At 43.9% G+C, this 144,179-nt stretch overlaps 1 long non-coding RNA gene across 1 annotated transcript; it reads right to left on the bottom strand.

Moving 5' to 3' along the window:
- Window positions 1-30,224: 30,224 nt before the first annotated feature.
- Window positions 30,225-122,667, bottom strand: LOC138658369 (uncharacterized). The gene is made up of 3 exons (XR_011317472.1): window positions 122,297-122,667; window positions 31,197-31,386; window positions 30,225-31,104 (listed from the first exon to the last, which is right to left on the bottom strand). It is a non-coding gene; the product is annotated as an uncharacterized lncRNA (long non-coding RNA).
- Window positions 122,668-144,179: the final 21,512 nt, after the last annotated feature.

Genomic DNA, 144,179 nt, shown 5'->3' with positions numbered 1-144,179 from the left:
TAAGTATAATAGTATTAGAACAAGCTAAACTTGGATCAGGCCAGCTTTTATGGGTTGTCCACCTTGGATGAGACTTTATCTTAAAAGAATCCTTCCCCTATAGGCTGATCACAAAATGTCTTGCTGCTGAGACCAACACCGATCGGCTGTAATCTGTTGGGTAACCCAAAACCAACGGTGTACTTTCTTTGCAGCACCCCCACAGGTGAACTGAAGAATGAAACATTTCCAATTATGTTCCATCATCCAAAGAAGCAGATGCTTTTTGTAGTTTCTCTTTACTCTAGCAAATGGAAAGGGTCTCGAATAGAAGATCTTTCTCTGTTAGCTCAGAATGCCACTATACATTGTTTGAAAATATGTTTTCCAAAAAAGACATTGCCTTTTAAATAGGCCCTGTAACTTAAAAAAATATGTAAATTATTAACTTGCTATAAACGCTGCTGATCTCCTGAATTTGCCGTTATATGTCTCTTGCTTTCTCCTCTACATTCCTGAAATATAGTCCTGTCTTCCCTCCATATAAATCTAGCCTTTTTTAGCCAACTTGGCGTGAACCTCACGTAGATGACAATGCTCACTCTGTGAATGGACACACAGAACTGTACATGGTGCCAGTCAGGTCTGTATACTGTGTATTTCTGGCCATTGGTGGGGTCCCAGCTGTAGACCAACGATCCGTCCTAAGGATTGGTCTTCAATATCATAGCTCTGCATGACCTCATCAAGTTGTAAGGTCCCCTTGTGACCTGTATTACCATGAAAAGTATGGTAGGTCACCCATCGAGCTCCATATACACCTGGCCACTACCCAAACAGATGTCCTTGATAAAGACCATAAAATGGTCCAAACATTGGGCAAAATCTGTTATTTTTTATTTGTGCTGGATCAAAATAAATCTCATTTACAGCAAGTCCATTTAAGTCTCTCTTCGTTTTGTCAGTGCTGAGGTTGTCGTTATAGGTCTACAGGATCATTGTCCTTTCCTCCAGCATGACTACTGTTATGGGCAGTGTTGCCGCCTTGACCTTACGTAGGTCTTTATCTAACTCAAGGTTTCCCAAACTTGAGTCCTCACGACCCCTAGCAGATCATGTTTTCAGGATTTCCTTTTTATTGCACAGTTTTTGATGCCTTGATAATAATTCCATCCCCTGTACAATACTGAGGAAACCCTGAAAACATGATCTCTTCTGGTAATTGTTGGGGTGCCGGCAGTAGACCACCAACGATCCATCCTAAGGATTAGTGTTCATTATCATAGTTCTTCATGACCTCTTCAAGTTACAAGATTCCTTTGTGACCTGTATTACCATGACAGGTACGGTAGGTCAAACATCGAGCTACATATACACCTGGCCACTACCCAAACAGATGTTCTTGACAAAGACCATAAAATGGTCGAAACATTGGGCAAAATCAGTTTTTTTTTCATTTGTGCTGGATCAAAATAAATCACATTTACAAGTCTATCTAAGTATCTCTTCGTTTTGTCGGTGCTGAGGTTGTAGTTACAGGTCTACATGATCATTGTTCCTTCCTCCAAGTTGACTACTGCTTCGGGAAGTTTGACCGTAGGTAGAGTAGGTCTTTTTCTAGACCGATGTTTCCCAAACTCCAGTCCTCACGACCCCCGAACAGATCATGTTTTTATGATCTCCTTAGTATTGTACAGTTTCTGATGTCTTGATAATAATTCAGTCACCTGTGAAATGCTGGGGGAACACTGAAAACATGTTCTCTTGAGGGTCGTGGGGACTGTAGTTTCGGAAACAATGATCTAAACGTTGGCCAAGATTGTCAACTTGATTTTCCATTTTGTCTGGACAGCTTATCACAAAAATCATGGACAAACAATATTTTTAAGGACACGTTGGAAAATCATAATAATTCATTATGGTTATGAGTGATCCATAATTCTGATATGAAGAAATGAGGTGCATCTACTGTAAAATAAAATATATAAAATAATAATTATAGTCTAAATAATCTGTAAGTTTCTTCAACTTAAAAAAAAAATATCAAAGACACCTTAAAAAAAAGGACAGGGCAAAAATGTGTTCTATTTTTATGTACTGTCTTAGCATTTTTTGGACTGTTGGCCACCTTGACATTGGCGAGTACTAAATGTGCCCCGAATATAGTGCAAATATTTAGGAAGGATCAACCCTGTTTTCCATAAACCCAATGAAAAAAACATGTCCACAGACCGCGATGTACCATCATCAAGCCCTAACTGCAGACAAATAATTTATAACTCCCCCCAGGTCCATGAATGTCATCTATATAACAATGCAGTGATAGGAAACTCCATGCTGAAGGGCCGACAACAGCAGGTGCGCAGTTCACTAGCCATGGAACGCATAATTCCATCATGAATAATTCAATCATACAGTCCATGAATAGGAAATATAATTATTTCTTCATTGTATCATGGAAATAAAGAAACCTGAAAATGTAGCTGTCGTTAATTTTTTTTCATAGATCAATAATAGTACACATAAAAAGAAAAAAAATGCTTTTTTTCTCCTCCTGGATTGAACAAAATTCTCAATTCAAATGTGTCTTCAGTGAATACTGATTTTCACATTATAAGATAGGAATGACAGTTGGTGCTTATAAAGTTCTATGGAGAACCTGCAGTAGAATGTCTGTGTTCCGCCAGCTCCTCCCCTCTCCATAGAATTTAAAAAGATGGTCGTTGTCCTAATTCTTCCTCTAGGCAGAGATGGAACCACATGACTAATGGATATGACTTGGACAGAATGGCTCTACTTCCATTGCGTGTCCGACTAGCCTAGTGAGTAGTGATGTGACATGTCCACAATGAATGGAGCAAAGGACCTGAGTATGGTGCACAAGATCAGCTGTTACTCTTTGAAAAAAAGCTCTACTGCCTAGAGAAAAAGGCACTCCGACTATTAAAAAAAAGTACACCATGGCTCAATTTAAAGGGAATTTGTCAGCAGATTTTGGCATTGAAATCTGAGAGCAGCAGATTGTATGGGGCAGAGACCCTGATTCTGGTGATGTGTCACTTGTTGAGCTTCTTCGTGAAATTTTGATAGAATCCCTGTTTTCTCTGTTGAAGATGTAGCAGTGCTCAGAATACTGAGATCTGTATAACCCCGCCCACACCACTGATTGATAGATTACTGTGCACACTGTACAACGTCCGGAAAATGCCAATAAATGTCAGGGGCGGGGTTACACATTAGCTGGCCTGGTCTGAATGTGAGACCTGGTCCTGCAGTGATAATCTCCTGCTAATAAAACAATTATTGTATTGAAATTACAGCAAGCTGCTACTCTACGGTGGTAGGATGGGAAAAGTCGTACTACTCTATGGTGGTAGGATGGGAAAAATCATAATACTCTATGGTGGTAGGATGGGAAAAGTCGTATTACTCTATGGTGGTAGGATGGGAAAAGTCGTACTATTCTACGGTGGTAGGATGGGAAAAGTCATACTACTCTATGGTGGTAGGATGGGAAAAATCATAATACTCTATGGTGGTAGGATGGGAAAAGTCGTATTACTCTATGGTGGTAGGATGGGAAAAGTCGTACTATTCTACGGTGGTAGGATGGGAAAAGTCATACTACTCTATGGTGGTAGGATGGGAAAAATCATAATACTCTATGGTGGTAGGATGGGAAAAGTCGTACTATTCCACAGTGGTAAGATGGGAAAAGTCGTACTATTTTACGGTGGTAGGATGGGAAAAGTTGTACTATTCTACGGTGGTAGGATGGGAAATGTTGTACTATTCCACGGTGGTAGAATGGGAAAAGTCGTGCTATTCTAAGGTGGTAGGATGGGAAAAGTCGTAATATTCTACAGTGGTAGGATGGGAAAAGTCATACTATTCTACTGTTGGAGGATGGGAAAAGTCCTACTATTCTACGGTGGTAGGATGGGAAAAGTCGTACTACTCTATGGTGGTAGGATGGGAAAAGTCGTACTACTCTATGGTGGTAGGATGGGAAAAGTCGCACTATTCTACAGTGGTAGGATGGGAAAAGTCGTACTACTCTATGGTGGTAGGATGGGAAAAGTCGTACTACTCTATGGTGGTAGGATGGGAAAAGTCACACTATTCTATGGTGGTAGGATGGGAAAAGTCGTACTATTCTATGGTGGTAGGATGGGAAAAGTCATACTATTCTACGGTGATAGGATGGGAAAAGTCGTACTATTCTACGTTGGTAGGATGGGAAAAGTCGTAGTATTCTACAGTGGTAGGATGTGAAAAGTTGTACTATTCCACGGTGGTAGAATGGGAAAAGTCATGCTATTCTAAGGTGGTAGGATGGGAAAAGTCTTAATATTCTGCAGTGGTAGGATGGGAAAAGTGGTACTATTTTACAGTGGTAGGATGGGGAAAGTCATACTATTCTACTGTTGGAGGATGGGAAAAGTCCTATTACTCTATGGTGGTAAGATGGGAAAAGTCGTACTACTCTATGGTGGTAGGATGTGAAAAGTCGTACTATTTTACGGTGGTAGGATGGGAAAAGTCGTACTATTCTATGGTGGTAGGATGGGAAAAGTTGTACTATTCTATGGTGGTAGAATGGGAAAAGTTGTACTATTCTACGGTGATAGGATGGGAAAAGTCATACTATTCTACGGTGATAGGATGGGAAAAGTCATACTATTCTATGGTGGTAGGATGGGAAAAGTCATACTATTCTACGGTGGTAGGATGGGAAAAGTCGTACTATTCTATGGTGGTAGGATGTGAAAAGTCGTAATATTCTACAGTGGTAGGATGGGAAAAGTCATACTATTCTACTGTTGGAGGATGGGAAAAGTATTGTTCTACGGTGGTAGGATGGGAAAAGTCATACTATTCTACGGTGGTAGGATGGGGAAAGTTCTACTACTCTACGGTGGTAGGATGGGAAAAGTCATACTATTGTACTGTTGGAGGATGGGAAAAGTCCTACTATTCTACGGTGGTAGGATGGGAAAAGTTGTACTATTCCACGGTGGTAAAATGGGAAAAGTCATACTACTCTACAGTGGTAGGATGGGAAAAGTCATACTATTTTACGGTGGTAGGATTGGAAAAGTCGTACTATGCTACGGTGGTAGGATGGGAAAAGTCATACTAATTGTTGGTGGTAGGATGGGAAAATTTGTACTATTCCACAGTGGTAAGATGGGAAAAGTCCCAATATTCTACGGTGGTAGGATGGGAAATGTTGTACTATTTTACAGTGGTAGGATGGGAACAGTCATACTATTCTACGGTTGGAGGATGGGAAAAGTTGTACTGTTCCACGGTGGTAAGATGGGAAAAGTCATACTACTCTACGGTGGTAGGATGGGAAAAGTCCCACTAGGCAGAGATGGAACCATATGACTACTGGATATGACTTGGACAGAATGGCTCTACTTCCATTGCGTGTCCGACTCTCTAGCCTAGTGAGTAGTGATGTGACATGTCCACAATGAATGGAGCAAAGGACCTGAGTAGGTGCACAAGATCATCTGTTACTCTTTGAAAGCTCTACTGCCTAGAGAAAAAGGCACTCCGACTATTAAAAAAAAAGCACCATGGCTCAATTTAAAGGGAATTTGTCAGCAGATTTTGGCATTGAAATCTGAGAGAAGCAGATTGTATGGGGCAGAGACCCTGATTCTGGTGACGTGTCACTTGTTGAGCTTCTTTGTGAAATTTTGATAGAATCCCTGTTTTCTCTGTTGAAGATGTATCAGTGCTCAGAATGCTGAGATCTGTATAACCCCGCCCACACCACTGATTGATAGATTACTGTGCACACTGTACATTGTCAGGAAAATGCCAATCAATGTCAGGGGCGGGGTTACACATTAGCTGGCCTGGTCTGCATGTGAGACCTGGTCCTGCAGTGATAAGCTCTTGCTAATAAAACACTTATTGGATTGAAATTACAGCAAGCTTCTATTCTACGGTGGTAGGATGGGAAAAGTCGTACTATTCCACAGTGGTAAGATGGGAAAAGTCGTACTACTTTATGGTGGTATGATGGGAAAAGTCGCACTATTCTACAGTGGTAGGATGGGAAAAGTCGTATTACTCTACAGTGGTAGGATGGGAAAAGTCGTACTATTCCACGGTGGTAGGAAGGGAAAAGTCGTATTACTCTATGGTGGTAGGATGGGAAAAGTCGTATTACTCTATGGTGGTAGGATGGGAAAAGTCGTACTATTCCACAGTGGTAGGATGGGAAAAGTCATACTACTCTAAGGTGGTAGGATGGGAAAAGTCGTACTATTCCACAGTGGTAGGATGGGAAAAGTCATACTATTCCACAGTGGTAGGATGGGAAAAGTCATACTATTCCACGGTGGTAGGAAGGGAAAAGTCGTATTACTCTATGGTGGTAGGATGGGAAAAGTCGTATTACTCTATGGTGGTAGGATGGGAAAAGTCGTACTATTCTACGGTGGTAGGATGGGAAAAGTCGTACTATTCTATGGTGGTAGGATGGGAAAAGTCGTACTATTCTACGGTGGTAGGATGGGAAATGTTGTACTATTCTATGGTGGTAGGATGGGAAAAGTCGTACTATTTTACGGTGGTAGGATGGGAAAAGTCGTACTATTCTACGGTGGTAGGATGGGAAATGTTGTACTATTCCACGGTGGTAGAATGGGAAAAGTCGTGCTATTCTAAGGTGGTAGGATGGGAAAAGTCGTACTATTCTACGTTGGTAGGATGGGAAAAGTCATACTATTCTATGGTGGTAGGATGGGAAAAGTCGTAGTATTCTACAGTGGTAGGATGTGAAAAGTTGTACTATTCCACGGTGGTAGAATGGGAAAAGTCATGCTATTCTAAGGTGGTAGGATGGGAAAAGTCTTAATATTCTGCAGTGGTAGGATGGGAAAAGTGGTACTATTCTACTGTTGGAGGATGGGAAAAGTCCTATTACTCTATGGTGGTAAGATGGGAAAAGTCGTACTACTCTATGGTGGTAGGATGTGAAAAGTCGTACTATTTTACGGTGGTAGGATGGGAAAAGTCACACTATTCTATGGTGGTAGGATGGGAAAAGTTGTACTATTCTACGGTGATAGGATGGGAAAAGTCATACTATTCTACGGTGATAGGATGGGAAAAGTCGTACTATTCTACGTTGGTAACATAGTAACATAGTAACATAGTTAGTAAGGCCGAAAAAAGACATTTGTCCATCCAGTTCAGCCTATATTCCATCATAATAAATCCCCAGATCTACGTCCTTCTACAGAACCTAATTGTATGATACAATATTGTTCTGCTCCAGGAAGACATCCAGGCCTCTCTTGAACCCCTCGACTGAGTTCGCCATCACCACCTCCTCAGGCAAGCAATTCCAGATTCTCACTGCCCTAACAGTAAAGAATCCTCTTCTATGTTGGTGGAAAAACCTTCTCTCCTCCAGACGCAAAGAATGCCCCCTTGTGCCCGTCACCTTCCTTGGTATAAACAGATCCTCAGCTAGATATTTGTATTGTCCCCTTATATACTTATACATGGTTATTAGATGTAGGATGGGAAAAGTCATACTATTCTATGGTGGTAGGATGGGAAAAGTCGTAGTATTCTACAGTGGTAGGATGTGAAAAGTTGTACTATTCCACGGTGGTAGAATGGGAAAAGTCATGCTATTCTTAGGTGGTAGGATGGGAAAAGTCGTACTATTCTATGGTGGTAGGATGTGAAAAGTCGTAATATTCTACAGTGGTAGGATGGGAAAAGTCATACTATTCTACGGTGGTAGGATGGGAAAAGTCATACTATTCTACTGTTGGAGGATGGGAAAAGTCCTACTATTCTACGGTGGTAAAATGGGAAAAGTCATACTACTCTACAGTGGTAAGATGGGAAAAGTCATACTATTTTACGGTGGTAGGATTGGAAAAGTCGTACTACGCTACGGTGGTAGGATGGGAAAAGTCATACTAATTGTTGGTGGTAGGATGGGAAAATTTGTACTATTCCACAGTGGTAAGATGGGAAAAGTCCCAATATTCTACGGTGGTAGGATGGGAAATGTTGTACTATTCCACAGTGGTAGAATGGGAAAAGTCATACTACTCTACGGAGGTAGAATGGGAAAAGTCATACTATTCTACGGTTGGAGGATGGGAAAAGTTGTACTGTTCCACGGTGGTAAGATGGGAAAAGTCATACTACTCTACGGTGGTAGGATGGGAAAAGTCCCACTAGGCAGAGATGGAACCATATGACTACTGGATATGACTTGGACAGAATGGCTCTACTTCCATTGCGTGTCCGACTCTCTAGCCTAGTGAGTAGTGATGTGACATGTCCACAATGAATGGAGCAAAGGACCTGAGTATGGTGCACAAGATCATCTGTTACTCTTTGAAAGCTCTACTGCCTAGAGAAAAAGGCACTCCGACTATTAAAAAAAAAAGCACCATGGCTCAATTTAAAGGGAATTTGTCAGCAGATTTTGGCATTGAAATCTGAGAGAAGCAGATTGTATGGGGCAGAGACCCTGATTCTGGTGACGTGTCACTTGTTGAGCTTCTTTGTGAAATTTTGATAGAATCCCTGTTTTCTCTGTTGAAGATGTATCAGTGCTCAGAATGCTGAGATCTGTATAACCCCGCCCACACCACTGATTGATAGATTACTGTGCACACTGTACATTGTCAGGAAAATGCCAATCAATGTCAGGGGCGGGGTTACACATTAGCTGGCCTGGTCTGCATGTGAGACCTGGTCCTGCAGTGATAAGCTCCTGCTAATAAAACACTTATTGGATTGAAATTACAGCAAGCTTCTATTCTACGGTGGTAGGATGGGAAAAGTCGTACTATTCCACAGTGGTAAGATGGGAAAAGTCGTACTACTTTATGGTGGTATGATGGGAAAAGTCGCACTATTCTACAGTGGTAGGATGGGAAAAGTTGTACTACTCTACAGTGGTAGGATGGGAAAAGTCGTATTACTCTACAGTGGTAGGATGGGAAAAGTCGTACTATTCCACGGTGGTAGGAAGGGAAAAGTCGTATTACTCTATGGTGGTAGGATGGGAAAAGTCGTACTACTCTATGGTGGTAGGATGGGAAAAGTCGTACTATTCCACAGTGGTAGGATGGGAAAAGTCATACTACTCTATGGTGGTAGGATGGGAAAACTCATACTACTCTATGGTGGTAGGATGGGAAAAGTCGTACTATTCCACAGTGGTAGGATGGGAAAAGTCGTACTATTCCACGGTGGTAGGAAGGGAAAAGTCGTATTACTCTACGGTGGTAGGATGGGAAAAGTCGTACTACTCTATGGTGGTAGGATGGGAAAAGTCGTACTATTCCACAGTGGTAGGATGGGAAAAGTCATACTACTCTATGGTGGTAGGATGGGAAAAGTCGTACTATTCCACAGTGGTAGGATGGGAAAACTCATACTACTCTACAGTGGTAGGATGGGAAAAGTCGTATTATTCCACAGTGGTAGGATGGGAAAAGTCATACTACTCTATGGTGGTAGGATGGGAAAAGTCATACTATTCCACGGTAGTAGGAAGGGAAAAGTCGTATTACTCTATGGTGGTAGGATGTGAAAAGTCGTACTATTTTACGGTGGTAGGATGGGAAAAGTCGTACTACTCTATGGTGGTAGGATGTGAAAATTCATACTACACTATGGTGGTAGGATGGGAAAAGTCGTACTATTCCACAGTGGTAAGATGGGAAAAGTTGTACTATTCTACAGTGGTAGGATGGGAAAAGTTGTACTATTCTATGGTGGTAGGACGGGAAAAGTCGTAATATTCTGCGGTGGTAGGATGGGAAAAGTTGTACTATTTTTCGTTGGTAGGATGGGAAAATTCATACTACTCTATGGTGGTAGGAAGGGAAAAGTTCTACTACTCTATGGTGGTAGGATGGGGAAATTCGTACTACTCTATGGTGGTAGGATGTGAAAATTCATACTACACTATGGTGGTAGGATGGGAAAAGTCGTACTATTCCACAGTGGTAAGATGGGAAAAGTTGTACTATTCTACAGTGGTAGGAAGGGAAAAGTCGTACTATTCTATGGTGGTAGGATGGGAAAAGTTGTACTATTCTACTGTGATAGGATGGGAAAAGTTGTACTATTCTACGGTGATAGGATGGGAAAAGTTGTACTACTCTACAGTGGTAGGATGGGAAAAGTCGTACTATTCTACGGTGGTAGGATGGGAAAAGTCGTACTATTCTACGGTGATAGGATGGGAAAAGTCATACTATTCTACGGTGGTAGGATGGGAAAAGTCGTAATATTCTACGGTGGTAGGAAGGGAAAAGTCGTACTATTCCACAGTGGTAGAATGGGAAAAGTCGTGCTATTCTAAGGTGGTAGGATGGGAAAAGTCGTAATATTCTACAGTGGTAGGATGGGAAAAGTCATACTATTCTACTGTTGGAGGATGGGAAAAGTCATACTACTCTATGGTGGTAGGATGTGAAAAGTTGTACTATTTTACGGTGGTAGGAAGGGAAAAGTTGTACTACTCTATGGTGGTAGGATGGGAAAAGTCGTACTACTCTATGGTGGTACTATTTTACAGTGGTAGGATGGGAAAAGTCATACTATTCTACTGTTGGAGGATGGGAAAAGTTGTACTGTTCCACGGTGGTAAGATGAGAAAAATCATACTACTCTACGGTGGTAGGATGGGAAAAGTCCCACTATTCTACAGTGGCAGGATGGGAAAAGTATTATTCTACGGTGGTAGGATGGGAAAAGTCATACTATTCTACGATGGTAGGATGGAAAAAGTCATATTAATCATTCGTGATAGAATGGGAAAAATTTGTACTATTCTACGGTGGTAGGATGGGAAAAGTCGTACTACTCTACGGTGGTAGGATGCGAAAAGTCATACTATTCTACGGTGGTAGAATGGGAAAAGTCGTACTATTCTACGGTGGTAGGATGGGAAAAGTTGTATTCCAGAGGGTTAGAATGGGAAAAGTCGTAATATTCTACGCTGGTAGGATGGGAACAGTCACTACTCTACGGAGGTAGAATGGGAAAAGTCATACTATTCTATGGTGGTAGGATGGGAAAAGTGGTACTATTTTACAGTGGTAGGATGGGAAAAGTTGTACTATTTTACGGTGGTAGGATGGGAAAAGTCATACTGTTCTACTGTTGGAGGATGGGAAAAGTCCTACTATTCTATGGTGGTAGGATGGGAAAATTCGTACTGTTCCACGGTAGTAGAATGGGAAAAGTCATACTACTCTATGGTGGTAGGATGGGAAAAGTCATACTCTTTTACAGTGGTAGGATGGGAAAAGTCGTACTATTCTATGGTGGTAGGATGGGAAACGTTGTACTATTGTACAGTGGTAGGATGAGAAAAGTCATACTATTCTATGGTGGTAGGATGAGAAAAGTCATACTATTCTATGGTGGTAGGATGGGAAAAGTCATACTATTCTATGGTGGTAGGATGGGAAAAGTCATACTATTCTTCAGTGGTAGGATGGAAAAAGTCATATTATTATTATTCTTTCAACAAAATTAAGAAGGTGGTTTCTAACTGGCGATGAGTGCCGTTGATTTTGTTCTTCATCTACAAATGGCAAAACTGTAAGCTGTCTATAAAAAGAGAGGACATTAGTAAAGGTGGCCACCAAGTCTGAGGACATTACATGGGGGCCTTTGTGATCAGAATTGACCTTTTCGACCTGGAAACTTTTGAAAGAGCCAAACATCTTACACCACCCAACAACTATAGTGTATGTTCTTGTTCTTCAGATGTTTCAGAAAAAACATGTCCTACTTGAAATGCTAATTAGTCAGTGTATTTGCAGTGTTGAAGTCCAGCGGTTTTCAACAATGCTGTTACACCCTCTAGTTCATTCATTCGTCACTGTGTGTTACACTAAAGGTACTGTCACACTAGACGATATCGCTAGCGATCCGTGACGTTGCAGCGTCCTCGCTAGCGATATCGTCCAGTGTGACAGGCAGCAGCGATCAGGCCCCTGCTGGGAGATCGCTGGTCGGGGAAGAAAGTCCAGAACTTTATTTCGTCGCTGGACTCCCCGTAGACATCGCTGAATCGGCGTGTGTGACACCGATTCAGCGATGTCTTTGCTGGTAACCAGGGTAAACATCGGGTAACTAAGCGCAGGGCCGCGCTTAGTAACCCGATGTTTACCCTGGTTACCATCCTAAAAGTAAAAAAACAAACAGTACATACTTACCTACAGCCGTCTGTCCTCCAGCGCTGTGCTCTGCACTCCTCCTGCTCTGGCTGTGAGCGTCGGTCAGCCGGAAAGCAGAGCGGTGACGTCACCGCTCTGCTTTCTGGCTGCCCGGCGCTCACAGCCAGACCAGAGAAGCAGAGCGCCGAGGACAGACAGCGGTAGGTAAGTATGTAGCGTTTGTTTTTTTACTTTTTAGGATGGTAACCAGGGTAAACATCGGGTTACTAAGCGCGGCCCTGCGCTTAGTTACCCGATGTTTACTCTGGTTACCGGGGACCTCGGGATCGTTGGTCGCTGGAGAGCTGTCTGTGTGACAGCTCTCCAGCGACCAAACAGCGACGCTGCAGCGATCCGGATCGTTGTCGGTATCGCTGCAGCGTCGCTATGTGTGACGGTACCTTAACAAGCCAGGAAGTTTGAAGACTTTTTACAAACTGTTATCATACGGGTCCAAAAATAACTTTTGGCTTTGGCATTACCTACATAGATGTTAACCTCTGTGCGACTGCGTAATGCCCTTAGTAATAACATAGGCTGACATTCCTTATGCTGCCAGATTTCTGTGTAGATAAGCTGTAACCCTGTCAATTTACTGCAAGAGCTCCAAAAATGTTAACATAATTCTTTAATAATCCTCCTGGTCGCCCCATAGTGGCTTCTATAGATTCAATCTTGGCTGCAATCTCCATTTTTCTTGAAAAGATTTTAACACGACTAACCAAAAAAACTCAATAATTTATTCTGGACACTAGCCATTTCCTAAATACCATCAGTCAGTTCACTAATATTCCTCCTGAATGCATTTTGGCTACTCTTGATGACCTCAATTGATCATGACTTGGGCATTGAGGCAGCTAGTAAGCTTCTTTCCTCAGATCTCAATGATAACTCAATCCAACTGTGTCTGGATCTTTTATCCATAGTACTAAGGAAAAATTTTTCTGCTCGGAGATCAATGTTATTTACAGACACGCGGGACCGCTATGGGTGCGAACGTAGTGCCCACGTACGCTAATTCATAAATGGATGATTTTCAGTGATCCCATGTCTACAATAACAACCTATTCAGACTACACAGCAAATATTGGCTATGATTTATTGATGACATTTTTTGGATGGGTACCCCTGAGAATCTACATTCTTTTACAGACTATCTCAACTCCATCAGACCAGAGCTACAATTTACAGTGAGTTGGCACATTTCTCAAAACTTCTTCTTGGACACCTTGGTGATCAAGAACGAGAGGTGAACACTATCTACCGATATCTTCATCAAACCAACAGATACTAGCAATCTTCTCCATTATACAAGCTGCCACCCCTCATCCACTAAAAACAGTTTACCGCGCTCTCAATTTACACGCATCACAAGAATAGTATCAGACCCTGATCTTATTTCCACTCATTTGAGTGAAATGGCTGGTAAATTCAAAGATAGACAATACCCCCAACAACTCCTAAGAGAAAGTAAAAGAGCCTTGGAACCCCGGTCCACACTATCAGCCCACCCTAAAAGGGAACGGGTTACCTTTGTTCACACACACCACCCTGTAATGCCTAAGATATACAATGTCATCAACAAACACTGGTCCCTCTTATCTAAGTCCTCCCCCAACATTGAAGCCTTTAATGCTCTAGCACTTAGGTGCAAACGACGTCCAAAAAGTATCAGAGATAATTAAGTTAGAGCTGACATTGGCAGCTTTTCCAGATCACCCAAACAGAGCTTTATTGGTACCGAACGCAAGGGAACATTCCCTTGCCTCCTTGGCTGTGCCTGTTGTTCTAACATGATTAAGGGGAGCGAAATTACCCACATACTGGCAAACGTTATAACATCAAGGGCTTCTACCCATGTGACACCAACTATGTTGTGGACCTCATAAAATGCTCTTGTGGCCTACTTTACGTAGGCGAGACCACACAACATGTGCACGATAGAGTCGCTAGCCACAAATCCACAATTCGTTGTAAAAAATCGTGGCTCCCAATACCTCACCATTTCATCAATGCCAACCACACAGTCTCACAATTAATATTTCAAATTATAGGGCAAGTAGACAGGCCACAAAGGCGTAGTAATCACATTAAATTGTTGAAAGAGAGGGAGTCATATTGGATTTATACACTACAAACACTGTCTACAAGAGGTCTCAACAGGGAACTGGACCGTAATATAAAGTGACGCCTTTTCCAGGCCATATATGGACTTTCAGTACCTATAATCTTTTATTTTACCTATATATCTTGTTTGTGGTTGTTACTTGTATTATTACTATTATTATTAAGAATCTCCATCTTATTGTACCAATGTAGGGTGGTGGCCATGCAGCTTTCCGTTTTTCTTCTCCATGACTTACTTGTATCTTATTTTTCAGACACACTAGTCTTTCGTCTTCTCTTATGGGTGAGTGCTGGATATAGTTTCCGACATTCAATTTTTCTTTTGTTTTTCATTTTTATTTTAATTTTTTATTTTCTATTGTTTATTCTTTATTTTGTATTTTTTACTCTTTACTTTTTATTATTAATTTTTATTTTTTACTTTTTATTCCTCCAATCTATTCTAAACTCTGCTGCCCGACTAATCCACCTGTCCCCCCGCTATTCTCCAGCCTCTCCCCTCTCTCAATCCCTTCACTGGCTCCCCATTACCCAGAGACTCCAGGACAAATCCTAACCATGACGTACAAAGCCATCCACAACCTGTCTCCTCCATACATCTGTGACCTCGTCTCCCGGTACTTACCTACACGCAACCTCCGATCCTCACAAGATCTCCTTCTCTACTCCCCTCTTATCTCCTCTTCCCACAACCGCATCCAAGACTTCTCTTGCGCATCACCCCTACTCCGGAACTCTCTACCCCAATATATCAGACTCTCACCTACCATCGAAACCTTCAAAAAGAGCCTGAAGATCTACCCCTTCCGACAAGCCTACAACCTGCAGTAACCACCGATTGACCAAACCGCTGCATGACCAGCTCCATCCTCACCTACTGTATCCTCACCCATCCCTTGTAGATTGTGAGCCCTCGCGGGCAGGGTCCTCTCTCCTCCTGTACCAGTTATGACTTGTAATGTTTGAGATTATTGTACCTGTTTTTATTATGTATACCCCTCCTCACATGTAAAGCACCATGGAATAAATGGCGCTATAATAATAATAAATAATAATAATATTTTTTTTATTTTTTACTTTTTATTTTTCAATTTTTATTACTTTACAATTATTTTCTTCTTTTTTATTTTTCATCTTTTTTTTATTTTTAATTTTCTCACACTCCCTCTATTATTTACCCTTTTATTTAATTTTCATTGTACAATTTTCTTTATAATTTTCCTTTTATTTATTCTTTTTTCCATCAATTATTTATTACTTATTATTTTTTCATAATTTTTTCTATTTTTATTTATATTTCCTCTACAAATTCCCATTTCTCCTTAACAATTTCATTAATCACCTTGCTTTCATGCCCTTTCTATCTAGGTACCTTTAAATCTCTCCCACACTCCACTCAGGACTATCGGTCCAGCCCCACTCATTACAGGCTCGCTTCTGCCTGATGCTCTTCTATTTCCTCATACCAGTGTTCACACCGCGCCTGTGCACACAGCGCTCAACCGTACATGCATTCCAAGCCTCCTTTTTCCTTGCATACCACTGTGCATGCGCAAACGGAGCTCCTGCATTCCAAGCCTCATTCTGACTTCTTCCATTTCCTGCCACTCCACATATATAATGGCGCCTGTCAGCACGCTCCCACACACCACCGCAGTCTCCAGAAGCAGCATACAAGTAGGTCAGTACACCCCTTATTGCCTGCTTTCCTCTACAAGCTACCTTCTGTTTTTGCTTATACCTGCATTGTATTTCCACCGCCCTCCACTCATTGTGGACATTTATCTCTTTTTTTGTGCTCATTTATTGTGCTCTCCTATGTGTTTCTATTAACCCCTAATAGTGGCGGTGGATCGAAACAGTGACATGTCCTGGCTTTGATGCGGGCTCACCGCCGGAGCCCGCATCAAAGCAGGGAATCTGACTTCGGACGTACTATCCTGAAAGAGATTAATTATATTTTTGGTATTATCTATGAAATTAGTACCTTGATAAATTGATTACTGCACGTAATGGTACCAGAAGCACTGACAATCCCTTCAGAGGACCGCTGCCCTATATATCATAGGATCTTGACTTTTGTCTTTGTTTCACACATGTATGTGTGCATCTATAATATAACGCTGGGAGCGTCACTCTGTCCAAAGCCTTTATAGACTGCGCAGGCGCAAGCGCCGGCGCAGTCTGGGCCTCACAGAGTGACGCTCCCGGGAGATCGCGGTATGCGTTCACACTGAACGCACACAGCGATCAACAGAGAAGCAGGGGCCGCCAGGAGGGTGAGTATCGGCCATATTCACCTGTCCCCGTTCCACCGCTGAGCGCCGCCATCTTCCCGGTCTTCGGCCTGTGACCTTCAGTTCAGAGGGCACGATGACGCGCTTAATGCGCGCCGGCGCCGCCCTCTGACTGAACAGTCAAAGCCAGGAGACCAGGAAGATGGCGGCGCCCAGCGGTGGAACGCAGGACAGGTGAATATAGTAAGTGCTGGGGGGCCTGAGCTGGCGGCGATACCGGCACCTGACCCCCACAGCGCGCCGGTGTTCCCGCCTGCTCAGGCCCCCGGATGGGTGCAGCACATACCAGGATGGGGACGCAGGATGGGGACGCAGGATGGGTGCAGCACATACCAGGATGGGGACGCAGGATGGGTGCAGCACATGACAGGATGGGGACGCAGGATGGGGACGCAGGATGGGTGCAGCACATACCAGGATGGGGACGCAGGATGGGTGCAGCACATGACAGGATGGGGACGCAGGATGGGTGCAGCACATGACAGGATGGGGACACAGGATGGGTGCAGCACATGACAGGATGGGGACGCAGGATGGGTGCAGCACATGACAGGATGGGGACGCAGGATGGGGATGCAGGATGGGTGCAGCACATGACAGGGTGGGGACGCAGGATGGGGACACAGGATGGGTGCAGCACATACCAGGATGGGGACGCAGGATGGGTGCAGCACATGACAGGATGGGGATGCAGGATGGGGACGCAGGATGGGTGCAGCACATACCAGGATGGGGGCGCAGGATGGGTGCAGCACATGACAGGATGGGGACGCAGGATGGAGCAGCACATGACAGGATGGGGACGCAGAATGGGTGCAGCACATGACAGGATGGGGACGCAGGATGGGTGCAGCACATGACAGGATGGGGACGCAGGATGGAGCAGTACATGACAGGATGGGGACGCAGGATGGGTGCAGCACATGACAGGATGGGGACGCAGGATGGAGCAGCACATACCAGGATGGAGACCATATACCAATATAGGCGTAGAACGGGTTCAAAAGCTAGTACATATATATTGGTATATTATTTAAAGGGTCTATGTTTACTTTTCATATTCTGTTTTTAATTTATTTTTTTATGTTTTTACACATAAGGCTGTCACTTTGTATTTTTGCTTTGTCCAGTAAGGTTTGATAAAGACCCAGTGGGTCGAAACGTTACCTTATACCACTGAAATACCTTATTATCTCAACTGCTGTGAATCATTTAATTTTGATGTTTTGAAAATAAAATTCAAAATTGTTTGCAACTTAACGAAATTCTGAGTGCGACTGTTTATCCTTGGGAAAACATAATTCTTCAGGTCATAAAATAATAATAATAATAATTTTTATTTCTATAGCGCCAACATATTTTGCAACACTTAAAATTACAGCGAGAGCAAACGTGTGTAATTTTTTTATTATTATTTTACTAGTTTAGACAATTTCAGGACTTTGTGAACAAGAACGAAAAAAATAGAATTAATTTGTGTGGCCATTGTCTAAGACTTGTAACCTGTAACTTTTAGATTTTTCCATAGAAAATGATGGATCTGTTTTTTTGTGCTTAGAAATGTAGTTATTTAGTACAATTTTTGGGCTACATTTGACATTTTGATCACTTTTTGCCAAAGGGAAAAAACTCTGCAATTCTGGCTATTTTTTCTATATTTTTATGCTGTTTGCCATTTGGGTTAAATCATTTTATATTTTCATAGTATAGACTGTTCCAGATGCAACAATACCAAATATATTATTATTATTATTATTATATATATTTTTTTTTTAATTGAAAAAAGTGGTGACTTACACATTTTTTTCTTCATTTTTTAAATATTTTTAAACACATTTAGTAATTTTTCACTAGATGACCTGAATCGGGGAATATTTGATAGCTTGCCCTATACACTTCAATACTGCAGTATTATAGCATATAGGGAAATTGATGATCTGCAGGTTGCGATTCATCTCCTGTCCCCGCTCTATACACATGCACCCATACGATGACATACTAATACATCAGGGTGCACGAAGGGGTTAAAAATTGGACCATATAGTCTTAAAAAAAAAAAAAGACAGACACTCACTCACAGGAACAGAGGAGCTATCATTAGCCCTCTACTTCACCAGGATCTCCAGCAAGACACAGGCCATTTCCGGCTTCTTGTTAGAGACAGCACAAGCAGGGGACACAGGATGGCGCAATGGAGTGATGTCATCCCGCCATCCAGCACCCATCACTGCACAGAAGAGAAGGTGGACGGGAGCCTGGATTAACTGCGTGCAAGATGTTTTTTTAATTCTTATGTTACTGTGCAGGGGGGAATAAAATGAGGGGCTGTGCAGATGAGGGAATAAAATGAGAGACTGTGCAGGTGGAGGAATAAGATAAGGGGCTGTGCAGAGGGGGGAATAAAAGAGGTGCTGTGCAGATGGGGGAATAAAATGAGGGGCTGTGCCGCTGGGGATAAAATTATCGTCTGTAAGGGGGGAGACAAATTGCGGGCCTGTGCAGATGGGGGAATAAAATGAGGGGCTGTGCACATGAGGAATAAAACTAGGGGCTGTGCAGATGGGGGGAATAAGATGAGGGGCTGTGCAGGTGGAAAATTAAATAGAGGTTGTGCAGGGGAGCATAAAATGATTCTCTGGGCAGGAGGGGGGCATAAAATGAGGGGATGGGCGTAAAATTAAGGGATGGGAGGAGGTGCATAAAATGAGGGGCTGTGCGAGGGGGCATAAAATGAGGGTTTGCCCAGGGGTGCATAAAATGAGGGTCTGTGCAGAGAGGCATAAAAGGATAGGCTGTTCAGGGGGGGGGGAATAAAATGAGAGGCAGTGCAAGGAGGGCCATGAAATGAGGGGCTGTGCGAGGGGACAGCAAAGTATACGAGGAGCTGTGGTGACCGTGACTGCATATGGGACCGTGGAGGACATTATGCTGGGGGCAGTAGTGACCATACTGTATAGAAGCCTGTGGAGGACATTATACTGGGGGCTGTTGTGACCATACTACATAGGGGGCTGTGGCAAACATAATAATGTTTGAGTTGCTGTTCGGGCGCCATAATACTGTATGTGTTGTTGTGGGGGCCATCATAGTATACATGGGGGCTGTTTTGGACATCATATTATTTATGGATGTCTGTGGTGGACATCATAGAATATATGTTGGCTGTGGTGGTGATGATACTATATATTTGCGGCTTGCGGTGGATATCTTACCAGATAAACGGCTGTAGTGAACCATCGTACTGTTTAGGGGAACATTGCAAGGAGTGGTTACAGTTTGAAGAGGGCTGTGAGGTGGGCAATATGAGGGCATAGTGTGAAAGGGGGCACAGATTGGAGAGAGGTTACCATGGCGGGGGGACAGTGTGGAGATATAGAAAGTGTAATAGAAAATTAGAGAGGGGACAGCCACGGTATAGGCCGCGGTTCATAAGGGCGGATGGTGTGTCGATTATAGCTGATAATGGCAGACAGTATGGAGGTAATATACCATAGGAGAGTTTTTTAGGGTACATCAACCATTTGGGTGGGGATTAATATACTCCTCAATACAGCCACAGCACTGACATTTTATGATCTAATACCCTTGGCTTTTCCTATTTATGAATCTCTATATCAAGTTTATTGGTTCTTCTGGCATTCCGTGTCCCTGTGGAGGTTTTCACTGTCATTTTATATTTAGTATTTGATTTTATGTATCCATTCAATAAAAAAAAATTAATTTATGATTGCTTGAAACTCTTCCTATCCTGGGATACAGTCATGGCCAAAAGTATTGACACCCCTGCAATTCTGTCAGATAATACTCAGTTTCTTCCTGAAAATGATTGCAAACACAAATTATTTGTTATTATTATCTTCATTTAATTTGTCTTAAATGAAAAAAAAAACACAAAAAGAATTGTCCTAAAGCCAAATTGGATATAATTCCACACCAAACATAAAAAAGGGGGTGGACAAAAGTATTGGCACTGTTCGAAAAATCATGTGATGCTTCTCTAATTTGTGTAATTAACAGCCCCTGTAACTTACCTGTGGCACCTAACAGGTGTTGGCAATAAATAAATCACACTTGCAGCCAGTTGACATGGAATAAAGTTGACTCAACCTCTGTCCTGTGTCCTTGTGTGTACCACATTGAGCATGGAGAAAAGAAAGAAGACCAAAGAACTGTCTGAGGACTTGAGAAACCAAATTGTGAGGAAGCATGAGCAATCTCAAGGCTACAAGTCCATCTCCAAAGACCTGAATGTTCCTGTGTCTACCGTGCGCAGTGTCATCAAGAAGTTTAAAGCCCATGGCACTGTGGCTAACCTCCCTAGATGTGGACGGAAAAGAAAAATTGACAAGAGATTTCAACGCAAGATTGTGCAGATGTTGGATAAAGAACCTCGACTAACATCCAAACAAGTTCAAGCTGCCCTGCAGTCCGAGGGTACAACAGTGTCAACCCGTACTATCTGTCGGCGTCTGAATGAAAAGGGACTGTATGGTAGGAGACCCAGGAAGACCCCACTTCTTACCCCGAGACATAAAAAAGCCAGGCTGGAGTTTGCCAAAAGTTACCTGAAAAAGCCTAAAATGTTTTGGAAGAATGTTCTCTGGTCAGATGAGACAAAAGTAGAGCTTTTTGGGCAAAGGCATCAACATAGAATTTATAGGAGAAAAAAAAGAGACATTCAAAGAAAAGAACATGGTCCCTACAGTCAAACATGGTGGAGGTTGCCTGATGTTTTGGGGTTGCTTTGCTGCCTCTGGCACTGGACTGCTTGACCGTGTGCATGGCATTATGAAGTCTGAAGACTACCAACAAATTTTGCAGCATAATGTAGGGCCCAGTGTGAGAAAGCTGGGTCTCCCTCAGAGGTCATGGGTCTTCCAGCAGGACAATGACCCAAAACACACTTCAAAAAGCACTAGAAAATGGTTTGAGAGAAAGCACTGGAGACTTCTAAGGTGGCCAGCAATGAGTCCAGACCTGAATCCCATAGAACACCTGTGGAGAGATCTAAAAATGGCAGTTTGGAGAAGGCACCCTTCAAATATCAGGGACCTGGAGCAGTTTGCCAAAGAAGAATGGTCTAAAATTCCAGCAGAGCATTGTAAGAAACTCATTGATGGTTACTGGAAGCGGTTGGTCGCAGTTATTTTGGCTAAAGGTTGTGCAACCAAGTATTAGGCTGAGGGTGCCAATACTTTTGTGTGGCCCATTTTTGGAGTTTTGTGTGAAATGATTAATGTTTTGCTTTTTGCTTCATTCACTTTTGTGTTTTTTCATTTAAGACAAATTAAATGAAGATAATAATACCAAATAATTTGTGTTTGCAATCATTTTCAGGAAGAAAATGAGTATTATCTGACAGAATTGCAGGGGTGTCAATACTTTTGGCCATGACTGTATGAGTATACTGCTCCCACGTAGTTTTTCAGGGACTATTGTGATTTATTTACGGTACAGTACGGACAGATATTTTCATGCAAAGGGCATTTTAATAACACCCTTATTTTTAAGATCACCGTGTGGGGATGTACTGCATAAGACTGGAGAAGAGGAAGGTCTGCAGAGACGAGCTGTGGATGTGAAAAGTTATTATGGCATTATGTGCCATGGCATATTTGTGATACTGACTAATTCTCATCAATACTGTGGTTCCTGTATGGTCCACAGTCAAATGATGGCTGGGAATAACTCCCAGTATCTCCTTACCATTGTTAAGGACATACTGGAAGTTGTAGGGTTGTAGGTTCATGAAATACAATTATTTATGGGGCTGACTTGATATTACAATTGATCACTGTTCTAAGCTTGATTCTTGTATACAAGTACTTTTGGTTGTCGTCATGTATTCATGTACTTATGGTGGTTCTGGTGATGTATTCATGTACTTATGGTGGTTCTGGTGATATATTCACGTTCTGATGGAGGTTCTGGTAATGTATTAATTTACTGATGGTGGTTCTGGTGGCGTAGTTATGTACTGATGGTGGGTCTGTTGTTGTATGCATGTACTGATGGTAAATCTAGTGATGCATTCATGTACTGATGGTGGTTCTGGTGATGTATTCATGTACTGATGGTGCTTCTGGTGATGTATTTGTTTACTGATGATATTTCATGTGCCCTATTCATGTGCTATTGATGGCTCTGGTGCTCTAATTATGTACTGATGATGATTTTGGCTTTATTTTCATGTACTGATGATTGTTCTGCTGATGAATATATCACCAGAATCATCATCACAACATGAACTAAATGAATTTGTCACCAGAACCACTATCTGTACATGAATACATCACCAGATCCACCATCAACTTTGTACTAACTGTATTTGTCACATGATGGACACAAAAACTATCAGACGTATCCCTTTATAATGAGGACTGTTTATTTTCCATTAGGGTATCTGTCAAATGCTGGACACCTTAATTGTACACCACTTTTTTTTTTACTTTTGATTACATTTTGTGTGAAAAATATAACAATTCTAGTGGAAGTGGTCATCAGAGTTTGCTACATGTGGGTGAAGGTGCATTATGGGTACTGTTACCTAAGTCTCTGACCCATTCCATTGCTTTGGGGTGGGGGGGGCATTGGCTTGATCTGCCTAGGGCACCAAAATACTTTGTCTCGGCACTGCCCACCAGTCTTCTCTCTTCCTCTTCCATCGGGAGATTTCATGTGACCACTGCAGCCAATCAGCAGCTAATGATTATCTGCAGAAGTTACATGCCTGCTAATCCGGAAGAGAGACCTAAGGGATTATGTCTTCAGGCTCAAATAGATCGTGAAGTCTGCATCCAATCACCGGCTACAGATTGACTGAAGTTGTCACGTGACAGCCCACTGGAAGAAAGTAGACCGGTGGGAGACATAGCTAACGATGTGGGGGAGTGGTAGGGGAATCGATAGGTAAGTATATGTTCTTTTTTTTCTTAAGACCCCTCATGGACCCTATTTTAATGCAATCTTTACTGGAATCTCCTTATTGTGCCAGATTCTTTAATCTTCCATTAAGTTTTATGTGATGTTTAAGTAGAGATTCAGCATTTTCTTCACTGCAAGGAGGAATTTTCCTTTAAATAAGTGTCTGATTATATTATTTGGTTTGTATAGGAAGAAATCCGAGAAGCAGCCTAATATTTGCTGAATCAACAACCGCTTATTAACGGCAATGGCGAGCGTTGGATATTTCACTTCTTGCCTTTCATGAATGCTTGTTATGTTCTTGTAAATGGAAGTCCGACATAACTTACAATGTGTTTTTAGGGCTTTTGTAAAGGCTGTCATAGAAACCCCTTTAACAATGTGGTGTCACACAAAAAGCTCCTTTTCTTTCTCTTTTTTGTCTTCCCCCCCGATCACATATATTTGTCTTTTCTAAACTTTTCTTCTTTTTTATATGTTTTGTTTTTGAAACCGATCATTGTATGTTTGTCTGATTCTTCTCTCTCTGTGTCACTTCCTTCCCCTTTGGGATGAAAAAATTTGGAAAGAATATTTCATTGTTATAAAACCTTCTCAATTAGAGCAAACATTAAAAAAAAGTGTTTGATGCCCCTCATAGATGCTTATTGGGTAAATTAAGGTATTTAGGTTTAGAAGTTAAGATTTGTAATTGGATTGAAATCTGGCACAAAAAAGGAGCACCCCGAGAGAACTGTAGTGAATGACGGCCACCATGAATGGTCCCCGGTAACAAGTGGTGACCCCAAGGTTCAGTGTTAGGTCCACCATTATTCAACTTATTTACTAATGATATAGAAGATGTGATTATTTGAGTTGTTTCCATCTTTTCAGGTGACCACCAGGTAATGCAGAATGCTGCAGTGTATGGAGGATGTTCGTAAGTTACCTGGTGACTTGGACAACTGAATGTTTGATCACCCACTTGACGGTTAAGTGTCAACATGGAGAAATGTAAAGTTATGCACCTGGACACTAATATTTTCCAAAGAAAGAAAAATCGAGCTCCACAAAAATCCAAAAACTCTTCTCTATTGGTGTAAATAGAAAATGTTGGTGAATTAAAATGCCATGTAGTGGCTAAAACAACCAGTTTCAGGTAGTGAAACTTTTCATTGGTGTGCATTATATGTTCTTGAGGAGAAAAACTAGGAGAGTCACTTGTAGAGAAGGATCTGGATGTTCTTGTAAATCATAGACTAAATAGCAGCACAATGTCAATCAGCAGCTTCTAAAGCCAGAAGAATATTGTCATATATGAGAGAGGCATGGACTAGAGGCACAGGGATGTAATACTATCACTTTACAAAGTATTAGTGTGACCTCATCTGGAATATGCAATTTAGTTCATAGAAAACCTGGAGCTATAGGAAAAGTTACAAAGAAGAACCACAAAACTGATAATGGGCATGTGCTGTGCTGCCAAGAGACCAAAAAATGGACGATTGGTGCAAATTATTAAAACCCAGATAGAATAGCAGGTCAGGGGGTGATGCCGAAACGCGCGTCGAGGTGGACGCATCCATGGGAGTGACAGCTGATGACCCCCCTCTCTCTCTCTAGCAGGTACCACATAATGTGATTCTTTAGACAGCATGGTATTATCCCACATCACTTTAATAGATTATTTTTTTGCCATACACCATGTGGTCTCTATTGATTTAGAGTGATACTATACGCACAGGAACTTTATATATTCTATTTTTACCATACTTTCTCTCATATATTTAATCTGCCATTCTATCTTGGTTTTAAATAATTTGCACCAATTGTCCATTGTTTGGTCTCCTGGCAGCACAGCATACATGCACTTTACAATTTCCCATTGATGATATTGTAAACCATTTTGCTGCTATTATGCTATATTTTATTCCTAATTCTCAGCTTGTTCCTTGAGTATTGTGTTCTTTTTCTTCCCTGGTTATTTGTGTCCACCTGCACTTTATTTTAATGTTTTTTTTCTGTGATTAATAAAGTATATATTTTTTTATACAATCTTGGTGTTAAATTCGTTTTCCTTCTCAGTTTACAATCATGATTGACGTCTAACACTAAAGTGTCAGGTCATGTACCTGTACTTAACTTTCTAATGATGATAATTTAGCATTGGGACAATGTTATGGCTCAAGAGGTGGATTCAGAAAGCCATAGTCTGAATGTGAAGCATGGACTGGAGGCATTGGAACAGTGAAATAAACCTTTACAAGCAATGAAAACTGTGAATGTTGTATGGTAGGAAGAGAAATGGAGACTATTGTGACTGGAAGGCAGGTAGAGGAACAGATACACAGATATATACAGGGTTGAGCAAAGTAGCAGCAAAATGGCAGACCTGACAGTGTTAGTAGATTCACTTATAGTGATGTAGCAGATCTCAGCGGAGCATCAGAGCTGGGAATGTCTGAATGTGCACTAGTAAAGTCCATAAAATTTGGTTAGCATAGCATGTCTGCCAAGTACCTGAATACTCAGGCATCATGCTGCCTCCTGAGTCGACTTGTAAGGTCTAGATGCATTATCCCGGAGGTGCACACCCAGATTCTTGGGAAGGAAGCGAGGCCAGTGCTGTATTTGGAAAAGGTGAGTAACAGACAATCAGTTTATAAAATACCAGACTACCAAATTACCTGTAATAAATTTAGTGCTAAAAGTGCAGTGGAGATCAGTATCATGGGTCAGAAAAGAGGCCGAGAGACAATAGGTTAAGAGTTCAAGAATATTTATAATGATATGCAGGTAAACAGCTATGACACAGCAGGTTAGTAGCAGACAGAGCTGGATAGGAAGTAAGCACGTGTACAGACCGTGGAAGTCCAAGTATGTCAGGTCCAGAGACCTGGAGACCAGACCAGGCCTCCTAGCAGGGAGCAGTCCAGCGGCAGAGACGAGTGCAGAGCAGATCCAGGGAAACAAGTCTTTGCAATGAAGAGATGTAGAACCGGAGACAGATGGGGTATCCCAAAGTAACGAAGAAACCAGCAAGATAGCAGTACTTCCAGCTTGATCACAAGTCAGGAACAAGATATTCAAGCAATGAGTATATATACAGAGCTCCCTTAAATACACCACAGACAGGAACAAGGAAAATCTGACAGGAACCAAGATGGCCCCCGTGAGGCCAATGACTCCATCTTAGGTAAGGGCAAAAGTAGCTGAACTGAGGGCAAACAGAAACAGATATACAGTCCAAGTCCTTACATTACCTGGCAGTTTAGCAAGGAGAAACAAGGATCCTCAGGGGCTGAGCTTAAAGTTAGGTCCTTTCAGTCTATGAGGTCTAGCCATTTTAACAACTATTTAAACCATCCTATGTGGTAAAGTAATAGAAATGATCAAATCTTTTCAATTTCGAATTAGCCTGATTTGCTTAATTTTTTCAAATAAATTCAATTTGTAGTGAATTAATTCATCCAACATCTCTATACTGTTAAGCCTCTAATTGTCCTGTAAATAAATATATATCACTCAGAAATCTCCTAGGAATGCATTGAAAACCTTTTGGAGCTCCATAGTGTTTAATTTAATTTTTCCCCTTTCCAAAAAATTCAACGTACGTGACCCTAAAATATTATGTTAAAAGATAGGCGAAACTATTTGCAGCAACAGCCAGCAGTTTTGTTCTTGCATGTACGGTTGATAAATGCGACTATAAAGCAGTTATAAAACCATAACCTTTTGTTTTGTTTTCATTGCTAATTTTTTTTTTTTAACGTATCCCCCCTTGAACAAAAATGCAATCAAGGGTTTGTTCAGAAGAATGTATTAAACGTTCGGCAGGACATGCAGCCGTGGGGACTCGAGCATATTTCTCGAGCATGCTGAAGGCACTTGGTCAGCAGACGAGCATACTTAGAGAACACGTTCGCTCATCACTAGCACTGCTTAAAAAATGGATATTATATTATCATATGTCACGCATTTTTTACGGATCCATTACAATTATTGGAAACTGAATTTGTATTTTATTATTTAATAATTGTTCATGTAAAATTGAATGCTGCAAGCATTTACAAAATGGCCACTAAGATTGCATACGGACATAATACCCAGACATATGGATGACACTACGGATTAAAAATTAGGTCCACGCCTGAAAATGAAGATACGGCTACAGCGTTCAAAATGTTTTACTTTGCTTGTTGTGTAAAAGTTTTATTTAAAATATCCCCCCTTCCTTGGTACTTTTTAAAAAATGAGCAAGACAAGAACAACATGTTAGTTTTGCACCCGAAAGGTGAACATCTGCAACAAGCCGTTGTATTCGTGTGATGTGTACGGGTCTAGTATTGGACTACTACAAGAAAGAAGTGTGCAAAAATTTAAAAAAAAGGAACCTTTTTAACATCTTGCACACTACAGGTCCTTCTCAAAAAATTAGCATATAGTGTTAAATTTCATTATTTACCATAATGTAATGATTACAATTAAACTTTCATATATTATAGATTCATTATCCACCAACTGAAATTTGTCAGGTCTTTTATTGTTTTAATACTGATGATTTTGGCATACAACTCCTGATAACCCAAAAAACCTGTCTCAATAAATTAGCATATTTCACCCATCCAATCAAATAAAAGTGTTTTTTAATAACAAACAAAAAAACCAACAAATAATAATGTTCAGTTATGCACTCAATACTTGGTCGGGAATCCTTTGGCAGAAATGACTGCTTCAATGCGGCGTGGCATGGAGGCAATCAGCCTGTGACACTGCTGAGATGTTATGGAGGCCCAGGATGCTTCAATAGCGGCCTTAAGCTCATCCAGAGTGTTGGGTCTTGCGTCTCTCAACTTTCTCTTCACAATATCCCACAGATTCTCTATGGGGTTCAGGTCAGGAGAGTTGGCAGGCCAATTGAGCACAGTAATACCATGGTCAGTAAACCATTTACCAGTGGTTTTGGCACTGTGAGCAGGTGCCAGGTCGTGCTGAAAAATGAAATCTTCATCTCCATAAAGCATTTCAGCCGATGGAAGCATGAAGTGCTCCAAAATCTCCTGATAGCTAGCTGCATTGACCCTGCCCTTGATGAAACACAGTGGACCAACACCAGCAGCTGACATGGCACCCCACACCATCACTGACTGTGGGTACTTGACACTGGACTTCAGGCATTTTGGCATTTCCTTCTCCCCAGTCTTCCTCCAGACTCTGGCACCTTGATTTCCGAATGACATGCAAAATTTGCTTTCATCAGAAAAAAGTACTTGGGACCACTTAGCAACAGTCCAGTGCTGCTTCTCTGTAGCCCAGGTCAGGCGCCTCTGCCGCTGTTTATGGTTCAAAAGTGGCTTTACCTGGGGAATGCGGCACCTGTAGCCCATTTCCTGCACACGCCTGTGCACGGTGGCTCTGGATGTTTCCACACCAGACTCAGTCCACTGCTTCCTCAGGTTCCCCAAGGTCTGGAATCGGTCCTTCTCCACAATCTTCCTCAGGGTCCGGTCTCCTCTTCTCGTTGTACAGCGTTTTCTGCCACATTGTTTCCTTCCAACAGACTTACCATTGAGGTGCCTTGATACAGCACTCTGGGAACAGCCTATTTGTTGAGAAATTTCTTTCTGGGTCTTACCCTCTTGCTTGAGGGTGTCAATGATGGCCTTCTTGACATCTGTCAGGTCGCTAGTCTTACCCATGATGGGGGTTTGGAGTAATGAACCAGGCAGGGAGTTTATAAAAGCCTCAGGTATCTTTTGCATGTGTTTAGAGTTAATTAGTTGATTCAGAAGATTATGGTAATAGGTCGTTTAGAGAACCTTTTCTTGATATGCTAATTTATTGAGACAGGTTTTTTGGGTTATCAGGAGTTGTATGCCAAAATCATCAGTATTAAAACAATAAAAGACCTGACAAATTTCAGTTGGTGGATAATGAATCTATAATATATGAAAGTTTAATTGTAATCATTACATTATGGTAAATAATGAAATTTAACACTATATGCTAATTTTTTGAGAAGGACCTGTATGTGGGATAGACAGTTGATTTTAGATTTCTAGATTCTGGAGATTTGTGATTTGCATTTTTTTAAAAATCCCAAAATTATAGCTTTCCTGTCTGTGACACACAAGCCTTGGTTTAAAAATTCTTCTTTACTAGCAAAATTAGGACACAGAGCATTAAAATGCCCCCTGATTTGCCTTTGCAGTGTGTGTAAATTAAAAAAAATGCAGTCATTAAGGTTCTGTTACTTTAGTATATCAAAAATCAATGAATTCATAGTCATACTGACTCTGCTGCTGCAGCACCTCCCTATTCCACCTGAATCTCACACAGAGACTACCTCTGCCATTTTCAGTGTGCTTCACTAGAGCAGTAGTACAACACAATGAACTGTGAGCTCTGACCTCCCATCCTAACTATGTATAAGCATAGAAGGGCGTTGCTTGGCCAGCCCTCGTTTTTTTCGGCATGACTTACTTTCCACTGCTTGTTGTCAAGTGTAATCCATTTCTAACAGCAAATAGTTTGAGATGGGTTGCAGAAAGTGGGTGCAGGTGTTTGTCTCTTTGAGTTTGCTCTTCTGTTTGTCAAAGTGCTGTAGCGTTTCACCCACTACGTGTCTTGGGGGACACTCGCTTGGCAGCAAAATAATCATAGACAGGCACATTTTTTTCAGATAAACAGTCCATGTGGTTTATTATACTCTCAGCATAAACCACTATAGGCCATGTTACATATCACATACCTCACATAGTCCTTTAGTTCATCATATATGGCTTTACAAATCCTTCAATGGTCACACTGGTATCTCTCCAGTCACCGGGTGACTGCACAGTTCAGCAACTGTCCTATGTTAGCGCACACAGTTCTTTTCCCCATACCAGGGGTTACCTCTTAGGAGCTCCTGCCCCACAGGTTGACTCCACGTCAGTCCAAGGTCCACAACAGGACCGTCCAGGTCGATGGTCTCACAGTGCTTCCAGGACGACTCCACTCCCAGGAGCCTCCAACACTGACCGTGCAGGACCTACAGCACACAGGCTACTCAGTGCCAAAGCCCAAACATGTGCTATTCAGGAATTCCCAGGATTTCTAACACAGGCTTCCAGGGCCTTGCACTTGGACCATTCAGATCCAAACACAGGAACCATGTGACCCACACCCTGGTCACATTACATACCCGTAACCACTCCCTTGGGTGGGAATGTGGGTGTGTGTGGCTAGTTTGTCCCGCCCATCTCACATAACTAGCCCTGCCAATCTCCCATTAGAACTTACACATTTACATGTGTGACTACAGGTCCCAGACCACAACATAACTTTAGACTGACAACGCAGAGTGTCCTCCTCTGCGACACACATACCGGCCATCTACAATTCTGCCGGACTTTGTCTCATCACAACTATGCCTCCAAGTGCATCTTGGCTGTAACATTGGTCACTGCACCACAGTGCTTACAGGCATAGCAGAGAGGTGGACTTTCAGTTCAGGACACGTAAGCCAATGGAAAATGGAAGGAGCAACGTCACTAGAAATGAGGAAGCTCTTGCACCTAGAGGAAAAAGGGAAAAAGGAGAGAAAATGGCGCTTTCTGGGATTAATAAGTGGGAAAAAAGATTAAAATCGAAAATGGGATTTGCTCACCTGATGGAGTTGTGCATATTTGGGGACAACTCTGAAAAATGCATGAAATTAATCCAATAGGTGCAGCCAACCTGGAGTGCCGATGGAAATAACTCCAAGGAAGTTCTGGCAGTTCATAATAAGGGTGGAGTGGAGATACCAGGTGAAGGGTGCTCCCACTATAGCAGATGTAATCACTTGGAAAAATTACCTAAAAAGTACAGAAAGAAGAATAAAATAAAAAAATGAAAAAAAAATATTTAAAAGCACAACGCGTTTCGGCTGTATCCAGCCTTCTTTAGGTGTCTCTGAAAAAATATTTTTGAATTTCCATCTTGTCCTTTTGCAGGACTTATATCAGACCTATTTGTACCTGGATAAATGGTTACGTTTTACTGCTACTTCTGCTTATGGTTCTGTAACTGTGCCCCCTGCACAATTATAACCGACTCATGAAAAATGAGCCAACAAAGTCAACAGCTTCCTGCAAAACATTCCACTCACTGGGGGTCTGCTTGCACTTCAGTAAATGATGATAAATCTGTGGTGTAGAATATTCGCTTAATGATCCATGATAGACAGGGGTAATGTACACAGACTTAATTACATTAACAATCAAAAAAATGCCCCCCACCCACCCCCTTACATTACATTCCTAAAACTTTGCAATTCAAGCCAATTGTAAATACCTATCAGAGATACATTGTCTGTCTTCGTTGGGCGAGAAAACCTCTAATGTACACAGATATAGAACATGTAATATAAACAGGCGGCTGAGTGACGGCCTATAGACGAGTTGTTATAAGGGACGAGATGAAAGGGAGATGAGCCGACAAAACTTAACGACTGTTGAAATATTTATTTTCGGTGCAATCGAGGTCCTTTCAGCTGTGATATGACCAGGGAACTTATCAGCAAAAAAGAGGCATGAGATGCTTAGCATAAGATGGATGAGCTGTGAGAAAGGACGGACAGGCAAAGGCAGTGCATTATAAACTACATTTCATAGGGGTGGTGGAAAGTCCAAAATAGCCTATTATTTGTAATTGGTTTTGTGAATGGGAGATGCAGTACAAAGTTCAGCCACAACTGTGTGTAGGGCACTGATTTGGTACTGCTATCTGGACTTTTATAAAAATCACATCATGATTGTAAGTGTTATGAAACTGTAGCAACTCACCCGGGAAAATAGGAGACACACTCTGCAACTGACCCTACCGATTCCTTTACAGACTAGGGATCCTGACCCCACAGTCTGTACATGATCTGAGATAGACCTAACCACAGACTAGACGATGGTAACTCGGACCTATGCTGCCTGAAAGGCCTACGAGCACTGCACATTCCTCCTAAAAAAATGGAGGGCATATTACCTACAGGAAGAAAAGTGTGCTGGAATAGAAAGAGAGCCTAGAGTGAGTAAAACAAACCTCGAAACATAAAATATAGGATTAAGTGCGCGCTGTTAGAAAATAAGATGCCTAATTCCTAAAAAGAAAGAGGAGATAGGTGCAGGGTAAAGAACATAAACAACAGAGAGATAAACCCTAGCTGGTCCTTCACTAACTGGTTTCAACTACAGCATCCAAATGAGACTATCACCAGCAGAAAATACCAGCAGGGTGAAAGTATATAAAGCTGCACCTGAAAGGTGATCGGGCAGACAAATGAGTAAATGAAAACATGTTTCCTTAAAAAGACTGAAGCAAGGTTAACAGAGACTAAACATCTGGAGAAAAGGTGTGTCTGCTGTGGCTTGGCGGACAGAGAAGCCGACCACAAAGCACAGGCTCAAGGGTTTGAACTCAGATGCATAACAGTAAGTTCTCAAAAAAAAATTTAAAACTACCCCTACCATTGTAATTTTGGTTGATGGAAAGTCATTTTCCAGGAAACGTTTCTTCTTGACTTGCTCGACTCAACTTATTTTCAATGGGGAGAGGGAAAAATTGGCTGCCAGACTCCTGTAGTGGCAGCCGATCTCTCCTGAAAATAAAAGTTTGGGCTCCCTGGTTTTCAGGATCGAGAACCTCTTTCCATTCTCAGAATCACCAAAGGTCTCAGCATTCAACCCCCTTCCACCCTTTCCTCACCAATGGTAAGTTATCTCCTATCCTATGGATGAGGAATAAGTCACCATTTTGTGAATAACCCTTTTACACATAAGAGAAAAGTTGACCAAACTCACCAATTTTGGCAACAAGACAGCCTACTATTTCATATGTATAAGGTGTGCCAACCCTTCAACTTATTTCCCCATAATCAATTGTCAGTGGAACATTGGCGCAGATACTTGAGTGCAGACTGGTCACTTTATGCTTTCCTGATGCATGGCTTCCAGTCCTGGACTCTTGAGGGACTTTCTGGCCTGTAGATAGGGAATAGGATGAGTAACTCTATGTGCACACAGAGTTTTGTTTTTTGGACCAGAAACTGAATAGAAACTCTCCAAATTTGAAAAATGGTCAAAAACTTGTAGGTTAGCATATAAGGACAAGATCTGGAGCGCTTTTTAAAGAAAAATTAAAAATCTAGTTTCTTAGAAAACTAACATTGTAGAAACAAGCTCGGAAACAAGAGCTTAGAGCCTAAACCAGCTCTCTATGAGACGTCTCAAATATATTTCATCCATGATCAATCATCTCAACCTGCTCCAACTGTAGAAGTTATATATTAATCTGTAACCGTACTATTAAAGTTTAATGATTACACGCGCAAGAGTAATTTCTTAATTACCCAGTACTACACGATACCTTTTATCATAACATCCTGCAGAAAGACAGCTGGCAAGGCTGAATCATAAAATCAAGGGAAAGTTCCCTGGAAGCTTTCACTTCACCATGTTGCTAAACATCTTATTGATTAATAAGTCATATTTTACCAAGGATGGTCGCCAACAACATCTGTAGGACGCCCGAAGACCGTTGATTTGTTTTTATATGGTTTGAGTTCAATGACTTATGTTACGATTTTGGAGGTAGAAAATGTAGAAACATCAACAAATAACAAAAACAATTGGACCGAACGTGTTTCTAAGCTAAATTATTGGTTATAAAATTAGTCTAAAGTATTATCAGGTCTATACTTACCCGAAATAACTCATTCTATTATGGGTATGTGCCCACAGACTTTTCTGAGGAGTCTTTGGCTATCATAAAATGTTAGAGTTGGAAGGGACCTCCAGGGTCATCATGTCCAACCCCCTGCTCAATGCAGGTTTCACTACAGATGTCTGTCCAGCCTCTGTTTGAAGACTTCCGTTGAAGGAGAACTCACTACCTCTTGTGGCAGCCTGTTCCACTCATTGATCACTCTCCCTATCAAAAAAGTTTTTTTCTAATATCTATCTTGTATCTTCTCCCTTTCAGTTTCATTCCATTACTTGTGTTTCCGTGTGCAAATTAGTATAAGGATGATCCCTCTACACTATGACATCCCACTACTACGGAGATTTCCCAGGTGAAGCTGCTTCAGGAAAAAGGCGGCTTCACTGGCAAAATTGCCATCGATCTTGCAGCAGTTCCGACTCTATACTATCAAATATAGAGAGTAAGCAGCTTCCTAGAGGATGAAGAATGACCATGTCAATTATTTGAATCATTTTACCGTTTAAGAGCGCTGAAGTGGTTAAAAAAAAGTGACATGAGATGAAATATGGGCACAGCAATGTCGTTTTAACATTGCTGTGCATTATGTTCATTTTCTGGGGTGCTTTTTTAGTCCAACACTGCGTGCACATACCCTTAATGTGTGCTCACGGTAAATCTTTTTGCAGAGTTTTTGGAGTGGAGACTAAGCAAAACTTTTCAAAATCCTCAAGAACTTGGAGTTTCCTTTCACTTTCCACGCCAAAATTCATCAAAAAGACTACACGTGGACTCAGCGGTTTACAGTGCCACTTTTTTTCTGGCAGTTATAGCTCTATACCCTAATATACTGTATATGGCATATGGACAGAGTTTTTCTAAAGGGCAAACCCTTATGGATCCACTGCTCCATGTTGATAGGTTGACATTATCATCATTACTGACGACACCCAATTATACACTTCTTCTCCTGATATCACACCGACCTTTTTAGAAAACACCAGTGATTGTCTTACCGCTGTCTCTAACATCATGTCCTCCCTCTATCTGAAACTAAACCTGTCAAAAACTGAACTCCTCGTGTTCTCTCCCTCTACTAACCCACCTTTGCCTGACATTGCCATCTCCGTGTGCGGTTCCACCATTACTCCAAAGCAACATGCCCGCTGCCTTGGGGTCATCCTTGATTCTGACCTTTCATTCACCCCCTACATCCGATCACTGGCTCGCTCTTCTTACCTGCATCTCAAAAACATTTCTAGAATTCGCCCTTTTCTTACTTTCGACTCTGCAAAAACTCTTACTGCTTCACTTATTCATTCTCGTCTGGACTATTGTAACTCTCTACTAATCGGCCTCCCTCTTGCAAAACTCTCCCCGCTCCAATCTGTCCTGAATGCTGCAGCCAGGATCATATTCCTCACCAACCGTTACACCGATGCCTCTACCCTGTGCCAGTCATTACACTGGCTACCCATCCACTCCAGAATCCAGTACAAAACTACTACCCTCATCCACAAAGCACTCCATGGCTCAGCACCACCCTACATCTCCTCTCTGGTCTCAGTCTACCACCCTACCCGTGCCCTCCGCTCCGCTAATGACCTCAGGTTAGCATCCTCAATAATCAGAACCTCCCACTCCCGTCTCCAAGACTTTACACGTGCTGCGCCGATTTTTTGGAATGCACTACCTAGGTTAATACGATTAATCCCCAATCCCCACAGTTTTAAGCGTACCCTAAAAACTCATTTGTTCAGACTGGCCTACCGCCTCAATGCATTAACCTAACGATCCCTGTGTGGCCTATTTATAATAAATTTAAAAAAAAAAAAAAAAAAGGTTCCTCGCATCATGTTCTCATACACTTTATGCAGTATTAGCCCTCTGTGTCTGTACTGCTACATACTGGTTCATGCAGCTTTACATGAACACCTGAGCCTTACACTATAGCTGGTCCGAATAACTAAAGCAATTGTTACCATCCACCTCTCGTGTCTCCCCTTTTCCCCATAGTTTGTAAGCTTGCGAGCAGGGCCCTCACTCCTCCTGGTATCTGTTTTGAACTGTATTTCTGTTATGCTGTAATGTCTATTATCTGTACAAGTCCCCTCTATAACTTGTAAAGCGCTGCGGAATATGTTGGCGCTATATAAATAAAAATTATTATTATTATTATTATTATTATTATTACTTCCATTTCAGATGGATCGGAAAAGATCCAAGTAGACAAGAAGAGTGGATGTGCTTGAAGATCTTTTCTTTTCCTCCGCAGAATAGATCCAACTGAACTTTCAATTTTCTCCAGGATTTCGGATTTTTTTTCTAGGCTCACATAGCAGTGCAGACTGCAATAGTCTTGACTTTAAAAATAGCAGAAGTCCTGACTTAAACCTAAAAAGCGCCAATAGGAACAGAATCTACGTTGCACTGTGGTCGCCTTTTATATATATTTTGCTTTGTAGACACCGCATGGACGTATGATGAATATTTTTGGTTGACTTGAACTGGCGTGTACTCGCTTTTTTCCCTATATAACTAAGATGTTGATCTACGCTCCCTTCTATTCTTAGTTCACGGAGGTAACTGGACTCCGGTACGGTTTACATACTCCGGACGCTAATCACTTTGCCCAAAAGCGCTCAGTACTTTTGTTTTTCTTTCAGTTTCCTCAAATCTACTCTCAACCCAACCACAAATGATTAATCACTCCATGTTTGTTGGCATGCTAAATAACAAGATTACATGAAGGCACAATCTAGAAATGTGATCCCTTCTCTCTAAATAATGGTCTAACATTTCAACCCGGTAACTACATGTTTGGGTGGTCCAATAACCGAAAAGATTCTTGTCCTTAACAGCTCACAAAAGGGACAAAAACACTTCATTGTGACTAATACTCATATATATAGGATAGAAAAAAAGGGTAAGTGGTAAAATCCCCTGGGGGAACAATTGTATTCCGGAGTGTGGGATTCCAAAGGAAATAGTAGAATGGGAATTTTAAGAGGACACATAAAGGAGACGAAGCACATGGAGAAAATTACAATGGAAACGAAGGACTAATAAAGGCAAAGAAACAACACAAACTATTTCTTTTTAAGTTTTTATTCTTTGTCCCCTTTTTAGAAGCTATTATCCCAATGTTTGGTTTTCAGAACCATTAAATCTGGAGTTTTTCTTCATTTTCTCATGCTTTGACGGAGAGACAAGCATTCCTTCCCAAGGATCTGTGCCTATATCTATATCCCTTGGCCAAAGTGACTCCTTGGCACCATCCTACGTGGCACGTTTATCGCATTTCTAGGGAAGCAAATTCTTCCAAAACACGCACCTCATAGTGGCACTCGGTTAATTTGAAAAATTCAAATCTTTATTATACTTCCAATAAAAATAGTGAAGGCAATCTATGATTACGAATTAGATCGACTTGAAATGCGTCATTGCCTTTTCGATTTTTATTATAGTACTAGGCCATGTTCAGTATTTGGTCAGTATTCTACATTGGTATTTGTAATCCAAAATCAGGAGAGGAACAATCAGAGGAAAAGTATAATAGAAACAAGTCACTACTTCTGTATTTTTCACCCACTCCTTGTTTTGGCTTACAAACACTGATGTAAAATACTGATCAAATAATGAACGTGTGAAAGTGGTGTAATAAAAATGTATTTTTTAAATTAATAAAGTGCTGGATCTTCCATCTATTGTTTGGAATTCTCCTTACAGTGGCACTATGGGTCTGTTGTAGTGACTCCATGCAGCACCGTATGTCTCCATTCACACACCCTCTTCATGTGCATGGTACCTTGGTACTATATAATGCTTTACAAGTGTGCAGAATGAGTAATACGCAAATATATCATATGCTGACAAGCGCTGGTATTTCAGTACTATAAAATGCACGGAAATAAATCAAGTTCAGAAAGACATAGACGGCATATCTATGATGTCATAGGCAATCAGGCACACCCTAATGCTACAACTAGCGACAACCTAATAATAGACTAGGAGCGGTGAAATTAGAAAAAAATGTCTTCCCCTTTCTTATGACTTAATAATGTGTTTTAGAAAGAAGCGTAGGTGGAATAAAGGACTTATGGAGTGTCAAGATGGAAAGCTCAAACATGGGACTGCTACTCCATACAAAGAAGACAAAGATATTGACTACTGTCAGGTACAACCAGGACAGATGGACGGCTATGAATTTCGTAGTTGTAAAGAACATCCACCTACTCAGATTGGTGATAACGGAAGATGCTGCTATGACATTGGCAGTCGATAGAATAGCTATGGGCAAATCAACAATGAAGTTACTGGACAAACTCTTCATTTCGAGGAACATTACACTGGCGACAAAGACACGGCTCGTACATAGTTTGGTCTTTTCTGTGGTAACATACGGATAGGAAACCTGGATGATAAAGAAACAAGACAGATGAATCAATGAAGTGCTGGAGAAGGATGTTATCAATACCATGGATGGCAAGAAGATCAAACAAATCTAATTTGGAACAAATCAAGTCAGGCAAGTTACTCGAAGCAAGTATCACAAAGCCTACTCTACATATGAAGAAAGCAATCACTGGAGAAGAACATCATGGTCTAAAGAATAGAAGGAATATGGCAAAGAGGAAGATCAGCAACCTGATGGCTTGATACTAACAAGAAAAAGGCCGAAAAACCCCTGGTGGACCTATCTAGACTTGCACAAGATCAATCTTCCTTTCAACCATTAAATGGCCATGGTTAGAGATCGAGTCAAAGGCTGATAAATAAAATAAATAAATTACCAAAATTCTCCTTGAACCAACCTAGACATTTGCCCAGACACTTTTTGGAATTCGCATTTTAACTGTTATTCCACCCACTATCCTGAACCACTGTGAATACTGTAAAGAGTATATGGGTATCTCTATAAAAAAGAAAATGTGGAGAAGGTGCGGGCCGGTAATATTTGACTTACCACCCCTGGGATTATCCTCACATTATGGCACTAGTGGGTCACATCCACCTGGGAGTTCAAGAGTTAGAAGATCACTGCATATTGTGAATCGCAGATCTTCCATTTGGCCGGTGTGTTTTGTGTTTCTATAAAATAGATTTCATTTCCTTTGGTGCTGAAGAGGTTAATGACCCTTTCTGTGCTGGTTAGAAACTTGCAGCTCCATCTCACAGCTGTTCCTGACCTGGTCATTTCCTTTAGCTATAAATCTGGACAGACCTTCTCTTCCTCGCCAGTGAAAGTTTTATTTTCTAGCACATTGGAGTTGCTGTGCTGAGTTGGAGATCGTTGTTGCTGCTGGAGATTGTTGCATGCTGTTTTTGGATGTCTGCTTTCCTTAATGTCCTATTCCCATTTGGTCTGTACATTTTTTCCCTTCCTTATGTACATCTTTACCTTTGATGAATGTTTTGCATGCTAGTTGATATTTGTTATCCCTGTTTGTCTTAGGTGTTTATACACTACACACTAGCATATCTGTCCCAGACTTTTTGAGAGAGGACAGCTTAGAAATTAACAGGAAAACAGTAAGGCTCGTGGCCCAAACCTCCTCATCTACAGAGATACTTTTGGGAGCAGGGAAAGTTAGGGTCCCAAGCCTAGGGATGGTTCAGGGCCTCTTTCTCAAATCACGTCCCCAGTGTGACACACTAATGGACCATAGGAACAGCTGGACCAATGGGACAGGGGGAAAAAAGTTGCACTAACTGTCCCTTTAAAACTTTTTCACTTTATTTGAAAAGCTAAAACATAAAGTTGCAGGGGTGAACGAAATGCATTGAGGACATGTCCTCAATACATTTCATCCACCCCTGCGACATTATGGGATATGGGTAGTGCATTATACTGTATGGAAGCCTATGGAGAGTACATTATACTATATGGGAGCCTATGGGGGAGTGCATTATACTATATTGAGGACTATGGGGAGTGTATTATACTGTATGAAGGCATATGGGATTTGTATTATACTGTATAGAGGATTATGGGGAGTGTATTATACTGTATAAAGGCCTATGGGAAGTGCATTATACTATAGTAAGGCCTGAGAGGAGTGCATTATACTATAGAGGCCTAAGGAGAGTGCATTAAACTATATGGAGGCCTAAGGGTTGTGCATTATACTATATGGAGACCTATGAGGAGTGCATTATATTATACTAGATGGTGGCCCGATTCTGGCGCATAGGGTATTCTAGAATATGTATGTAGTATATAACACAGCCCACACAGTATATAACACAGCTCACGCAGTATATAACACAGCTCACGCAGTATATAATACAGCTCATGCAGTATATAACACAGCTCACGCAGTATATTACACAGCCCCCGTAGTATATAGCACAGCGACGCAGTATATAACACAGCCCACGCAGTATATAACACAGCCCACGCAGTATATAACACAGCTCACGCAGTATATAATACAGCTCATGCAGTATATAACACAGCTCACGCAGTATATTACACAGCCCCCGCAGTATATAGCACAGCGACGTAGTATATAACACAGCCCACGTAGTATATAACACAGCCCACACAGTATAACACAGCTCACGCAGTATATTACACAGCCCATGTAGTATATTGCACAGCCACACAGTATATAACACAGCTCACGTAGTATATAGCACAGCGCCGTAGTATATAACACAGCCCACGCAGTATATAACACAGCCCAAGTAGTATATAGAAGTGTGGGCACCATATCCCTGTTAAAAAACAATTCAAATAAAAAATAGTTATATACGGTACTCACCTTCCGTCGGCCCCCGGATCCCAGGCCCAGGCCTTTAGCGATGTTCCTCACAATGCTGCGTTCCCAGTAATGCCTTTCGGCAATAACCTGTGATCATGTAGTGGTCTCGCGAGACCGCTACATCATCATCTCGCGAGACCGCTACGTGATCTCGAGCCATTGCCGCAATGCATTCTTGGGACCGGAGCGTCGCAAGGAGCGGGAAAGGGTGCCGCGGACGCTGGAAGGTGAAAATATAATATTTTTTTTATTATTATTTTTAACATTATATGTTTTTACTATTGATGCTGCATAGGCAGCATCAATAGTAAAAAGTGAAGCGGTGTTTAAATCCTGCCCCAATATCGCTGATTGGCCGTGGTTGATTGGCCGCTGATTGAAGCCTATAAGTAGTGCAGTATATTATATCATAGAATCACAGAATGTTAGAGTTAGAAGGGACCTCAAGGATCATTGTGTCCAACTCCCTGCTCAATGCAGTATTCACTAAACCATCTCAGACAGATGTCTGTCCAGCCTCTGTTTGAAGACTTCCATTGAAGGAGAACTCACCACCTCTCGTGGCAGCCCGTTCCACTCATTGATCACCCTCACTGTCAAAAAGTTTGTTCTAATATCTAATCTGTATCTTCTCCCTTTCAGTTTCATCCCATTGTTTCTCGTTTTTCCATGGGCAAATTAAAATAATAATGATCCCTCTACACTGTGACAGCCCTTCAGATATTTGTAGACAGCTATTAAGTCTCCTCTTGGCCTTCTTTTTTGCAAGCTAAACATTCCCAGATCCTTTAACCGTTCCTCATAGGACATTTGCAGTCCGCTCACCATCTTGGTAGCGCCTCTCTGACCTTGCTTCAGTTTTTCAATATCTTTTTATATTATATGGATGATTATGGGGTGCATTCTACTATATGGAGGCTATTTAGTGGACATCATACAGTGAGGGGGCCATCATACAGTGTGGGGATTACAGTGAGGGGGCGGACAATACATTGTGTATAAGAGAGCATCATACTGTGTCGAGGCAAGCTGTACGTGGGGGGAGACGTGGGACATTATTAAATGTTATGTGGGCCCTTATTGTTATAGGGACACTAAGGTTATTGTGAAAGTCAAAGGGGCACACAGAGGACATTATTAATATCTAGGGGGCAAAATATGGGCACTGTTTTCTAGGGCACTTGCACCTGGCATTACTATATTCTAGAGGGTTGTTTTACCATCTGGAAGGCACACAGTACCACACAGCGGGTGCAGTAATAGGGTCACATACGGCAGCAGCGGCTCAGTATTGGGTTATCAAAAGGATGAGGCATTTGTGTAGGTTGGGAATATATGGGGACGGGGCTGGAAATGTGTGAAGTCAAATGTGTCTTTGTTGTGATCTCTGCAACCGAGTCCTGCCTGAAGAAGTTGTCGTATCGGTCTGGGCCAGTTGGAAAAGACAGGAAAAGTGAACAATTCCATCAGAAAGAACGTCAGCAGTAAGTCACTATCTATAACTGTCCTGTAATCACTTATATGTTCTGCAGGACTGATTTCTACCACTATATGGTCATCGTAAGGCAGTAATATCAATGTTGTTCTCTGTATAGAGATTTTAATTAGTAACAGAGCCGTCATCTGCTGAGGTTCTCCTACATCAACTAGCTAGTGGGCCACTCAACCCTAGCTACGCCTCTGATCTGGCCATTTGATCCTGTGTCTGGTAAATACGGGAGACATAGCTGAAAGGCCTTTTTTTATTCGCTGCTTTTACCTGGGTTACCATCACAGTGTTGGCTGAGAGTCTCAGTCAATTCAATTCAATTCAAACGAGCTTTATTGGCAGGACAAAGTACATGTTAGCATTGCCAAAGCATATGGTAAAAATACGGGGGTGGGGGAGGGAGGCATATAGAGGTCCAGGATATATCAGACTCCTTTTAGAGGATAGGGGATGTTTCCAGGGTGGGGTATAGGAGTCCATGACATATCAGGCTCTTCAGTCGGGGGGATAGGGATATGTCCAGTGTTGGGGTACGGGAGTCCATGACATATCAGGCTCCTCTTAGTCTGTGGCAGGCACTGACATATTCCGCTGCTACGGCCACTGCACTTTCCTCTTCCCCCAGTATTATCGGCAGTTTCTCTTCCTCCTCCTTGGAGGTGAAGTCTGGGAGGAGATCAGACAGTCTCTTGAAGTGAGTGTCCCTCACTGAGGAGTATTTGGGGCACCTCAGCAGGAAGTGGGCCTCATCCTCCACGGCCTCCTGGGGGCACTGCTGGCAGTGTCTGCTCTCTCGGGGCTTGTAGTTCAGTCAGTGCCGCCCGGATTCGATGAGAAGGCTGTGGGCGCTCAGTCTGTACCGGCTCAGGATCTGTCGATCTTTGGGGTTTTATAGTTTCTCTAGATATGGGGCCAGTTTGTACTCCCTCTGTAGATTCCGGTATATTGTCAGTTTCTTGGATTTGTTTATGTCGTTCCTCCAGATGCTGAGATATTCCTCTTTGACTTTGTGTACCATCTTCTGGATTTCACCTTTTGTCAGGCCATGGAGGTTAATGGCTTGGTCAGACTGGCTTTGGGTACTTTTTCTTGGGAGGCTTCCTAGTCTAGGTCTCTCTTTTTCCTGGCGGAAGAGAACAAGGGGTTTGCAAGAGGGTGTGGAACCTGATGGCCACTCACTCTCACCCTAATCCACAGACAAGTCATCCCATAAGGGCTCCACATCCTGCCTCGTTCTTTTGACAAACGAAAAGTGAACACACAGTGAACGTAAAAAATAATTTCACATGGATGTGCAACGTTAGGGTTTGCGCACTGAAAATGTTAGAAAGTGAAGTGTGGCCAAAAGTTTTGAACTCTTGCTGAATAACCAGCGAATTATGCCATACTCACGGGTCACCATTCTTGGGCCACTTCTGCATCTCAAGCTGGCAAACAAGCCAGCCAATGCATAGATTTTAGTGGACTGGGTTAGTCTGCAGGTGGTTACACCCAAAAGCTTATACCCAATGTGTCTAGTGTATCAACACTACATCAATAGCCCAATCCAAAGCCACCGACAAGAACAAACACTACACTTGATCCAAGCCAAAAGGAAGCACTAGTGTCGTAAATTATGTGCCCCCATTATGGTCCCATGTTGTCCACAGAAGGGTTTTAATGTTTGTTTTCCTCTCTTTGTCCCTTCCATGACTTACGGGCCTTCTCCCCACCATTACCTTTGCTAAGAATTACGGCTATTGTGGAAAGTAGTTCATGGGTTGCAACGAACCAGGGCTTGCACGAGTCTAAATCGGCCCTGCTATAAACTCAAGTTGTAAGATTTTTTGCTGAGAGCTTAGCTGTAAATAACTTCTACCCTCACATAATTAAACCATTATGGGTTTTTATTAAATTTTTTTGGCCAAGATGGAAAAGATGGAAAGTGGTCTAAAGATTTTATACAATTAACCATGACTCCACCAGACAGGTAAACATGGAGGTCTGCAAACGCAGATTCAAACCACATGTTCAGAAGGGTTGGTGATATACATAAACGAGACAGCCCCAGACTTCTGGTCATGTTATATGAAATGTAAACCTGGTAATAGAAAAAGCTTTTAGTACATGACTAAAAGTATACAACCCCCAGAAATAGGCATGGAGAAGAATGAAAATGGATCACAACTTAGCCAACCAACTAAATCAATGAGCTAGTAATCACTTCAGTCCACATTTAAACTAAATATAAAAAAGTATTAATTATTACCCTTGAATTATATATATACATATTGTGAGGCAGTGACCCCTGTTACAGCTAGGGGGCACTGTATGTGCTCTCCAGAATGTGCATGGAAGCGTAGTGAGGCCATGAGGGCGTACTACAGACACAGGTGTGGCTGTAATTAGAATAGTGAAGCAGTAACTGATTAAAAAGCCCTGTAGTACTGGGGGAGGTGTGTCAGTGTGTTCTTGGAAGCAGACAGGGCAGTTGTCTGCAGAGCTCTCTCTGTGTGGAGCATCACAGAGGCTAAAGGAACCAGAGAGACTGACACCCTGCGTCTTGGGCTGTCTTATATGTACCCGGCTGCACTCCAGAGGATAAAGAGTGCAGTGCGCTGAGTGAGTACAGAGACTTGTTACCGGCATGCGGTCACCCAGGGAAACTGGACAGAGGGAAGTCCGGCCTGTGTATTGACTGCGTCATATAGCCATGCATTATTAATGGACTGTATGAAGAAGCCGTATATTATATTGACTGTGTGAAGTAACACAATAAAAGAACATTTTGTTTGAACTTGCTTGTGTCACTGCCGTTTCACTGTATATGGTCCTACCGCTGCATCACATATGGTGGAGAATGCGGGCAATGTGAACTGAGGCACACCCCAGAGAGTGCTGCAGATTGTTTTGCGAATCTGCTGGAAAAATGGAGGAACTTTTGGAGCAGGCTGTGCTCAGTCAGCAAAGACTTCAACAAGAGACTCTGCAGTTTCAACATTCCCAGCAAGAGAATTTGCAGCAGCAGCAGTGGCAGCAGGAGACAATGCAGAGGGAGCTAGCAGAGCTTCAACGATATAAAGTGGAGACCTCTAATGTGAGGGGTGAACAGCAGAGTCCTGAAGAGACCCCAAAGGTAAGGGGCGATCATTGGGTGTACCAGTTGTCCTATGTAGAGACTCGGTCTGCCAGGTCTCAAGCAAGTGACTTGTTGCAATTGGTGGAGGAGTGGCTCCAGCCTGAGTTCTGTTCTCCGTATAAGATGATGGAGAGAATCGTGGTTGATCGGATGGTGAGGGCTCTGCCGGCCGCCATGCAGCGTTGGGTTGGGCTGAGGGACCTAGGCCACCTGGAACTGCTGATAGAATTGATTGAGCGGTATAAGTCCACTCAGGACGTTGCACCAGAGCCCGGGCATGGGGCTAGTAACTGTTCAGTAACATCTAAGCCCATGGACTGTGGGAACATTGGTCAGGAGTCTATGTGTGCCCAGCCTGTCTGTATCACCACTAGGGGCACAGCTGGCGGCGAACCAGAGCTGTGCCAGGTACTTGTGAATGGATGCCGAACAGAGGCTCTCCTGGACACGGAGAGTAAAGTGACTCTGGTCCATCGTTCCTTGTTGCTGTGGACAACACCAACGGACAGAAAGTGGAGGTGATGGGTATCCATGTGGAAATCCGGGAGTACCCGACCGCGGAGGTCAATGTTTCTACACCATCTGGAGACATTAGACATGTGGTGGGAGTGGCAAAGACCCTTCCCTATGGGACTGTGTTGGGAAGAGATTTTCCCCTGTTTTGGTCCCTGTGGGAGACCAGGGTAAACCCTCTCATGGAAAAATTTATTCCGGGTGCAGAACCCAAAAATATTGAAATACCTGCCATAGGGATCGCCAACCTAGGGACAGAGTGTAATCCCGATAGGCTCCACCTAGAGGTAGCGGCAGGAGAAGCTAAAGATGTTGTTTCAGGCATAGAACCCGAAGATCATAAGATGTATGCCACAGGGTCGCCAATTTTTGATTAGTGTGTAAACCCGATAGGCTCCCTCTAGAGGTTGTGGCAGTAGAGGTTGTGGGGACCCCATTGAACCCTGAGCTGGAGGTGTTCCCTTGTAAGGTTGGGACAGCTCAGATCCAGGGTCTCTTTCGGAGACGCAGATATAAAAGACGCAGGTATGAGAAAAGCCGAGAGTGTATGATCGCAGAAGTGACTGGGGACGTGCACACGAGGAACCCTCTGGCACCGGTCAAGGATGGGGCTGGGGCTCAGGGAAAATTAGATAGAGCGCTCGCTAGACCGCACTGTCGGGAGGCTCTGGTTCGGGTGCGGCGTAGGACAGATATATGCTCGGAGTTGCCAGCGCGGTCCGTGGCGTTTCAGCGTGATATAGTCACTGAGGCACAGGTAAGGGTACAGAGGAAGCGGTACCAGGGGCCCGAAAGCAGATACTTAGGTGACAGGATGACCCGTGGGGTTAGTGAACCTGAAGTAAACAAAGTAAAGACCACCCAAAACGAGCCCAAATCTGCGGTTAATCAGAAAAGAGGGTTTGGCTCCTGCAATGGAGATCGGGTGGGTGGTCCCGTAATGAAATATGGAGGAGAAATGCAAAGGGGAGGGATGCGTGCGTTGATCGATGGTTCCGGTCCCTACTTTGGTTTCTTAATGTAGTGAGCGGGGATGTCAGGGGGGCATACCAATGCCCTGTCTTTTTCCCTTACGGGGTAACAAATGTTCAACCCCACAGGTATGAACAGGGGGGAAAGATATGTGAGGCAGTGACCCCTGTTACAGCTAGGGGGCGCTGTATGTGCTCTCCAGAATGTGCATGGCAGCGTAGTGAGGCCATGAGGGCTTACTACAGACACAGGTGTGGCTGTAATTAGAATAGTGAAGCAGTGACTGATTAAAAAACCCTGTAGTACTGGGGGAGGTGTGTCAGTGTGTTCTTGGAAGCAGACAGGGCAGTTGTCTGCAGAGCTCTCTCTGTGTGGAGCATCACAGAGGCTAAAGGAACCAGAGAGACTGACACCCTGCATCTTGGGCTGTCTTATATGTACCCGGCTGCACTCCAGAGGATAAAGAGTGCAGTGCGCTGAGTGAGTACAGAGACTTGTTACCGGCGTGCGGTCACCCAGGGAAACTGGACAGAGGGAAGTTCGGCCTGTGTTTTGACTGCGTCATATAGCCATGCATTATTAATGGACTGTATGAAGAAGCCGTATACTATATTGACTGTGTGAAGTAACACAATAAAAGAACGTTTTGTTTGAACCTGCTTGGGTCACTGCCGTTTCACTGTATATGGTCCTACCGCTGCATCACAATATATATACAGTATATATATAATACACAATATATATAATTATACAAATGTGTATTTGACTTTTGAGAACTGCTGCAGTTAGTTGTGGTGTACATTTCACAAAGTGTTGGCATTGTCCATGGTCCTTTTGCCATAGGGCAAACAGTGGACGTGAAGGGGTGACATATGGTTAGTAAGTTCCACTGTCGGTGACATAACTAGAGTGCTAGCTGTGGTGGAAATGTTGGACTTGGGCCCCCACCCGCATGTTGGTCATATAAGATGTATGGGTCCTTGTATCATACCATATCCAATAATGATATACATGCCCATCCCCCATGTAATCACTTTCCCCATCATAATCCCTTCCTGTAATAATACCACCATCCTAAGCCTCTTCCTAGTATAATTTCCCCCCATCCTGACCCCTTCACGTAATAATATCCTTCACCCTTGGTCTTTCATGTAATAATGCCCACCATCCTAGCCCCTTTTAGTAATAATGTCCCCATTCTGGACCTATCCTGTAATAATGAGGCAAAAAAACAAAGGTCCAGTAGAGCAGCAGGTGCGTGCAATAAAATCCAAAATGTATTGCAGAAAAACGAGATAAAAGTACTTGTTTTTATTATGTATACCCCTCCTCACATGTAAAGCGCCATGGAATAAATGGCGCTATAACAATAAATAATAATAATAATAATGGCAGTTTTAACAGCGCCTAAGACTTACGCGATTCAGCTCATACAAGCGTTACTCATGATTGAAACGCGGACCTGTTGGAACCGCCATGTACTTTTGTCTTGTTTTTCTATAATATATTTTGGATTTTATTGCACGTACCTGCTGCTTCACTGGACCTTCATGTTTTGCCTCTGCTTACAGCTGTCTCCTGGGCTTATCCGTTCGAAGCAAACAGCAGGATCCATGCTGCAACGATGTGGTGAGCTGACTCTCCTTTCCCGTTCCCCTTTTTGTAATTTTTATCCTGTAATAATGTTCCCATCCGGATATCTTCCTGTATAAATGTCCCCATCCTGAGCTCTTTTCTGTAATAATCGATGAGTTGATTACGTCCACAGGATCCTCTTTCGTTGGATGCTTTTCGTTGATCGCGCCATTCTCGGGATACTCTCGACATGATTGCGCAAGAACACAAGGATTGACGTTTTTTTGAATTCTTGGTCTCGTTGGTAAACTAGCGCCGATGACCAACTTTGAAAAAAAAACACAGCAAAAATAATAATACTAAGGGGCCAAGTGGATCTAGATCAAAACGTGGGGGCAAAAAACTTGAAAAGTAGACTTTGTTAGATATGCATTAAATATATATACCGCTCGTAAATGGTAAAAACCAGGGCAAGATAGCAAGACAAAAAACAGTTCCGTGTAATCAGTCAACAAAATTGGGCAGCAGAGAAGAGGGAACATATGCACACCGCAAAGTGTATGATTCCCTTTTAGCCCTTACAAACTGGACCTACCTAGCTGGCACCCCGAATAAGCGATATTTGGAGACCCCCACTCAATGTAAGTTGACCCTAAGAAAACCCGAATGCCCTAAAGTCCTACTGATGTGGTAAGTTTCTTGCCCATCAGGTGTATGAATAAAGATACAAAAAAAAAATCAATCTCATCCTATAATGACTAATAGACGTAAGAATGCCTCTTTACTCAATATTGAGATAACTTGTTTATATAGCCGATAACATTGCACTTTGTCCCAACACGTAATTTTAAGGTTCATCAGGGGATGTCGGTGCCCATATGCGATTATACATCTCTAACAGGGAACAACAGTTGATGTCAGGAGGTTCCCATGCCCATTAATTAGGCTGTTGGCTGATCCCACCGATATGGACGAAATCTGTAAGCAGGCCTTTGCTTGTGAAATCACATTGGTCAGATGTCTGATGCATAACCACCACCATTATCTTCAATGAATAAATCTAAGGCTTATCAGAGGTTTTTATCAGAAAATCATTTTGGCTGTTTTTTGCCTATAATTTCGAACGTTTGACATGCTCTCTTGGAAGCGAAGGTGAGGTTTTCAGAGTGTGCCTACCCCATTCCTAAATTTTACATGTTTTCCCAGACTTGGGAAAAGAGAGAAATGTGTGATTTTTGAGGCTTGGTGCAGACAACCGTTTTCTCTCCATTTGAAAAAATTGGTCCGATTATGCTAATCAGACTCTAATCAGAGAGTGATCAGAGTGAGATCCGATTTTCTCAGAGATGGAGAGGAAAAAAAAGTGTCTCCTCCCGAATTAAATCAGTCCATGAAAATCGGATTGCACTCGAATGCCATCCGAGTGCAGTCCAATTTCTTTCATGGACCCACACACTGAATGGGCAAATGCTATTCGATTCAGTGGATGTTTATATGAACTTTTCAAATGCATCTGAAACATTGTCACACAAAAGGTTGGTAGATAAAATGAGAAAAATGCGACTAAGGGAAAATATGTGTAACTGGGTTAGCAACTGATTCAGGGATAGGAAACAAAGGATGGTTATTAATGGAACACACTTGAATTGGGTCACAGGTAACAGTGGGGTACCACAGGGGTTAGTATTGGGCCCTCTTCTTTTTAACATATTTATTAACCATCTTAGGGGTCAGTATTGGGCCCTCTTCTTTTTAACATATTTATTAATCATCTTGTAGGGGGCATACAGAGTAAAATTAAAATATTTGCATGAGCACTAGAATCTGTGATGGGGCATGGATCCAGGGAACTAGTCTGATTGCTATATGTGGAGTCGGGAAGTAATATTTACCTTAATATGGAGCTATGGGCTTTTTGCCTTCTTCAGGATCAACATGTTAGGCTATAGATTGAACTCTACCTTCATCCTTAAAACTATGAAACTTTGAAATCGGGCATGCTGCAATTTTTTTCCTCGGGCCACTCTGTCCGAGTAAATATTGGACATGTGCATGGCCCGATGGATAGCACTCATTCCTGATTTATATCAATATCATGTATAGTACTCATCAGATTAAAGCAATTGTCTGCATGAGCCCTTAGTTTTAGATCAAAGGTAGACAACAAACACAAGCGGTTTCTTTCCGAAACTTGCAAGTGACTTTACGGCTTTGAGAGAGGTGCTGATAAAAAATTGGGAACCATTAAAGAAAAGGTCAAAAAGACTCAAAATCACATGATAAAATATTCACGTATTCTGCGTATGGCACCAAAATAGTGATTCTGGGAGACGTCACCCATCACTTGAGTCCCGCTGACTTGTGAAACTCTATCAATTTTGAAATGAAAAACCTTATTTAGAAGCCAGAAGTCATCTCTCGGTGGTGAGTCACAATTTATGCTTTCAAGTCGGGTCACAGCCTCTTAATTCTTCTTGGATTGAAGGTGAGATAAACTTTAACTTCAAGGTGAAAGTGACACCTGGGAACAATTTAATAAGTATGTGTACCTCCCTGCGATTACTAGCATATGCCGCTGTTATTACAAGCCCGAGGCTGTGTGCCCACCGAGCAATGAATAGACCAGAAATATGTTCAACCTAAGGCCTCATTCAGATGGCCGGTTTTTGTCCATGTTATTCGCAGAGTATGAAGCTGATCATATTTCCATGCTTTTGTAGAGCATGTATTCATGCAAAGATCACGGAGACATGTCTGTTTTTGATCTGAGCCATGGGTCAAAATTACCCATACGAGTATACGGGTCAATGAAAATCACTGATGGCATCTGTGGGTAATCCACCATCAGCGATTAACCCTGCAAAGCAAAGTTTACTGTATAAAAAAATCCTCCAAAAAAACAGACAATTTTTCATCCGTATCGTCATCCATATTGCAATCGTTTTCTGAGACCAAATACAGTTTCCTATGAGAAGAATTGAAATTTTTCCATGAAAATCGGATGACAGAGGTTTGATCCTTATGGGTTCTGAGTTTGCTCATTAGTATGGTTTAATAAGTGAGCCTCGTCAGAAATACCTTCGAGACTAATAATGCACCCAGCTATTTTTTTCCACGTAGATATTTGATCCATGTAAAAAAAACTGTTGTGTGAACAGTCCAATTGGACCAAGTACTGTCCGTTCAATGTCCACGGACAGCACCCGGATGGAAAATACAGAGGCGTGAACATAGCCTAATGAGATGGAGTAGCTTTGAAAATAGCTTTTTGACATACAAAAAATTAATTGATGGTAAGAATGGAAACTATGACCAAACACTGAAAATCAGTCAAAGTTTTTCACATTCGAGAAAAATCACTGCTGTCTGAACGAAGCCTTAGGCCTCATTCAGACATCTGTTTTTCATATATGAGTGCTCTTCGTATTTTTCACTGACAGCACTCGTACCTGTGTTAGGCTGGTTTCACATTTGCGTTATTTTGGGTGCGTTTTTGCGGTAAAAAACGCAAAAAAAGCATGGTGAAAAAACGCATGTAAACACATGCAAACGCTGCGTTTTTTTGACGCATGCGTTTTTGCATGTGGTGAGAAAAACGCGGCGTTTTGACGCGTTTACATGCGTTTTTTCATGCGTTTGCGTTTTTTAAACGCATGCTGAGAAATGTGTGACAGCTGTCAATCATCAAAATAAAGTAAAAAAACCCACTATAAACAGAAATAGTTAGGGTTAGGGTTAGGGTTAGGGGTAGGGATCATAACCCTAACCCTAACCCTACCCCTAACCCTAAGTGATCCTAACCCTAACCCTACCCCTAACCCTACCCCTAACCCTAAAGAGATTAGGGTTAGGGTTAGGGTTAGGGGTAGGGTTAGGGTTAGGGTTAGGATCCCTTAGGGTTAGGGTTAGGGGTAGGGTTAGGGGTAGGGTTAGGATCAGGATCCCTTTATCACCTTTATGTTGGGGGGTGGCATATCAGTGTGCATGCGTCCCCATTGACTCCAATGTATTTTTTGACCCAAAAAAAACGCATGAAAACGCATGCGTTTTTTTTGGTCCAAAAAACGCCTCTCAAAAATACTACAAGTTGCATTTCTGAAAATGAACGCATGCAGTAAAAAAACGCATGCGTTGCAAAATGCGACCAAACGCGTACAAACAAAAACGCATGCGTTTTCAATGTTAAATATAGGAAAAAAAAGCACTGCAGACAAAAACGCAAGTGTGAAACCACCCTTAGTCTATGAGGCCATTCGCATGTCCGACTTTGATCTGCCTTTCGGATTAGAATCGGCAATTCAAGTCTAGGGGACCGTGAAAAAGTGAGACAGCGCTTGGAAATGTTCAAGACTGTTACATAGGAGAAGGTGGAGAAACTGATTTTTTTTCGACAAGAAAGAGAAAAACGTAGGACTCTCACAACAAACTCTGATCAAAATAATTGGTCTGTTTTCTAGTACATGAGACAAATGGACGTATGAATGAGATCTGAGCGTTATTAGGACTAGACGTGTAACCGTAGATGCATGTCATATGGACAAGGATCACCGATCCCTATGGGTATCCTCAGAATTTGTACGGCAAACTAAACCGGAATTTTACTCATCCACCATTTCCCATTTAGATTGGTAAACATTTTTTAAAAAGAACATCAAATGACATATCAATGACAGTGAAAGAACAAAAATATGGACGATTTTTGACAAAGTGCTGTGAACTTTGCCTAATGTTCGGGTCACGCGACCGATTTTTTTTTTCTCGTCCAAGAAAATCAGGCCAATTATGTTAATCAAACTGTGTTCAGGGTGTGATCCGATTTTCTCAGAAGTGAAGAACAAAAAAAAATTATTCTCCATTGTATCAGTCCTTGAAATCCAGATATGGTCTGAGTGTGGTCCGATCTTTTGGACACAGCGTGAACGGCCGAGTGAGATTTGATAACTGAATGCCACTCATGTACGTTGCGATTTTTTTCCTCGGACCGACTCGGAAAAGATTGGAGGTGTGAACTGCCCCATAGAATACATTGTTTTTATACTTCGTTCATTTCAAATAAGGTCTATCTTGGAGATGTTTGAGGAAACCTGGATAATGTATAAATTAGAGACAAAGTAAACAATTTTGAAGACTTCTTTTTATTATACAGTAGAAAAAAAGGTATTCTACTTAATGAATATATATATTATATGAATATAAAATATATATATATATATATATATATATATATATATATATATGTATATTGGCAGTACATGGAATTTAACTGGAGATCTAGAACATCTTGTGGTGACTTTCGGTAGCTGCAGAGTACACAGCATGCTGTGCGTAGAGCAGGTTTTCTTTTCATTTTTCTAGTAATGAATGACGACAGAAGCTAATTTGTCCAGCGATGACTAAAGTCTCCTGCCATAATGACAGACGACTTCTTCATGGCATGAAAGGAGATAGGATAATCCGTACAGAGAATGACTTTCCACCCGGTGGAAGGCTCATTGTAAATCCTCCTCTTACAGACAATTGAGAACATGGAACGACCCTTGAAGATTCCCTATACGTTGGCTGCTTTTTGTTCCAATTATTTGGCTAGACGATTAAGGTGATCTCAGACGGTATCTCCGACCTCCTCCACGTGATTTTCCATATTGAGAAGTCAATTTAAGACATTCTCATTTGCTCTCAAGTTGCGGATGAGTAGAAGTGAAGGATTGTAAGACTTTAAAGAGAACCTGTCACCAGGTTTGGCCGATATGAGTTACGGCCACGGCCTATCAGGGCTGATATGTAGCAGTCATACATATAATGCTGTATATCTGCCCCCGATCTGACCTGCAAGAGAAGAAAAATAAGTTTTATTATACTCACTAGAGTTGAGCGACCTTGACCTTTTTAGAGTCGAGCCGGGTTTTGCGAAACCCGACTATGTCCAAAGTCGGGTCGAGTGAAATCGGCCGATTATGACGTAAAGTCGGGATCGACCGAAACACGAAACCCAATGCAAGTCAATGGGGCAGCATAGTCGGCAGTGAGTGGGGGCCAGGAAAACACCTAGAGTACCCATTTTAATGTCAAAACCATCCATTCTTCTTAATGAAGCTTGTCAAGCGTAATTTACCTTATAATAATTGGAAGGCATTTGAAATTGGGGGTCATTTGGCTAAAGTTGTGGGGGGTAGGGCTGGTTCAAGTAATTAGTGGGCCCAGGAAATCTGGACCACGTCACGGCAGTGGAGCAGGGAGAGGTAAGTATTTCAACTTTGCAAGTGCTGTGAACCTGAGCAAGCAGGGGGGGCCCACTCGTTGGCATTGGCACTGGCACAGGGCCCCTCAAAGTACAGCGGTGTGTTTGCACGGCGGGGGCGCCTCCCACCGGCAGCAACACTTTTGCGTACTATGAGAGGCCCTGTGCCAGTGACGTCGCCAACTAGTATTCCTCCCCCCACCTGATGAAGGAACCTGCACTTTCATCTGCACCTTCCTCTTTGTCCCCGTGTAAGGTGGTATGGTATGCGGGAAGAGCAACCTGACTTTCAGCAGGGTCACAATGTTGTTGTGTAGCGTGCACGGGGAATGTTGCGTTATGGGTCAATGTACCAGCAGACTCATCTATCACTGGCTGGGCAATGGGCACGATGAAGTGGAAACACAGATATAGGCCCAAAGAAGAAAGTGGGCTAAATGCAGTTCAAAATTGGTAACACAGGAATAACCAGGGGGCATTGCAGTGGAGGACAACTGGAATGAGAGGCTGACACAGAGAGTAGGGCCAAATCAGTAAGTAGTCGAAATGCAGTTCAAGATTGGCAACCGTAGTAAACAGGCGGCACAGCTTTGTTCAGTGGAGGAGAACAGCAAGGAGTGGCAGACACCGATAGTAGGCCCCAACCCAACTAGTAGGCCAAATGCAGTCTAACATTAACAACTACTTAACGAGAGGCTGAAAATGGAATTTCAGGACAGGAAACCAGGAGAACAGCAAGGAGTGGCAGACACCGATAGTAGGCCCCAAACCAACTAGTACGCCAAATGCAGTTGTTCCATTTAACCACAATTTAATGAGAGCCTGAAGATAGAAGCTCAGGAAAGGCAACCTGGGGAACACCTTGGAGTGTAACACACCATCTCTCTCCACCCCATACCCATTTTGTAGGCCTAATGCTGTGTACTTTTCTACAACTACTAAACGAGAGTCGGAAGACCGAAGCAATGGCAAGGAAACCTGGGGAACACCTTGGAGTGTAACACACCATCTCTCTCCACCCCATACCCAATTTGTAGGCCTAATGCAGCCTACTTTCCGACACCTACTAAACGAGAGCATGAAGATCGAAGTTCAGGAAAGGCAACCTGGGGAACACCTTGGAGTGTAACACACCATCTCTCTCCACCCCATACCCATTTTTTAGGCCTAATGCAGTGTACTTTTCTACAACTACTAAACGAGAGTCGGAAGACCGAAGCAATGGCAAGGAAACCTGGGGAACACCTTGGAGTGTAACACACCATCTCTCTCCACCCCATTCCCCATTTTTTAGGCCTAATGCAGCCTACTTTCCGACACCTACTAAACGAGAGCATGAAGATCGAAGCTCAGGAAAGGCAACCTGGGGAACACCTTGGAGTGTAACACACCATCTCTCTCCACCCCATACCCATTTTGTAGGCCTAATGCTGTGTACTTTTCTACAACTACTAAACGAGAGTCGGAAGACCGAAGCAATGGCAAGGAAACCTGGGGAACACCTTGGAGTGTAACACACCATCTCTCTCCACCCCATACCCAATTTGTAGGCCTAATGCAGCCTACTTTCCGACACCTACTAAACGAGAGCATGAAGATCGAAGCTCAGGAAAGGCAACCTGGGGAACACCTTGGAGTGTAACACACCATCTCTCTCCACCCCATACCCAATTTGTAGGCCTAATGCAGCCTACTTTCCGACACCTACTAAACGAGAGCATGAAGATCGAAGCTCAGTAAAGGCAACCTGGGGAACACCTTGGAGTGTAACACACCATCTCTCTCCACCCCATACCCATTTTTTAGGCCTAATGCAGCGTACTTTTCTACAACTACTAAACGAGAGCATGAAGATCGAAGCTCAGGAAAGGCAACCTGGTGAAAACCTTGGAGTGTAACACAACCTGTCTCTACACCCCATACCAAATTTGTAGGCCTAATGCAGCGTAGTTTCCACCAACTACTAAACGAGAGCCGGAAGATCGAAGCTCATGAAAGGCAACCCGGGGAACACCTTGGAGTGTAACACAACCTCTCTCTACACCACGAAAGGGCTGATTCTTAGGAAGGAAGGCTGTTGTAAATAAGCATTGCGCGTCCGAGGGTGATTATATTCTTATTCGGTATCTACTCACCCTCGGACGCGCCATGCTTCTTGATTTGTAATTAATGTTTATTTGCAATGTGCTTTTGACTTACTCAATTATTTTTTTAATTATTGATTTTATTAAATTAATAGTTTAACATCTTATTGGAAATAATTTAAAGGAGACGCGACAGGACAACACTCGGTGGATGCCATATCTGTGTTAACAACTCCAAAAAACTTTCAGTTAACTTCTTGCAGGAGAAAGAAATTGTAGCTGTTGGACCTTTGTAGTACAGTTCCAGATATTTGTTGTGTGTTTGTTTTGATTGTTAAAATGTCTGCATTTGAGATCTCAACACGATCTTATTTTTTATAATCAAATTAATTTTTTAAATATTTTATTAGGTTGGTTCCAGGGGTACACGGGCCGCAGTAGACAGGTCAGTGGAGGCCTAGTGGAAGGAGGGACCGCAGATGCGCCACTGTTTCACCCATACACAATTAGTAGGCCTAATGCAGCGTAGTTTCCAACAGCTACTAAACGAGAGCCGGAAGATCGAAGCTCAGGAAAGGCAACCTGGGGAACACCTTGGAGTGTAACACAACCTCTCTCTACACCACGGAAGGGCTGATTCTTAGGAAGGAAGGCTGTTTTAAATAAGCATTGCGCGTCCGAGGGTGATTATATTCTTATTCGGTATCTACTCACCCTCGGACGCGCCATGCTTCTTGATTTGTAATTAATGTTTATTTGCAATGTGCTTTTGACTTACTCAATTATTTTTTTAATTATTGATTTTATTAAATTAATAGTTTAACATCTTATTGGAAATAATTTAAAGGAGACGCGACAGGACAACACTCGGTGGATGCCATATCTGTGTTAACAACTCCAAAAAACTTTCAGTTAACTTCTTGCAGGAGAAAGAAATTGTAGCTGTTGGACCTTTGTAGTACAGTTCCAGATATTTGTTGTGTGTTTGTTTTGATTGTTAAAATGTCTGCATTTGAGATCTCAACACGATCTTATTTTTTATAATCAAATTAATTTTTTAAATATTTTATTAGGTTGGTTCAAGGGGTACACGGGCCGCAGTAGACAGGTCAGTGGAGGCCTAGTGGAAGGAGGGACCGCAGATGCGCCACTGTTTCACCCATACACAATTAGTAGGCCTAATGCAGCGTAGTTTCCAACAGCTACTAAACGAGAGCCGGAAGATCGAAGCTCAGGAAAGGCAACCTGGGGAACACCTTGGAGTGTAACACAACCTCTCTCTACACCACGGAAGGGCTGATTCTTAGGAAGGAAGGCTGTTTTAAATAAGCATTGCGCGTCCGAGGGTGATTATATTCTTATTCGGTATCTACTCACCCTCGGACGCGCCATGCTTCTTGATTTGTAATTAATGTTTATTTGCAATGTGCTTTTGACTTACTCAATTATTTTTTTAATTATTGATTTTATTAAATTAATAGTTTAACATCTTATTGGAAATAATTTAAAGGAGACGCGACAGGACAACACTCGGTGGATGCCATATCTGTGTTAACAACTCCAAAAAACTTTCAGTTAACTTCTTGCAGGAGAAAGAAATTGTAGCTGTTGGACCTTTGTAGTACAGTTCCAGATATTTGTTGTGTGTTTGTTTTGATTGTTAAAATGTCTGCATTTGAGATCTCAACACGATCTTATTTTTTATAATCAAATTAATTTTTTTTATATTTAATGATGTTGGTTCAAGGGGTACACGGGCAGCAATAGACAGGTCAGTGGAGGCCTAGTGGAAGGAGTGACGGCAGACAGGCATCAAAGGCCTAACATTGGGCTGGCTGTAGGCAAGTTAAAATTGGTTCCAGGGGAACACGGCCATCAGTGGCCTGGTCAGTGTAGTTGTAGTTGAAAGAACGGGACGCAGACAGGCTTCGAAGGCCTAACATAATAACATAGGGCTGGCTGTAGGCAAGTTAAAATTGGTTCCAGGGGAACACGGCCATCAGTGGCCTGGTCAGTGTAGTTGTAGTTGAAAGAACGGGACGCAGACAGGCTTCGAAGGCCTAACATAACAAACTTGGGCTGGCTGTAGGCACTTTTAAATTTGTTCCAGGGGTACATGGGCAGCAGTGTATGGTCAGTGGAAGTCTAGTGGAAGGAGTGACCGCAGACAGGCTTCCAAGGCCTAACATAACAAACTTGGGCTGGCTGTAGGCACTTTTAAATTGGTTCCAGGGGTACACGGCCAGCAGTGGCCTGGTCAGTGGAAGTCTAGTGGAAGGAGTGACCGCAGACAGGCTTCCAAGGCCTAACATAACAAACTTGGGCTGGCTGTAGGCACTTTTAAATTGGTTCCAGGGGTACACGGGCAGCAGTGGTCTGGTCTGTGGAAGTCTAGTGGAAGGAGTGACCGCAGACAGGCTTCGAAGGCCTAACATAACAAACTTGGGCTGGCTGTAGGCACTTTTAAATTGGTTCCAGGGGTACACGGGCAGCAGTGGTCTGGTCAGTGGAAGTCTAGTGGAAGGAGTGACCGCAGACAGGCTTCCAAGGCCTAACATAACAAACTTGGGCTGGCTGTAGGCACTTTTAAATTGGTTCCAGGGGTACATGGGCAGCAGTGGTCTGGTCAGTGGAAGTCTAGTGGAAGGAGTGACCGCAGACAGGCTTCCAAGGCCTAACATAACAAACTTGGGCTGGCTGTAGGCACTTTTAAATTGGTTCCAGGGGTACATGGGCAGCAGTGGTCTGGTCAGTGGAAGTCTAGTGGAAGGAGTGACCGCAGACAGGCTTCCAAGGCCTAACATAACAAACTTGGGCTGGCTGTAGGCACTTTTAAATTGGTTCCAGGGGTACACGGGCAGCAGTGGTCTGGTCTGTGGAAGTCTAGTGGAAGGAGTGACCGCAGACAGGCTTCCAAGGCCTAACATAACAAACTTGGGCTGGCTGTAGGCACTTTTAAATTGGTTCCAGGGGTACATGGGCAGCAGTGGTCTGGTCAGTGGAAGTCTAGTGGAAGGAGTGACCGCAGACAGGCTTCCAAGGCCTAACATAACAAACTTGGGCTGGCTGTAGGAACTTTTAAATTGGTTCCAGGGGTACACGGGCAGCAGTGGTCTGGTCTGTGGAAGTCTAGTGGAAGGAGTGACCGCAGACAGGCTTCGAAGGCCTAACATAACAAACTTGGGCTGGCTGTAGGCACTTTTAAATTGGTTCCAGGGGTACACGGGCAGCAGTGGTCTGGTCAGTGGAAGTCTAGTGGAAGGAGTGACCGCAGACAGGCTTCCAAGGCCTAACATAACAAACTTGGGCTGGCTGTAGGCACTTTTAAATTGGTTCCAGGGGTACACGGGCAGCAGTGGTCTGGTCTGTGGAAGTCTAGTGGAAGGAGTGACCGCAGACAGGCTTCCAAGGCCTAACATAACAAACTTGGGCTGGCTGTAGGCACTTTTAAATTGGTTCCAGGGGTACACGGGCAGCAGTGGTCTGGTCTGTGGAAGTCTAGTGGAAGGAGTGACCGCAGACAGGCTTCCAAGGCCTAACATAACAAACTTGGGCTGGCTGTAGGCACTTTTAAATTGGTTCCAGGGGTACACGGCCAGCAGTGGCCTGGTCAGTGGAAGTCTAGTGGAAGGAGTGACCGCAGACAGGCTTCCAAGGCCTAACATAACAAACTTGGGCTGGCTGTAGGCACTTTTAAATTGGTTCCAGGGGTACACGGGCAGCAGTGGTCTGGTCTGTGGAAGTCTAGTGGAAGGAGTGACCGCAGACAGGCTTCGAAGGCCTAACATAACAAACTTGGGCTGGCTGTAGGCACTTTTAAATTGGTTCCAGGGGTACACGGGCAGCAGTGGTCTGGTCAGTGGAAGTCTAGTGGAAGGAGTGACGGCAGACAGTCTTCGAAGGCCTAACATAACAAAATTGGGCTGACTGTAGGCACTTTTAAATTGGTTCCAGGGTAACACGGCCAGCAGTGGCCTGGTCAGTGTAGTAGTTGTAGAAAGAAGGGACCGCAGACAGGCTTCGAAGGCCTAACATAACAAAAATGTCAAAACAATGGTATTGTCAGTGCCAGGCATTGAAGGATGTCAGCGCCTAGACTACACATTGGTGAAGCTGTGAGAGATAATTTTGCTAGTGGTAGAGCACTGTTTGAGCTGGGGGGGGGAACTGTCTTGTGGCCGGCGGTACAGGCACAGGGCCCCTCATATTACAACGGTGTGTCTGACGTTGGGTGCGCACCACCACCGCCAGAGACACTTTATTGTACTATGAGGGACCCAGTGGCAGTGCCGTCGACCAAAAGCGGCCACACCCACCTCTTCAGACAAACAGCACTCTCAAGGGTCCAAGCGCAAAGTGGCGATAGCACGGCCCCGTGTGGGGAGTTTGGCCATTTCGTGAGGTGGAAACATGTCGTATGCTGGACAATCAGGTGAAGAAAATTACGAGATTGGAAAAGTCATTCAGAATAGTCCACAGGCAAGACCTTTTCATAGGAAAGCTAGGTGTCAGCCGGGCAGGGTGGGGCAAAAGATTTTGAAATCCAGTTGTGGTTCATTTTAATGAAGGTTAGATCATCTACATTTTGGGTAGCCAGACGAGTCCTTTTTTCTGTTAGTATTGAACCTGCAGCACTGAATACTCTTTCTGATAGGACACTAGCTGCCAGGCAAGCAAGCTCCTGCAATGCATATTCTGCCAATTCTGGCCAGGTGTCTAATTTGGATGCCCAGTAATCAAATGGGAATGACGGTTGAGGGAGAACGTCGATAAGGGATGAAAAATAGTTTGTAACCATACTGGACAAATGTTGTCTCCTGTCACTTTGAATTGATGCTGCAGTACCTGTCCTGTCTGCGGTCATAGAAAAATCACTCCACAACCTGGTCAGAAAACCCCTCTGGCCAACGCCACTTCTGATTTCTGCCCCTCTAACACCTCTGGTCTGCTGGCCCCTGGAGCTCGTGTGAGAACGATCACGGGCGCTGTGTGCAGGGAATGCCAGAAGCAAACGGTCAACAAGAGTTGATTGTTTTGTTGCTAATATTAGTTCCAAGTTCTCATGTGGCATAATATTTTGCAATTTGCCTTTATAGCGAGGATCAAGGAGGCAGGCCAACCAGTAATCGTCATCGTTCATCATTTTTGTAATGCGTGTGTCCCTTTTGAGGATACGCAAGGCATAATCCGCCATGTGGGCCAAAGTTCCCGTTGTCAAATCTGCGGTTGTGCTTGGTTGAGGGGCAGTTGCAGGCAAATCTACGTCACTTGTGTCCCTCAAAAAACCAGAACCCGGCCTTGCCACGCCACCAATTTCCCGTGCCCCCGGGAAAGCTTCCTCATTAAAAATATACTCATCCCCATCATCCTCCTCATCCTCCACCTCCTCTTCGCCCGGTACTTCGTCATGTACACTGCCCTGACCAGACAATCGCTGACTGTCATCAAGGCTTTCCTCTTCCTCTGGTGCAGACGCCTGATCCTTTATGTGCGTCAAACTTTGCATCAGCAGACGCATTAGGGGGATGCTCATGCTTATTATGGCGTTGTCTGCACTAACCAGCCGTGTGCATTCCTCAAAACACTGAAGGACTTGACACATGTCTTGAATCTTCGACCACTGCACACCTGACAACTCCATGTCTGCCATCCTACTGCCTGCCCGTGTATGTGTATCCTCCCACAAAAACATAACAGCCCGCCTCTGTTCGCACAGTCTCTGAAGCATGTGCAGTGTTGAGTTCCACCTTGTTGCAACGTCTATGATTAGGCGATGCTGGGGAAGGTTCAAAGAACGCTGATAGGTCTGCATACGGCTGGAGTGTACAGGCGAACGGCGGATATGTGCGCAAAGTCCACGCACTTTGAGGAGCAGGTCGGATAACCCCGGATAACTTTTCAGGAAGCACTGCACCACCAGGTTTAAGGTGTGAGCCAGGCAAGGAATGTGTTTCAGTTGGGAAAGGGAGATGGCAGCCATGAAATTCCTTCCGTTATCACTCACTACCTTGCCTGCCTCAAGATCTACAGTGCCCAGCCACGACTGCGTTTCTTGCTGCAAGAACTCGGACAGAACTTCCGCGGTGTGTCTATTGTCGCCCAAACACTTCATAGCCAATACAGCCTGCTGACGTATGCCAGTAGCTGCCCCATAATGGGAGACCTGGTGTGCAACAGTGGCAGGTGCGGATGGAGTGTTTGTGCGACTGCGGTCTGTGGACGAGCTCTTGCTTCTGCAGGAGGACGAGGAGGAGGAGGAGGGGGTGCGAACGGCTACAGACAACTGTTTACTAGACCGTGGGCTAGGCAGAACTGTCCCAAACTTGCTGTCCCCTGTGGACCCTGAATCCACCACATTTACCCAGTGTGCCGTGATGGACACGTAACGTCCCTGGCCATGCCTACTGGTCCATGCATCTGTTGTCAGGTGCACCTTTGTGCTCACAGATTGCCTGAGTGCATGGACGATGCGCTCTTTAACATGCTGGTGGAGGGCTGGGATGGCTTTTCTGGAAAAAAAGTGTCGACTGGGTAGCTCGTAGCGTGGTACAGCGTAGTCCATCAGGTCTTTGAAAGCTTCGCTTTCAACTAACCGGTAGGGCATCATCTCTAACGAGATTAGTCTAGCTATGTGGGCGTTCAAACCCTGTGTACGCGGATGCGAGGCTAAGTATTTCCTTTTTCTAACCATAGTCTCATGTAGGGTGAGCTGGACTGGAGAGCTGGAGATCGTGGAACTAGCGGGGGTGCCGGTGGACATGGCAGACTGAGAGACGGTGGGAGATGGTATTGTTGCCGCCGGTGCCCTAGATGCAGTGTTTCCTACTACGAAACTGGTGATTCCCTGACCCTGACTGCTTTGGCCTGGCAAAGATACCTGCACAGATACAGCAGGTGGTGCGCTAAATGGTGGTCCTACACTGCCGGAAGGGATGTTGCGTTGATGACTAGCTTCATTGGCCGAGGGTGCAACAACCTTAAGGGACGTTTGGTAGTTAGTCCAAGCTTTCAAATGCATGGTGGTTAAATGTCTATGCATGCAACTAGTATTGAGACTTTTCAGATTCTGACCTCTGCTTAAGGAAGTAGAACATTTTTGACAGATGACTTTGCGCTGATCAATTGGATGTTGTTTAAAAAAATGCCAGACTGCACTCTTTCTAGCATCGGAACTCTTTTCAGGCATTGCAGACTGAGCTTTAACCGGATGGCCACGCTGTCCTCCACCAGGTTTTGGCTTTGCCACGCGTTTTGGGCAAGATACGGGCCCGGCAGATGGAACCTGTGGCGATGTTGATGCCTGCTGCGGCCCCTCCTCCTCCTCTGCTTCAGAACTGCTGCCGCCTGCACCCTGTTCCCCCAATGGCTGCCAATCGGGGTCAAGAACTGGGTCATCTAATAACTCTTCTTGTACCTCCTGCGCAACTTCGTCTGTGTCACCGTGTCGTTCGGTGGTATAGCGTTCGTGATGGGGCAACATAGTCTCATCAGGGTCTGATTCTTGATCAGCACCCTGCGAGGGCAATGTTGTGGTCTGAGTCAAAGGACCAGCATAGTAGTCTGGCTGTGGCTGTGCGTCAGTGCACTCCATGTCAGATTCAATTTGTAATGGGCATGGACTGTTAACTGCTTCACTTTCTAAGCCAGGGACGGTATGTGTAAAGAGCTCCATGGAGTAACCCGTTGTGTCGCCTGCTGCATTCTTCTCTGTTGTTGTTTTTGCTGAAGAGGACAAGGAAGCGACTTGTCCCTGACCGTGAACATCCACTAACGACGCGCTGCTTTTACTTTTACCAGTTTCACGAGAGGAGGCAAAAGAGCTAGAGGCTGAGTCAGCAAGATAAGCCAAAACTTGCTCTTGCTGCTCCGGCTTTAAAAGCGGTTTTCCTAATCCCAGAAAAGGGAGCGTTCGAGGCCTTGTGTAGCCGGACGACGAACCTGGCTCCACAGCTCCAGACTTAGGTGCAATATTTTTTTTCCCCACGACCACCTGATGCTCCACCACTACCACTACCCTCATTACCAGCTGACAATGAACGCCCCCGGCCACGACCTCTTCCACTAGACTTCCTCATTGTTTTAAAAACGTAACCAAACTAACGTTATTTGTTGCAGTCACACAACTTACACGGTGAGCTATAACTTCAGTATGATTTAGCTACCCCTTTACAGGTTGGTGAGACCACAGCGAAAATCAGGCCCAATGTTACACACTCTTTTTTTGGTGGCTGCAAATTAGAGAGATGCCCCACACGCAGGACTGTCACTGAAGCACAAATGTTAATATTAATGTCACACTATTATTTTTTTTTTATTTTTATTTTTTTCAGGAACACTTTAGAAACCCCCCCAAAAAAAAAAAATAGATTTTTGCAGGGAGAATTTAGAAAACAAATGTAACAAACTATATGCTTTCTATGGGCCACTGAGTGAGAGATGACGCACACAGGAATCAGGAGTGGCACACAAGCCCAGAGGCCAATATTTTTCTACCAATGATTGATGGAGTTATTTTCTCTGGTAGATTTTGGAACCCAAATCAAGGAAAAAAAATATAGGCTTTCTATGGACCACAATTGGAGAGAGAGAGAGAGAGAGAGAGATGGCACACCCAGGAGTCAAGACTGGCACACAAGCAGAAAGGCCAATATTAATCTCCCATTTTTTGGGGGGGTTTGTTTTTTTTTTTTTTTTTTTTTCAGGGAGACTTTAGAAAAAAAAATAATAAAAAAAATATGATTTTATCAGGAAGAATTTAGAAACCAAATAAAATAAAATGATTTTTTCAGGGAAAATTTATAAAACAAATAAAAACAAAAATAGGCGTTCTATGGCCCACTGACTGAGAGATGACGCACACAGGAGTCAGGAGTGGCACACAAGCCCAGAGGCCAATATTTTTCTACCAATGATTGATGTAGTTATTTTCTCTGGTAGATTTTGGAACCCAAATCAAGGAAAAAAAATATAGGCTTTCTATGGACCACAATTGGAGAGAGAGAGAGAGAGAGAGAGAGAGAGAGATGGCACACCCAGGAGTCAAGACTGGCACACAAGCAGAAAGGCCAATATTAATCTCCCACTGTTTTTTTTGTTTGTTTGTTTTTTTTTTTTTTCAGGGAGACTTTAGAAAAAAAAATAATAAAAAAAATATGATTTTATCAGGAAGAATTTAGAAACCAAATAAAATAAAATGATTTTTTCAGGGAAAATTTATAAAACAAATAAAAACAAAAATAGGCGTTCTATGGCCCACTGACTGAGAGATGACGCACACAGGAGTCAGGAGTGGCACACAAGCCCAGAGGCCAATATTTTTCTACCAATGATTGATGTAGTTATTTTCTCTGGTAGATTTTGGAACCCAAATCAAGGAAAAAAAATATAGGCTTTCTATGGACCACAATTGGAGAGAGAGAGAGAGAGAGAGAGAGAGAGAGAGATGGCACACCCAGGAGTCAAGACTGGCACACAAGCAGAAAGGCCAATATTAATCTCCCACTGTTTTTTTTGTTTGTTTGTTTTTGTTTTTTTTCAGGGAGACTTTAGAAAAAAAAATAATAAAAAAAATATGATTTTATCAGGAAGAATTTAGAAACCAAATAAAATAAAATGATTTTTTCAGGGAGAATTTATAAAACAAATAAAAACAAAAATAGGCGTTCTATGGCCCACTGACTGAGAGATGACGCACACAGGAGTCAGGAGTGGCACACAAGCCCAGAGGCCAATATTTTTCTACCAATGATTGATGTAGTTATTTTCTCTGGTAGATTTTGGAACCCAAATCAAGGAAAAAAAATATAGGCTTTCTATGGACCACAATTGGAGAGAGAGAGAGAGAGAGAGAGAGAGATGGCACACCCAGGAGTCAAGACTGGCACACAAGCAGAAAGGCCAATATTAATCTCCCACTGTTTTTTTTGTTTGTTTTTTTTTTTTTTTTTTCAGGGAGACTTTAGAAAAAAAAATAATAAAAAAAATATGATTTTATCAGGAAGAATTTAGAAACCAAATAAAATAAAATGATTTTTTCAGGGAGAATTTATAAAACAAATAAAAACAAAAATAGGCGTTCTATGGCCCACTGACTGAGAGATGACGCACACAGGAGTCAGGAGTGGCACACAAGCCCAGAGGCCAATATTTTTCTACCAATGATTGATGTAGTTATTTTCTCTGGTAGATTTTGGAACCCAAATCAAGGAAAAAAAATATAGGCTTTCTATGGACCACAATTGGAGAGAGAGAGAGAGAGAGAGAGAGAGAGAGAGAGAGATGGCACACCCAGGAGTCAAGACTGGCACACAAGCAGAAAGGCCAATATTAATCTCCCACTGTTTTTTTTGGTTGTTTTTTTTTTTTTTTTTTCAGGGAGACTTTAGAAAAAAAAATAATAAAAAAAATATGATTTTATCAGGAAGAATTTAGAAACCAAATAAAATAAAATGATTTTTTCAGGGAGAATTTAGAAAACAAATAAAACCAAAAATAGGCGTTCTATGGCCCACTGACTGAGAGAGAGAGAGAGATGGAACGCTTAGTACTGGCACACAAGCCCAAAGGGCAATATTAATCTCCCTTTTTTTTTCAGGGAGAATTTCTAAAACCCAAAAAAAAAAAAAATAGGCTTTCTATGGCCCACTATTTGTGAGAGAGATGGGACGCTCAGGACTGGCACAGATGGCACGCTCAGGACTGGCACAGAAGCCCAGAGGCCAATATTAATCTCCCTTTTTTTCTGGGAGAATTTATAAAACCAAAAAAATATTTAAATAGGCTTTCTATGGCCCACTATTTGTGAGAGAGATGGCACGCTCAGGACTGGCACAGATGGCACGCTCACAACTGGCACACAAGCCCAGAGGCCAATATTAATCTCCCTTTTTTCAGGGAAAATTTATAAAACCAAAAAAAAAATTAAATAGGCTTTCTATGGCCCACTATTTGTGAGAGAGATGGCACGCTCAGGACTGGCACAGATGGCACGCTCACAACTGGCACACAAGCCCAGAGGCCAATATTAATCTCCCTTTTTTCAGGGAAAATTTATAAAACAAAAAAAAAAATTAAATAGGCTTTCTATGGCCCACTATTTGTGAGAGAGATGGCACGCTCAGGACTGGCACAGATGGCACGCTCACAACTGGCACACAACCCCAGAGGCCAATATTAATCTCCCTTTTTTTCAGGGAGAATTTATAAAACCAAAAAAAAAAATTAAATAGGCTTTCTATGGCCCACTATTTGTGAGAGAGATGGCACGCTCAGGGCTGGCACAGATGGCACGCTCACAACTGGCACACAAGCCCAGAGGCCAATATTAATCTCCCTTTTTTCAGGGAAAATTTATAAAACCAAAAAAAAAATTAAATAGGCTTTCTATGGCCCACTATTTGTGAGAGAGATGGCACGCTCAGGACTGGCACAGATGGCACGCTCACAACTGGCACACAAGCCCAGAGGCCAATATTAATCTCCCTTTTTTTCAGGGAGAATTTATAAAACCAAAAAAAAAATAAAATAGGCTTTCTATGGCCCACTATTTGTGAGAGAGATGGCACACTCAGGACTGGCACACAAGCCCAAAGGCCAATATTAATCTCCCACTGTATTTTTATCAGGGAGAATTTATACACCCCACAAAAAAAAATACAGAAAAATGAAAAGGCTTTCTATGGCCCACTATGTGAGAGAGATGGCACACACAGGGATGGCACTCTAGCAGAAATGCCAAATTGCCAATCTTAATCTCCCACCAAAAAAAAAAAAAAAAAAAAAAAAACAGGGAATGTCCTACAATTACTATCTCCCTGCCTGCAGTAATCTCAGCCAGGTATGGCAGGCAGCTACTATCTCCCTGCCTGCAGTAATCTCAGCCAGGTATGGCAGGCAGGCAGCAATAAGGAGTGGACTGATGCACAAATGAAATAAAAAGTGTGGACAAACAAAAAAGATAGCTGTGCAGAAAGGAAGGAACAAGAGGATTTGTGCTTTGAAAAAAGCAGTTGGTTTGCACAGCGGCGTACACACAGCAATGCAGCTATCAGGGAGCCTTCTAGGGCAGCCCAATGAGCTACAGCGCTGAGGGGAAAAAAAAAAAAAAAAACTTCCACTGTCCCTGCACACCGAGGGTGGTGTTGGACAGTGCAAATCGCTGCAGCACAAGCGGTTTTGTGGTTAATGGACCCTGCCTAACGCTATCCCTGCTTCTGACAAAGCGGCAGCAACCTCTCCCTAAGCTCAGATCAGCAGCAGTAAGATGGCGGTCGGCGGGAACGCCTCTTTATAGCCCCTGTGACGTCGCAGACAGCAAGCCAATCACTGCAATGCCCTTCTCTAAGATGGTGGGGACCAGGACCTATGTCATCACGCTGCCCACACTCTGCGTTTACCTTCATTGGCTGAGAAATGGCGCTTTTCGCGTCATTGAAACGCGACTTTGGCGCGAAAGTCGCGTACCGCATGGCCGACCCCGCACAGGGGTCGGATCGGGTTTCATGAAACCCCGACTTAGCCAAAAGTCGGCGACTTTTGAAAATGTTCGACCCGTTTCGCTCAACCCTAATACTCACCAGCGGGGCGGTCCGATCCTGTCCGATGGGTGTCACAGGTCCTGGTCCAGCGCCTTCCATCTTCTTTCGATGCTGCCCTCCTGCTTGCTTCATGTGGACCTCCTGGCAGGTGAGTATAATAAAAGTTCTTTTTCTTCTCTTGCAGGTCGGATCAGGGATTATCTAGAGCTTTTCAGAATGCTATAAATAAGTTCTGAAACGCAGTGGCCGTATATTATATCGGCCAAACTTGGTGACAGGTTCACTTTAAGTAACATTGATAACAATCTGGAAAAATTTGACTGTTGATTTCTTCTCTATTCACATCCAAATTTACTTTGAAAATTCTGTCACATCAGTCCCCAATGGGGCTCACAATCCAATTTCCCAATATCAGTCACTCAAAAAAAACAGCTTTAAAGGAACCTAATTAATAAAAATTAGGAAATCTGACAAAATTCAAATTTTGCCAAGAAAATCAATGAATTTATTTGATGCTAATCAAATTACTTGTAAAAAATATTTCTCTGACATCTCCCCAGACCCTATAATATACAGTTATATAAACGGAAAGATTAAAAAATGTTTTAAAAACATTATGCTTACCTCCCCCTTACCAGTCCTGACATTGCAGCTCTCCACCGGTACTCCGAGTTCTCCTTCCAGCTCCCGTCTTCTCTTCTGTAGGAGAGACTAGGCCTCACACAACTTTATTAAACAGGCACCCCTGTTGTGAATTCTGTTGTCAAGCTCCCTCCTTTGGTCATGAATGGTACTTCGGCTGGTTCTGTCCATGGGCTTACTCTGGTGGTGGTGAGTGGGGCTGCGGCTTCTGAGGTTCCTTCCACAGGTGACGAGGTTAATTCATTAGCTGCTGCTCTATTTAACTCCACCTAGATCTTTGCTCCAGGCCACCTGTCAATGTTCCAGTATTGGTCTAGTTCACTCCTGGATCGTTCTTGTGACCTGTCTTCCCAGCAGAAGCTAAGTTCCTGCTTGTTTTTCTCTGGTTTGCTATTTTTCTGTCCAGCTTGCTATTTTGATTGTTGTCTTGCTTGCTGGAAGCTCTGGGACGCAGAGGGAGCGCCTCCGCACCGTGAGTCGGTGCGGAGGGTCTTTTTGCGCCCTCTGCGTGGTCTTTTTGTAGTTTTTTGTGCTGACCGCAAAGCTACCTTTCCTATCCTCTGTCTGTTCAGTAAGTCGGGCCTCACTTTGCTAAATCTATTTCATCTCTGTGTTTGTAATTTTCATCTTTACTCACAGTCATTATATGTGGGGGGCTGCCTTTTCCTTTGGGGAATTTCTCTGAGGCAAGGTAGGCTTTATCTTTCTATCTTTATGGCTAGCTAGTTCCTTAGGCTGTGCCGAGTTGCATAGGGAGCGTTAGGAGCAATCCACGGCTATTTTTAGTGTGTGTGATAGGATTAGGGATTGCGGTCAGCAGAGTTCCCACGTCTCAGAGCTCGTCCTATATTATCAGTAACTATCAGGTCATTCCGTGTGCTCTTAACCACCTGGTCCATTATTGTCCTGACCACCAGGTCATAACAGTACAGGTGGCCCAAAGTACTAATGCATCTCAATAGAGGGATAAGAGAAGTTCTGAGACCATTTTTTTTTCTTTGCAGTGTGTTTTGTCTCTTTTCCCCTTTACCTCTGGGTGGTTCAGGATACAAGTGTAGATATGGACATTCAAGGTCTGTCCTCTTGTATGGATAATCTCACTGCAAGGGTACAAAACATTCAAGATTTTGTGGTTCAGAATCCGATGTTAGAGCCTAGGATTCCAATTCCTGATTTGTTTTTTGGGGATAGATCTAAGTTTCTGAATTTCAAAAATAATTGTAAATTGTTTCTTGCTTTGAAACCTCGCTCCTCAGGTGACCCTGTTCAACAAGTGAAAATCATTATTTCTTTGTTACGTGGCCAGGAGATCCGGCATTGCGTGATGTTGATGCGTTTTTTCTGGCGCTCGGATTGCTTTATGATGAACCTAATTCAGTGGATCAGGCAGAGAAAATCTTGCTGGGTCTGTGTCAGGGTCAGGATGAGGTAGAGATATATTGTCAGAAGTTTAGGAAGTGGTCTGTACTCACTCAGTGGAATGAATGTGCCCTGGCAGCAATTTTCAGAAAGGGTCTCTCTGAAGCCCTTAAGGATGTCATGGTGGGATTTCCCATGCCTGCTGGTCTGAATGAGTCTATGTCTTTGGCCATTCAGATCGATCGACGCTTACGTGAGCGTAAAGCTGTGCACCATTTGGCGGTATTATCTGAGCATAGACCAGAGCCTATGCAATGTGATAGGACTTTGACCAGAGCTGAACGGCAAGAACACAGACGTCGGAATAGGCTGTGTTTTTACTGTGGTGATTCCACTCATGCTATCTCTGATTGTCCTAAGCACACTAAGTGTTTCGCTAGGTCTGCCACCATTGGTACGGTACAGTCGAAATTTCTTTTGTCCGTTACTCTGATCTGCTCTTTGTCATCCTATTCTGTTATGGCATTTGTGGATTCAGGCGCTGCCCTGAATTTGATGGACTTGGAGTTTGCTAGGCGCTGTGGTTTTTCTTGGAGCCCTTGCAGTATCCTATTCCATTGAGAGGAATTGATGCTACGCCTTTGGCCAAGAATAAGCCTCAGTACTGGACCCAATTGACCATGTGCATGGCTCCTGTACATCAGGAGGATATTCGCTTTTTGGTGTTGCATAATCTGCATGATGTGGTCGTTTTGGGGTTGCCATGGCTACAGGTCCATAATCCAGTATTGGATTGGAAATCTATGTCTGTGTCCAGCTGGGGTTGTCAGGGAGTACATGGTGATGTTCCATTTTTGTCTATTTCGTCATCCACCCCTTCTGAAGTCCCGGAGTTTTTGTCGGATTACCGGGATGTATTTGATGAGCACAAATCCAGTGCCCTACCTCCTCATAGGGATTGCGATTGTGCTATCAATTTGATTCCTGGTAGTAAGTTTCCTAAGGGCCGACTGTTCAATTTATCTGTGCCAGAGCACGCCGCTATGCGGAGTTATGTAAAGGAATCCTTGGAGAAGGGTCATATTCGCCCGTCGTCGTCACCATTGGGAGCAGGGTTCTTTTTTGTGGCAAAGAAGGATGGTTCTTTGAGACCTTGTATTGATTACCGCCTTCTTAATAAGATCACAGTCAAATTTCAGTACCCTTTGCCGCTGCTGTCTGATTTATTTGCTCCGATTAAGGGGGCTAGTTGGTTCACCAAGATAGATCTTCGTGGTGCGTATAATCTTGTGCGTATTAAACAGGGCGATGAATGGAAAACAGCATTTAATACGTCCGAGGGCCATTTTGAGTACCTGGTTATGCTATTCGGGCTTTCCAATGCTCCATCAGTATTTCAGTCCTTTATGCATGACATCTTCCGAGAGTACCTGGATAGATTCCTGATTGTATATTTGGATGATATTTTGATCTTCTCGGATGATTGGGAGTCTCACGTGAAGCAGGTCAGAATGGTGTTCCAGGTCCTTCGTGCGAATTCTTTGTTTGTGAAGGGGTCAAAGTGTCTCTTTGGAGTTCAGAAGGTTTCATTTTTGGGTTTCATTTTTTCCCCTTCTACTATCGAGATGGACCCTGTTAAAGTCCAGGCCATTTATGATTGGACTCAGCCGACATCTGTGAAGAGTCTGCAAAAGTTCCTGGGCTTTGCTAATTTTTATCGTCGCTTCACCAGTAATTTTTCTAGTGTTGCTAAACCGTTGACTGATTTGACCAAGAAGCGTGCTGATGTGGTCAATTGGTCTTCTGCAGCTGTGGAAGCTTTTCAGGAGTTGAAGCGTCATTTTTCTTCTGCCCCTGTGTTGTGCCAGCCAGATGTTTCGCTTCCGTTTCAGGTCGAGGTTGATGCTTCTGAGATTGGAGCAGGGGCTGTTTTGTCGCAAAGAAGTTCTGATGGCTCGGTGATGAAACCATGTGCCTTCTTTTCTAGAAAGTTTTCGCCTGCTGAGCGCAATTATGATGTTGGCAATCGAGAGTTGTTGGCCATGAAGTGGGCATTCGAGGAGTGGCGTCATTGGCTTGAAGGAGCCAAGCATCGCGTGGTGGTCTTGACGGATCACAAGAATTTGACTTATCTTGAGTCTGCCAATCGGTTGAATCCTTGACAGGCTCGTTGGTCGCTATTTTTCTCCCGTTTTGATTTTGTGGTTTCGTACCTTCCGGGCTCTAAGAATGTGAAGGCGGATGCCCTGTCTAGGAGTTTTGTGCCCGACTCTCCGGGTGTTCCTGAGCCGGCGGGTATTCTCAAAGAGGGGGTAATTTTGTCTGCCATCTCCCCTGATTTGCGGCGGGTGCTGCAAAAATTTCAGGCTGATAGACCTGACCGTTGCCCAGCAGAGAAACTGTTTGTCCCTGATAAATGGACTAGTAGAGTTATCTCTGAGGTTCATTGTTCGGTGTTGGCTGGTCATCCGGGAATCTTTGGTACCAGAGATTTGGTGGCTAGATCCTTTTGGTGGCCGTCTTTGTCGCGGGATGTGCGTTCTTTTGTGCAGTCCTGTGGGACTTGTGCTCGGGCTAAACCCTGCTGTTCTCGTGCCAGTGGGTTGCTTTTGCCCTTGCCGGTCCCGAAGAGGCCCTGGACGCATATCTCTATGGATTTTATTTCGGATCTCCCTGTCTCTCAAAAGATGTCGGTCATTTGGCTGGTTTGTGATCGCTTCTCTAAGATGGTCCATTTGGTACCCTTGTCTAAATTGCCTTCCTCCTCTGATTTGGTGCCATTGTTTTTCCAGCATGTGGTTCGTTTACATGGCATTCCGGAGAACATCGTTTCGGACAGAGGTTCCCAGTTTGTTTCGAGGTTTTGGCGAGCCTTTTGTGCTAGGATGGGCATTGATTTGTCTTTTTCCTCGGCTTTCCATCCTCAGACAAATGGCCAAACCGAACAAACTAATCAGACTTTGGAAACATATCTGAGATGCTTTGTTTCTGCTGATCAGGATGATTGGGTGTCCTTTTTGCCTTTGGCTGAGTTCGCCCTTAATAATCGGGCCAGCTCGGCTACTTTGGTTTCGCCGTTTTTCTGCAATTCTGGTTTCCATCCTCGTTTCTCTTCAGGGCAGGTTGAGTCTTCGGACTGTCCTGGTGTAGATACTGTGGTGGATAGGTTGCAGCAGATTTGGACTCATGTGGTGGACAATTTGACATTGTCCCAGGAGAAGGCTCAACGTTTCGCTAACCGCCGGCGCTGTGTGGGTCCCCGACTTCGTGTTGGGGATTTGGTTTGGTTGTCGTCTCGTTATGTTCCTATGAAGGTTTCCTCTCCTAAGTTTAAGCCTCGTTTCATTGGTCCGTATAAGATTTCTGAGGTTCTCAAACCTGTGTCGTTTCGTTTGACCCTTCCAGCTTCTTTTGCCATCCATAATGTATTCCATAGGTCATTGTTGCGGAGATACGTGGTGCCTGTGGTTCCATCCGTTGATCCTCCTGCCCCAGTGTTGGTTGAGGGGGAGTTGGAGTATGTGGTGGAGAAGATTTTGGATTCTCGTATTTTGAGACGGAAACTCCAGTACCTGGTCAAGTGGAAGGGTTATGGTCAGGAAGATAATTCCTGGGTCTTTGCCTCCGATGTTCATGCTGCCGATCTGGTTCGTGCCTTTCATTTGGCTCGTCCTGGTCGGCCTGGGGGCTCTGGTGAGGGTTCGGTGATCCCTCCTCAAGGGGGGGGTACTGTTGTGAATTCTGTTGTCAAGCTCCCTCCTTTGGTCATGAATGGTACTTCAGCTGGTTCTGTCCATGGGCTTCCTCTGGTGGTGGTGAGTGGGGCTGCGGCTTCTGAGGTTCCTTCCACAGGTGACGAGGTTAATTCGTTAGCTGCTGCTCTATTTAACTCCACCTAGATCTTTGCTCCATGCCACCTGTCAATGTTCCAGTATTGGTCTAGTTCACTCCTGGATCGTTCTTGTGACCTGTCTTCCCAGCAGAAGCTAAGTTCCTGCTTGTTTTTCTCTGGTTTGCTATTTTTCTGTCCAGCTTGCTATTTTGATTGTTGTCTTGCTTGCTGGAAGCTCTGGGACGCAGAGGGAGCGCCTCCGCACCGTGAGTCGGTGCGGAGGGTCTTTTTGCGCCCTCTGCGTGGTCTTTTTGTAGTTTTTTGTGCTGACCGCAAAGCTACCTTTCCTATCCTCTGTCTGTTCAGTAAGTCGGGCCTCACTTTGCTAAATCTATTTCATCTCTGTGTTTGTAATTTTCATCTTTACTCACAGTCATTATATGTGGGGGGCTGCCTTTTCCTTTGGGGAATTTCTCTGAGGCAAGGTAGGCTTTATTTTTCTATCTTTAGGGCTAGCTAGTTCCTTAGGCTGTGCCGAGTTGCATAGGGAGCGTTAGGAGCAATCCACGGCTATTTCTAGTGTGTGTGATAGGATTAGGGATTGCGGTCAGCAGAGTTCCCACGTCTCAGAGCTCGTCCTATATTATTAGTAACTATCAGGTCATTCCGTGTGCTCTTAACCACCAGGTCCATTATTGTCCTGACCACCAGGTCATAACACACCCCCATCATAGGATTTATTCTCTTAATATATTGCTCATTTTGTATTTCTACCCACCTAATTGTTCTCTTTTTTCTGCTCTATGTAGAAAGAAGTGTCTTGTCCCTGCACAAGTCATCACTCTCTCTGACTCATCTGCTCTGCTCCTTCCCCTGCCAAGAACTTTTGCAGTGACTGATGAGCCTTACAGGGAAAATTGACCTCCTGTTTATACATGAAGCTTAGAAGGATTCAGCTAATCAGTTTTTAATCACGTGATGTTATAGACCTAATGGAAAAGAGAAGAATTAACTGGATAGAAAGGCAAAATGAGCAATTTTAAGTACACAGTGCTATATAATATGATAACTGTAATATATTATGAGAATAAAAAGTGTGATGGGAGGAGCACTTTGACGAAAGCTCAGGTGAAACGCGCATCGGGCAGGTGCAGGCTGCTACGAGGTTCTACTACTGGTCAGAAAGAATACTGCTATTTATCATCTTATATTGTGGTGCAGTGACCAGTGTTACAGCCAGGGGGCGCTGTGTGTGTGCTTCAAGATGCGCTTGGAGGCATAGTTGTGATGAAACAGTGACTGGCAGAATTGTAGATGGCCGGTATGTGTGTCGCAGAGGAGGACACTCTGCGCTAACAATCTAAAGTTATGTTGTGGTCTGGGACCTGTAGTCCCACATGTAAATGTGTAAGTTCTAATGGGAGATTGGCAGGGCTAGTTGTGTGAGATGGGCGGGACAAACTAGCCACACACACCCACACTCCCACCCAAGGGAGTGGTTACAGGTATGTAATGTGACCAGGGTGTGGATCACATGCTCCTGTGTGGTTCCTGTGTTTGGATCTGTATGGTCCAAGTGCAAGGCCCTGGAAGCCTGTGTTGGAAATCCTGGGAATTCCTGAATAGCACATGGTTGGGCTTTGGCACTGAGTAGCCTGTGTGCTGTAGGTGCTGTAGGTCCTGCACGGTCAGTGTTGGAGGCTCCTGGGAGTGGAGTTGTCCTGGAAGCACTGTGAGACCGTCGACCTGGACGGTCGGTGTTGGAGGCTCCTGGGAGTGGAGTCGTCCTGGAAGCACCTGGAGACCATAGACCTGGACGGTCAGTGTTGGAGGCCCCTGGGAGTGAAGTCGTCCTGGAAGCACCTGGAGACCGTAGACCTGGACGGTCTGTGTTGGAGGCCCTTGGGAGTGGAGTCGTCCTGGAAGCACCTGGAGACCGTAGACCTGGACGGTCAGTGTTGGAGGCCCCTGGGAGTGGAGTCGTCCTGGAAGCACCTGGAGACCGTAGACCTGGACGGTCAGTGTTGGAGGCCCCTGGGAGTGGAGTCGTCCTGGAAGCACCTGGAGACCGTAGACATGGACGGTCTGTGTTGAGGACCTGGGACTGACGTGAAGTCAGTGTGAGGAGTGGAACTCCTGAGAGGTAACCCCGGACAAGGGGATTGTAATATACAGCAGAGAAGCCTATCTGCTACATGAACTGTCTGATGTCCTTTAATGTTTCGTGGCTGTATTGAAACGGACTGTACCCTATCTGGGTTATGCGGAGTTTAATAAACCAGACTCATGTGAGGTACCGTGCCTGAGTGCTTGAATCTTGTGCCAAGCGAGTGTCCCCCAACACACTCAGGTAGCGTGTCCCCACAATATATGCACTTTCTATTGCACACTGGCACTTTGTATTGAATATACAGTTTTACTCTGAGCCTTATGATCATTGTGGATTACTGCCATAGGGTATTGATTTTTACAATTCAGTACGTCAGTCTTATTTATTTGGATTTATTGATTGATTACTTTGTTGTACAGTGGGGCAAAAAAGTATTTAGTCAGTCAGCAATAGTGCAAGTTCCACCACTTAAAAAGATGAGAGGCGTCTGTAATTTACATCATAGGTAGACTTCAACTATGGGAGACAAACTGAGAAAAAAAAATCCAGAAAATCACATTGTCTGTTTTTTTAACATTTTATTTGCATATTATGGTGGAAAATAAGTATTTGGTCAGAAACAAAATTTCATCTCAATACTTTGTAATATATCCTTTGTTGGCAATGACAGAGGTCAAACGTTTTCTGTAAGTCTTCACAAGGTTGCCACATACTGTTGTTGGTATGTTGGCCCATTCCTCCATGCAGATCTCCTCTAGAGCAGTGATGTTTTTGGCTTTTCGCTTGGCAACATGGACTTTCAACTCCCTCCAAGGTTTTCTATAGGGTTGAGATCTGGAGACTGGCTAGGCCACTCCAGGACCTTGAAATGCTTCTTACGAAGCCACTCCTTCGTTGCCCTGGCGGTGTGCTTTGGATCATTGTCATGTTGAAAGACCCAGCCACGTTTCATCTTCAATGCCCTTGCTGATGGAAGGAGGTTTGCACTCAAAATCTCACGATACATGGCCCCATTCATTCTTTCATGTACCCGGATCAGTCGTCCTGGCCCCTTTGCAGAGAAACAGCCACAAAGCATGATGTTTCCACCACCATGCTTTACAGTAGGTATGGTGTTTGATGGATGCAACTCAGTATTCTTTTTCCTCCAAACACGACAAGTTGTGTTTCTACCAAACAGTTCCAGTTTGGTTTCATCAGACCATAGGACATTCTCCCAAAACTCCTCTGGATCATCCAAATGCTCTCTAGCAAACTTCAGACGGGCCCGGACATGTACTGGCTTAAGCAGTGGGACATGTCTGGCACTGCAGGATCTGAGTCCATGGTGGCGTAGTGTGTTACTTATGGTAGGCCTTGTTACATTGGTCCCAGCTCTCTGCAGTTCATTCACTAGGTCCCCCCGCGTGGTTCTGGGATTTTTGCTCACCGTTCTCGTGATCATTCTGACCCCACGGGGTGGGATTTTGCGTGGAGCCCCAGATCCAGGGAGATTATCAGTGGTCTTGTATGTCTTCCATTTTCTAATTATTGCTCCCACTGTTGATTTCTTCACTCCAAGCTGGTTGGCTATTGCAGATTCAGTCTTCCCAGCCTGGTGCAGGGCTACAATTTTGTTTCTGGTGTCCTTTGGCAGCTCTTTGGTCTTCACCATAGTGGAGTTTGGAGTCAGACTGTTTGAGGGTGTGCACAGGTGTCTTTTTATACTGATAACAAGTTTAACCAGGTGCCATTAATACAGGTAATGAGTGGAGGAAAGAGGAGACTCTTAAAGAAGAAGTTACAGGTCTGTGAGAGCCAGAAATCTTGATTGTTTGTTTCTGACCAAATACTTATTTTCCACCATAATATGCAAATAAAATGATAAAAAAACAGACAATGTGATTTTCTGGATTTTTTTTCTCAGTTTGTCTCCCATAGTTGAGGTCTACCTATGATGTAAATTACAGACGCCTCTCATCTTTTTAAGTGGTGGAACTTGCACTATTGCTGACTGACTAAATACTTTTTTGCCCCACTGTATATATTTTATGCAGTAGCTGCCTCCTTACTAATTTTTCATCTTCCTGCACTTTAAATCATGGATTGGTCCTACATGATATATCTATATATATAATTGTCTAAGGGTCACTTCCGTCTTTCTGTCTGTCTGTCTTTCTGTCTGTCTGTCTGTCACGGATATTCATTGGTCGCGGCCTCTGTCTGTCAAGGAAATCCAAGTCGCTGACTGGTCGTGGCAAAACAGCCACGACCAATCAGCGACGGGCACAGTCTGGAAGAAAATGGCCGCTCCTTACTCCCCGCAGACACTGCCCGGCGCCCGCATACTCCCCTCCGGCCACCGCTAACATAGGGTTAATGCCGGCGGTAACGGACTGCGTTATGCCGCGGGTAACGCACTCCGTTACCGCCGCTATTAACCCTGTGTGTCCCCAACCTTTTACTATTGATGCTGCCTATGCGGCATCAATAGTAAAAAAATGTAATGTTAAAAATAATAGAAAAACAAAAAACCTGCTATACTCACCCTACGGCGGCCTCCGCTATCTTCCGTTCCCATAGATGCATTGCGAAATTATCCAGAATACTTAGCGGTCTCGCGAGACTGCTAAGTCATCTGGGTAATTTCACAATGCATCCTGTGAACGGAAGATGGTGGCAGCCGTGCACGTATCGCTGGAGCTTTGGTGGATCCCGCCGGAGGGTGAGTATATAACAATTTTTTATTTTAATATTTTTTTAACAGGGATATGGTGCCCACACTGCTGTGTACTACGTGGGCTGTGTTACATACCACGTGGCTCTGTGCTGTATACTACATAGGCAGTGTTATATACTATGTGGGCTGTGTGATATACTCCGTGGGCTGTGCTATATACTGCGTGGGCTGTGCTATATATTACGTGGCCACTGTTATATACTGCGTGGGCAGTGTTATATACTACGTGGCTGGCCAATATGCTACGTGGCTCTGTGCTGTATACTACGTAGCTGGGCAATATACTACATAGCTGGGCAATATACTACGTGACTGGGCAATATACTACGTGGCTGGGCAATATAGTACGTGACTGGGCAATATACCACGTGGCTGGGCAATATACTACATAGCTTGGCAATATACTACGTGGCTGTGCAATATACTACATAGCTGGGCAATATACTACGTGGCTGGGCAATATACTACGTAGCTGGGCAATATAGTACGTGGCTGGGCAATATAGTACGTGACTGGGCAATGTACTACGTGGCTGTGCAATATACTACGTGGCTGTGCAATATACTACGTGGCTGTGCAATATACTACGTGGCTCTGTGCTGTACACTACGTCGCTGTGCAATATACTACGTAGCTGGGCAATATACTACGTGGCTGGGCAATATAGTACGTGACTAGGCAATATACTACGTGGCTCTGTGCTGTATACTATGTGACTGGGCAATATAGTACGTGGCTGGGCAATATACTACATGGGCTGTGCAATATACTACGTGGACATGCATATTCTAGAATACCCGATGCGTTAGAATCGGGCCACCATCTAGTGAATTTATAAACATACAGTGTACTATTTTTCCAATATGTAAGATATTTATTGACTGACAGTTTATTATAATGAACGGATCGATTTCCATTATTTTTGGTGCTATCATTGTTCATTATTTTTTACCCTGTACCAACCCGCAAATTTTTTCCATTTGATTTTTCACACTAGAACATATGGGATTAATTATAACTGGGGAAGTGGGAGGTAGCTGATACTTCAACCTCCATTGAAGTAGGATCCTCCTGCAGTGACCAGTTAATGACAACAGGAGATTTCTGGGAAAAAGACACCAAGACTAAGATTTGTTTATGTAGAGGCAGTGAAAGTACACGATCAAGGCCAAAGGTTCCTCTGATCAAAGCACTATCCTAAAGACATTTGGGACCAGTGGTCAGTAATGAATTTTGAGGTTTTCATTGATCTGATATTTATGGGAGATATATTTTTGGCATCGTGGCAAAGTGACGAACATAACGCATTCACTCATATCAAAGTAAGGCCAGCAGAACCCCTCCAAGGTAATATTGCTCTGATGGATTGTGCTATCCATGCCATCTTTCATTTCTATACACAGGTAAAATGGCGATAAGAAACAAGACGACAATATCTACCACCTGGAACCTCCAGAGGCGAAGGTATCCTGTAAGTTGGTGATCTTATAAAATTCTAAAGGACCTAGCACATCCCGCAATCATCGGATCTCTAAGCATTCCCCAGACAACAAAGGTGACAGTCCCGACAGTTCCGGAACCGGCACAAGAAAGATACGCCCGGTCCCTCCTCTTACACCTATGTGAGTAGTGTGTGTAAAAAATATTGTACTCTGCAGCTGTTTTTGCAAGTAGTGTGTGAAAAAAAACATTCTACTCTGCAGCTATCTCTTTCCCACTTGTGTGCTAAAAAATATATAATTCTACTGTTGTGTCTATATGAGTTGTGTTTCTAAAATGTTACTCTGCTCTGCAGTCATCTTTTTTGTGAGTAGTGTGTCTAAAAATTTTCTACTCTACTGCTGAATCTGTACGAGTTGTACCTGTGCCTAAAAATATCCTAAAAAAATAACTTTGCCTTTAAATCTTTGCAACCCTGCCTCTGGGTGTAATGTGCCAAAAAGCCTCTGTGGGTATTGCCCAAAAGCCTCTAGGAGTACTGTGCCAAAAAGCCTATGTGTGTACTGTTCCAAAAAGCCTATCTTTGTACTCTGAAGATGTGTCTGTGTGAGTAGTGTGCCTAAAAAATAATTATACTTTACTCCGGTGTCTGTACGAGTCGTGGGCCTAAAAAATAGTTATACTCTGCACCTGTGTCTGTGGGAGTACGGTGCGTAAAAACTAAATGTTCTGCTCTGCAACCGTGTCTGTGGGAATGCTGTGCCAGAAAAACATATGCATGTACTCTGCACGCATCTCTGCAGGAGTACTTTGAAAAAAGCCACTGTGGGGGTACTCAGCAAAACAACCTGCTAGGGTTTGGCGGAACGCACCAATATATATTTATAGAGCAATAGGTGCGTTCACATGCCAGGGTCCACCGTGCAGGAGTAAAACCCGCTGATAGTAACTGACGGTACTATATAGCGGTATAAGTGAACTCTGTTACTTCACAGAGTCACTTAAGACAAGAGAACGCTGTGCCCTGATAACCTCACAGAGGAACACAGCTACCGAATAAAGCGAACAGTGGTCATGCAGTCAGAATAGCACACGCAAAACTCCTCACCGGAGGTGCCGGTATTCTAGGGGCTTATTTCAGCCGGGCCCTGAATCCACTCTCACAAAACTCCTCACCGGAGGTGCCGGTATTCTAGGGGCTTATTTCAGCTGAACCCTGAAACCACATACATATGACCACACTGACGCAGAACACACAAGTTAGTTGATACTAGCGCATGGCTGTGCGGCCATGCAAACATTTTATAGCTGCAGCAACTACAGGACCTTCCTAGAGGACCAATGGGAGCTGCTACAGTACCTCAGCTGTTGTGATAGGCAATTCAGTATCACAATGGACATAGCGGTAAGAGCACATACAGTGATCTGACAATAACCCAAAATAATAGAACGAGCTCTGAGACGTGGGAACTCTGCAGACCGCAATCCCTAATCCTCTCCAAACAACACTAGAGGCAGCCGTGGATTGCGCCTAACTCTACCTATGCAACTCGGCACAGCCTGAGAAACTAACTAGCCTGAAGATAGAAAATAAGCCTACCTTGCCTCAGAGAAATACCCCAAAGGAAAAGGCAGCCCCCCACATATAATGACTGTGAGTTAAGATGAAAAGACAAACGTAGGGATGAAATAGATTCAGCAAAGTGAGGCCCGACTTTCTTAACAGAGCGAGGATAGGAAAGATAACTTTGCGGTCTACACAAAACCCTAAAGAAAACCACGCAAAGGGGGCAAAAAGACCCTCTGTACCGAACTAACGGCACGGAGGTACACCCTTTGCTTCCCAGAGCTTCCAGCAAAACAATTAGACAAGCTGGACAGAAAAAATAGCAAACAAATAGCAAAGAAGAACTTAGCTATGCAGGGCAGCAGGCCACAGGAATGATCCAGGGAAAAACAAGTCCAACACTGGAACATTGACGGGAAGCATGGATCAAAGCATTAGGTGGGGTTAAGTAGAGAAGCACCTAACGACCTCACCAGATCACCTGAGGGAGGAAACTCAGAAGCTGCAGTACCACTTTCCTCCACAAACGGAAGCTCCCAGAGAGAATCAGCCGAAGTACCACTTGTGACCACAGGAGGGAGCTCTGCCACAGAATTCACAACAGTACCCCCCCCCTTGAGGAGGGGTCACCGAACCCTCACCAGAGCCCCCAGGCCGACCAGGATGAGCCACATGAAAGGCACGAACAAGATCGGGAGCATGGACATCAGAGGCAAAAACCCAGGAATTATCTTCCTGAGCATAACCCTTCCATTTAACCAGATACTGGAGTTTCCGTCTTGAAACACGAGAATCCAAAATCTTCTCCACAATATACTCCAATTCCCCCTCCACCAAAACCGGGGCAGGAGGGTCAACAGATGGAACCATAGGTGCCACGTATCTCTGCAACAATGACCTATGGAATACGTTATGTATGGTAAAAGAATCTGGGAGGGTCAGACGAAAAGACACAGGATTAAGAACCTCAGAAATCCTATACGGACCAATGAAACGAGGTTTAACCCCAAGGGTGGTTTGCACGTTAATGACCGGGCCAATTTTTACAATTCTGACCATTGTCCCTTTATGAGGTTATAACTCTGGAACGCTTCAATGGATCTCGGTGATTCTCACATTGTTTTCTCGTGACATATTGTACTTCATGACAATGGTAAACAATTTTTGATAGTACCTGCGTTTATTTGTGAAAAAAACGGAAATTTGGCGAAAATTATGAAAATTTCGCAATTTTCCAACTTTGAATTTTTATGCAATTAAATCACAGAGATATGTCACACAAAATACTTAATAAGTAACATTTCCCACATGTCTACTTTACATCAGCACAATTTTGGAACCAAAATTTTTTTTTGTTAGGGAGTTATAAGGGTTAAAAGTTGACCAGCAATTTCTCATTTCTACAACACCATTTTATTTTAGGGACCACATCTCATTTGAAGTCATTTTGAGGGGTCTATATGATAGAAAATACCCAAGTGTGACACCATTCTAAAAACTACACCCCTCAAGGTGCTCAAAACCATATTCAAGAAGTTTATTAACCCTTCTGGTGCTTCACAGGAATTTTTTGAATGTTTAAATAAAAATGAACATTTAACTTTTTTTCACAAAAAATTTAATTCAGCTCCAATTTGTTTTATTTTACCAAGGGTAACAGGAGAAAATGGACCTCAAACATTGTTGTACAATTTGTCCTGAGTATGCCAATACCCCACATGTGGGGGTAAACCACTGTTTGGGCGCATGGCAGAGCTCGGAAGCGAAGGAGTGCCATTTGACTTTTCAATGCAAAATTGACTGGAATTGAGATGGGACGCCATGTTTCGTTTGGAGAGCCCCTGATGTGGCTAAACATTGAAACCCCCCACAAGTGACACCATTTTGGAAAGTAGACCCCCTAAGGAACTTATCTAGAGGTGTGGTGAGCACTTTGACCCAACAAGTGCTTCACAGAAGTTTATAATGTAGAACCGTAAAAATAAAAAATCATATTTTTTCACAAAAATTATCTTTTCGCCCCCAATTTTTTATTTTCCCAAGGGTAAGAGAAGAAATTGGACCCCAAAAGTTGTTGTACAATTTGTCCTGAGTACGCTGATAGCCCATATGTGGGGGTAAACCACTGTTTGGGCGGATGGGAGAGCTCGGAAGGGAAGGAGCGCCGTTTGACTTTTCAATGCAAAATTGACAGGAATTGAGATGGGACGTCATGTTGCGTTTGAAGAGCCACTGATGTGCCTAAACATTGAAACCCCCCACCAGTGACACCATTTTGGAAAGTAGACCCCCTAAGGAACTTATCTAGAGGTGTGCTGAGCGCTTTGACCCACCAAGGGCTTCACAGAAGTTTATAATGGAGAGCCGTAAAAATAAAACAAAAATTTTTTCCCACAAAAATTATTTTTTAGCCCCCAGTTTTGTATTTTCCCGAGGGTAACAGGAGAAATTCGACCCCACAATTTGTTGTCCATTTTGTCCTGAGTGCGCTGATACCCCATATGTGGGGGGGAACCACTGTTTGGGCGCATGGGAGGGCTCGGAAGGGAAGGAGCTCCATTTGGAATGAGGACTTAGATGGAATGGTCTGCAGGTGTCACATTGCATTTGCAGAGCCCCTAATGTACCTAAACAGTAGAAACCCCCCACAAGTGACACCATTTTGGAAACTAGACCCCCTAAGGAACTCATCTAGATGTGTTGTGATAGCTTTGATCCCCCAAGTGTTTCACTACAGTTTGTAACGCAGAGCCGTGAAAATTAAAAAAAAAAATCTTTCCCCCCAAAATTATTTTTTAGCCCCCAGTTTTGTATTTTCCCGAGGGTAAGAGGAGAAATTCGACCCCAAAAGTTGTTGTCCAATTTGTCCTGAGTACGCTGATACCCCGTATGTTGGGGGAAACCACCGTTTGAGCGCATGGCAGAGCTCGAAAGGGAAGGAGCGCCATTTGGAATGCAGACTTAGATGGAATGGTCTGCATGCGTCACATTGCGTTTGCAGAGCCCCTAATGTACCTAAACAGTAGAAACCCCCCACAAGTGACCCCATATTGGAAACTAGACCCCCCAGGGAACTAATCTAGATGTGTTGTGAGAACTTTGAACCCCCAAGAAGTGTTTCACTACAGTTTATAACGCAGAGCCGTGAAAATAAAAAATCTTTTTTTTCCCACAAAAAATATGTTTTAGCCCCGAGTTTTGTATTTTCCCAAGGGTAACAGGAGAAATTGGACCCCAAAAGTTGTTGTCCTATTTGTCCTGAGTACGCTGATACCCCATATGTTGGGGTAAACCCCTGTTTGGGCACACGGGAGAGCTCGGAAGGGAAGAAGCACTGTTTTACTTTTTCAACGCAGAATTGGCTGGAATTGAGATCGGACGCCATGTCGCGTTTGGAGAGCCCCTGATGTGCCTAAACAGTGGAAACCCCCCAATTATAACTGAAACCCTAATCCAAACACATCCCTAACCCTAATCCCAACAGTAACCCTAACCACACCTCTAACCCTGACACACCCCTAACCCTAATCCCAACCCTATTCCCAACCGTAAATGTAATCTAAACCCTAACTGTAACTTTAGCCCCAACCCAAACTGTAGCCCTAACCCTAGCCCTAACCCTAATCCTAGCCCTAACCCTAGCCCTAACCCTAACCCTAGCCCTAACCCTAACCCTAGCCCTAACCCTAGCCCTAACCCTAACCCTAGCCCTAGCCCTAACCCTAACCCTAGCCCTAACCCTAGCCCTAACCCTAGCCCTAGCCCTAGCCCTAGCCCTAACCCTAGCCCTAGCCCTAGCCCTAACTCTAACCCTAGCCCTAATGGGAAAATGGAAAAAAATACATTTTTTTAATTTTTCCCTAACTAAGGGGGTGATGAAGGGGGGTTTGATTTACTTTTATAGCGGGTTTTTTAGCGGATTTTTATGATTGGCAGCCGTCACACACTGAAAGACGCTTTTTATTGCAAAAAATATTTTTTGCGTTACCACATTTTGAGAGCTATAATTTTTCTATATTTTGGTCCACAGAGTCATGTGAGGTCTTGTTTTTTGCGGGACGAGTTGACGTTTTTATTGGTAACATTTTCGGGCACGTGACATTTTTTGATCGCTTTTTATTCCGATTTTTGTGAGGCAGAATGACCAAAAACCAGCTATTCATGAATTTCTTTTGGGGGGGGCGTTTATACCGTTCCACGTTTGGTAAAATTGATAAAGCAGTTTTATTCTTCGGGTCAGTACGATTACAGCGACATCTCATTTATATCATTTTTTTATGTTTTGGCGCTTTTATACGATAAAAACTATTTTATAGAAAAAATAATTATTTTGGCATCGCTTTATTCTCAGGACTATAACTTTTTTATTTTTTTGCTGATGATGCAGTATGGCGGCTCGTTTTTTGCGGGACAAGATGACGTTTTCAGCGGTACCATGGTTATTTATATCTGTCTTTTTGGTCGCGTGTTATTCCACTTTTTTTTCGGCGGTATGATAATAAAGCGTTGTTTTTTGCCTCGTTTTTTTTTTTTTTTCTTACGGTGTTTACTGAAGGGGTTAACTAGTGGGCCAGTTTTATGGGTCGGGCCGTTACGGACGCGGCGATACTAAATATGTGTACTTTTATTGTTTTTTTTTTATTATTTAGATAAAGAAATATATTTATGGGAATAATAATTTTTTTTTTCATTATTTTGGAATATTTTTTTTTATTTTTTTTTACACATTTGAAATTCTTTTTTTTTACTTTTTTACTTTGTCCCAGGGGGGGACATCACAGATCAGTGATCTGACAGTTTGCACAGCACTCTGACAGATCACTGATCTGACATGCAGCGCTGCAGGCTTCACAGTGCCTGCTCTGAGCAGGCTCTGTGAAGCCACCTCCCTCCCTGCAGGACCCGGATCCGCGGCCATCTTGGATCCGGGGCTGGAGGGAGCAGGGAGGGAGGTGCGGGGGGCTCAGGGAAGCCCGCAGGGAGCCCTCTCCCTGCGGGAAGCTTCCCTTTACCGCCGGCACATCGCGATCATCTTTGATCGCGGTGTGCCGGGGGTTAATGTGCCGGGGGCGGTCCGTGCAATAAACAGCTGACACCCGGCCGCGATCGGCGGCGCTCCCCCTGTGAGCGCCGCCGATCGCGCTGGACGTACTATCCCGTCCATGGTCATAGGGGCCCACCCCACATGGACGGGATAGTACGTCCGATGTCAGAAAGAGGTAAAACTTAGGAGAGGAAACCTTCATAGGAATATGACGAGAAGATAACCAAACCAGATCCCTGCGATTAGCGAAACGTTGAGCCTTCTCCTGGGACAAGGTCAAATTGTCCACTACATGAGTCCAAATCTGCTGCAACCTGTCTACCACAGTATCCACACCAGGACAGTCCGAAGACTCAACCTGTCCTGAAGAGAAACGAGGATGGAACCCAGAATTGCAGAAAAATGGCGAAACCAAGGTAGCCGAGCTGGCCCGATTATTAAGGGCGAACTCAGCCAAAGGCAAAAAGGACACCCAGTCATCCTGATCGGCAGAAACAAAGCATCTCAGATAGGTTTCCAAGGTCTGATTGGTTCGTTCGGTCTGGCCATTAGTCTGAGGATGGAAAGCCGAGGAAAAAGACAAGTCAATGCCCATCCTACCACAAAAGGCTCGCCAAAATCTCGAAACAAACTGGGAACCTCTGTCAGAAACGATATTCTCTGGAATGCCATGCAAACGAACCACATGCTGGAAGAACAATGGCACCAAATCAGAGGAGGAAGGCAATTTAGACAAGGGTACCAGATGGACCATCTTAGAAAAGCGATCACAGACCACCCAAATGACTGACATCTTTTGAGAAACGGGAAGATCTGAAATAAAATCCATAGAGATATGTGTCCAAGGCCTCTTCGGGACCGGCAAGGGCAAAAGCAACCCACTGGCACGAGAACAGCAGGGCTTAGCCCGAGCACAAATCCCACAGGACTGCACAAAAGTACGCACATCCCGCGACAGAGATGGCCACCAAAAGGATCTAGCCACTAACTCTCTGGTACCAAAGATTCCAGGATGACCAGCCAACACCGAACAATGAACCTCAGAGATCACTTTATTCGTCCACCTATCAGGGACAAACAGTTTCTCCGCTGGACAACGATCAGGTTTATTAGCCTGAAATTTTTGCAGCACCCGCCGCAAATCAGGGGAGATGGCAGACACAATTACTCCTTCCTTGAGGATACCCGCCGGCTCAGATAAACCCGGAGAGTCGGGCACAAAACTCCTAGACAGAGCATCTGCCTTCACATTTTTAGAGCCCGGAAGGTACAAAATCACAAAGTCAAAACGGGCGAAAAACAGCGACCAACGAGCCTGTCTAGGATTCAAATGCTTAGCAGACTCGAGATAAGTCAGGTTCTTATGATCAGTCAATACCACCACGCGATGCTTAGCTCCTTCAAGCCAATGACGCCACTCCTCGAATGCCCACTTCATGGCCAGCAACTCTCGGTTGCCCACGTCATAATTTCGCTCAGCAGGCGAAAACTTCCTGGAAAAAAAAGCGCATGGTTTCATCACTGAGCAATCAGAACCTCTCTGCGACAAAACAGCCCCTGCTCCAATCTCAGAAGCATCAACCTCGACCTGGAACGGAAGAGAAACATCTGGTTGACACAACACAGGGGCAGAAGAAAAACGACGCTTCAACTCTTGAAAAGCTTCCACAGCAGCAGAAGACCAATTGACCAAATCAGCACCCTTCTTGGTCAAATCGGTCAATGGTTTGGCAATACTAGAAAAATTGCAGATGAAGCGACGATAAAAATTAGCAAAGCCCAGGAACTTTTGCAGACTTTTCAGAGATGTCGGCTGAGTCCAATCATGGATGGCTTGGACCTTAACAGGATCCATCTCGATAGTAGAAGGGGAAAAGATGAACCCCAAAAATGAAACCTTCTGCACACCAAAGAGACACTTTGATCCCTTCACAAACAAAGAATTAGCACGCAGGACCTGAAAAACTGTTCTGACCTGCTTCACATGAGACTCCCAATCATCCGAGAAGATCAAAATGTCATCCAAGTACACAATCAGGATTTTATCCAGGTACTCTCGGAAGATGTCATGCATAAAGGACTGAAACACTGATGGAGCATTGGCAAGTCCGAATGGCATCACTAGATACTCAAAATGACCCTCGGGCGTATTAAATGCAGTTTTCCATTCATCGCCTCGCCTGATTCGCACCAGATTATACGCACCACAAAGATCTATCTTGGTGAACCAACTAGCCCCCTTAATCCGAGCAAACAAATCAGATAACAATGGCAAGGGGTACTGAAATTTAACAGTGATCTTATTAAGAAGGCGGTAATCTATACAAGGTCTCAGCGAACCATCCTTCTTGGCTACAAAAAGAACCCTGCTCCTAATGGCGACGATGACGGGCGAATATGCCCCTTCTCCAGGGATTCCTTCAAATAACTGCGCATAGCGGTGTGCTCAGGCACGGATAAATTAAACAGTCGACCTTTTGGGAATTTACTACCAGGAATCAAATTGATAGCACAATCACAATCCCTATGCGGAGGTAGGGCATCGGACTTGGGCTCACCAAATACATCCCGGTAATCAGACAAGAACTCTGGAACCTCAGAAGGGGTGGATGACGAAATTGACAGAAATGGAACATCACCATGTACCCCCTGACAACCCCAGCTGGACACCGACATGGATTTCTAATCCAATACTGGATTATGGGCTTGTAGCCATGGCAACCCCAACACGACCACATCATGCAGATTATGCAACACCAGAAAGCGAATAACCTCCTGATGTGCAGGAGCCATGCACATGGTCAGCTGGGTCCAGTATTGAGGCTTATTCTTGGCCAAAGGCGTAGCATCAATTCCTCTCAATGGAATAGGACACTGCAAGGGCTCCAAGAAAAACCCACAACGCTTAGCATATTCCAAGTCCATCAAATTCAGGGCAGCGCCTGAATCCACAAACGCCATGACAGAATACGATGACAAAGAGCAGATCAAGGTAACAGACAGAAGAAATTTTGACCGTACTGTACCAATGGTGGCAGACCTAGCGAACCGCTTAGTGCGCTTAGGACAATCAGAGATAGCATGAGTGGAATCACCACAGTAGAAACACAGCCCATTCAGACGTCTGTGTTCTTGCCGTTCAACTCTGGTCATAGTCCTATCGCACTGCATAGGCTCATGTTTAATCTCAGGTAATACCGCCAAATGGTGCACAGATTTACGTTCACGCAAGCGTCGACCGATCTGAATGGCCAAAGACATAGACTCATTCAAACCAACAGGCATAGGAAATCCCACCATGACATCCTTAAGGGCTTCAGAGAGACCCTTTCTGAATATAGCTGCCAGCGCAGATTCATTCCATTGAGTGAGTACGGACCACTTTCTAAATTTCTGGCAATATACCTCTATCTCATCCTGAGCCTGACAAAGAGCCAGCAAATTTTTTTCTGCCTGATCCACTGAATTAGGCTCATCGTACAGCAATCCAAGCGCCAGGAAAAACGCATCGATATTACTTAATGCAGGATCTCCTGACGCAAGAGAAAATGCCCAGTCCTGAGGGTCGCCACGCAAAAAAGAAATGACGATCCTAACCTGTTGAACTGGGTCACCAGAGGAGCGAGGTTTCAAAACCAGAAATAGTTTACAATTATTTTTGAAACTCAGAAATTTTGTTCTATCTCCAAAAAACAAATCTGGAATAGGAATTCTCGGTTCTAACAAAGAATTCTGAACCACAAAATCTTGAATATTTTGAACTCTTGCCGTGAGCTGATCCACACATGAAGACAGACCTTTAATGTCCATTGCTACACCTGTGTCCTGAACCACCCAAATGTCTAGGGGAAAAAAAAGGCAAAACAGTGCAAAGAAAAAAAAAATGGTCTCAGAACTTCTTTTTTCCCTCTATTGAGAATCATTAGCACTTTAGGCTTCCTGTACTGTTGTGATAGGCAATTCAGTATCACAATGGATATAGCGGTAAGAGCACATACAGTGATCTGACAATAACCCAAAATAATAGAACGAGCTCTGAGACGTGGGAACTCTGCAGACCGCAATCCCTAATCCTCTCCAAACAACACTAGAGGCAGCCGTGGATTGCGCCTAACTCTGCCTATGCAACTCGGCACAGCCTGAGAAACTAACTAGCCTGAAGATAGAAAATAAGCCTACCTTGCCTCAGAGAAATACCCCAAAGGAAAAGGCAGCCCCCCACATATAATGACTGTGAGTTAAGATGAAAAGACAAACGTAGGGATGAAATAGATTCAGCAAAGTGAGGCCCGACTTTCTTAACAGAGCGAGGATAGGAAAGATAACTTTGCGGTCTACACAAAACCCTAAAGAAAACCACGCAAAGGGGGCAAAAAGACCCTCCGTACCGAACTAACGGCACGGAGGTACACCCTTTGCGTCCCAGAGCTTCCAGCAAAACAATTAGACAAGCTGGACAGAAAAAATAGCAAACAAATAGCAAAGAAGAACTTAGCTATGCAGAGCAGCAGGCCACAGGAATGATCCAGGGAAAAACAAGTCCAACACTGGAACATTGACAGGAAGCATGGATCAAAGCATTAGGTGGAGTTAAGTAGAGAAGCACCTAACGACCTCCCCAGATCACCTGAGGGAGGAAACTCAGAAGCCGCAGTACCACTCCCAGAGAGAATCAGCCGAAGTACCACTTGTTACCACAGGAGGGAGCTCTGCCACAGAATTCACAACACTCAGCCACTTCAGGACCTTCCTAGAGATCCAATGGAAGCTGCTGTAGTACCTGAGCATGTCACCCCCGACCTCCAATGAGAGGACTTACCCTGGGTATGCTCAGAAGGGAGAAAGCAGGACTTAGTCCCAGAGACATCTGCTCGCCGCTGACCAGTACTGGCTACAATGGCTGAGCCTGGAAAGGCAGCAGTAACCATCCACACCATATCAGGCTGAGCCAGACGCTGGGACCGACGTCTCCACTGCGGTTGGAGAAAAATGGGAGACATCAGCGGAGATGGTTTGAGATTCCCCCTGTGCAGAGGCGGGAACTCGACCCATAACACAACCTATTTTTATTTTTTTTATTTGTTTAGGTCCCAAAACATTGGGAATGGAAAACAGAGCAAACAAACTGCGGTGCACTGTAACAATGGCTAGGTGCGCCTGGTACAATTCTATATTTAACCAAAGGTGCGAACAAGTCCTGTGAGATCCATGCCCGGTTCATATGAATGAATATGAGCTTGTCTATATTGGCTTTGGACAGGCGCATGTGCCTTTCGGTGATCACACCTCCGGCAATGCTAAATACACGTTCCAACAGTTCACTTTCCACAGGGAAGGTCAGCACCTCCATGGTGTAAAGGGCAAGTTCAGGCCATATGCCAATTTGGAGACCCAGAAGTTAAATGGGCCAGACCCATCACTCAGTATATAGAGATGTGTTTTCCTGCAGCACCCCAGCTGGAGAAATGGAGCATTACAGGTTTCCAATTAAGATGAATGGGTTTTCAATGTAAAAAACAGAAGACGTCTGAGTCCTTCAGAGTGAGAAATGCTTTATGTAGCTCTACCTGTTTGCTCCGGATGAGAGATAAGGTTTCTGGAAGATGTGCCCTCCATTTATTTTAAAGTGGTTATCCCTCAATCATTTTTTTTTCTATGTGAATAGAGCTTCCATTTCCAAAATAGACTTTATCCATAACCTTCTCCATAGTTTTTATTCTTTTTTCCCTGTGTGAAGACTTTTTCAGGCTGCTCATTAGGCTGCCATTCTGTCGATGCCATGTAACTACAGTTCCCGTGAGTTCCCTCTTGTGGTCCTCTTGCCCATGGCCAAAACAATAAATAAACTGTACGTGCCAAGTCTTTATCTTTAAAGGGGTTGTCAAGTATCTAGACAAGAACGTCTCGAATGCTGGAGTTCCCCAAGTAAAAAAAAAATAAGAGCTCACACTCATCCTCTGTACAGACACCATTCCATGCAAATTTCCTGGCGCTTGTGTGACATTGTAAGCGCTGTAGAGAATCAGCGGACGCTGATAGGCTGCTTTGCTCACACTTGAATAGGGCGATACTTGGAAGTTAGGGGAAGTGTAAGAACTGCCGCTCATTAGTGGCTCCTGATTGGCCGTGGCACTCACATGACATTGCTGGATCGGCGCCAGTGTTTCTGGTGAGTAGAAGCTTTTTTTATTATGGGGGCACTCAGGCATTTAAGATGGGTTTGTCTAAGTAGTGGACCACCCCTTTAAGTTCTATATTAGTAGTTCAAGTGGATGTGCTTTGCTCGCAGGAGAGCATTTGGTCACATCGCTATTCCGCTTTGCCCTGTATTCAGTAAGCACATTCAGTAAGCACTGCTCAGATGTCACAGGCGCAGCCGGGCGGTGCTTACTGAATGTGCTTACTGAATACAGGACAGCAAGAAAAAGCAATGCGACATAGTGCTCCTCTTTGTGCATGCTTGGCATATGCGCTGGAGAAGGTAAGAGCTTGCATAGGGATAAAGGAATAGCACTGAGGACCTACTGCACATGCTCAACCATCGAGCACAGAACTCCCAGCCTACTGCACATGCTCGACCATCGAGCAAAGAACTACCAGCCTACTGCACATGCTCGACCATCGAGCAAAGAACTACCAACCTACTGCACATGCTTGACCATCGAGCAAAGAACTACCAGCCTACTGCACATGCTCGACTATCGAGCAAAGAACTACCAGCCTAGTGCACATGCTCGACCATCGAGCAAAGAACTACCAGCCTACTGCACATGCTTGACCATCGAGCAAAGAACTACCAGCCTACTGCACATGCTCGACCATCGAGCAAAGAACTACCAACCTACTGCACATGCTTGACCATCGAGCAAAGAACTACCAGCCTACTGCACATGCTCGACTATCGAGCAAAGAACTACCAGCCTAGTGCATATGCTTGACCATCGAGCAAAGAACTACCAGCCTACTGCACATGCTTGACCATCGAGCAAAGAACTACCAGCCTACTGCACATGCTCGACCATCGAGCAAAGAACTACCAACCTACTGCACATGCTCGACCATCGAGCAAAGAACTACCAACCTACTGCACATGCTCGACCATCAAGCAAAGAACTACTGGAGGACATGTTCAATAGAATCAAAAGGAAATAGAAAGTAATGATGGAATATTTTGGAAGGTCTGAAGCCATTTACAAAACCTGTTTGCACATATTAATTATTTTGACTCTAGAACCCGAGTCACTAATGTGATTTTGAAAATACTCTTAACTTTCCAGCAGATCATTCAGTTATTTAATACGCATGGCCCCATTTACAGTCTAGAGACCAAGAAAAGATAAGACTAATGTCTGAGGATGTACGCAGTGCTCTCACAGTATCCATGTCATGACGGTTATCAGAGGGTTTGACGTTATTGTGCAGTTGTTGATGTAAGAAACATCTGCTGCTCTGTGCCAGTTACAAATCTATGAGTCTTCGGGGGATGCAGGTGATCAGTGTTATGTTACTTTCATTTCACCTAAGTTACATGTCAGGAGGAAGGAACCAGAAGCAGCAACACTGATAACCACTGATCCTTCTCATCTAAGCTGTCCCGATGAATACACCAACAACATCCATAAAACTGGATATTATAATACTTATTTAAGGAGGGGGCCAATGGCACATGAGTAGAGTAAACTGACTCTTTCCAGTGATGTTAAATAAGACCTGTCACCATAAATATGTAAAAAAAAAAATGGCTTGTGTAAATGCCACTGTTGTCCTGAATCAGGCGCTGTTTTTCATTTCTTCCTGCTCCTCTCCATTCCTGAGCTATGGCCCTTTCTTCCTGGTATTTAAATCTAACCTTGTTAGCCAAGGAGGCATGATCTTTAACTCTTCTGTGTAGGCGTGTTCATTAGGAACACTCCTAGTTGGCTGAAAAAGACTAGGGGTTGATATATCAGGAAAGAAGAGGTGCAGGAACAAAAGAAAAACAGGCTAGAATCAGGAGAACAGCTGCAATTAAATCAAGTTAAAAAAAATTCCTTTTTTTCGTACGTAACAGGTCCGTTTAACCCATTCTTGACCTTGGACATATGGATAGGTCATGGCTTTAATGCATCACAGCAACAGGAGTCGCGGTGATCACATTAAGATGCCTGCTGAATCTTGCGCCAGTACTTCCTTTTCGAGTCCTGCCATGCACCCAAACAGTAGTTTTTCCCCACATATGAAGTATCGGCGTACTCAGGAGAAATTGCACAACAAATTTTATTGTCCACTTCATTTGTGCAGTACAAATGACCTGACAACATAATTTCCCAGGTCAGTAGGATTACAATGAAAACAAAGCTATACATTTTTTACATATATTTTAAAAGTTAAAAATTTCAGAAATGCGTAAAAAAATAATTTTTCACCATTTTCTGAGTCCTAATTTGTTTTTTTCCGGTTGAGTAAGCTCTGTGAGGCTTTGTTTTTTTGTTCAGCGATTTGTAGTTTTTATTTTTATCATTTTAGAATACATATGTTGTTCTTTACAGCTTTTTGGGGGCGAGTAGAGTCAAACAAAAAATACAATTCTAGGATCTCAATTTGTTTGTGCTTTAAAACATTTACCGCATTGGTTAAATTATTTAATATTTTGATAGAATGGACTTGTGCAAAAGCACACATACCAAATATTTTCTTATTTTTTATTTCTTTATTTTTGTGTTGGGTAAAGGGGGGCTGGGGGGTGACTCAAACTTTTATTCATTTTTATGACAATTTTTTTTGCCTTTTTTTAGTGCCCCATGTTGTTTGTGGCACCATGTTTTTTCGATTTGATGATGATGGATTTCATGGTATTTTTTGTGGATCATCAGAGATTTGGACATTTTTTTTATAACCCAACCCTGACTTGTATTTCTCAACAATTTGGCCCCTGACTTGTTGGGAGATCTCCTTGGTCTTTATGGTATTTGGTTAGTTGTACCTCTTGTTAATGGTGTTTGGTTAGTGGTACTTCTTGATAATGGTGTTTGGTTAGTGGTACCTCTTGTTAATGGTGTTTGGTTAGTGGTACCTCTTGTTAATGGTGTTTGGTTAGTGGTGCCTCTTGTTAATGGTGTTTGGTTAGTGGTACCTCTTGTTAATGGTGTTTGGTTAGTGGTACCTCTTGTTAATGGTGTTTGGTTAGTGATACCTCTTGTTAATGGTGTTTGGTTAGTGGTACCTCTTGTTAATGGTGTTTGGTTAGTGATACCTCTTGTTAATGGTGTTTGGTTAGTGGTACCTCTTGTTAATGGTGTTTGGTTAGTGGTGCCTCTTGTTAATGGTGTTTGGTTAGAGGTACCTCTTGTTAATGGTGTTTGGTTAGTGGTGCCTCTTGTTAATGGTGTTTGGTTAGTGGCGCCTCTTGTTAATGGTGTTTGGTTAGTGGTGCCTCTTGTCAATGGTGTTTGGTTAGTGGTACCTCTTGTTAATGGTGTTTGGTTACTGGTACCGCTCGTTAATGGTGTTTGGTTAGTGGTGCCTCTTGTTAATGGTGTTGCAGCCTCTCTGGCCTTTCAGAAAAGGTAAAGTGTATATACTGACAGACCATGTGACACTTAGATTGCACACAGGGAGATGTCCTGTCACTCAGCATGTGACTTATGCAGGGAATTGCTTGCACCAGACATTTTAGGGTCTTCATCGTAAAAGGGGTGAATACATATATACATCGCAATTTTTACTTATTTGATCCCATAAATTACATTTATGTCTATATTTTTCACATTTCACTTCACCAACTTAGACTACTTAGTGCTGATGCATCACACACAAATGGGATTACCAAAATACTTAGGCATGGGTTGTTGTTATGAGAGGCAATTCAGTATCACAATGGACATGGAGGTCAGAGCACATACAGTGATCAGACAATAACCCAAAATAATAGAACGAGCTCTGAGACGTGGGAACTCTGCAGACCGCAATCCCTGATCCTCTCCAAACACAACTAGAGGCAGCCGTGGATTGCGCCTAACGCTACCTATGCAACTCGGCACAGCCTGAGAAACTAACTAGCCTGAAGATAGAAAAAATAAGCCTACCTTGCCTCAGAGAAATGCCCCAAAGAAAAAGGCAGCCCCCCACATATAATGACTGTGAGTAAGATGAAAAGACAAACGTAGGGATGAAATAGATTCAGCAAAGTGAGGCCCGATATTCTAGACAGAACGAGGATAGGAAAGATAACTTTGCGGTCTACACAAAACCCTAAAGAAAACCACGCAAAGGGGCAAAAAGACCCTCCGTACCGAACTAACGGCACGGAGGTACACCCTTTGCGTCCCAGAGCTTCCAGCAAAACAAATAGACAAGCTGGACAGAAAAAATAGCAACAAATAGCAAAGAAGCACTTAGCTATGCAGAGCAGCAGGCCACAGGAATGATCCAGAGAAACACAAGTCCAACACTGGAACATTGACAGGAAGCATGAATCAAAGCATTAGGTGGGGTTAAGTAGAGAAGCACCTAACGACCTCACCAGATCACCTGAGGGAGGAAACTCAGAAGCAGCAGTACCAGTTTCCTCCACAAACGGAAGCTCCCAGAGAGAATCAGCCGAAGTACCACTTGTGACCACAGGAGGGAGCTCTGCCACAGAATTCACAACAGTACCCCCCCCTTGAGGAGGGGTCACCGAACCCTCACCAGAGCCCCCAGGCCGACCAGGATGAGCCACATGAAAGGCACGAACAAGATCAGAGGCAAAAGCAAAGGAATTATCCTCCTGAGCATAACCCTTCCATTTAACCAGATACTGGAGTTTCCGTCTTGAAACACGAGAATCCAAAATCTTCTCCACAATATACTCCAATTCCCCCTCCACCAAAACCGGGGCAGGAGGGTCAACAGATGGAACCATAGGTGCCACGTATCTCCGCAACAATGACCTATGGAAGACGTTATGTATGAAAAAAGAATCTGGGAGGGTCAGACGAAAAGACACAGGATCAATAACCTCAGAAATCCTATAAGGACCAATGAAACGAGGTTTAAACATCGGAGAGGAAACCTTCATAGGAATATGACGAGAAGATAACCAAACCAGATCCCCAACACGAAGTTGGGGACCCACACGGCGTCTGCGATTAGCGAAACGTTGAGCCTTCTCCTGGGACAAGGTCAAATTGTCCACTACATGAGTCCAAATCTGCTGCAACCTGTTCACCACAGTATCCACACCAGGACAGTCCGAAGACTCAACCTGTCCTGCAGAGAAACGAGGATGGAACCCAGAATTGCAGAAAAATGGCGAAACCAAGGTAGCCGAGCTGGCCCGATTATTAAGGGCGAACTCAGCCAAAGGCAAAAAGGACACCCAGTCATCCTGATCGGCAGAAACAAAGCATCTCAGATAGGTTTCCAAGGTCTGATTGGTTCGTTCGGTCTGGCCATTAGTCTGAGGATGGAAAGCCGAGGAAAAAGACAAGTCAATGCCCATCCTACCACAAAAGGCTCGCCAAAATCTCGAAACAAACTGGGAACCTCTGTCAGAAACGATATTCTCTGGAATGCCATGCAAACGAACCACATGCTGGAAAAACAATGGCACCAAATCAGAGGAGGAAGGCAACTTGGACAAGGGTACCAGATGGACCATCTTAGAAAAGCGATCACAGACCACCCAAATGACTGACATCTTTTGAGAGACGGGAAGATCTGAAATAAAATCCATAGAGATATGTGTCCAAGGTCTCTTCGGGACCGGCAGGGGCAAAAGCAACCCACTGGCACGAGAACAGCAGGGCTTAGCCTGAGCACAAATCCCTCAGGACTGCACAAAAGAACGCACATTCTGCGACAGAGACGGCCACCAAAAGGATCTAGCCACTAACTCTCTGGTACCAAAGATTCCAGGATGACCAGCCAACACCGAACAATGAACCTCAGAGATCACTTTATTTGTCCACCTATCCGGGACAAACAGTTTCTCCGCTGGACAACGATCAGGTTTATTAGCCTGAAATTTTTGCAGCACCCGCCGCAAATCAGGGGAGATGGCAGACACAATTACTCCTTCCTTGAGGATACCCGCCAGCTCAGATAAACCCGGAAAGTCGGGCACAAAACTCCTAGACAGAGCATCCGCCTTCACATTTTTAGAGCCCGGAAGGTACGAAATCACAAAGTCAAAACGGGCGAAAAACAGCGACCAACGAGCCTGTCTAGGATTCAAACGCTTAGCAGACTCGAGATAAGTCAGGTTCTTATGATCAGTCAATACCACCATGCGATGCTTAGCTCCTTCAAGCCAATGACGCCACTCCTCGAATGCCCACTTCATGGCCAGCAACTCTCGGTTGCCCACATCATAATTCCGCTCAGCAGGCGAAAACTTCCTGGAAAAAAAAGCGCATGGTTTCATCACTGAACAATCAGAACCTCTCTGCGACAAAACAGCCCCTGCTCCAATCTCAGAAGCATCAATCTCGACCTGGAACGGAAGAGAAACATCAGGTTGACACAACACAGGGGCAGAAGAAAAACGACGCTTCAACTCTTGAAAAGCTTCCACAGCAGCAGAAGACCAATTGACCAAATCAGCACCCTTCTTGGTCAAATCGGTCAATGGTTTGGCAATACTAGAAAAATTGCAGATGAAGCGACGATAAAAATTAGCAAAGCCCAGGAACTTTTGCAGACTTTTCAGAGATGTCGGCTGAGTCCAATCATGGATGGCTTGGACCTTAACAGGATCCATCTCGATAGTAGAAGGGGAAAAGATGAACCCCAAAAATGAAACCTTCTGCACACCAAAGAGACACTTTGATCCCTTCACAAACAAAGAGTTAGCACGCAGGACCTGAAAAACCGTTCTGACCTGTTTCACATGAGACTCCCAATCATCCGAGAAGATCAAAATGTCATCCAAGTACACAATCAGGATTTTATCCAGGTACTCTCGGAAGATGTCATGCATAAAGGACTGAAACACTGATGGAGCATTGGCAAGTCCGAATGGCATCACTAGATACTCAAAATGACCCTCGGGCGTATTAAATGCAGTTTTCCATTCATCGCCTCGCCTGATTCGCACCAGATTATACGCACCACGAAGATCAATCTTGGTGAACCAACTAGCCCCCTTAATCCGAGCAAACAAATCAGATAACAAAGGCAAGGGGTACTGAAATTTAACAGTGATCTTATTAAGAAGGCGATAATCTATACAAGGTCTCAGCGTACCATCCTTTTTGGCTACAAAAAAGAACCCTGCTCCTAATGGCGACGATGACGGGCGAATATGCCCCTTCTCCAGGGATTCCTTCACATAACTGCGCATAGCAGTGTGCTCAGGCACGGATAAATTAAACAGTCGACCTTTTGGGAATTTACCACCAGGAATCAAATTGATAGCACAATCACAATCCCTATGCGGAGGTAGGGCATCGGACTTGGGCTCATCAAATACATCCCGGTAATCAGACAAGAACTCTGGAACCTCAGAAGGGATGGATGACGAAATTGACAAAAATGGAACATCACCATGTACCCCCTGACAACCCCAGCTGGACACCGACATGGATTTCCAATCCAATACTGGATTATGGGCTTGTAGCCATGGCAACCCCAACACGACCACATCATGCAGATTATGCAACACCAGAAAGCGAATATCCTCCTGATGTGCAGGAGCCATGCACATGGTCAGCTGGGTCCAGTATTGAGGCTTATTCTTGGCCAAAGGCGTAGCATCAATACTTCTCAATGGAATAGGACACTGCAAGGGCTCCAAGAAAAACCCACAACGCTTAGCATATTCCAAGTCCATCAAATTCAGAGCAGCGCCTGAATCCACAAACGCCATGACAGAATATGATGACAAAGAGCAGATCAAGGTAACGGACAGAAGAAATTTTGACTGTACCGTACCAATGGTGGCAGACCTAGCGAACCGCTTAGTGCGCTTAGGACAATCAGAGATGGCATGAGTGGAATCACCACAGTAGAAACACAGCCCATTCAGACGTCTGTGTTCTTGCCGTTCAACTCTGGTCAAAGTCCTATCGCACTGCATAGGCTCAGGTTTAATCTCAGGTAATACCGCCAAATGGTGCACAGATTTACGCTCACGCAAGCATCGACCGATCTGAATAGCCAAAGACAAAGACTCATTCAAACCAGCAGGCATAGGAAATCCCACCATGACATCCTTAAGGGCTTCAGAGAGACCCTTTCTGAACATAGCTGCCAGCGCAGATTCATTCCATTGAGTGAGCACTGACCATTTTCTAAATTTCTGGCAATATACCTCTATCTCATCCTGACCCTGACAAAGAGCCAGCAAATTCTTTTCTGCCTGATCCACTGAATTAGGCTCATCGTACAGCAATCCGAGCGCCAGGAAAAACGCATTGATATTACTCAATGCAGGATCTCCTGGCGCAAGAGAAAATGCCCAGTCCTGAGGGTCGCCGCGCAAAAAAGAAATAATAATCAAAACCTGTTGAACTGGATCACCAGAGGAACGATGTTTCAAGGCCAGAAATAACTTACAATTATTTTTGAAACTCAGAAACTTAGTACTATCTCCAAAAAACAAATCAGGAATAGGAATTCTTGGTTCTAACATAGATTTCTGATCAATAGTGTCTTGAATCTTTTGTACTCTTGCCGAGAGCTGATCCACAAATGAAGACAGACTTCTAATGTCCATCGCTACACCTGTGTACTGAACCACCCAAATGTCTAGGGGAAAAAAAAGACAAAACACAAAGCCAAGAAAAAAAAATGGTCTCAGAACTTCTTTTTTCCCTCTATTGAGAATCATTAGTACTTTTGGCTTCCTGTACTGTTATGAGAGGCAATTCAGTATCACAATGGACATGGAGGTCAGAGCACATACAGTGATCAGACAATAACCCAAAATAATAGAACGAGCTCTGAGACGTGGGAACTCTGCAGACCGCAATCCCTGATCCTCTCCAAACACAACTAGAGGCAGCCGTGGATTGCGCCTAACGCTACCTATGCAACTCGGCACAGCCTGAGAAACTAACTAGCCTGAAGATAGAAAAAATAAGCCTACCTTGCCTCAGAGAAATACCCCAAAGAAAAAGGCAGCCCCCCACATATAATGACTGTGAGTAAGATGAAAAGACAAACGTAGGGATGAAATAGATTCAGCAAAGTGAGGCCCGATATTCTAGACAGAACGAGGATATTAACTCATACAATTAATATAAAAATAGTTATAATTAATATGTTAACATTAATATTGTGCAGAGTTAATGTCAGCCTATTGGTTCGGCCTGCACAACAGTCACAGTCTGTCATGTGGCCACTTGGGAAAATTAATCTCACACCCATGCTCTATTTTGTATAGCGCTATGCTATGTACAGTTCTGTATGTTTTCTGTGTACAGATTTGCACCAGAGCACCTGTGTGTTACTCACATGATCTATCAAAGGGGATCATGTGACACTGGGTACCTGGTGGGGGGCACACACCTTCTAAACTGCCCAGGCCCTTGCTACTCTTAATCTGCCTCTGCCTGTGATCATTTTATCTCTTGTATAATATATACTGCAATACATTTGCATTGACTATATAGTGCATGTGACAATATTCTGTGAAGCCTAGCCACAGAGTGGAATTCAAAATAGCCCAAAAATGACAGTGAAGGAGTCATTTAGTAGGCCTCTGGCTCCAGGACAACCCATTGGTACGCTGAGTCCTGGATATTGCTCCTTAAATGCCATGACGATCGGCCACCTAGCAATTTGCATGGACAAAGAGGCTATCCACATACTGGCGACTGCTTAAGTACCCAAAAACCCATCTCTTGGCCAGTACAATCCCTAACCATTAATGGGACCTACTAAGAAAAAAGGCTTGAGCATTGTGCCACTGTGCCCACAACAAGTCTGCAAGGTGGTGTAGTTTTGATGGCTGGAGAGATGGAAGAGGAGGGAGTTACTGTGAGTGCAACAGACATATGTGTGACTCTTCACTGGAAGGACAAAGTGGGGGGAAGGTACAGTACAGCATAAATGACAGTGCTATAAGAGGATGAGAGCTGATTAAAGGGTTTGTAATGTGCCACAACTAAACTCAGATGTTCTGCCCCTCCACCTTCACAAGGACCTTATCTCAAAGGTAAGTCATATATGCTCTAATCTGCCAGCACTTTCTAATCATGTAGCAGGTTAGACCAGGAGATCAAGGTTATATCTTTACAACTCACATCCTGAGAAACCTAAATCATGGTGGGGGCGTGTTCTTTTTCTGCTGTGTTGCTGCTTGCTTATGATTGGATAGCATCATACAAGGAGAAGAAGTACACGCCTCCTGTGACAGCTACCTTACAAAACCCACTTTGACTTAACAAAAGTTAACTCATTAGGCATCAAATACTTTCATTGCTAATCTATTTTTTGTGCTTTGCAGGTTTGATTACATCATGTGTTCAGTTCAACATGAAACATTTGGTGAAAGGTCCTCTTTAAAAGTTAGACAATCTTTCATGTACAGGACCCAGCGATCATTTGACTGCTGTTCCTGGGAGAGATACTGGGTCTTAGCAAACCTTGTTGCACATACCAGAGGGGCAGTTTTCCTCTGTTACTGGAGCTTCTTTGGATGCTACTTGGAGTATAAAATAGAACTGTAAATGACATATAACCTGTAAATGTATTATTTCAAATAAATATATTGATTAAAATTTTGTAAAAATAAAATGCAAACTACAAAGTAATAAAAATAATATATAATATATCAAATTGACCAAAACAAAGCAGAGAATTACGGTAATTGAAATGCTTTAATGCTTTATCTGAATGTGAGTTTGTGAATGAGACAAAAAAAAAGGAAAATGTTTTGTTTTTTTACTTAAATTAAATTTTTCAAAAATTGAACGCAGCTCAGCCATATTCACTTCAATGGAAACTGTAATATTAGTTGCGACCCATGGACAGGTTTGGTGCTATTTTTGAAAAAAAAGTTTTTTGACTTCTGGACAGCACCTTTAAAAAAAACCCACCTGGAAATAGCCAAGTGTTTTATGATGTGAGGCACACTCTGATGGCTGCAGGTTGACAATATGAGGAATGTAGTGGATGGGTGGATACAGGTACGACTACAACAATCTAGCTTGACCGGAGAGATTACATCTTGTAATGAACAGGATCCGTGTTACAGGATATTGATTTGTACGGAGCGACTGCAGAAGGCCAAGTCCTGCAGCTTTTATGGTCCCTTGCGCCATACTATGTAATCTCGTTACACGTGTGACACTTTATTGGCCTCATTAGCTAGTTTTAGTGCTTTCTTTCAACACTTATTCTTCATTACATAATATAAATTGTTCTCTGCACCTTTTACTCAATGTGAACTCCGCAGATCAATATTTGGATAACATGGAAGATTTAGGCTTTCTATATTGCACAAACAATAGATGTATTCGCACCCAATAGTGTGAAAATAATACAAGTGGTCCTAAGAAAATCAAATAACCACAAAAATATACTAAAAATATCATTATACACACAAGATAATGAATACAAGGGGAGCAGGCGTAGCAGTTTAGAAATAGAGTCAGTACTGTTTCTTTCTGTAGCAAAAACTACACTGGTTAAGGTGACTGTCACGCAAACCTTGGGACTGTGCGCGCTTACCGGGTACCTAGCGCCCTGTTCTATACTTGTCCCCCAGATTACTTCATAAAGTGGAGACGCCGGGTTCACATGCCTTGCTATGCTCCTATATCAAAACTAATCTGTCCCCCCCACTTAGAAAGGTCTGAAGCCGAAGTGTATATAACACTAACTAGACAAACAAGGTAAGACGGGGAAGCAGAGGAGCAAAAAACAGAACTGCAAAAACAAAAATGGGCTGTGGTGTGGAGGGGTTAAAAAAAAAAACAAGCAAAAAAAAGTTATGGTAAAGTGGCATCACAAACCAAATTTTATTTTTACAAACTTCCAAATTTTTTAAGGCACTAAAACCAAAACAACTAAACTAAACACTGGTTTCATCCTGACCTCACTAACTCGGAGAATCATGTCACCGGGTCCTATTTACAGTAAATTTTGTTAAATGACATTTAAAAAACAATGGTGAAATTGGATTTTTTTTCAACATTTCACCTAAGAATTTTTCTCCAACTTATTGCCCATCGGAATGAAATCAGCTCTATAAGAACAGATTACGGCGATCTTCCCTGTTCATCCATTTCTTGGTCGGCCATTTATTTGAACGGTGACAAGTGAAAATGAATGACCCTGTGTCCTGCTGCTCGTGATAATCACAGTGTAGCCATGGAGGACTGTATCATAGACCTTGGAAAGAGATTCCAGTAAGTGACCTTTGGTTACTTAGCATTACTCTTGTATTATCAGGCCATTACCGCCAGAAATGCAGAAATAGGAACTCATGAAATAGCAGTGGTGACAACGTGACAGCGCTGATCACTGAGTATATAAGGAGGAGGATAACCCTCAATATATCCACCATGATACTGCATATACAGGAGGTGGACAACCCTCAATATGTATGGAGAAGGCTTACAATCAAGGTGCTATTATATGGAGACCATGATCAATGTGCACAGATGCCAAGGGTCACTGACATAATTACAGAAGTGTTTGTGCTCCTGGGGTGCAAAACCCAGTTGTGACATCACGAGTCTAATTTGACAGGAAAACTTGTGTTTATACAGGTAAGAAGCTGGATTAGTGAGTCAAGACCTCAGTGATTGCAATGTGTGCACAGTGTCAGGAGAGCTGATCGCCCTCTTCCGCAGCATCACGTTCCTTCCCTCACATGGCTCCAGCCCCGGCAAGGCCTCATTCACACAGCCGCCTTATGGATTCACAATACGGCACCTGGAGGGGTGCAAAATCTATGATCTTGTGAGAAAACCCCCGCACTGCTGATGCACTATATGATGGCACACATGGTGCCTACATCTGTGTGCACGGTTCAATTATTTGCTGTTTGCATGAGGCTTTAGCGTCAATGTTCCCAAAAGTTCATCTGCTATGTCGGATATTTTTGGCCTTTGTTTATTTTTTGTACATGTGGGCGCCAACTGTCCCGAATTTGCCGGGACTATTCCGGTTTTCAGAAACAGTCCAAGAAAATTTGCATTGTTCCGACCCAAAAAGAGTAGGGTTACAGCAAGCTGGTGGACAAATGGGTGTTTCTGTCTGGGATTGGGGGCAGGGGTGTGACTAAAAGTGTCCCTGAATTTACTGATTGGACTCTCCATAAAATCTTCTTTTTTTTTTTACTTTGGAGGGAGAGACAAAAAAAAAATACGTCTAATCAATTTTGGTAATTCTATCCCTGACTCAGTTACCCTAAAACATACATCTACAGTGGAATATAAAAGTTTGGGCACTTCTGGTCAAAATTACTGTTATTGTGAACAGCTAAGGAAGCTGAAAATGAAATGATCTCTAAAATGCCTAAAGATGACACATTTCCTTTGTATTTTGGGCAAAATATATATTATATATATTCATTTTTTACGTTTTAAAAATTCCAAAAAGGAAAATGGGCCTATGCAAAAGATTGGGCACCCTGCATGGTTAGTACCTAGTAACGCCCCCTTTTGAAAATATCGCAGCTTGTAAACGCTTTTTGTAGCCAGACAAGAGCCTTTCAATTCTTGTTAGAGGGATTTTCATCCATTCTTCCTTGGAAAACTCTTCCAATTCTGTGAGATTCCTGGGTCGTCTTGCATGCTCTGTTATTTTCAGGTTTAGCCACAGATTTTCAATGATGTTCAGATCAGAGGACTGTGAGGGCCATTGTAAAACCTTCAACTTGCACCTCTTGAAGTCGTGCTAGGCAGCTTGGAGGCAGACATTTTATAAAGCTGGGAAATTTACATCACCTGCCTTTCCTAACGATGATAGTGAACAAGCCATAAGCATATCAGGCTAATTCATGTCTGAAAACTTGGTCGGAGTTATCTGAGCACACTCATATCCAAGAGTGCCCAAACATTTGCATAGGCCCAATTTCCATTTTGGAATTTTTAAAATAAAAATAAAAGAAAATACATTTTTGGGGGGGCCAAAAATACAAAGGAAATGTGTAATCTGTAACTTTAGACATTTTAGAGATCATTTCATCTTCAACTTGGTTAATTGTTCACAATAACAGTAATTCTGAGAGGGGGTGCCCAAACTTTTACATGCCACTGCAATATATCAAGCTTATAAGCATTTGCGGATTTTTCGCGTTTTTTTTTCCAGAGCTTGCCAATGCAATAATATAGCGGCAAAAACACGAAAAATCCACAAAATTAATGGACGTGCTGCGTTTTTTTTACCGCAATGAGTTTTTTTTTGTGGAAAAAAATGCAGTATGTTCACAAAAATTGCGGAATGCATTGAAATGATGGGATGCCTAATGTAAGCGTTTTTTAGCGTTTTTTTTCCGTGGAAAACGGCCGAAAAAACGTGAAAAATCCTGAACGTGTGCACATAGCCTAAAAGTTGTAAATAAGGCTTCTTTTACACTTGCTGTGTTTTTTGCGGGCCGTATTGCCGTAATTTTCACGGTCTGGCGCAAAAACGGGCAGCAAAAAAATTCTTGGATTGTGGTTTTTCTGGTTTGGAATAGGTCCATCTCGTGTCTCTGCAGGCCTTTGAATTGATAAACAGGAAGTACATGGGAGTGTCCTAGTAAATACGGCGTTCCGCAAATACGGTCTTCACGGTGTACTGCAAAATCAACACACTGGGAAAGCTTCCGTTGTTTTTGCGACCCCCATTGATTTCAATGGGGGCTGTGTTCGTAAGCCGTGAAAAATATCGAGCAGGCTCGATGTTTTTTCACGGCCGTAAGTACAGCCCTCACGGCTCGACTAATTTTTATGGCCCAATTTTGCGGCCCCATAGAGATCTATTGGGGCCACAAAAACATCCCGCAAAAACACGGCAAGTGTAAAAGAAGCCTAAAAAAACTATTAGTCCCAAAAAAAGTCACAATGATGAACGAACACATACTAAAAACACTCAAGGGTAGCACGGTGGCTCAGTGGTTAGCACTGCAGCCTTGTAGCGCTGGGGTCCTGGGTTCAAATCGAACTAAGGAGAACATCTGCAAGGAGTTTGTAGGTTCTCCCCATGTTTGTGTGGGTTTCCTCCAAGTTCTCCGATTTCCTCCCAAAGACATACTGATAGGGAATGTAGATTGTGAACCCCAATGGGGACAGTGATGATAATGTCTGTAAAGCGCTGCGGTATATGATGGTGCTATATAAGTGAGTAAAATAAATAAATATATATATATCTGTAAATTTTGTGTATTAGAAAGACACTCCTCAAGGGGCTGTAGAGGTTGCATGTTCCACCTTGGCCGTGGTATCTGAAGGGCCCAATATCCCCTCTGCCACATGGTAGGTAGATGACGGCTCTCTTGATAATAGTTTTATTTCTATAGCGCCAACATATTCCGCAGCACTTTACATCTTCTCTTACAGATTTCTTCGTCCTAGAAGGACCTTTGAGACAATCCGTAGAATAGTTCTGGGGAAATCTATCACTAGTGTCGTAAATAGCTGAGAAATGTGTAAAAAGTGCATGTTTATGTCTGGAAGGCAAAACCCTGACATATGGACGGTGGCATTTTATCTGTGACCGACCCCCAGGGCCCAAATCACTGACACATGCTGTTCTGCTGGATCTGGAGCCGCCCAGTATTGTAACACGAGGGGGAGAAAAAATAGTGAGAAACTATAAACAGAATGGATGACCGGCCTGTGAACAAAAACAGACTAAGTTCACAGTCAGAGATTGGAGCGCAGAGAGCGCTCACATTCCAGCTGCGCGGTGACAAGAGATGTGGGGGAGAGGGCTGTGCTCCTATAAAATGGACCGTGCACACACTACAGGAAATTGCTCCGCATACAATCATTGCTCTGTTACACAAACTCCAGAGGAAACTCAATATATTTAAAAAAAAAAATCTCCCCTGATCCCTTATTTTTAAAACTAATACAAAACCATACGCTTAAATTGTAATTTTTACGTTCTTAAAGGGAACCTGTCAGGACGATTTTACTACTTAAACAAGTGGTACGGCTGTATAGGTGCTAGCATAACAAGAAAAATGATACCTGTCTTGTAAGAATCCGATTTGCCAATGCTCAGAAATCAAGCTTTGAAACCACAGGCAAATTAGACTGTAAGTGCATTGGGGGCGTGTCAAGGCACTCAGAGTGCATCTACAACACGCCTCCAATGCACTGCCATGCAAATTTGCATGTAGTTTCAAAGCTTGATTTCTCAGTACTGGCACATCGGAATCTTACAAGACAGGTACCATTTTTATTGTTGTACTAGGATCTATGCAGCCGTACCACCATTTTCAGTAGTAAAATTATCCCAACACATTACCTTTAATTGTATGAATAAAGTGTTGGAAGTTGTAGCCATTTTGAATAAATGAAAAAACAGTAACCTTAAATCCTTCACGAAAAAAGAACATATCAATAGGTCCTATATCAAGTATATGGAGCGACAGAGTGCTAGTAAGAAATCATAAGCGCAACAGGGTTTTATCCATATGAATTAATAAAAAGGCTAGGCTAATCTGGTGATATTGTGATTACTCAACAATATTAGAGCAAGTAATCCCAGCTGCTGCGAGTCCTCAGGTCCTAGGACCAGATGTATACACGTGGAAGGAAATTATGGTGGAGATGCCACATAGTTGATGAAGGAGAGGACAGATCAAAATGCACACAAGGATGTGCGGTATAATTGAGTTGCCCACCAGGGCAGCGGGGTACTCGGTACCGGGTTTGGTCTTAAAGGGGATGTCACGGTGGCTGCGACCCGGTCCATGGCCCTGGGATTCAATTAAACGGGACGGTCTTTTAAGGGAAAAGTGTTTATAAGTCTGTCGTGATGCCACCTGCGGTATTTGGTCAATAGTGGGACCGACGCTGCATTAAAGGGTTCATTGGTCATCCCCATAGCCTTTATGTTTTTTTCTTTTTTCGTTTTCTTTATTTCTTTTCTTTATTTTCTTTTATTATCCCTATTTTCTTTTTTTCAAGTTTGGACTCCTACCACTTATATGTATATGCATCTGTATTTATATCATGTATCTGCAATGTTATTGTAAATTTGTACATCTTGTATTATCAATGCCGTATAGTTGTCCTCGAAGCACACTGACTGCTTCTTTTCCCCTGTGATCGCCAGCTCGAGGTGTCTGGACACTGACACTCGAGCCTACAAATCAGCATTGCGCATGCACGGGCGCCATCTTACTGTCCCGGCATCGCTCTAGCCCCCAGCATGCATTGCGCATGCGCGGGCGCCATCTTGGAGACCCTGCTTGAGCCCATTACCCATGCGCGAGCGCCATATTGCGGTCTCTGCCGCACAGACGCAGACTTCCTCCTCCATGGCAACACACGCGCCGGCTTCAGGGGACCTCCCTCCCCTTCCCCTCCCCTCCACATTATGCAGACGTGGACATCCCGGCCCGCATCCGGTCACCTGACCGGCGATAGCCTTATATAGCACTGCCTTACCAGACATGGCAGCCACTCCTCAGCAAGGACACAGTTTGTGTCTGCTCCTATCACCTGGCTACCAACGCCGGCCCCTCCACAACCACGGACCGCTGATGTGAGACCTCTACCTTCATCCTACAGTTAAGTAATATGGGACCCTGAGTACTCTATTCTAATAGCTCCCCTACTATATTACAGCTGAATTGGTAATCACCACAGCTCTCATTCAAACTGAAACTGGGGACCCGTATTGTTGGACCGGTACTGGGCATACACACCAGCAGGTAGTACACCTACTATATACTCGCATACCACGAGTCACCCCTATAACCCACTTACCCTAGATATCTATTTCCACAGTTACTCCTATGTACCCTTTCCACATATTGGGGACATCCAGTGTATTACAGGTTGATCATACAGGCAAGTATAGCATGGCTCCTTGATACCTGACCTGATATGGACTGAACAGACAAATTTACTCCCATATTTATGTATTTCTCTAGCCATATCTGCACGTACGTTACGTATCAGAACGACTGGCCTGCTACACTATCTGTAGTAAGAACACTATACTGGCAAGTATACTGCAGTCTGTCTCACTCACTATTTACCTATCAAGAACTTAACAGATAACGTATTACCGTATGTCCCTACAGCTATTTCCACATGTGTATTCCACTACACGGCAACCAACAGTTCATCAGACGGGTATTATTGGCAAATTAGAAGTATGTTGTAGCATATTTCTTTGTGCTCCTTACTATAAGACAGTACCATGGTCAATTGATAGTTTTCCTTTCTTTTATTTGGCTCTCCATCATTCTCTCCAGGCCCCTTTATTCTGGCTGGCACCCTCAGCAACACTGCAGTACAGCCATACATTAGGAATCTCCCACCGGGGTATGCTACTATCCTATTATCTTACTCTAACGCACGATATATGCATCTCCTTGCCTCCCTATGCCTCTATTTGTCGTCCTGATATTATATGCGCCCTATGTACAAGCATTTGCTACTTGTGGTTTTTGACATGTTTTCCAGAGCTGTATATATGTAAATAATCTTGTAGATAGTCATTTGATTTCATTGTATATAGTTATTTATTGTCTTCTTTTATTTGTTTGTTCCAGCAATAGCGTGATCAAGGCCACGAGCTGGCCGAAACGTCGTTTATGCCTATCGCTACACCAATTTTCCTTTTTGCCACAATTGTTTGAATAAACTTTTTTCACCTGCATCAAAGCAAGCTTCTGAGTACGAGTGCAGTGATTATATATCGATAGCTGCATTAAAGGGGTCCTCTGGGGGATGTTATTGCAGCACTGATGGTACACTTCCCACAGGTGAAGCGGGGTCCCCAGGGGTCCTAATGTGTATGGTGGTGATGACGGTTGCTGGTAAATGAATAAAGGAAACAAGTTGTAAGTCTTTACCTGATTTACTGTAGTTGGCAGACCACAGTCCAGGGCACCGGCAACAGGTACATAGGAGTCCAGGCAGCCCGGAAACAAGCGGAATCCCCTTGGCAAGTCAGGTTGGGAGCCTTCCACTGTGCACTTGCTAAAGTCCCTTGCTGCCTGAAGTGTTTCAAACAAGGTCCTAATTCTTTCATTTCTTTCTCCTGTCCTGGGACAGGTACCTGTATGGCAGGCAGCTTGAGCCGTACCTTCTGGGGTCTCTACATGGTGACTCCAGGCTCCAAGATGCTGCTGTGCCACAGGCGTAATTTGGGCAATGTCTGTATGATCTTATGCCCTCCAGTTCTGCTGAGTGTTTTGTAGTTCCACTCTAGCCTCGGGCTCCCGGTACCCGGTCTCTGCGCACTCCTCGGAGGCCTATTCTGCTCTTTTCCTGTCTGTCCACACTCACAGACTGTCTGTACCAACTGAACTGACTGGTCTCCTGGGACCAACTGACTAGCTCCTCCTCCAAACCAGGATCTTTATCAAGGGAAGCTGCCCTAAAACAGGGTTTTGAGCTCCCCCCTCCTGGCCTGGATTTGGAAGTTGTTGTGTGTGTGATAGCACTACCCTCCCCGAGAGGAAGGCAGCACTACTGTGGTACCCAAACTCCTGGGGTGCCACATAATTGTGTTTTTTATTGTTGTCTACGCGTTTCAAAGTACCTTACTTCTTCCTCAGGACAAAAAAAATATGTAAGTTGGCAGGGTACAGCCACATTTCTGCAGATGGATTTAAATCATGGTGCCAAAAAAAGAACACATGATACGTCAAAGGTGATCATGACCGTTTTAACCAGCGCTAGTGGTTTCAAAGGGAAAGTGAAAAATAAAGGTACAAATTACTTACAGTATAGACAATGGGATAAAATAGCAAATTCAAAAGAAGGCTTGATTGATAAATAGTAAAAAAAAACACAAATACATAAAAATAAATATATATAATGTGTATATACATACAGTTGCATGTGGTGGATTTGAACTTCATAGAATGTTAGAGTTTGAAGGGACCTCCAGCGTCAGTGTCCAACCCCCTGCTCAATGCAGAATTCACTAAACCATCTCAGACAGATGTCTATCCAACCTCTGTTTGAAGAAAAACTCACCAACTCTCGTGGCCGCCTGTTCCAGTCATTGATCACCGTCACTGTCAAAGTTTTTTCTAATATCTAATCTGTATCTTCTCCCTTTCAGTTTCATTCCATTGTTTCTCATGGTTGCATTTGCAAATGAGAATAATGATGATCCCTCTACATTGACATCCCTTCAGATATTTTTAGACAGGTATTAAGTCACCTCTTAGACTTCTTTTTTGCAAGCTAAGCATTCACAGATCCTTTAACCAGTCCTCGTGGGACATACTTTGCAGTCCGCTCATCATCCTGGTACCTCTTCTCTGAACTTGCTCCAGTTCTTCGATGTCTTTTTTAAAATGTGGTGCCCAGAACTGGACACAGTATTCCAGATGAGGCCTGACCAAGGAGGAGTAGAGGGGGATAGAATCTATGCTGCTCTTTATAAATCCTAGAAATGTATTTGCCTTTTTGCTGCTGCATCACACTGTTGACTCATGTGCAGTGTGTGATCTATTAGTATACCCAAGTCTTTTTCACGCGTGCTGTTGCTTAGTTCTATTCCTCCCATTCTCTAGATGTAGTTTTCGCTCTTCTTGCCCAGATGTCGATTCTTGCATTTCTCCCTGTTAAATATCATTCTATTAGTCGCTACCCATTGTTCAAGCTCATCTAGATCCTTCTGAATCTTTTATCTGTCTTATCTAGTGTTAGCTATCCCTCCTAGCTTTGCATCATCTGCGAATTTCATCACATCACACTAGTTCTCCAAATTAATTGGTTTAATAAAATAATAATTTAATAAAATACAAATAAATCCATTCTTCTTCATTTCTTGATTTGTTCACTGGTCACTTTATTGTCTTCCATTCACTCTATTCTTCATGTGGCACATCGGTAATACATCAACACCTATTCTGGTAACATGATCTCACAAGTTCCTATCCACCACACATTACTGTATTTTATACACTCAATATATAATAAATTTCTTCTACATATAACTATATGCAGCAGACACAGGAGCTGATTCATATCTGGTGGATGTTGGTAGCTGGCACCTGTTGCTAAGAGCAGTAAGGAAAGCTAGCTCTGACCCCTGCTGTTTAACCATTTGGATGACACTATCAATCTTTGACATAGCAGAGGTCCTAATTTGGCCCACCCCAGTACTCCTCACCCCTAAAAATAATAATAATTTTTGGCCGATCACAGAAGAGCATAGCTCACAAATTTGCAACCCTGACAAAATAATTTTGCTCCTATAGAAGCCCTTTAGTGTTTTCACGCACTGAGATACCCCTTTTATGGTCCCCATAAAGTATGATGCCAACAAAGGTGCCCCCCAAACACTGTATAATTGTAAGGTACTAGCAGGAACGCAGGATGCAGTGACGAGAAGGAGGCAGAGCAAGATTTAACAGATTTTATATAGGAATATGTCTCAACAGTAAATACTCCACGCAGGGAGTAAGGGGGTATAAACATATATGGCCCGCAATGTGGATATAGCACAAAGGTAAGGATAATGGGTGAAATAACGGATTAACTTATCAGTCGCTAGTTCCTGGATGATGGTGGCTGGAAAATCACACGATGGCGCCGTAGATGGCACGTGACGTCTCTGAGCCGTTCCTACAGAAGGGTGAAGCACTGTCTCTGTACGGTGGCGAAGTATCCTGATCTTTTTACACGTGGTCTTGTGATACTGGAACGAGGTGCAGAATGGGGAAAGGTCTGCTGCACAGCCAAACATGTACAAAGTCCCGGAGTGAAGGCCGCAGTCTCACCAATGCAAACCGAGTGTGACGCTGGATCAGAGTTGCGAAAAGGGTCAGCAGGTGTACGATGCACCAACCGGTTAGTGCAGTTAAGGTCAGGGATTAACGGGGAGTTAGTCTCTGAAAATGCACAGTCTGTATGCGCGGGGGATGGAACTCTGCAAAGTCAACCTTCTCCTGTAGCACACACTGGGTCCCCGCCAAAAGCCCTGTTCCAGCGCATGCAGTCCCCTTTATATCACACCCGCCCTCAGCAGCCAGGTGCAAAGGTCTATTCCAGTTAGAAAGTGCTTCCCCCGACAACAATGGTGACAGTCCCGACAGTTCCGGCCCGGACAAGCAAGAGAGACTACTATTCTCGTGCATCTTCCTACATGATACCCCCACAGTGTCCCTACAGTGACCCCAAACACAGTATGATGGCCCCCACACACAGTATGAATGCCGCAATACACAATAGGATGGCCCCGACACAGTCTTCCCACATAGTATGAGGTCCCTCCACAGCCCTTCACACAATATGATGGCCCCCACACAGCCCTTCAGACAGTAAGAGGGACCTCCATACAGTATAATGGCTCCTACTCAACACTCCACACATGATGGACCCAACACAGCCCTCCACACTGTATAATGGCCCCCACATAGCCTTCCAAACAGTATAATGGCCCCTACACAGCCCTACACATTGTATAATGACCCACACACAGTATAATAGCCCCCACATAACCTTCCAAACAGTATAATGGCCCCAAACAGCCCTCCACACTGTATAATGGCCCCCACATAGCCTTCCAAACTGTATAATGGCCCCTACACAGCCCTACACATTGTATAATGACCCACACACAGTATAATAGCCCCCACATAACCTTCCAAACAGTATAATGGCCCCAAACAGCCCTCCACACTGTATAATGGCCCCCACACAGTATAATAGCCCCCACATAACCTTCCAAACAGTATAATGGCCCCTATAATAAAGTGGAAACTTACATTAAGGTATCCGGTGAAAAACACTATATATTTTTTTGCACCTGCAATGCCTGAATCGGGCATCATTTTTCTTTTGTTTCGGCGCCTCTCTCCATTGCTGAGAGATCGACCCTCCCTTTCCTGCATATAACTATACTCTTGTTGTCCAAGTGGTGGAGGTTCTCAAGAAGATGCCCACAGGTAAGAGTTGAGGACCACACCCAGTTTGCTATAAAGACTACATTTGCAGGGGAGAAATGGCTATACTGTATCTCAGGAATGGTAAGGCATAGGGATAAAAGAAAAACAGCACCTGATTCAGGAGAACAACATGAGGTAAAACACTTACATATTAATGTCAAGTGAATAGTCCTTTTTATATGATTTGTCCACTTTAGAAAACTCTTTTTTTGTAACAGTCTCTCAAGATTATAAGGTGTCCTGCTGATGGGACCCCCAGTGATCGGCTCTAATCTGTAGAAGAACAAAACAAAAAGTCTTCAATTTCCCTGCAGCACCACCCCAGGAGAAATGGAGTATTACACAATTTCTCTAGACATTGTGCAAAGATCTGGCGGGTCCTCCAGAGCAAGAGAAGCTCTTTGAGGCCAAATCTATACTTGGTCTAATAAGGGTCTTGAATGGAATATGAGGATTTTCCTGATATAGTAATTGTTTTCCACACTAGAGTACCCCTTTAAAGTAGGAGAGCAGAATGCCCTGTCCATGTGAACTCATAGCGTTGATTAGTTATGACTGGTGTGATAAGTATATCTGGTCCCATGATTCTAACTAGCTATAGGATAGTAATTGGATTATGGTCAGCCCATTGTCCATTTTCCGAATGGATTCACAAATAAAAGGAAACACATGTCTAATCATCTCTTGGCTTTCTTACAAGTTTTCCAACTTCAACAAAAGGTTGTTTCAAAAAAGCATCAAAAGGGGCCATGGCTGATTGGCTTAAGAGGAATGCTGGCAACCATTCATAACAATGGTCCGAAGATTTAATAAGGTCAGAAAAGAATCTGTCTAATTTTCCAGGACTAGAAGTTCTGCCAAATACAACTGATCGTAGAGTTAAAGGGTCCAGATTTGGGGCCTACAAACAAGGAAACGACTTCCAAAACAAGCCCAGATTGAAGAACCTTGAACATTAGGAAAGTCGTAACATGAAGCCCCCAACTATAATGAGCGTTTATTAGTATTATTCTTCTCGTATAGGCCTAAGGGACAATTTGTTCAAAAAAGATTACCGCACACTCAAGACTGGTAAGATGCAAAAGGTGTATGCCAATTTTATTGAAGAAAGCAAAACAAAAAAGAAGTGGTTGCCACATTCATATTCATTTGAAATAGACAAAAACCCGACGTTTCGACCCTCCCGGGTCTTACTCATGGGGTTACTCAAGTCCTTTGACATAGATGCATAATAGTGGCAGTGGTAGGGGGTGTACAACCGATCCCTTGTTAAGGCACAACCTTATAATAAAGCCAGTCCGGGCAGAAGTGTCCCGGGAGCACAAAATCTGGGTGGTGAGTGCCGTTAGACACCTAATGGGTCTGAAAAGGGTCCCTGGGAGGATGAGCGGCACATTCCGCGCCTTGCTGCGATGTCCTGTGGGGAGACCCAGAAAGTCCCCCCAGGACATCGCAGCAATGCGCGGAATGTGCCGCTAATCCTCCCAGGGACCCTTTTCAGACCCATTAGGTGTCTAACGGCCCTCACCACCCAGATTCTGTGCTCCCGGGATACTTCTGCCCGGACTGGCTTTATTATAAGGTTGTGCCTTAACAAGGGATCGGTTGTACACCCCCTACCACTGCCACTAATATGCATCTATGTCAAAGGACTTGAGTAACCCCATGAGTAAGACCCGGGAGGGTCGAAACGTCGGGTTTTTGTCTATTTCAAATGAATATGAATGTGGCAACCACTTCTTTTTTGTTTTGCTTTCTTCAATAAAATTGGCATACACCTTTTGCATCTTACCAGTCTTGAGTGTGCGGTAATCTTTTTTGAATGATTGACTTGACCTCACGGTCAGTTTACCAGCACCTCCTTGTCCCTGACCTGAGTGCACACCATTTTCCTTGTCTAAGGGACAATTTGGACGCCCTTCGGATCAAGGGCTCGGGTGCGAATGAAGGAGCTAGCTCATAAAAAACTTTATAAATGTGTGATTGTTGGGAGACCCACCACTGATTACAAGAACGGGGGTCCCATTTCCTGTCAGCCATGGTTGCTCATAAGCATTCGGGGGCACGAGGCTATGTCCGTCTGTTTCATAGAAGCAGTGATACATGACCTTAATTTTTTACATCAGTGGTGGTCCCAGTGATCAGTTATTGATTGCTTATCTATCTAGCTGATAAATCATGTTTTTCGTGCGCCAATCCTTTTTAATGATACAAACCTAAAGGGAACATTTTAGACAAAATTCACGCGGGTCTTGTAATCACTGTGCCGTGGTTTTCTCCTTCAGGGCTTGCCTTAGGTTCACAGTGCAATTCAAAATTCCATTGTTTTGTCACAAAATAGATAAATAGCGGTATGATTGAAAAGTCAAAGCATTTATAAATCACATCAACTCGTAATGTTACAGACCAGGGGCACCGAGTGCCGAGGAGCAGAGGGTTGAAAAGTCACCAACGCTCTACTGACTCCATAAACGGAAGAGTACAGACCTTCTCTAGTATTATCATCAGCACAAACACTGCACCCCCATCAGGAGCTTCATGGCCGAGCAGCTGCATGCAGCCGTATATCACCAAGCACAATGTCGAGAGTCAGATGGACTGGTGTAAAGCCGCCACCACTGGACTCTGGAGGAAACATCTTCTGTGCAATAAAAGATCACATTTCTCTACCTGGTGTCTGATAGACGAGTCTGGATTTGATGAATTCCAGGAGAACTTTACCTGCCTGCATTGTGCCCGTTGTACAGTTTGGTGGAGGAGGATAATGCTGTGGGAATGTTTTTAAGGGTCCAGATTTGTGGGAACAATTTGGGGGAATGTTTTTTTCTATTTCCCATGACTTTGCCCAGTACACAAAACAAAGTTAAAAAAAGACATGGTGGGGTGAGTTTGGTGGAAGAACAAAACCCAACTTCAGCCCCATCCAACACCTTTAGGATGTATTAGAACAGAGATTATGAGCTCGGCCTCTCCCCCTCCATCAGAGTCTAACCTCACAAATGTTCTTCTGGATGAAGGAACAAAAATTGCCATAGACGCCTTCAAAATATTGTAGAAAGTCTGCCCAGAATAGCGGGAGCTGTTACATCTGCAAAGGGGCCGACTCAATATTAATGTCTATGGATGTAGAATGGGAGGTGAGAAAATCTCCTATAAGGGGAAGGTAGATGATAGATAGATAGATAGATAGATAGATAGATAGATAGGTAGGTAGATAGATAATAGATAGATAACAGATAGCTAGATAATAGATAGATAGATATTAGATAGATAGATAGATAGATAGATAGATAGATAGATAGATAGATAGATAGATAGATAGATAGATAGATAATAGATAGATAGATAGATCACAAAAGCAGGCAGCACTCCATATTCTTTAAAGACAATATGCAGGTGTTTATTGAGCCCACATCTCCATGCAACGTTTCGGCTACAACTGAGCCTCTCTCAAGCCTTGAGAAAGGCTCAGTTGTAGCCGAAACGTTGCATGGAGATGTGGGCTCAATAAACACCTGCATATTGTCTTTAAAGAATATGGAGTGCTGCCTGCTTTTGTGATCTGTCTGGATTTACAATGACCATTGGACGGGTTGTTTTGGGCTTTGCACCCGAAGATAAGTATTGGATCTGTGCTGTTCCATTTTTTTCTAGTAGATAGATAGATATGTAAGAAGGAAGACCAGGCTGCAAGTACCTGTATTGAGTCGGGTCCGGAACTGCTGAGGCGTCATCCCCTGTTTCCTGGGGGTAGGTAAAGGGGACCAGACAAGCCCCATGACCCAGTAAGAGGGGGCGTGTTTAGAGAGGGAACCCAGCCGGAAGCTGAGGTAAAAAGCGCGCAAAGCAGCAGGGTAGGCAGCGCGCTCCGTACCCAAACCGCCGGCGCTGCGACGGACTGCAGCAGACAGACCCGGTGGATTAGAGAGAGATCAGGTGCAGGACTAGCATCTGTGCCCCAATTCACCAGGGTATGTCTGCCAGGCTACGTCGGGCTCAGACAGTGCCAGAGCCCACTGCAGTAATAAGAAAAGAGACAGGAGCCCTGTTTAGCTAAGCACCACACGCCAGCATAAGAGCCAGGGCATAGTTCAGGACTGTTTGCTGCTGCCCTCGTCGCCGGACCATGGTCTGCAGTACCCCGCCGGAGAAGCAGCGCCAGTGGTTGTTGGCACTTCAGTCTTGGCGGGAACAGGCAGCGCGCAGCATAGAGAGAAAAGAGCAGCGTTCCCAGTAGTTGGCAGAGATCGAGGTGCCATGTGCTTCGTGACCGTGAGTTCAGTGCACGTGCTGCAAAGAGAGAACCGAGTGCTGGATATACTTTGTAACCCACCTTACCAGCATACATTTTCCTGCCTACGGGAGACCCTGATTGCGCTGCGGCCTTGTTTGCTCCAACCACATATGTTCATGGACTAGGGGCTCAGTGGAAGGTACCGGACCGTTGTTTGCAGGCCCTCACTGGAACAGCATTGCGCCAGCCGTTGTTGGCGTCATCTCCTGCTTCGTAATTGCCACCTCCTGCATGACGACTGACAGGCTAAGTTAATCTAACGCGAACTGCCACTATCTTTCCCTTGTTTTCATTGTTCTCCCTTTAACTGTTTGCCTCACTGCGTGGAGTATTCCCCTGTTAAGTAAACTTGTTAACCCTTGCACTGCCTCCTGTCCGTCACTGGGAACCACCACGGTGCAGGGAGACTACCGTACACAAGATGAGGTGCAAACAAAAAAGGGTAAATTTATTGGAAGGCAAGGAATGAAGTGGAAGAGGAAGGTGGAAACAGGGGTATGTAATGGCAAAAGATAATTTACAAGAGTTGTATTCTTTAGCTGGACAGTCAAATAGCATGGTGCTCGAACTATTACAGATTCAATATAGGTACACAAGCAAATGCAAACAATAAACAAAGAATGATGCTACTCTATGTATAGCCTCCTTAGTCTCTCTAAGCAGGCCACACAGCTGCCGTGTTCTGTCTGTTGAAGTATACACTAGGCTCTGACATGTGCAAAAAACAGGAACAAACTCACGGTGATATTGGGGACTCAGATCCAGTCCCGGGGGGGGCAACAGTCTAGTATGGTGGTGCGCACAGCTCTCTGCCAGCTCCGTGAAATGTGATCTTCTTGCTTCTGGGTCCGGGAGGTGCTCCTGGAAACTGTAAATCACTTTCTCTGTATCCCCTACTAGCACAGGACAGCCACCCTTGCTGCACCCGAAGAGTCTGTCCAATTTCACGAGTCCACTCCGTCCCAGGCTGTGGGTCCTCTTTCACAGCTACAAGCACAGGCATTCTCTGCAGCAGCTTTATGCTCACATGCTCTAAAGGCTCAAGCCCTCCCCTCAGCACAGGGCAGTTTATTCACGCAGTCTATTGCACGGGGGAGCATAACATTCCATCACACCAGACAAGGGGGTGCTGTCTCTTAAAGTGGCAGCATGTTCCTTACTGTCCATAATAGCACCACCCCCCTACAACTGCATCTCGCAACCTGCTCACAGATAGATAGATAGATAGATAGATAGATAGATAGATAGATAGATAGATAGATAGATAGAAAATAGAAAGATAATAGATAAATAGATATATAGAGTTAAGGATTTGTTGGTGCTAGCCAAGAGTACACAGATTCCGTGTTAATCTTTGCTTTGGGCCCCTTTCACCCCTTTGTTCCCCCACATGCACCCAATGAGTTAACAGATGGAGGGTGGGATACGTGGGTCTGTATGGGGCCCATATAGTTAAATCATGGCTCTGTGTGTGACTGTACAAAATCTAGAGAACAGCTTCCAGACCATGCTGGGAATTGTAGTTTCCACCATCAGAGGACCACAGGTTGGAGACAATTGATTTAGAAGGTCAGCTCTATATTTTCCTGACTAAGTTCCCATAGAATTCACATAAAAGATAGAAATCAAACCTATTTAATTAAAGGATCCTCTTTATTGTTCCCGAGACCCCATTCTCTCTCTGTTGGATGGTCAGTTTTTGGCACATTTACAACAATGGCCTGAGGGTGTAAGGAGACCTTCAGACCATCAGAGCTTAGGTGACCTACCGGTCATGACACCTGCCCCCTCCCCAGGATAAAGTAGAGGAATGTATAGAAAAGATGTCCCAGTAAGAAGAAGGACCATGAATGGTGGAGTCACTGAGAGGTTACGTGTTGACATGAGAGATGGGAATTTGAATCAGTGACCACTGACACAAAAGACGATGGGAGACGGGTGTCAGTTCCTGTGGAAAAAAAAACCAAAGCTGACCCAGATCCTCAGGGATTACGGACCTTGATAAATGTTTTCTCTTGTCATTTACCTTCCTCTCATGGGACAGCATCATTTTCATGCAGCTCGTCACTCTATGTGTCAGGGTGTTAAAGGGCATGTATTAGTGGATTCAGATCACAACCGTCATCTATCAGGCAACTGCAGATATATAACAATTTCCAGACATACTTCTATTATTGATATTGCTCTTTTCACCATCCGGATGGCATTTTCTTAGAAAGAGTTGGGAGCTGCTACGTAAAGGCGGCGTCATGGAATACTACATTTTTCTAACAAAACTGCCAGGGGGTCTCAGCAGCTGGAACCACTGAATTCAGATCATTCAGGTATGTTTTGTTTTAGAGAAGTTAAAAACTTCTTCTAAAGTGAATTTTTCTCCAGAGTTTTAAAGGGAACCTGTCACCCCGTTTTTTGAGATTGAGCTATAAATACTGTTAAATAGGGCCTGCGCTGTGTGTTACTATAGTGTATGTAGTGTACCCTGATTCCCCATGTATGCTGAGAAATACATTACCAAAGTCGACGTTTTCGCCTGTCAATCAGGCTGGTCAGGTCGGGAGGGCGTGTTCACAGCGCTCTTTTCTTCCCCAGCTTTCCGTTGGTGGCGTAGTGGTGTGCGCATGTCCAGAGTTCCGACTTCCCTGCGCCCACGTGAAGACACAGCGCGCGATCTGCGCTGTAATCCCTTGCATCGGTGGGGGCGGCCATCTTCCTGGGGCCGCGCGTGCGCAGATGGAGTGCTCTGCTGCACGGGGCTTCAGGAAAATGGCCGCGGGATGCCGCGCGTGTGCGCATTAGAGATCGCGGCGGCCATTTTCCCAAAGCCAAGTTTGCATCTCGGCTTTGGGAAAATGGCCGCCGCGATCTCTAATGCGCACGCGCGGCATCCCGCGGCCATTTTCCTGAAGCCCCGTGCAGCAGAGCACTCCATCTGCGCACGCGCGGCCCCAGGAAGATGGCCGCCCCCACCGATGCAAGGGATTACAGCGCAGATCGCGCGCTGTGTCTTCACGTGGGCGCAGGGAAGTCGGAACTCTGGACATGCGCACACCACTACGCCACCAACGGAAAGCTGGGGAAGAAAAGAGCGCTGTGAACACGCCCACCTGACCAGACCAGCCTGATTGACAGGCGAAAACGTCGACTTTGGTAATGTATTTCTCAGCATACATGGGGAATCAGGGTACACTACATACACTATAGTAACGCACAGCGCAGGCCCTATTTAACAGTATTTATAGCTCAATCTCAAAAAACGGGGTGACAGGTTCCCTTTAAAAAATACAAACAAACACCATTCTATATATATTATTAAATAGATCTTATACCTGATGAGTCTGGAATACTTACTTTGCTTATCCATGTAATAAATTTAGTGTATAATTGTATTTAGAAGTGTAAACTCTACCTCCCACTGCTACTAAATCTCTTCCCTTCTAGCCTGACTGATAGCTTCTAAGTGTACCTCCTCCCTGCTGATGAATCCCCGTCTAGCCTGATAGACAAATCATCAGTGTCCCTCCTCTGTGTTGCTCAATTCCCACCACCTAGCCTGATTGACAGTTCTTCAATGTCCCTCCTCCCTGCTGCTGAATTCCTACCACCTAGCCTGATTGACAGCTCCTCAATGTCCCTCCTCCCTGCTGCTGAATTCCTACCACCTAGCCTGATTGACAGACAGCTCCTCAATGTCCCTCCTCCCTGCTGCTGAATTCCCACCACCTAGCCTGATTGACAGCTCCTCAATGTCCCTCCTCCCTGCTGCTGAATTCCTACCACCTAGCCTGTTTGACAATTCCTCAATGTCTCTCCTTCCTGCTGCTGAATTCCTACCACCTAGCCTGATTGACAGACAGTTCCTCAATGTCCCTCCTCCCTGCTGCTGAATTCCCACCACCTAGCCTGAATGACAGACAGCTCCTCAATGTCCCTCCTCCCTGCTGCTGAATTCCCACCACCTAGCCTGATTGACAGACAGCTCCTCAATGTCCCTCCTCCCTGCTGCTGAATTCCCACCACCTAGCCTGATTGACAGACAGTTCCTCAATGTCCCTCCTCCCTGCTGCTGAATTCCTACCACCTAGCCTGATTGACAGACAGTTCCTCAATGTCCCTCCTCCCTGCTGCTGAATTCCCACCACCTAGCCTGATTGACAGACAGTTCCTCAATGTCCCTCCTCCCTGCTGCTGAATTCCCACCACCTAGCCTGATTGACAGTTCCTCAATGTCCCTCCCCCCTGCTGCTGAATTCCCACCACCTAGCCTGACTGACAGTTCCTCAGTGTCCCTCCCCCCTGCTGCTGAATTCCCACCACCTAGCCTGATTGACAGTTCCTCAATGTCCCTCCTCCCTGCTGCTGAATTCCCACCACCTAGCCACCACCTTGGGGTCTAAACACCTGGGTCCACCAATCAAAGCTTCTGAAATATTACTATGACACATAATTTAAAAAAAATAGTAATTGATACATGAGGTGCTGTTCACACTGTGAGTACAAAACGCATCCAGGAGTTTCCTTCTAAAAGACAGAATTCAGATGGACCCCCTGAAGTTGCTCACATGCTATTTTGGTAGAGTATGTTGTTGTGTTTGTCTGGAAAAGAGCGTGGACAGAGTCCATTTGAACCCTGTTTGTGTCATTACAGTCTATGGCCCCATCAATTTTTTCCATGTGAACCCCGGGGCATACTGCATAAACAGAGTATGAACATGGCCTTATAAAGCACCATGCTGATATGATCCCACTGAACTAGTATGCCAGACACTTGACTCTCAGCAATCAAATCTGCACACTTTGCCGTTCACAACACCCCAGACTGCCAACTGTGACTTCAATGCACAAAAACAAAACAAACAAAAAAAAATAACATAAAAAAATAGCAACAAAGCATTCTGTAGGAAAAAAAAGCAATCCAACCATGCGGCAACCTAAACATTATCATAAGAAGCCAGGCTATGTAAAGTGATCGAGGGTGGCAGCCATGACCGAGCTGCTGCTCCATTACACCCTGGCATTTTACAGGAAAATCGTGTCCTAGTGTGCTGTCAATTGTGGGGTGCATCACGCTCACTTTTGGGCCGCAGGCCTCCGCTGCCTCCCGACCTTCATCCTCAGGAGCCGCCGCACATGACTCAGATGACAGTTTGTTGTAACCAACAAAAGTTTTCTGGACAATTCATAATCATCAGATTACAGCATGCAGTTTTTGGCCCAACACTTCTTGTTGTTTCCTTAGCACAGTCCGTTTTCACCATTACTATCTGTTCCTCCTGGACTATCCCTACGTTTACTGTTTCCGGCAGCCCCAGGGATTTCCCGTCCAGCTCCGCAGTACACTCGGGATCCGCTGTCTTCCCTTCACGCGATTCCATGTCCATCGTCCTCTGTACACTAGAGGATAAGTCACTCTCCATAGTACCTGTACCGAGCCTTGAGCTCCGGATGTTGCAGGAATGTCCACCAGGAATTCCACTAAGGCATCCCACTGCCATGAACGATATATCCAAGTGGACGCTAGCAACCCACTGCTCCCGAACTTGATTACAGTCCTTCCCTATCTGAGTCGCTACCAGGAAACAGTTCCTTTTTACTGGAACTTGTCCCCCCCACAATGGGCTAGTCCCAACTTTTAACTATATCTGTCCCTACAGTATGTACTAAGAATATTACACTATCTGATGCCCTAAATCCTACACTGTACACTATGCCTATGATATTATGCTATACCTTACTCGATCACATCCTATAGTACTATACATTACTTATGCATTACAATACCTTACATTACCTACTGGCTGGCAACAACACGTGTCACATACTGTACATTGTACATTACCATACCAATATACATACATGAAAGGCGCATAACATTGTTCACACTATAATACAACGCGATTGGTGACTTGAGGGGCGGGAACGTGACAGTACAGTCCACCACTCTGACAGCTAGTCGCCCAAAGAGACCGTGTATCAGTGGGACAGGCTCTGGTGGGGCTCGTAGCATCCATCCATCCATAGCAAATTTTCTGCAAAAGGATGGGATTTCTTACAGGAGTTAGTGTAATCCTGCTATTATTTAAAGGGGAAGTGCCTTACGCTGAAAGCTAGCCTAATATGGTCCAAATACTACATAGCGTGAATAGGGGGCTCAGTTTTGCTTGTTAAAGGAAGTCTGTCCCCTTCTCCCCCAAAATGCCAATTAAACTGCATAAATATTGATAAAGGGGATATAACACTATAAAAATCATACCAGGCATATAAAGTTTAGTTTAATATTTGCTGAAAATTTTACTTTTAGTTGACACGCAAATGAGGGCTCTTCGGTGCACCCTTGGCGTGGCCAATGCCTTGGTGCACCGTTACGCTCTCATATTTGCATGTTGCATTGATAGTTGGTAAGAGCTAGAGTTGTATAAAGCCAGCATGTGTGCGCATGTGCACTGACCCTGGAGGCGCGCAGCGGCACACCCCAATTCTCAGTGAGGGCATGCGAACAATATGACTGTGGGTGTGATCTGACGCCTGGTTCCTGCCTGTCTTTGGCTGCCCCTTGAGCGGCTTCAACGAGGAGGAGCAAACAGTAGGCGCGTGTCACAGTGCTCACTCCTCCTCACTGAAGCCGCTCGCTTCAAGGATCATCAATCGGCGGCCGCAGACAGGTAGGAACCAGGCCTCAAAGTGCACCTGCAGTGCCAATTCGGGCGCTCCACCAGTATCAGTGCGTAATGGCAGGCACGCAAACTGATTTTAGACAGCGCTCGCTTTTAGCATCGTAGACCAGGGACTATGCAAAAAGAAGAGCGTAACGGTGCACCAAAGCATAAGCAACGCCAAGGGTGCACCGAAGTGCCCTCATTCCCATAGTAAATAAAAGTAGATTTTTCAGCAAATATTAAGTTATACCGTATATGCCTGGTACGATTTTTACAGGGGCCACATCACTTATATAAATGTTTAATGGTCACTCTGAGGGTGACACTCCCTTTAGGTAAATAAGAAATATATAGAAATATGGATGTTGGTGTTTTGTTTGCTACATGGGTGGATGCAGCATCCGCATTACACACTGTACCGAAAACCACAGAGACTCTGCAACAACAACGCTCTGCAAAAGAGGAACTGGGACACTACAGATGGTGCAGCCCTACAGGGCGACGACTCGTCAACACGCTCCGTACCTACAGTGTGTCAGATGTCGTAGTAAATAGGTCATGGTGCACAGGTGCCATCAGTTTAACTGCTGAGGATACCACAGAGCAGGTGCGTGGTGTGTCAGGTCCTCGATAAAAGGAACAAGGTTTAAGGCCGGTGGAGTTGAAGCTTTGCAGTTTCCGGCTCAGTAGAGTCATCCACTGGAAATTTATTCAGACGGTTCATCAACAAGATGATGGGTACAATGCGTACCCATTAGAGTCTACAGAGCTGTTCCATGCTCATCCATGATTTTTTGAGGACTGAAAAAAAAAAGACTTGACCATTTTTGATCCAAGTCATTGATCAAATTCGCTAACTCAAACGAATGGGTCGATGAATAATTAAAAAATGATGGCACATGGACCACATGGACGGCATCCGTATGTCATGTCGGTGCCGTACAATTTTTATTATAAAATTAAATTTATTTATTTTTTTAATTTGAGAAAAAAAAAAAAAAAGGTACCATACGATAAACATGGACAAGAGGATCAAAAAAAATGGATGAAAATTGCATCTGGCGCAAAAATAAAAAACAGTCATGCAAACTAAAAAATTGATTTCTTAATGAGGGTTTGTCCGGTCTAACATGACAAGGCGAGGTCACTATGTGACTGCAGACTTGTGAATCCTCACATCGCACGCACTGCGCACTGTGAGGATTCTTCTGTTCCAAGCAGTCATGTGACTGTAAGTATGTGATATGCATACTCCCGGACAGAATCATTTAGACCAGACAACCCTTTTAAGCTCCCGTATTTTAGGCACATGGGGTTAGAAAATTGTCATGTCACCAACAGGGTGTTTATCAAAAGAGAATAGCACTGAACTGGCCGCAATATTGGCTTGAAGTTGATTCGCTTTCCTCTGTAGAACACGCCTGCACAAGGCAATCTTGCCTTGCGCACGCGCAGTATGCTTTGCCCAACTGCAGGCAAAACTGAAAAGCACTAATGCGCATGTGCTGGCGCACTATGTCCCGGAACACAGCTAAATACTTCCAGGACATAGTGCACCGGCGCATGCGCACTAATGCTTTTCAGCTTTACCTGCAGTTGGGCAAAGCATACTGCACGTGCGCAAGGCAAGATTGCCTTGCGCAAGCGTGTTCTACGGAGGAAAGTGAATCAACTTCAAGCCAATACTGCGGCCAGCATGCAGCCAGCAGGAAAGGAAGGGGGGAATAAAACACCTGAAAACACCGCCCATCGGACCGAAGAAAGGTCCAACCAAATTCAGGTGACAGGTTCCCATTAAAGGGTTACTTTAACTGGACAACTAATGCATATATGCCGTAATTGAAAATTGACCAAGGTGGGCGATTTATAGAATGCTACACGTCGGTATAAAATTCTCTTGACATAGTAAAGTTGAAGGATTTTATTGACACAACGTGTTTCGAAGACGAAGCGGAGTCTTTCTCAAGTGTAAAAATAGACATAACAGGTGTGCACCACCAATTTTTTCATTGTTCTCCTCCGTATAGGTTTTACTCTATGTTCTGGCGCTCTATTCCCGCTACAGCTCCATTTTCTATTCTATTTGTAGACATCAAAGGAAAGCATCTCCCACTTGGGTTCCCATCCTGGAGGACTCAACAAGATCTTTTGCATACGGATATATGTGATTGAGTGACCGAGTCAGGATATACAGTAGGGACCTGTATTTATTTTTCCCCCTTTTACGGTATTTATTTATATTTCTTTTAAGAACATTTGTAAAGTACTAATCGTCAGGCCCAGGCTGTAGAACAATAATGGCCCAAAAGAGGTTCGAGACGAGTTACAGTATGCCTGGACATATATCTCAGCCACACACGGACTGTTCTTGGAAATTCTCGTAAAACTGCTGGCAGCTGTGCTATTCTCGGTCGTACTATCTGAGGACTTTGCATACAGTTCCTTATATTTTAACAGGTACAAGCAAATAGTCGATAACCTGCATAGAGAAAGTGCAAAGCAAGGATCGAGTATGCAAATAACACCGAGCTGAGTCATTTTACTATAGGTACAATGCTCCCGTCCTGTGCAAGGAATATCTCTCGAAAGCCGTTGTAGACAAAGCAGCAGAGGAAACCTCGGCTTCCCTTTACTTTACCGTATCTGCCTACCCCCTCCTCCTATTCTATTCTCAGTCATACCTTTCAGCGCTCCCGACTAGTGTTGAGCGATACCGTCCGATACTTGAAAGTATCGGTATCGGATAGTATCGGCCGATACCCGAAAAATATCGGATATCGCCGATACCGATATCCGATACCAATACAAGTCAATGGGACATCAAGTATCGGAAGGTATTCTCATGGTTCCCAGAGTCTGAAGGAGAGGAAATAAAGAATTAAAATAAAAAATATTTGGGCGGCACGCGACCAATCAGAAGCCGCGACGTCATTCTCATTCACTAAACTCCTAATTCTAGGAATTGAGGACCTGCGAATGACGTCACGGCTTCTGATTGGTCGCGTGCCGGTCACATGGGCGGCACGCGACCAATCAGAAGCCGGGACGTCATTCGCAGGTCCTAAAGGCGCGCATTTTAAACAAAGAAGCCTCCCGGTTAGCAGCGTGATGTCCAGGGGCCGCCGGAGAGGTGAGCATATCAATATTTTTTATTTTAATTCTTTATTTTACACATCCCTATTGATCCGATACCGATACCCGATATCACAAAAGTATCGGATCTCGGTATCGGAATTCCGATACCGCAAGTATCGGCCGATACCCGATACTTGTGGTATCGGAATGCTCAACACTACTCCCGACACATTTTGGGAGGTTTTCGGTTTAGTTTTTTTTACATAAATCTTAATGCAGTTTTTTTTAAATTGTTCATTTGTTTCTTAAATGTAAAGATAAGCAACTTTCTAAATAGTCTTCATTAAGAATGTTCTACCATTTTCTTGCTGCAGAGCATCTGTAAGCCCTCTACTTCTAGCAATGGGATGAAACTGAATGGGAGAGGACACAGATTAGATATTAGAAAAAACTTTTTGACAGTGAGGGTGATCAATGAGTGGAACAGGCTGCCACGAGAGGTGCTGAGTTCTCCTTCAATGGAAGTCTTCAAACAGAGGCTGGACAGGCATCAGTCTGGGATGGTTTAGTGAGTCCTGCTTTGAGCAGGGGGTTGGACACTGACCATGGCGGTCCCTTTCAACTCTAACATTCTATGATTCTACCTAGCTGAGTGATCTGCAGAAATGTTACAAATCCAAAAAACGCTCCTGATTCTGACAACTCTTTCTGCTCGTTCTCACTTTTCAGTGTTAGTGGTAGAAGGAGGGAGAGGGCTGTATATACATCTGCAGTGGAGAGAAAGTATCTCAGAGGGCACAGAAAACAGGCAATAGAGAAGGAAAGCACATGAAGAGGAATTAAGTGCAGCATAGAAGCTGTGCTGATAAATGAGCTCACATCCAGCCTATATTACTGACAGAGACACTCCCATAAGAGAATAACCTGAACCTTGGATCAGGCTGCAAACTGCATATAAGGTGTCCGAAAATTAATGTCACAGGTGTCCATAGCCTTTAATCCATTATATAATGAAATATTCAACACCTTCTTTTATCATACGTTGTATATCCATCTATAACAGATCTTCTAGATCCCCACTTGTTGTAAAGCATCTAACATCAGCCAAATACTGTACAGTGCCAGAATACTATCAGACATCAGTGCTCAATAATACCACCGAAAAAACTGCACAGTGCCGCTATACACATGATGGATACCGGGTATCTAAACCGAGCAGGGTATAAAAATTAGGAAGGCGCCAGACCTCTGGGCCTCCCGATGTCGCAAAAAAACCAGTGGGTCCAGTCAATCATTCTTGGCCTTGAACGTCAAAAGAGGACAACTCTTGTAAATTATAGTACCCTGAGCACAAGCCTGCGCTGCCTATTTGGACAATGACCGTGCGATACCCAGGGCTGAAACATAACGAGAGAACACAAAGTCATATCTTGTAAGTCAAACACCAACCGATACGTGTGCTGAACCGGCGGCTTCTATAAATAAACATACCCGGCTCACGATAGGAATAATGGAAACCTAATCAAGGGGACTTGAATGGCAAGGAATGCCGGCAATGCAAGATTATTAGTTACTCAGTGCACATTGCTTACCTAAACTGACCCTTCCTCTTGCTTCATTGCTCGCCTGTAAAACAAAGCCTTTCGTGAGTAAAATGCTTATGTTATATCTGGTTTAGTGTATATCCACAAGTTATGCACTGAGCATGTGTTTCCTGACATCTGGCTGTATAGGAAAGCGAGCCTACTGTATGGATTCATAGACGAGTTACTATCAGTGTTGTGGCGGCTAGGTGAGTCCTTCATCAGGGTGGAAACAATCATGTTGTACCCAACCCATTCCAACGAAGAACTGTACATACAGAGTCTACCTCTATTTCTGTCAGTCACCAGACGGTCAACACGGCCGAGCTGGGAACACTTCTTACTACTAGGATTGCTATTAGATACGAGCTTTATGGTAGACGCCTTCATCCAATATTATACACACTTTTTAACAAGAGAATGCAGCATCTGACCATATCTGCCATAGCAATTGCTCCAACAAAGTTCTCATATGATCACTGCCTATGCAATGGAGGTGTTGGCAATGCAACTACTTCCAGTGGTCCCAGAGATAACTTGTTCGCCTCATGGCAAGACAAATGATTATGAAGCCAGGTACCGAGAAAGAAAGAAAAGAAGGGATGAGAGAGAAGAAAGGGAAAGGAAGAAGGGAGGGAGGATGGAAGCATGGGGCAGAGGGAGGAAAGAAAGTGACCGGGAATAAAGAAACCAAGAAAGAGAGGGAGGAGAGTAAGAAGGCAAAAAGGAAGGAAGAGAGGAAAGGATAGGAAGGAAGGAAAGGAAGGATGAAATAAGGAAAAAGACTGAATGAAAGAAGGAAAAAGAAAGGATGAAGGAATGAAAGAAAGAAGGCAAGAAGGAAGGAAGGAAGGAAGGAAGGAAGGAAGGAAGGAAGGAAGGAAGGAAGGAAGGAAGGAAGGAAAGAAAGAAAGAATGAATATATTTGATGGTCCCACTGTTGAACCCAACTTAGTTACCTAGTTATTACTTATTCTATGTATAGGTGATAATTAGAAATGAGCATATCAGTTTTCAGGACCCTGGTCCAGCAGCCACGTCCATATTCCATGTCTGCTGGACATGAGCACTGTGAACTGCCTCCTGTCTGCTGGAAAGCCCAGATTCTCATTTGATGAGCCGGCCTGGCATGACTTCATACTTGCGTCACACTATAACAAAGACGTTGACCAAGACCAAGATGGCTAACTAAATAAAGAGGTGCAGGTATGAAGCGTTTTGCAGGATTCCTGACTAGTGACCATGAAATGCGGACCTATCCGCTGGACCAGGATCCTGATAATTGATTCTGACAACTTTAAAATGTATAACTTAGAGGTGTAACTTATTGCTTGTGGGCCCAAATGCAAACATCTCCAACAAACCCTCAACTATCGCAGGTATTTAGTGGTTTTAGTCTTCCCATATGGTTCAAATGGACCTTTTGGGTTCCAATAGGCTCAAGATCCCAGGTGCAACTGCAAACCCTGCACCTAATATGTTTACAACACTGGTACAACCCCATTAATGCAAAGAATACAGGAGCTTGATTCCACTATGGTGGTGCAGTCGAGAAATTAACAATGACTACAGAATACAGCTGGAATCTGAAGGTCAGGAGTGGGGATTGTCCAGCGAAGACAGCCCCTTCGAATACCGATACTACAACCAGAATATTGGTCCATCCCATCTTACACCTTCAAGTTTGAATATTTTTAGCCAATGTGGGCCAGGTCACATTAAGGGCCTTCTGGGATAAAAAATTAATCAAATATAATCAATATAGGGTTCTATGATAATCCATGTTCGGCTCAGTTAAATCATTGGTGGTCTACACGAATCACAATGAGAAACCAGTCAAGGAGTTCATAACTTAATTTCCAAAGTGAGATGACAGACTAAAAATTATCCAAAATATTTTAAATTCAATTAAGTGTAGAGAGTCAAAATTTTTGTGATACTTTTTTAATATTAATTTTTGCTTTTCACTTTTAGAATCATCCAAAATCTTACCAAGGAAGTAGAAAATATGTATTAAAAAAGGCCTTCAGAGATACCTGTTATTACAGAAACTAGAGATCTAAGCCCCCTGGTTGAACGGAGGAAATTCAATTGAAAATTCATTGATCTTCTCACTACAAATAGTTGGTTCTCATCAACCACCTAAGTTAAAGAAAATAAATAGATAGTGAAGACTTCTCATAGACTTCCCTTTGATGTCCCGGTAAGGGCTCAGGCAAATATTTTGAAAACTTACATAAGAAAGTGAATGGGTCAGCATGGCTGATGTCAGAGAGTCGTATAATGTATCGGGCATCTCTCGCATAACACCGAACGTCTGTATTGTTTTACGACTTAGTTGGTTTACAAGGAGAATGACAAGAATCTTCGTTCTCTTAATGTTTGCTTTGATTAAGGAGAGTGTTTGGGCCCGGGGCTGAATATAGTGAATTCTCTGTTTGACGGTTACCCTGGTGTACTATGCAAGAGGTGTAATTTTCACTTTTGTGCGTGTTCTAGTCATTGTATAAATTGTGTTTTCGGACTTGCAGTGGAAATTTATGGAGCAGTTAAGTGTATTTTTGCTTATTGGCCTATTGTTTGAGGGTGGAGATAAGACTTCCGCACATCTAACGCTTCACAATGCTGTAACGATATGCAAAGTTGATAAAATCTATAGAAAATGAAAACATATTAGGCGATCATCAATACCAGAGATGATTGCTTGTTTTGAAATTTCAATTCATCAGGTTCAGCAAATTTTTCCCAAAATTGTAATTGAATTCGTAAAGAATCGCAGGATTCTATTGCCCTGAAAAGACGTATCTAACATTCTGAGGTCTCTGAAGACTGTACTTAACCCTTTCAACCTCTTGTAAACACAGCCAAAATAACATCAACATAGAATCAGACAGAAACCTGGTAGTAACCAACAGTCGTTAAAAACACATTGCAATGATAGACTTTTTATGCTAGAACCAGTCTAAAAATTATCCCTCTCAGTCATTCTGTAAAAAAAAAATGATGGTGTCGCTGTCAGAGGTAACATCATCCTTCTTTGACTGAGATGATTGATGTGTCATAAATTCTATACTGATATCAGAAAAAAACGTAAGCACTACTGTAGTTGGTGGCCAAGTAGGTTCCCACACATCAAATATCTATATATATAATTGTCTAAGGGTTTTTCCGTCTGTCTGTCTGTCTGTCTGTCTTTCTGTCTGTCTGTCTGTCCTGGAAATCCCGCATCTCTGATTGGTCGAGGCCGCCAGGCCTCGACCAATCAGCGACGGGCACAGCGACGATGATGTCATAAAGGTGGTAGAAATCCCACGTTTCTGATTCAGCGACGGGCACAATATCGGCGTAGATGTCATAATGGTTGCCATGGCGACGATGTCATAAAGGTTGCCTCGACCAATCAGCGACGGGCACAATCTGTCGCGAATTCTGGAATCATCATTGTCCATATACTACAGGGACATCCATATTCTAGAATACCCGATGCGTTAGAATCGGGCCACAATCTAGTAGTTAATAAGTGCCAAGTTTATTTACTATAAATTCTATAATGAACTCCACTTCCTTTCTGCTAATCCACTTTGTGACCTGCATTTGGTAGTATTACTGCTTGGACATTTTGGTTATTTTTTATAATAACCCATCCATTGCCATTTTTTTTTATGATTAATTTTGTACAAGAATATAATTACCTTTTGACAATCTTTTAAACCCCAATTATTCAACCCTCACTACAAAGGGCATAATGCTAAGTAGGTAAGTACATACACAGAAAGCAAAATGTGGCAGCCAGCTGCATTAAAGGTGGCGTGTAAGGTTGTCAAATTGAACTGGTAAAAACAGGTATACAAAAAAAGTTATGCAAAGTTAGACGTCTACATTTAAAATATAGATTTATCCTCAACAAAATTCATCACTCTTCTTAAAAATCACAATATTAGAAACTTTAGGTAGGTATACAACCAAGAATTCGACTGTAACAACAAGGCGCTGTATTAGTGTGGTGTCTACAGGTGTAAAATTTGACAGGTAAAACAAATTATTATTATTATTATTTATTGTTATAGCGCCATTTATTCCATGGCGTTTTACATGTGAGGAGGGGTATACATAATAAAAACAAGTACAATAATCTTAAACAATACAAGTCATAACTGGTACAGGAGGAGAGAGGACCCTGCCCGCGAGGGCTCACAATCTACAAGGGATGGGTGAGAATACAGTAGGTGAGGGTAGAGCTGGTCATGCAGCGGTTTGGTCGATCGGTGGTTACTGCAGGTTATAGGCTTGTCGAAAGACGTGGGTCTTAAGGCTCTTTTTGAAGGTTTCGATGGTAGGTGAGAGTAATAAATAAATAAAATAATAATAGTTTGTGACATGCACACTTTGTGACAGACAGTTGTTGTTAAAAGTCTGGATTTTGGGGAACTTTCTTTTGTATTGTTAAAAAACAATTATTCGTTAGCTTGTGCAAAAGTGATTGCACAAGAAATGCAAAAAGTGATTACAGTCGCTTATAACAAGCAAGCACACTGTCTCTAACTGACACTGATTTCAGATTTGCTTTCTCTGTAAATAATATTGTGCTTCCTTGCTGCTGCTTTCTAGTGCATTAAGAATTGATTTAAAAAATGCGTAATTGTAATTCATATGCAAAAGGACCGGTGGCAATCTATAATATAAGGCTGGGAGTGTCACTCTGTCCGAATCCTTTATAGACTGCGCAAGCGCAAGCGCCAGCGCAGTCTGGACCCCACAGAGTGACGCTCCCAGGAGATCGCGGTATGCGTAAGCACTGAACGCACACCGCAATCTCCAATGGATAGCAGGGACGCGCCAGGAGAGTGAGTATGAGCTATATTCACCTGTCTGTCCCGTTCCAGCGCTGTCTGCCGCTCTGTCCTCCGGGTCCTCTGCCTGTGACGTTCACAGTTCAGAGGGCGCGATGACGCGCTAAGGCTACGTTCACATTAGCGTTACGCTAATGTGCGCCGCTGTTGCGTCGGCGACGCAGCGGCGACGCAGCGGCGACGCGCCCCTATGTTTAACATAGGGGACGCGTGCGTTTTTTTGTTTGCGTTTTTCGACATGTGCGTCGTTTTCGACGCTAGCGTCGGACAAACGAAAATGCAACAAGTTGCATTTTTCGTGCGTCCGATTTTCGTCAAAAAACGACGCACGGGTCGCAAAACGCAGCGTTTTTGCGCGCGTTTTTGGTGCGTCGCGCGTTGCGTCGCCGTTGCGTCGCCGACGCACCGGCGCGCAACGCTAATGTGAACGTAGCCTTAATGCGCGCCGCCCTCTGACTGAACAGTCACAGCCAGAGGACCCGGAACACGGAGCGGCACGCAGCGCTGGATCAGGGCCAGGTGAATATAGCAAGTGTCGGGGGCCTGAGCTAGCGGCGATACCATCACCTGACCCCCACAGCGCGCCGGTGTCCCCGCCTGCTCAGGCCCCCCAGCACTCGGCGCCCAGCGACGATAGGTGAGTATGTTATTTTTTTTATATATCGCAGCAGCATACGGGGCATATACTATGGAGCATCTTATGGGGGCCATCAACCATAATGGAGCAGTGTACGGGGCATATACTATGGAGCATCTTATGGGGCCATAAACCTTTATGGAGCAGTGTACGGGGCATATAATATGGAGCATCTTATGGGGGCCATAAACCTTTATGGAGCAGCGTATGGGGCATATGGATGGGAGCAGCACACGACAGAACGGGGGCGCAGGATGGGAGCAGCACATGACAGAATAGGGCAGCACATGACAGAACGGGGGTGCTGGATGGGAGCAGCACATGACAGAACGGGGGCGCAGGATGGCAGCAGCACATGACAGAACGGGGGTGCAGGATGGAAGCAGCAAATGACAGAACGGGGGCGCAGGATGGGAGCAGCACATGACAGAACGGGGGCGCCGGATGGCAGCAGCACATGACAGAACGGGGGTGCAGGATGGAAGCAGCACATGACAGAACGGGGGCGCAGGATGGGAGCAGCACATGACAGAACGGGGGTGCAGGATGGAAGCAGCACATGACAGAACGGGGGCGCAGGATGGGAGCAGCACATGACAGTACGGGGACGCAGGATGGGAGCAGCAAATGACAGAATGGAGGCGCAGGATGGGTGCAGCACATGTCAGAATGTAGGCACAGGATGGGTGCAGCACATGTCAGAATAGGGGCGCAGGATGGGAGCAGCACATGTCAGAATGGGGGCGCAGGATGGGAGCAGCACATGACATAATGGGGGCGCAGGATGGGTGCAGCACATGACAGGATGGGGACGCAGGATGGAGCAGCTCATGACAGGATGGGGACGCAGGATGGAGCAGCACATGAGAGGATGGGGGCGCAGGATGGAGCAGCTCATGACAGGATGGGGACGCAGGATGGAGCAGCACATGACAGGATGAGGACGCAGGATGGAGCAGCTCATGACAGGATGGGGACGCAGGATGGAGCAGCACATGACAGGATGGGGACACAGGATGGAGCAGCACATGACAGGATGAGGACGCAGGATGGAGCAGCTCATGACAGAATGGGGACGCAGGATGGAGCAGCACATGACAGGATGAGGACGCAGGATGGAGCAGCTCATGACAGGATGGGGACGCAGGATGGAGCAGCACATGACAGGAAGGGGACACAGGATGGAGCAGCTCATGACAGAATGGGGACGCAGGATGGAGCAGCACATGACAGGATGAGGACGCAGGATGGAGCAGCACATGACAGGATGAGGACGCAGGATGGAGCAGCTCATGACAGAATGGGGACGCAGGATGGAGCAGCACATGACAGGATGAGGACGCAGGATGGAGCAGCACATGACAGGATGAGGACGCAGGATGGAGCAGCTCATGACAGGATGGGGACGAAGGATGGAGCAGCACATGACAGGATGGGGACACAGGATGGAGCAGCACATGACAGGATGAGGACGCAGGATGGAGCAGCTCATGACAGAATGGGGACGCAGGATGGAGCAGCACATGACAGGATGAGGACGCAGGATGGAGCAGCTCATGACAGGATGGGGACGCAGGATGGAGCAGCACATGACAGGAAGGGGACACAGGATGGAGCAGCACATGACAGGATGAGGACGCAGGATGGAGCAGCTCATGACAGGATGGGGACGCAGGATGGAGCAGCACATGACAGGATGAGGACGCAGGATGGAGCAGCTCATGACAGGATGGGGATGCAGGATGGAGCAGCACATGACAGTATGGGGGCGCAGGATGGAGCAGCACATGACAGGATGGGGACACAGGATGGAGCAGCACATGACAGGATGAGGACGCAGGATGGAGCAGCACATGACAGTATGGGGGCGCAGGATGGAGCAGCACATGACAGGATGGGGACACAGGATGGAGCAGCGCATGACAGGATGGGGGCGCAGGATGGAGCAGCACATGACAGGATGGGGGCGCAGGATGGAGCAGCACATGACAGGATGGGGACACAGGATGGAGCAGCTCATGACAGGATGGGGGCGCAGGATGGAGCAGCACATGACAGGATGGGGACACAGGATGGAGCAGCTCATGACAGGATGAGGACGCAGGATGGAGCAACACATGACAGGATGGGGACGCAGGATGGGTGCAGCACATGACAGGATGGGGACGCAGGATGGAGCAGCACATACCAGAATGGAGACCATATACCAATATAAATGCTTGCCACCCGGGCGTAGAACGGGTTCAATAGCTAGTTATACTATATCACTGATCAATCACACCAAGTCTGGTGCTGCTGCTGGCTCCTCTCGTATCTCTCTCTCCCCCTCTGAATTGATTCTCCGTATTATTCACAGACTACTACACTTGTTCACTGCTGCAGTTATTTCACATTACTTTCTGAAGTATTTGTCCAAAATTTTAGTGCTTCCTCCCGGTATCTATTGCTTAGCTGTGAGCTCTGATGTCATCCTAATATATCTGCTGCATTCTCTACTTAGGCTTTTATACTAATTATAACAGTCTCTCTGAATTGTTTGCACTATGCCAAGTAATGTGATAGGTTAGCTGCATGGCATTATGGGGAAACCCACACGGTCACACCAGTAGTCTTGCACACGTCCTAATAACTCGGGAGCATCTGACGAGTGGCGTACTTCTACTTGCGGTATGTCAAAAATCCTACTCCAATCCCTGACCGGAGTAACATTTCTGGCATAATTAATGCCACAGCTTGCCCTGAAGTAGACGAGCTGTGGCGTCACATCCTGCCATGTTTCGCTCACTTTGACAGAGCTGGGAGAAAATGGCGTGAAAACACTAAATGTTGTTGTTTTTTTTTCCACAAAACTAATTTTTGTGACTTTTCAAAGTAATGGATGCCAAAAATTCCGGTGAATTTGCTTTAACGAATCAGGGCCATAATACTTTGTTAGGGTTGATCTTTTAAAGTTTCTGAAAGTTTTGAAAAAAAATGTTAAATTCTGAAAATTCGCCATTTTTTTTAAATTTCATCCATTTATCTTTTATTTATTACATTGCTCACCGCTATTATACAAGTTTGGTATCACCGTAAACATCCCGACTTGAAAAATCATGTTGTCGGGTCATTTTTACCAAGCAATGAATGCTGCAAAATTAAAACCCCAAAAAACAATGGGGAAATTCCGTTTTTTTTTTTTGTTCAGCATTTCAACTTGGAATTTAGTTTCTGCCTTCCGATACTGGATATGGGGGAAGAAATGGTGTCAAAAATCAAAAATCGTAAAACCATGCAGTCGTAAAGAGGTTAGGCATTACATGGTAGCATTAAACTCCATGAGCTTTTGTAATGCATAAAGGTGCTGGGTCCTCCTGAGGGACAGATGATAGAAAAGTATGATCTGTCACTGCACAAAGTCCAGTGGTGGCAGCTTTACACCACTCCATCTGATTCTCGGCATTGTGCTTGGTGATGTAAGGCTGCACGCAGCTGCTTGGCCATGTAGGAGAGGAGGTCTGGACTCTGAAGTTGTGGACTCAGCAGAGCGGTGGTGACTTTTCTGCCCTCTGCTCCTTAGCAAAGGCAGACGTCATGGTGGGAGGCTGGATGATACACCGAGGGCGATGGGGCTGAATGTTATACATCGGGGGTTGGGGCGCAAGGGGTCAGATGTTGTACACCGTGGGGCAAGAGGCCGGATATTATACACAAGGGGCGAAGGTCCGGATGCTATACACCAGGGTCAAGGAGCCACATGTTACGCACCAGGTACAAGGCCTAGATTTCATACACCGGGGGGGGGGGGTGTTATAAATCAGGGGCAAGGTCTGGATGTCATACACCGAGGACAAGGGCTGAATTTATACACCAGGGGTGCGAGAACATAGATATTATACAGGGGGCAGAGGTCACACTGTGGGCGAGGGGACAAATGTTATGCCCTGAGAAGTGCGGGGCCATATGTTGTACCCTGAGGGAAATGGGGCCGAATGTTATACACCATGGGTAATGGGACTTAATAAAAACTGAATTCAGTGATTAAGAGGCGAGTTTCGAAACTTTTCCTGATGCAGTGTATCAATAGGTGGAGCTAGAGAAGATTGCCATCCTTCTTTACGAGAGCTCATTTGCATACTTTTCCCATGGAGTATTTCCTGTAACACTCCCCAACGTCTGGGTCTCCAGAATTAGTTCCTTTGGAGAGATCTTTTCTTCTTAATGTCATCATCTTCCTAATAGTAGCGTTGAGGTTATCTGCGCCCCAGGTCCCAGTGATGTACGTCGTGGTCTACTCGGTGATGATAGCGTAAAAGGAAGTTTTCCCAGTGCTACAGCAGAGTCGGGAAGAGCCCACGGCTAATAATCCTAAAACTGATATGTTTATTCTGGGATCAAAGAAGGGACACAAGAAGCCCATTATTCCCGGTGCCTTATTTTTTTGAGAAAAATCAAGAGCATCATGTTATCGGGGATGTGACGGCCATCGCTCCACATTCACATCGTAGTCAAGTGAAGACAAACCTAGTATTGTTACATGGAAAGAAGGAGGCCATGGTGACGTGGTGAGATAACGACTCTGCACAATGTCTCCTCTTATTAGTGAGAGACTCAGAAAGGTCTGTAAAGAAAGTGCAATTAGTACTTGGGGAATGGTGGGCGAGACGCCTTCACTCACCGATCCCTAATTTGTGCTTTTACATAGACGACATTCTTCTCTAGGAAATATCAAAATCTCTGTCCACAATATTAGTCTTGGATTTCCTTCAAAGCAACCTGAATAGACCTTGTGGGAATTATGTGGGTATTTGGGGTATCTTCTGGTAGGGCATTAAAGGGATTTGAGTGTGGACTTTTTGTAGTCACTAAAGGTTCTTCAGATAGTTGGCATCCTGTCACTACAAGTGATGGAGACCTCATTACTCGGACTCTGCTGCTACAACTCTAATGTTCTGTTATACTAGAACGTCCACAACTCTACAATATCATTGTTCCAACACTGCTACATCAGCCTCCACTGCTACAACTCTGGTATAATAGTCATTGCTGGGTCAGCTCTATTACTTTGATGTAGCAGAGCTGACGCCAGCCCTGCTACATCCGAATCCACTGAGCCATATCTGCCATTTCAACCATCAATGAACCAGCTCTGCTTCATCAAAATCTGTTAGACCAGCTCTGACATCTCAGCCCTCATTGTGTCAGCTCTGCTACATCAAAATCTGCTATGCCAGCTCTGCTACCTCAGCCATCACTCAGCCAGCTCTGCTACATCAAATTCTGTTAGATCAGCTTTGCTATCTCACCAGCAATGAACCAGCTCTGCTTCATCAAAATCTGTTAGACCAGCTATGCCACCTCAGCCCTCATTGTGTCAGCTCTGCTACATCAAAATCTGCTATGCCAGCTCTGCTACCTCAGCCATCACTGAGTCAGCTCTGCTACATCAAAACTGCTAAGCCAGCTCTGCTACCTCAGCCATCACTGAGCCAGCTCTGCTACATCAAAATCTGCTATGCCAGCTCTGCTACGTCAACCATAACTGTGCTAGCCCTGCTACACCAGAATCTGCTAGGCAAGCTCTGCAACATTAACCATCACTGTGCCAGCTCTGCTACATCAAAATCTGATAAGACAGTTCTGCTACCTCAACCATCAATGTGCCACCTTTGCCGCTCCAGAATTCGCTGGATCAGATCTGCTACATCAGCCTCCACTTTTCCAGCTCTGCTAATGAGTTATAGCTGTTCCGACTCTACTACGTCAGTAATTGCTGATCCAGCTCTGCTATACCTGTTTGGCATTTTCTCTGCAGCCTGTTGTTCATGTTACTCAAGAACGACTTA

Source organism: Ranitomeya imitator, chromosome 1, assembly GCF_032444005.1.
Source record: "Ranitomeya imitator isolate aRanImi1 chromosome 1, aRanImi1.pri, whole genome shotgun sequence".
NCBI lineage: Eukaryota > Metazoa > Chordata > Amphibia > Anura > Dendrobatidae > Ranitomeya > Ranitomeya imitator.
The sequence above is the reverse complement of the archived record's forward strand: the minus strand, read 5'-3'. Positions and strand labels throughout refer to the sequence as shown.